This window comes from Poecile atricapillus, chromosome 4 (assembly GCF_030490865.1).
Source record: "Poecile atricapillus isolate bPoeAtr1 chromosome 4, bPoeAtr1.hap1, whole genome shotgun sequence".
Lineage (NCBI taxonomy): Eukaryota > Metazoa > Chordata > Aves > Passeriformes > Paridae > Poecile > Poecile atricapillus.
The window spans coordinates 27,772,040-27,916,218 of record NC_081252.1 but is presented as its reverse complement, the minus strand read 5'-3'; the positions used below and the strand labels follow the sequence as shown (position 1 = coordinate 27,916,218).

Here is a 144,179-nt window from a genome sequence, read left to right as displayed (position 1 = left end):
GCCCTCAACAAGCTGAGGGGCAGCATGTTGGAAGGCTCTTGCATAATGCTGCCGACCTCGAGCCTCTAAGGAATATTAAGCCAGCATTTGTTTGAAAATGTCTAGCACAATGCTCAAACCTCATTTCTGAGAGGTGGCAATCAGGACAGAATGCCTTACTTCTTTCTAACTGCATCAATATACAGTTGTCTATACTGAATTTCATCTGTCCCTTTGTTTACCAGTCATTCTGTTTCATTTAGCAAGGTATATCTTGGTGTTTCTCATTTGTCCTATTTATACTAGTTACCCTCTTCTTTTAGGGGTGCATTGTAGTACTGGGTTACAGAACCAAAGATCATGGTGATTCTTGCAGGAAAAAACTCCCAAGGAAAAAGGCATGCTAAGTTTCAATGTCAGATATTCGAAAGCTTGGAAATGCCAGAATTAAAATACCCATCTATCACTGAATTAACCACTGAGTTAACCAGTGATTCACACTTGTCCCTTCAATGTACTTCAGCCAGTGTATACAGTCCTCATTCAACACTGAGCATAGGAGTGTTTTAATAAGTTCTGCTGTTTTCAGGGTATGGTAATTGTTACAATACCTCAAAATTTGTGTTAAGCGGTCAGATTTTCTTCATCTTGAATTAGAAGCTTCTGTGGTTTTGGTTACTTTAGGAGAAACAAACTGTACTTTTGAGTTCAAAGCACAGCTACGGGTGTGTAGTTGCCACCTTTTTTTAAAGTTTGTTCTGAAAGGCTTTAGGGAGTGACCAGGAAAGCAAAGTCTGTAACTGCATTCCCTTTCCAGTTGGATCGGTCCAACTACTCTGAAAAACACTGGAATAAATAGAGAGCCATTTTAGTTGCAGTAACTCTGAAATTTCCCAAGAACCATTACCTGCATTGTACACCTTCCAGATTTCAGAACAGATGAGAACAGCTGTAGACAATACTCTCATTCACAAGGGGCTTGTGTACTGAAAGGTACATTCTTTGAAGGAGATAGTAGGTAGTCACCTGAGTAGTTTGTATCACAGGCCAAGTACACTGAGTGATTTAATTACAGTGGCACAGCAGTCTGGCATTTCCTTCCTTGAGTGAGAGGCTTAAAACATGAATATTTCAATGTTTGTCTTTTATTATACCACGATGGTATTATGTTAAACACTGTGCAAACAATATGTGGGGTGTAGGCTGAAAAATCCAATACGAAGGACTGAAGGGAGAACCATGAAAAACAAGCAGAATAATCAAAACAGAGGGAATCACAACTGTTACATTCCTAGTTGTGTTTTGGGTTTCTTGAAGGCCTTTCTGTGCTCTTTGTCCTTGCTGTTTTCTCTGACTGCTTTTCATATGTTTTCTCTTCATAGTTGCTCTAATGTTCTTCTTTAATCAAGAGGAACCTACATCTTTCTGTATCTTGCACTGCCATTACACATTGCTTTTATCTATTTATTATTTGCAAAAAGGCCAGCTTGTTTGAAACTGATAATTTTCTGCTGGTTACATTTGTTTTGTAATGTCTGTTGTGCCATTGCTTTCTTACTCAGCTTAGAAATCCACATTCAGTGTCCTTGCAAACTGTTCTTTTTCTGCTTCCAGGTGTAATTAATTTCCATGCTGAAACGAATGTTTCAAATGCAGGTGTGTGGGATGAAGCAGTAGTTCTTTGCTGCTTGACACTTCTTAATCTTCAAACAGGCTTAAATGTTCTTCCCCTCCCTTTATAGCTGCTTCCAATCCTTCCTTCTTTTTTAAAGCTGTATTCAGCTGTGAGCTAATGAGTAAGACTAATGCAGTGATGAATTTTTGGTTGCCTAGAGTTTGAAATATCCTGTTTGACACATCATTAGACAAGCAGTCAAGTTAATAAATGTTCATTTTTTGATTGGCCTAAGTGGTGTTTTTTCTCTTTGTCCTTTTTTGGTTTGATTGGGTTTTTTTTTTGTTTGGGGGGTGGGTTTTTTTGTGTGTGTGCATTGTGGATTATTGTTTGGGAGGTTTTTTTGCGTTGTGCTTTGTTATTTTTTTTAATTTCTGATTTAACTGTGCATCACCTTTCATGTCATCCAAGTTATTTTCTGGAAATGTAAAGCAAATTAACCCCTTTATGCTTTCTTGAGTACAAACCAGAAAGCTGCAATATGTAATTTTAACAAATACTTTCGTTATTAACCGATATTAAATGTAACTGTGGAGGACAATCTTCAGTCATTCTGGTAGGAGTGATCTTCTATGGCTGTGTTTAAGTCAGCTGTTGCTATCATTAAAAGTAAGGCCTGGCTATTTCCATTGTACACTAAAAAAATGTAGTAGTGCCACAAAGGAGTATGGAATCTGATGGAAATGGAAAGAAACTGGTGCAGATGCTGCATTATTTGGTACCTTGCAAGAAGGCAGCTTGGTAGGCACCAGGCTGTCATTTCTTACAGAATTTTCCAGAACCTGAAAACTTCCGGTTTTTTGTTCATGCATATTTGGATGAGATATCCTTTATCAGTCTTTAAAGTTTCTTCATTCTTTAAAGGGCTTCTGTAATCTTTTAAAGAGCTGGTAGAGGGGAGTTGTTTAAGAGATTTTTTAGCAACTTAGCTGTCAAGAAAAGAAAGATACTTCTGGTTTTATTATAGGATCATAGTCCTGCATTCGCACTCACATGTCAAAGTTTTGAATCCTTACTTGAAGCTTAAGCCATCTTTTCTATGTTAGTTGTGATTATATTGCTGCAAAACAAGCAGGTTAATGAGCTTTTTTACAAGCATTTTTTTTCTTGAAAGTACTGGTTTGTGTATTTTTGTTTTGTTATCAGCTTTCTCATATATGTGTAGTGAAAGAGAAGGGAAGAGATAAAAAATGGGGCTGTTTCACCAGTGAAACTGAATCTTGATGGAAACCTAATGTGAAACTGGCAAAGGACAACGATGCTGAATTTGTGTTAGAGCAGATCTGTCTGTTGCAGATAGGTACTGCTGCTCTATTTCTATTGATCTCAGTTTTCCAAAACTCTGTTGCAGAATTGTACATGTATTGCTCCTTGTCTGTGTTACATTGCTGTTGTTCTCTAACAGTAGCATTGGTGCTTACTCTTTTAACAATGTTCTAGTCTGTAAAATGGTGAGTGACTAATCATCCTTGTGGAGAGGTAGGAACTATCACACTTTATATTTGGAAACTGGGACACAGAAATGGTGACATGCTGGAGCTGCACCGGAAACCTCTGGCAGTGACAGAGACTGCTGGTCACGGTTGTAATTCAAGACTAATCCTTTCCGATAGGTGCATAGCGTGTCACTCCTCACCAAATTTGGTTTATTGTTTCCATGTAAAATATTTCACATTTGCTGCTTGGGAGTTTTCTTTTGGTTTTTCTCTTAAGCCACCTCTAAATTGAAAAACTAACAGCCGATTCCAGGAAAATGTGGGTTCTGCTTTGGGGATTTTTAAGAAAATTCAGAATGTGGCTTAATACCCTCAGAGAAAGGGAAGGCACTACCGAAACCATGTTAACAAAAAGAAGCAAAGTTGGAGAAATAGATACCGTAGAAGAAATACAAGAAGCCAAAAGCTCTTATATATAAAAATATTAGATTAAATATTTATTTGTTATAGAATTGTTAGTCTTGATTGCTAAGCTGAGAAAGTAAGTAGGTTTGTATTTATGTTGCTGAGTTGGAAGCTTTGAAAAAAAAAAGCTCCTTCCTTTCCTTGGGCAAAATGCTTGAACTGCCCTCCAGATCTCACAGCCCACGTGCCTCTGCTTGTTCAGTTTCCAGTTATTCCAGTTTGCCTGTTGTTTTCAGTGGAGTTGTAGCTTTCAAAAGGAGGTACTTTTTAAAGTTACTCACAACCTTCCACTCCCTTTTCCCAAAAAGCCTACCCTTTTTGTGTAGATTGATGAAGTTGGTCTGGTGTTACTATGAGCCAGGTTTTGCTTCATGTTTGCCCAAGTTCTTCTACAGCCCTTCACACTCTGCTGAAGCAAACAGCTTTACTTCAGCTGAAGAAAAGTCTGTAGACTTTTCTGACCATAGTACCCTGGAGAAGCGAATACAAGAGCATGTGCCACCTCAGCTATTTTCCCCAAATTTATGGGTGAATTACTTGCTCTGTGTGTGAAATGCCAACTGGTGTATCATTTGTACCCATAATTATTTGTATATTGAACTGCTTTGATTAGCGCAATTAGGGTGTTTTTTCCTACTGAAGTGTTTTGGATCAGACAAAACTTTAGTCCTTTCGTTAATGAAGGTCACTGCTACTTTGTTACCTGGAGCAGTTCAAGTAGTGAAAAGGAGTGTAGACATAAATTTTGAAATTATTGGAGTCTGGAATATTGAAATTCATTTGTTTCAGCTTTTAAATTATTTTTAGTATTACCAAAGGTTTTTTTGCACAAATGTTTCACTGGAACTTACTAAATTCAGTATATGAATTACATCTGCAAATAACTTTCCCTGGTTGAATTATTGATGTTGAATTACTAATTTTCCTGCTGTGGTAAAATACCTATTTTTATCTTGAGTACTGAATTCTTATTTCTCTGAAGATAGTAGTAGCTTTTGAAGACCTCTCTAGTCTAATGCACATATATTTGGCAGTCTGCTTTATGCTGATCTTTTCTCATCCTTGTCTTCATGCTACTCGGCTTGATAATTTTCATAAATTGCATGAAGAGCCTTTTCCTAGTTCTTAGTCCCTGTGATAGTTTAAAAAAAACCTTGAGGATCTAAATGTACTTCCACTATTAAATCAGTAATAACTGTACAACTGCATTAAAGTAATAACATTTGTGTCTTGCTGCTTATTTTACTACTACAGCTTACTTCAAGGGACACGATGTATTTTTTTCCTCTCAGATTTTGGAATGATTGATCATTCTTAGAACTGGAAAATACATTTTGATGAGAAACAAGCCTGACTAACAAAACCTGCTGTATTTGTTAAATAGAAAAAAAATACCCTGAAAATTAAAAAGAAAAAAACCTATCAGAAGCGTCTTCTACATTTATCATTTGCCTTTACATGAATAACATAAACCTAAGTTAACAAATTCTCCTGGAAGATAATGAACAGCATATGGACCTAAGAAGGGATATTAAATGTCATCGGGCCCCTCATAATATCTAATATCTGGAGAGTGTAGAAAAATTTTAAATGCATTCACTGTGATGATCTGGAATGAGCTGTTGCCCACACTTCTACAAAAAGGAGCAGTGAAATGATTTGTACTATTAACTTCATTGTGCCATTGCTTATCAAAATTGTTATGGTTTCGTTTTGTAAAACAGTCTGATGCCAGTGCAAAATGGAAATACTGTTAATTGGAAAATTCATAAGAATTAACACATGGAGGAAGGGGAAACCTGGGACTAAATTTTCTTGGTGTTTGCAGGGCAGGGGATTGTTGTGGGCTTTGGGTGATGTGGTTTTGTTGTTTGGTGGGTGATGTTTTGTTGTTGTATGTTCTTTTGTGATTGTTTTTTCTTTAGTGTATGGACTTACACATGTTGAAGTGGTATTATTCTTTTTGTGTTTGCAGGAGCTATCATCTTACCAAACAGCAAGGTTTATGTTACAAGAAACATAAGTTGGGTTCTTTTCCTCATTTTGTGGTGGCTTATACTTAGTAAATTTTTATGAAGTGCAGAATCTGTGTAACTTAAAGGATGTACAATTAGGATCTTCCCAGGCAAGACTTAGCTGTCTGGTGCAAATATGCGTATGTTTCCAGTATAATAGGTATGCCTGGCTTTCTTAAATGTCTGACAAAGTTCTTGGTTGAATGGCTTGTATAGACTTGCAGGAAAAAAAAAACAAAACTTGAGTGGAACTGTTAATGAATGAAATAGGGGCTGAATATTTTGCCTTTTCTCAAGACTTCTGGATACCTTGACAAGTACAGATTTATCTGTAGAAGCTTTTGAAGCCCTCTTTAGAGTCAAAGGGAGAGCAGGGGAGAAAGTAGGTGGTTGTTACATGCATTAGCTGAAAGTGTAAGTTTAGTTTTAAGAAGCTGTCCAAACAAATGACTTGTGGAGCATTAAAACAATTTAATGGAGAGCTTCTTTGTTTCCTCTCAGTTGTATTGTTACTGCACAAGGAATCCTCCGTCTGAAATGTCTGTTTCATTTCCTCTGTAATGGTGAAGGGAGAGAACTGTTTCTGCAGTTCAGTAGTTTTTTATTTTAAAGGTCTAATTGTATTAAATGTAAAGTTTAAAATAAAAAATACAGATTTTTTTTTTTGCCTGATTACATCACTTGCCAGCCTTTTGAATTTTCTTGTCTGCTTTTATCTTTGTGAGGTACGTCCCTGATGCAGGTAGTGGGTAAAGTGAAACCAAGTTTCTGTGGGTTTTTTTTCTGGCTGTTCTTAGTTCTAATGCCAGATGTTACATACAGAGTGATTTCTGTTTCATGAAGACTCATCAACAGTTTTCACTCTTTCCACTTTAGGCTTCTCTAGCTAAGACCGAGTCCTTGTAAATCTTGATCAAAAAGTGAGCATAAGGCTTTGCATCCTGCTTCTTTCTTCAGCAGGAGTGTTTTCACAGTAGTGATATACATGTACCTGGAAAGTCATAGTCACTGTAGCAGTTTACCTTCATAGCTGGTTTTGGTGCTCATTTGTCTATTACAGACATTTTTGATACTGATACAGTGGTTCTTAGGGTTGTTAATGGCACATTCTTCTGTGTTTGTATATGGAAAAACTATTAAATGTTTTTGCTAGACATGAAGTGAAAATTACTATTTTTTTTTCTTTTTGTTTTCTTAAAGGAACTTAGTGACTTAGCCCGTGATCCTCCAGCACAGTGTTCAGCAGGTCCCGTTGGAGATGACAGTAAGTAGCTTTAAGTTTTATGGTTTTTTTCTGCTGACTCAAAGCATATCATACCTAGATAATAATGCGGAGTTTTTCTTTTGTAGTGTTTCATTGGCAAGCCACAATTATGGGACCTGTAAGTATTCTAATTCTTGTGATGTAATATTAAATGAGTAGTTCCTACTGAGGAGAAAACTGTGGGGTTTTTGGTTTACTTTGGTTTGTTCTCCTTATCCAGCTCAAGTTCTAGAAGCCTTCATTACAATAAAGGAATATGCAGGAGGGGAAGAAACCCACCGGTTATTTTGTTGTTGCAGTATTTTATGAGGACATGTATTTCAGCTGAAGTAATATCTAGAGCAATGTTAGGTATTATTACTTAATATCTAGAAGCTTTGTTTGCATTTAACTTTTTCTAAAGTCTTAATCTAGCATGAGCTTTGTATTAGGTCCTGGTACTATCAGGAATTAGTTGGGATGGTTTTGTGTGGATCTTAGAAGGGAATCGTTATTTGGTCTGGTGTTGTAATGCTGAGATCTTGAATAATTGAAGGAATAGAATGGGCAAGAATCACTGAAATGTGAGGTTTCAGTTGCAAGTGGAGAAAAGTCAGTGTTAAATGTTCAGTAAGTATCTAAAACCGTAATGGGATTTTTCATCATTAAGGAAGCCAGATGTTTGCTTTTCTTGAAAACAACCTGGAAAAAATTCATATGTGGAGTTTTTTGGTTGTTTGTGTTTAAAAGACAAAACTTTCTGTAACTTGGGAAGTCAAGTCTTTGGTGAGACTACAAAGTAGGAATTAAATATCAGTGGTGCTGAATGACCCTGGCTTTATATATAGCTACAAGTGTGTTATTAGGAGGTGCCTGTTAGAGGTTCAGTGGACTGAAAAACGTCTTTTCATCCCAAAGTACCTGGTCATCATTGATTGTGACTAGGTACCTGAAAAATAAAGAGTTGTTCAGTAACTATGTTAATGCTTAAATGGCAAGGAGTGTTGTACACTACTCTGGGTATGATGATTCTGTCTGGCTGGTGTCTGCACGGTCATGAGGTATTAAGCATTGGTTGAATTTAAATTGGGATTATTATTTTTAGTTTTCCCTTGTGGTTTAATAATGTACAGCTCCTTTCTTCCTGATGTGGTTTTCGTGGTGTCAGAAGGTCTGCATTCCTATTTCCAGATTGGGCAGTATCCTGACAGAAGTGTGTCAGTGTGGTGTTAGTAGTTCTAGTGCTACCTTTAATAACAGACAGGGATTGTAGAACCCATCATCTGGTCTTCCACCTCTGCAGTAGGATATTGTGATTTTCCTGGATAGGTGTATGAGAGTGTGCTTTGTTTTAACACATTTTAAGGAGGAGTTTCTGTAATTGATAAAATGTATCCTCAGAATATGTCCAGTGACAGGATTGGTGTTTTTTGGCTTCTCAAGGCCTCATACGGTATCTGTTGGCCAAATGAAAGAGGTTTACATCATGATCACTAGGTTTCATCAGAGAGGACAGGGTATAACCTGTATATTGAGGATTTGAGTTCCCTGTCTTGTGTTGCAGTTTTTTACTTTCTGGTATTTAAGTAATACATAGTTATTTCCTTACATCAGTGAAATATTTTTGCAATTAAGATGAGAATTCAATTTACAAATAATGCAGAAGTGTACTGTGTATGCTTCAAATTCATTTTCCCTAGCCCACAGTCCAGAATTAACAGCAGAGTATTCTTAAAGTTAAATATTGAAATTATTAGCTCTGTTTTGGATATTTAATTGTAATTTTGAATTAAAAACCTTTTGCTTCTTCTTGTAATTACTGACTTATAAAATCCCTGTTTAGTCACACTATTTTTTCCTTCTTCTTACTATCATCTTTTTTACTTCCACATGTTGCTTTACTGCTTATAGTTGACACCTGAATGAATTATCCCAGTAATTCTTTCCTTGGAGCAGGGAAATGTAAAATACTCTTTCATACTAGATTACCGTGAATTTCTAATACATAAAGAGAGGATAAATTCACTTAAATCATGATCACTGGTTTTTTTTTGTTGTGCTGGTGGGATGGGTGGTTGAGGTTTTTTATTGTGGCCTTCTGGGGGTTTTTTCAAGGAACAAGGATCTACCTGTGTACTCACAGGTTTTTTGCAGGGCTGAAGCTAAGGACAGAATTTAGGAGGGAATGGGAATCTGTGACCACTCTAAACTTGGGTGGTCATAACAAATAAGCTTCAAACGCTGAACTGGAGTTATTTGAATCTGATGGGGCCCTCACTCTGTTAATGTTACTTCTTGGAGCTATCTTAGAAAGATTTGAATACTTTTGCTGTGTAGTCCTGAGTAGATTGTCAGAGCTGCTAGGTTTTATGATGCATTAGCTTGGAGAGGTCCACATAGAAAGTGATGTATATGTGTTCTGTATTACATACTTCAGGAAGTAAGAATTAAATTTTAATTATGTCTCACTGGTATTGGTGGATTAAACATTTTGGTTTAAATAAATTTCCTCTCCATTTATTTAAAAACAAGATCTTCAGTGATGTTTAATGCTAAAGATAATAATAGGAGATTTGTTTGCTTTGACAGAATGACAGTCCATATCAGGGTGGTGTATTCTTCTTGACAATTCACTTTCCCACAGACTACCCATTCAAACCACCTAAGGTAAGTATTGTTGTCTCATTTGTGAAATTAGAGTTTTTTAAAGAACTGAGTACAGGACCGAAATTGTCAGCATCTTTACTGTACTATTGTCAAGTTCTCCCTTCTTTTCAGGCATTCTTATGATCGTTGGATGTCTGGGTCGCATTCTGACTAACACAGGAATGAGTGTGTTAGCATACTCTTTATGAGCAAATCCATGTGTGGATTCTGCATGTCTTGGAATATTTGGGCTCATTTCTGGTTCTCTTAATTGATAGGAAAACTTTTAGTTAGCTTTGTGTTACTATAATAGAATTCTTGCCATTGGGGACTGTCAAGTATTAGTGTAGCTGTTTGGATTGGTCTGTAGGAATGTGACACTGTGGGTAGGGATTTACTTGCTGAGTGCCTAAAATCAAGTGAAGGGGTGATTTGATAAGAATTTGGCAGTAATTGCAAAATATGCTCTTTCTTGGTAGCTTTATCAGCCACTAGCTTTGTCTTCCAATTTTCAGTCAATATGAAGGCGTACCCTTGGAGTGACTGCAGTTGTTGGAAGTTTCTTAGCTCTGTGACAGCAGTGTTACTGTGGTTTAGGCACTGCTGTTGAGTGTTTTCATCAAAGGCAGCTGGGATTAAAACATTCATACTTGCCCTCTCTGTTTGAAATAATGCGTGTTGGGGACTCAGAGCTTGTGGCTTGGGTGCATTTCCCTGAATTTGATGCAGCTTAACTGCTTAATCCTTTTCTTTTAGAGTAAATTGAATTGACTGGTAGCTTGACTGAGAAGAACGGGTGCAGCTATTCTCATAGACCCAAATGCACTCTTTGTTTCTTTTTTTTTGTTGCAGGTTGCATTTACAACAAGAATCTATCATCCAAATATTAACAGTAATGGCAGCATTTGTCTTGATATTCTAAGATCACAGTGGTCTCCTGCTTTAACTATTTCTAAAGGTAACTTTTGTGAAAGGGAAATTTTTCCATCTTGTGTTGAATACTGTGCTTTTTAGCTTCGATTGTGTTAAGTGCTTGCCTATCTCTTTGATTTCTCTTAACTTCCCTTCCCCATTCAAGCCTATGTTTTGCCAGTTTAATGATACTGCTTTTTTAATGGATTTTTTTTTTTTTCTAACACTTTCTTCTCTGTGGCTGTTTAACGCTTTGTCTGGCCACTTTCTTGCTTCAGTATTCTTAGCAGAATTTACCAGCTTGAGCCCAGAGGAATTTGCTGGTATTTGGATTGAAATAGGCCTATGTTATGGTGTTTGAGCTAAGGCTAAGAAACTGCTTGTTTGGAGCTGCCCATGTAGATACATGTGCATATTAAATGAAAGATTAATTTAAAGTTAGTTTTTAATACTGATTTGCATATTTTTTTCATCCTGCCTAGAGTTACATGCATAGTTCTATTGGCATATCTGTGGTAGATGAATAAATCTGTTATTCATACATACTGCTTTCTACCATGGTGCCCTGGCATTGCATTACATCATGAACTAAATTTACTGATCCTACTTCATGATAAATTGCTGTTGTGTTGCAAGAGAAGGTTTGAGGCTTTCCTCATTTTACTACAGTAAATAACAGATAATTCTCAAATATTTTTGTGATGATCAAATAGTTTTGCCTCAAAGCCACTGGTCACTGTGGCTTCAAAAGATCCGTCAGAGTGCCCTTTTGTCTATAGAACTTGTAACTCCTGTCTGTGTAAACAGTCAGTTTGTTATTTGAATGTGGATTCTCTACAATTTAATGCTTCACTATTTTCTTCTGAAGCTTCTGTGAGTTAGAAGATTAAGTCCTCATAGTTGCCTACAGTATTACTGAGTTCTTTACGTGTGTAATTTTATCAGTGCAGACCAGGATATCCTTGCCTTATGTACAACAATAAAGAATTCAGTTGGATTTAAAAACTAAAAACTTAAATTTGAGGATTTTCTAGTTTTACTGGTAAGCATCATGGATATGCTGTTCATCAGAGTACATAATGTGCTTTTGTTGGCTGCTATGTTACATCATAGTGCAGGGGACAACAGTGCTGTTCTCATGTGTGTACTGACAGCTCTAAGTGTTGGGAAATAGGAAGCAAATAGTTCTTACAAACCTTTAAGTTAGTCTGAGCTTTTTACTTAAGAGTGAATTATGAATTTATATTGGCTGTTCATCAGGAAAATACTTCTTAGGTTCTGTCCTGTGATGACATTGTGCTAATGTAAAGATCCATGCTCTGTTGTTTCTGAGATTGCCATTCCTCTTTTGCTATTGAGAATGTTTTGTTTTTTTACAGTTCTCTTATCCATTTGTTCACTGTTATGTGATCCAAATCCAGATGACCCACTAGTGCCAGAGATTGCACGTATCTATAAAACAGACAGAGACAAGTAAGTACAGAATTGCATAAGACTGGTATTTTAACAGACTGTAAGAATGCATTGTGAGACAGCAATTGTGTTCAGTGAGCCTTTTGTGAGGATCTGAGATGGAGAAAACTTGTGTGTCAAAGAAGTGAGTAGTGAATAATTTAAAAACAAAGGAGCTTAGCATCTTTGAAGTTGTGGGTGGAAGAGACTTACATTTTTCTCACATGTGTGGAAGTATTTTACAGTAAATATATTGCCCTTTTTTTTTTGCTTACTGTGCATAAGTCTGTCTGAGCTGATAGATCTTCCTAGTGAGGAAAAGACAGTTCTTTGTTGTTTTGATGCCTTTATTTGGCCTTAAATTTTGGTTCTTCCCTTGAAAATGGGCATCAGAACTTTTTTCCTCATCTGTGTTGCAATAACTTTATTTTCCTTAGATATCTTTAACTTTTTGCACAGATTTATATGAAGAAGATTTTGGGGGTTTTATAAATATTAATGCTAAATACATTTGTCCAATTAGGTACAATAGGTTAGCAAGAGAGTGGACAGAGAAATACGCTATGCTGTAGGGTAAGAATATTTGCAAATTATGGTGCATTTAACAAAATGGAAATCTGTCAGCACTTGGGTGCTGCATGCTCTAGGGCACTGGATTAACTAACAGATAATGGATGCACCAGTTACTGAACGTGGAAATTTAACAGCTTGATCTGTGGTTAGTGTGTAATGTATTGGCTAGTCACTATTTCTCACAGATACTACTCTTGCATGGCCAAAAAAAAAAAAGTTAGTATGAAGTAATTACTGAGCTCTGAGCCAGGTTGTCAACTTGTTTTGGTAAGTATTTACCCAGATTTTGTCAGAATTTGGTTTAAAGTGATGCCCTGTAGCGAGACCTTATATATAGACATGAGCGAATTCAGACAATCCAAATTTCAATTATTTTTAATCAGCAGTGTCTTGTCTTCCACATATAAACTAGGAAATGTATGAGGATTATTCTGCCTGAATAGTTAATTATTAACTTCTTACTGACAAGCATGGAGTTAAGTGTTAACTAATTGTCAGCTCAGTTCCTGTGGAAGTAGTGTGGAATAGTCTTTTAATGTCCTTATAAAATTTTGAGCCATATATTCATGTGAAAAGAATATTCAGTGCAATGAAATGTTTAATGTTGTTTTTCTTTATAATTGGAAATTTGACAGTTTGTGTCCAGTGATGATATTAACCAAGTAATCTTTACTTACGGCGTGGGATATATCGTAATCTAAGAACAATATTCAGATAAAATACTTGCCTTGTTTATTCCATCTCAGATAGTCTCTACTGTTTCTCTTTCATTTTTTTTCGTAACAGATTTCAGCAAATTTGCTTGTCTTGAATTTATAGCTTTTCCTGAAAACTAGAGGATTTCTATCCTAATTGGTGTAGGGAGGGGATTATTCAGTTTTTTGAGTGTAAGTATGTCTTGGTACAGAAAGAGACTTCTCAAGTGTAAAGAGAATAGAGAGATAGGAATAAAGTAATATTTAATCATAAATGTTTAGGAAATTGTCATTTTCATGCTGATGTTAATTTAATTCCTGGTTTTGTCTTCAGGTACAACAGAATATCTCGGGAATGGACTCAGAAGTATGCCATGTGATGCTACCTTAAAGTCAGAATAACCTGCATTATAGCTGGAATAAACTTTAAATTACTGTTCCTTTTTTGATTTTCTTATCCGGCTGCTCCCCTATCAGACCTCATCTTTTTTATTTTTTTGTTTACCTCCTTCCATTCATGCACATGCTCATCTGAGAAGACTTTAGTTCTTCCAGCTTTGGACAATAACTGCTTTTAGAATCTGTAAAGTAGTTACACAAGAACAATTGCCCAAGATTCAGATTTTTTTTTAATGGAGCATGTGTATTATGTGGCCAATGTCTTCATTCTAACTTGGTTATGAGATTAAAACATTCCTCACTGCTCTAACAGATACTGAAGATACCACCTGAAGGGGGGAGGGGAGATGGATGTTCAGTTTTCTCCCATCAAAGAAGTAACATTGCTGTAGCAACATCCATCTTGTTCCAAATCTTCCAGTGTTAGAGAACTGAGGTTTTATTATATACTTCTGCTCATAACTGATGTGTCTGGAGAATTGGTACTGAATCTATAGCATCAGCAGAACAGAAAATGTGATGTATCTTATGCATGTCAATAAAGGAATGACCAGTTCTTGTTTTACAGAGAATGGAAATTGGAAGTCAAACATCCCTTGTATTCCAAAATAGGGTTTAAGAACATTTTTGTAATTCATTTAAATTTTGTTAGGAGGCTTGGAGCTATTAGTTAATCTGTCTTCCAAAACACTGTTTAATATAGCACTGAATAAATGATGCAAGTTGTCAATGGATGAGTGATCAACTAATAGCTCTACTAGTAATTGATTTATTTTCTTCAATAAAGTTGCATAAACCAATGAGTTAGCTGCCTGGATTAATCAATATGGGAAACAAAATCTTTTGTAAGAGCAAAGCTGGATTTTGTATATACTGTTGGCATTTGCCTCATTGTTTAACATCAAATAATGATGTAAAGTTCAATAGAGTGACTCTTCTGCCATTTTCAGTTCTAATGCTCAGTCTGTTGCAGGTTGGCACATTGCTCGGCCTGGTGGATGCAGAATTAATAAGCTAACATAGTTGTGTAGCCGTAGTAGGGGGCTGCACTCGGTGCTGGGAGCCCAGCGTTCAAGGATGGACTTGGGACCCAGCAGATCTGAAGTGGTGTATTGTGGAGATACTTCCTGATGCACCTGTGTTTGCTGACTGAGAACCTTTTTCTTCACCTTGTACACTTGACAACTGAAAGATCTTAATGTGGGGTAATGATGAGGCAAAAAAATTATAAAATAAAGTACTGTTTTGATGTGGGAATTGTCATGAGGCTGTGTTGAAGTGACTTTACTATGTGGGATGTTCGTTACCATTGAAAAGGATTTGTTCAGCCATGCTGCCATTTACATTGATGACTATTTTAATGCAACAGACACTTTCTTCATGTCAGGTGACTAAACGTGAATAAAGACTCATTGCTATTGGATTTTTGTTCTAAAAGAAACATTGTCTTGTGCCATTAGTTTATCTTTCAGCAACAAGGGCATTATTAAACATCTGACTCTTTCCTCCCCTCTTCCTTCATATTTTTCCTTGTTTAATCTTTTTGGTCTCCATTTTTAACATCCATAGCTTCATTTTCTCTAGTCTTGTACTATCACTTTATTGTGCATCTGTGACTTCTCACTGGCACCACTTTTGCACTGCTTATAGTTATGTACATTCTGATTCCTTGTCCCCACATGGATGTGGAAAGCTAGATGTAAAATAAATGTTAAACCTTAATTTTTATAAAAATTTGAACATGTAGTTTGGACATGGTTTGTTCTGGTTCTAAAGTATGCGAGTGAACTTGAAATTTTCAAGTTTAGTTGGCGTGGAATTTAGGAACCTGGGCTCTCTTCAGCAGTATATGCTTCAGTGATGACTTTCTGAAAATTATTGATGAAGTTGCAGTTCATTTCTGCTTTGCTAACCAGCTTACATCATTTTGCTGGGAAATTGGAATACAACTGCCAGTAGCATTACAACTGATGTAAAAGTTTGTATTTCTAAGCTTACAAATGTGCTGCTCTCAATTGTTTCTTGTACTTGTGTTGTTTTGATGTTTATTACTTTGTCCTGGGAGTCACAGCCACTGAAATCACTTGCATGATCAACTAGGAAGAAGTTTTATGAGGTGGAAGGCAGCAGGTGTTAGAGAACACAAGCAGTGTGCATTATGAAGGGTCAGGAAAGAAGGAAATAGTAAAATATTATGTGGAGGGTGGAAATCTTGTTTGGACCAGTACCTGTTTCTTTTTTGCGTCTGTCATGTTTCCACTGTAATAATTTTTTGTAATTAGCGAGTGTATATTTTGGTAAAAGAATGAGGATGGATTGTAGATATTCTAGATGCATGCTAAAGATCTGAAGTGGGAAATGGGTAGGTGGTTTGTCCCTGAAGCAGACTCAGTCCTGTCTGGTGCAGGTTTCCTGCAGGAGTCACATTTGGGCTTCCTGTTCAAGCAGGGGAGCAAGGGGAGGAGCTGGTAGACAAGAGCTAATACGGACAAGGTGAAGAATTCTAAGACCTGTCAAAAAAAAAGAAAAGGTTGTTTGTTTTTTTTTTAATAATGAGTACCTACCAAAACCACAGGTATTCTGAAAACTACATAGCAGATCTTGGTTCCTGTAGAACCTAGGGAGGATGGAAAAATTTCCATTTGATCTTGATAGAAAAAAATGAAGGTTTTGGAAACTTGAGTTGTCCTGTCCTGCTGTGGTAAAGTTTTTGGTTTTTTTTTGTCATGATAAATGCTGTGATAGCTTCAGAGGGGTCAGCTCCATACTAGAAAACTTGGATGAAACAAAATCTATCTATTTTAATGACTTTTATTTGTGAGTATAGAGAACAAAATGTCAAAACATATAACAGGGAAAAAAACTTGTGTTAAAAAACTACAGTGTTCTTTCTGTGATTTTTTTTAAAGATTGAATGCTGTGTTTAATTGGGGTTTGAATTTAACAACACGATTGCAGTCAGTTTGTTCAAGTTTCACTTGAAAAACCTTGAGTGGTTTTAAGCACAAAAAAGTATTTTTGGGATGCAGGAAAAACTTGATCTGTAGTATTGTCTAGGGATTTTTCTGTTTTTTCTGTCTTCTGATGCACACAGCATCTGTTTTTGTTATAAAATGAGTATACACGTTTTCAGATGCTTGAGTAAAAACATTCTACTCAGTTGCACTGTGCCGTAGTTTTTATATTAAGATTACAGATGCTAACTTTTTCTGAAAAGTGGCTTTAAGCAGACCACAGCAGCAAGCTTTGGAGGTACGGAACTACAATGATTAAAAAGACAATGAGTTAGTAGATGGGTGTGCAGACATACAGTACGGGTCCTGTTAGACTGGATAGTTGCTTATGTAGAAAGGAGTTTGCTTTAATCAGCAGGTAACAGAAGGATTTAAACACAGCCAGAAATGGTCTAACTCCATTGTATTACTTTTTGCAGCCTCCCTTCAATTTTTTTCTCTCTAGTAATTTTATTTCAAACTCCTACTGCTTTAAAAAATAGTGTTTTAACAGGCATTATCATCTGAAGCAGATATTTTAGGTCCAACAATGTGGCTGGTGATTCAGAAGTCTTCAGTTGCATATCCCTAGTAAAACTGAAAGCATAGTTGGATTTCAGCTGAGGATTTCTTGCTCTGTTTATAGCTGTCCAAGAAGTATTAGTTGTTTTTCCCTGATTCATTTGTAGTTTCATACATGCAAATGAGGCTAAGACAAAACCCTCTTTATTTAAATTAAATTAGCACTAGAACAATGGAATGAAATAATGTATGATCAGTAAAGGATCTTAAGATATAAAGGTTGTTTTACTAAAACTATAGTTTTATAACTATACTAATTCCTTCAAATGTGAAAACAAAAAAACATGGTTGGATTTATCTGAATTCTTTGGTTCTTGGTGTGGTTGAATGGATGGTATTTTACCCCAGTACCTTTAATATAAATATAAAGTAGGTATAAATTGAAGAACAGTTGGTTTCAGATTATGATAGGCAATTGCGTAGTTTATAAGGTAGGTGGAAATGTGTCTAAAATACTTTAAACTATTAGGCTGAGGTCTTGTATTTTGGCAACAGTGCAGGACCAATGCAGAGAAAGCATGAGAAAATAGGGAACAAAACTGGGTAAATAAATGATGTAAAGGGAAGGTAAGGAAGGTAAAGATAAGCAGCCCGTATTACTATGATGTGAAAATGGGCTGCTGTCAATTAATGTATTCTAGTATAAAAGCAGCTGGTTTCAAAATTATCTGGAATTAGATAGTTGATAAATTAAAATTCTAAGTGTCTATTTTAGCCTGACATAGAATAGCAATTCAGAATAACCCTGAACTGGAAAACCAGCTCAGAGTGTAGACAGATAAGCTCTTGGAGGTGTGTGTAGTGTAGAACAGTTTGTAAATTGGTGTTTGTGATGGTTTACCTGATGCCCAAAAACTGACTTAGCATGCTTGGTTAATGCAGCAGTAAATTCTGCAGTAACTTTGGTCTGCTATGCATTTAGAAGCAAGCACTCAGTCTTCTGCAGGGATAGTTCAAAGTTGTCAGTGTCTTTTTTTCTGTACTGCAGTGGTTGGTTTAATACCAATCAGTTGTGGGGGAAAGAGTTTAGTAGCTTCCAGATAAGCAGGAGTAAGGGCTGTAACTATTTCTAGAGCAGCTGTCTGCCTCGGGTAGGTTAGAAGAGGTGACAGGCATAATCTTCACAGTGATGGGTGCCAGAAGTGAAACACTGAATTTGATAGGACAGCTCTGTAAAGTAATACTTGAAAATTTCTCCAGTAAACATCCTTCTTTGCCCAAAACAGCTTTTGTTTGTTTGGGGTTTTTTTGCCTGTGTATTAGAAGTATTGGTGAGACTTCAGTATCTTCTTCAAACAATGAAGGATTTTAATTCATGGTGGGACAAAGCTTTATCAGGATACACAGTTGATCAGAATATATTGATTTTCAACAACTTTGATCTGTATTTTGATACTGGGGTGGTTTCTGTGCTCTGAAAGAGTAGGCTCCTCTCTTTAAATGGTTTCTGTTGAGATTGGTTCCCCTTCAGGAGCTTCAAACAGAAATACTCAAGCTCTGTAATTAGGAGTTCTTAGGTTTGGCAGATTAGGTAATTCTGCCTTTTGCCTAAACTTCATTAATCTTCCTATTAACTGTGAGACTTAATGTGTAGAGTATGAACAGTTGCTTAGAAGTTGGTGATACAATGTTATCCTCATGGGAGGAATGCTAGCTGTAGAGCTGGATACCTGGTTTCTTTTAGCTGCTTTGGCAGATGAGAGTCGTGCAGACAGAATTTCAAAATGCTTTTATTTTTATCAGGGATGGGAATTCTGACTTAAGTTCAGTCTCAGATGTGAGCTCATGTTTCATTAGAGGCAATGCAAAAATTAAGCTGTAACCTGTGTTTTGAAGAGCTGCCTAACAGGTGATGTCTTAGAAGGCATTTGTAGACACTGAGTATGGTAGTTTGATGTATGCTGAGGAGATTTGTGTGCTTGTTTGTAAATTAAGCCTGTTTTGGTTTTTTCCACTCTGGCCAGGTAAGCCTCAACACTTATTATCTTACAGTCTTTCTTGCAAGTCAGAAATGAAACTGTTCAGTCATAAATCCTGGAGATTATTTTTTTTGTTCTGTTTGTTTTGTAGTGTATTGGGATTTTCTAGAGAATGTTCTGGAACACAACTTTATGCTGAAAGTTCAAATCTAGTCCTCTTTAGATCTAAAGGAGGAACTGCAATTTGCAGCCTTCCATATAGAACTTAATGTGAGTCTGTAATCCCTTCTTCCTGGCAAATTTTTGAAGGTAAATAGCGAAGATCTGTCATAGCTCTGGCAATGATCAATGTTCAGTGTGAAGCTGTTAATTCTTTGGGGAAGGATACTCTTCCTCGAACAAGATTTGCAGATTACTTGCCATGGTATGAATCCTGCTCTGAGAGTGAATGCTGAAAACGAATTCACAGATACCTCAGTAATTGAAGGATCTATTCAATATAACCATTATTTTATTCTTTTTCCTATTGGAAGATTTGGAATGCTCTTGTTGAAGTAAGAAAGAGGTCCAGATCTCTTCATAAGGTTCTAGATTCTGTGTCTGTACTCAGAAGAACATTAAGGAGAGGATCACTGTTAGTGATTGTAGGAGTTCTCAGATAACAAACCTAGTGGAACATGGCAGTGATATTTTTCTAGAATGGATTAGTGCTGGGTGAAGAATTGAATTTGGTGTTTGGGACTGAGTGGTGGTCAGTCTCTGTGTCTGTGAAGACTTAAAGTACTATACCTCTCAAGAATGTCTGTCTGGTCTAAGCTCAGTAACAAGATGCCAGAGCACAAGTGCAGATGATGAGTCTAACCAGCATTAAGAGGTAGAACTTGTGTAAACAGATAGTGATTCCCTGGTTTTATTGGTTGGTTGTACTAACTGCTCTGTTTTTACAGTTTGAGTTGTATTTCATGGGGATATCTCTTGAGTTCTTGTTTACAGCATGATTTATGTTTCCTGAGAATCCATTCCAAATTCATTGAAAGCAGCACTTCCAGGCATCATCCCACAATCACAAGCAATTGAAGTAGAGAGGAGGTAGGTAGATGGCTGCTACCTAACTTAGCTCTTTGTGTCCTCTCCTACTTCATATGTGCTGCACTTCACACAAAGAATTACTGTTTGGGTGCACAGGATGTGAATTTTCATACCTGTAACTATTTATTTGTAAACTGAGAAATAAAAAAAACATTATTTTTGGCTTATCTATAAATGGTATGAGAAAAGCTTTGAGAAAATGCAGGTAACTCTGAATCATATTTTTGCACATGATATTCTTTCCAGTACTGATAAGAATGATGTAAAAAAACATTCCAAATTTTCTGAGTGGAAACATGGAAAGACATGTTTGTGGAAAAACACTGAGCAGGTACCTTGAAATTTTTGGATGCAAAATTTTAACTTGAAGCAGCGTTTTTTGTTTGTTGGTTTGGTTTCTTGTTTGGTTTTTTTTTTTGTGTGTGTTTTGTTTTGTTTTTTAGTGTGACTGATGTGACATCCTAATATCTTACACATGCATTTTGCTGTGCTTTATGAGGGGTGGGAGGGGAGAAAAGAAGGAAGGTGAAAAGAGAAGTTGCCCTTTGCTGTTCAACTGAAGCTACATCTCTGGTTCCCAGGGCAGGAGACCAGATACAGACATAGGTTAGAGCTGACCAATCAACCTTCCTAAACTTGTTCTCTTTTCCACAGCCACCCTGCCTGTTTCTCTTCACCCTTTAGAGACCTGAACTTGTTTTTGCCATGTACATTTGCCCTGCTAGATAGGGCTTCTCTGCTGCCTTCCCTGATCTGATGGGGAATGTCTTTCATGTGACTTAGCTAGGTAGTGCATGGAGACTCAAGGCTTCCAATTTACAAGCTGGTATTTTGTACAATTGCTAGGGTGAGTAATGCCTCTTGAAGTGCAAAGAATGAAGAAAAGGGGAAGGGGTAGAAAAACCTTTTACTTTATTACTGCAGTAGTTCTAATTAGGAAGTGAGCTTGTAAAAATAATGAAAAAAAATAGATTAAGAAACTTCCTTAGGTTTTTAAGTTATGCAAGTACAGGTAAAACAAAGGTCAGGTATGTATTAAGATTAAGAATCTAGAGTGCAGGTATCCAGAGCCAGAATGAAGGGTGAAAGCTCAGTGTTGTAAGCATCAGTGAGGTTTTAAAAAGAAGTTCCCATGAAGCTGCCACATATGCTGACACATACATCATGAATAATTTAGGGTGTGGACAGAGGAGAGGGCAGCCAGCTGTACTTACTGAGCCAGCTGCAGCAAACTGATAAGCTCTTCTCAAAGAGTTCTGCTGGGAGGAAGTAGCAGTAATAGTTGGTGGTTACAAGATTATGGGTCATTGCCGGGAAGCTGTAAGAATAAACAGTGGATCAGCATCCTTGGTAATGAGAGAACACAACAAAAGAGGTCTTGAAAAGCCTCCAAGTTCAAGCTGCCAGCAAGATGTTCACTAAACAATGAGTGACTTTCTAGTCATGCAGTGGCTTTCTTACGTGAGCATTTAGCTGTCCACTGCTTACTGTGAAGGCAGGAGGTGGCAGGAGAAGCTTAGTTGTACACTTCATGTGTCTGACCAGATATGGAAGATTCCAAAGTGATTATTGTGGAAAAAGCTGTCAGCTTGCTAGGCATAATGAAGTATGAATACTTCATTAAAGTGAACTGCCTAAAATATCTTTTTAAAATAGTTTTAAGTAACTTTTTGATGTGATTGAAATTCCTCAGGGCATTTCCAGGCTTTTAAAACTGTCAGTATGACCACTGTTGATAAACTGTACTGAAAATATGCTGAGAGAATCAGCATAATAGAATTGATTCTTCATTGATAGATAAGTACTCAAGATAATTTTGTGTCTTGAACCTTCTAAGTGTTTAATAACATTCTGGAGACATGATAGCTTCGTGTGATGAAGAAACCCTTTCACTGGAAGGCAGCTGTACCTTTGGAAATGATTGTTTGCTGAATGCTGTTTATTTTCCTAATATGTAAAAAGTGCCAAAAGCTTAGGTGGCTGTTCACTGTTCAGCACATTAATTAAAACTTTAAATACCTTCAGAATATTGTGGCAGTTCCGTGAAATGTTCTGTAGACATAATAATGCTGAGTATTTTATGCAGAGGTGTAATTGATGTTAGTGTACCTTTGTCTTTTCATTAGATATATATTAGTTTAGACAAGCTGAAGATCTTTGCTCTTGCTGAAACAATCTCAGAAGAGGTTGATTCCAGGCAGTGATCTCTTGTGGTTTTTAGAATCTCTACAGGCTGCTGTTGCCTTTGTGCTTATGTATAGTCCTTATGGTGAGAAGAGTTCTTCCATGGAAGAGTGACATCTGTAGCAGCAATCAAAGGCATAGGGACTAATCTGAGCAGCAGATTATTTGGTTCCACTGGGCTGAGAATTCTGCTGTGAACAAAATGTGAGTGAGTAGTATTTTAGCCATGGCGACTCCCTGAAGGGGTCCTTCTTTCACCAAGGACCGAGCTGAAGTGACAGGGTTCTTTTCAGATCCCTAAGGCTCCTTTAAAAATGTTTCTTGCCATAAAACTTCTGCCTACCTTCCCTTCTTTCAGTGCAAATATCAGAACGTTAAAATTCTGACTAGTACCAAAACAAGAAATCTAGTCAGACAGTATGGGAAGGTACGAGGAAATGGAATGAAGGTATATCAGGGGTGTTCAGATTGCACATTAGGGAAAGGTTCTTTACTGAGAGGGTGGTCGGTCACTGGAACAGGCTCCCCTGCAGAATGGTCACAGCATCAAGCCTGAGTTCATAAAACATCTGGATGTTACTCTTAGTTATATGGTTTAGTTTTATTCAGTCCTGCACAGACAAGGGAGTTGGACTTCTGATGATCTATATGAGTCCTTTCCAATTTGGGATATTCTGTGACCCTCCCAGTAGTCTTTGTATACTGCAGTAGTCCTTTCCTTTTTGTTGCCATGCGAATCAAGCACATAATATTTTTTTTTACCAGATGGGTGTATATATAAAGTAGTATTTTTAGTGCTGTTTATGTAGGAAGTAATTTGGGGGGAAAAAAAATAGAACCAATATTAAAGTATGCTTGTTTCATAAATGTGCATGAGTCAATTTCTACAAGTCTTACTCCAGCGACATTTGTACCAGTGCAGCAAGTGATAGGGCATGCAGCATCCTGGGCTGCATGACGATGTAGCTCTGTTATGTGAAAGGGTTTTCACTAGAATCATTCAGACAAGTGGATATTTTTTCCTGTGTAACCATGCTCTTGGCTTATGCTGTTGCCTAAGTGGGGCTTGAGTTGATTCAGTGAGGACTTTGTTGATTAAGAATTCTGAAATTCTTATAGGTGATGAAATAATCATTAATCTTTCAAGAGGGGGGGAAAAAAGTCTTCTCAAGTACCCACAACTTTCAGTAAAGTTATTTTGAATATTCCCTGGTGCTTCCATTAGAGTGATTTTGGTAGAAGTGAAGAGTTTGTCTTATTGCTGAAGCCAGGTGTATTAAGCCACACTGAAGGTTTGAGAAACAGAGGTCCTGACCTGCCCCAGTGGTTTGTTTGGGGTCACTTGAATGAGAAAAGAAATGCAGCTCCCAGCTGCTTCAGCAACTCCAAGTCCATTTACTTTTACTCTTCCAGTTTTTCAGCTACAAACTTTTGTTGACATTCTCTTAATACTCACTTGCACAGAAAACATTCATTACAACAGTAGGCTGGATGTATGCTTCATGTGTATGTAGTGTGATCTGGTATGTCTTGCTCTCAGTGGGTAAAGTGCCAAGCACACAGGCTCTGTGAAGCCTCTCAAACTTCCATCATGGGGAAAACAGTTTGCTACCTACAGATACCCACATTTTGAGGGATTTAATTTTATACATTCAGGGACAAGTTGTCCATTGTACTGTGGTCACAGATGACTGTATAGTTTTAAGCCTCTAAGAAAGGCTAAGCAACCTGTTTCATAATGTCTGCATTTGTACTGCTTATTTTCTCTAAATTATGAAGAATCAGTATGTTTTAAGTATGTTTTAATGAGAATTGGGGGGGAGCTTGGACAGCACCGTACAAGGTACTGATTTTGCTGCTTATGAAACAAAGGGTAAATGGCAATGAAAGTGTTACATCATTCTATAAATAGATTAGGATTGTTTCAGAATTGTTTATAAAATAAAGAGAATAAAAGCTGTGGGAATTCCACCTTCTAAATAACATGATTTTAGAAATCTGACCATGCTGGCGTTTGAAGATCCTTAGGCTTTCTTGTGCCACTATGGAAGTGGTAATCTGACACTAAATCCCTTGGTTTAAGTGCATCTTAAAGCAAGATGTTATGCAGAGATACAAATACAGGCTTTTGCCCCAGCATGCCTAATGAAGGTAATACTCAAGACATCACCTGTTTTTCTGTTTATGAAATTTAAAATTATTATTACGTATTTTTTGCTTTTCCCCTTCCATTACAGCATTTGCCTGGAGTAGTAGCTTCCTTTCTACATAGTTATTTTTAATTACTCATGATTATTAAGTATTGGGTAATTTTGTTTGCTAAGGAAATCCCCTTGCAGTGGCCTACAGACTTTGCTATGATTATGAAAGAAACTTCAGGCCTTCCATCCAGATTTTCACTTTGTATTTTGCTCATGATAACCTAGTATAAAATTCTCTTCTAGTGATGCATTAATAGTTTCCTCATCTAAAAGCAATCTTAATTTATTTCCTCATTTTATTTTTAATATCCTTTTGGATGGAGCTCAAGATAAGTACAGAATAATTTTCTTTAGAAATAATTTAGATGTAATATTTTTTATAATACTTAGATAGATTCTTTAGAATCATTTTCTTTAGAAATCCATAGCTGGAGAGCTCCCTGCATCATATTGTCTTTACTCCAGCATGGAGAGTAACTGTTCTGCACAGTGGTTCTGTTCTGCAGATGCAGTCAGAAAACAGAGGTCTGGAGTTATGTTGAGGAACTGTGGGCCTTCTTATGGGTATTCTGTGCTGCCTGAAGGTATTTACACATACAAACATGTATACACTGATGTTGCTGCATCTGTAGAAAATTCCCTAAGTTAGATGATCCTTTAGTTGCTTTGCATCCTTGACAAATGGTCTGTGGTAGTGGTGTCTGCAGCAGCACACAGTTAGCAGAAGAGAGAGGGAGCATGCCCTGATACGGACTGCTAGGAGCGCGTGTCCTGTTTGGCTTCAGAGGTGTTTACCTTCAGCAGAAGAATGGTACAGGCTGGACAGGTGGGGGCAGTAACATCTTGAAGTACTGCATCCAGATCTGTGAGAACCTCTTTGTTTAAAACCTTTACATGAACTCATGGAACATGGATTTGAAAGAGAAAATAGCAGCAGGCTGTTGTAATGATAGAGATTGCATGGCATTTGGAAACAAAGGACTTCTGGATTAACATGGCAGAATTTGGGCAGCTACAGTGGAACTGCTCTGAATTTATTCTAATAGAGCCAAAGACATGGTTTTGCCTTCAGCTTTTTGTCTTACTTGCTGAAGAATATCTGCTTGCAGTATTGTAATGTAAGAATTGTAATAGCCTCCTAAATTTGTGGTATTTCAGAAGGAGGGTTAGTACAGCACATAGTAAAAGAAAGTACTTGGTTTATCTTGTTTTATGTCCTAAGATTTGAAAAGATTAAACCACAGCCTTTAAAATTCATATCTTGGAACAGCAAAAATATCATTTCTTTAAAAACACTCTCAAACAAACAAAAAACAAACCCTAAAAAGTGGGACATGAAAATGAGACATGATTTAACTTAATTATAAGCCTTGAACAAGGAAACAGCATGTTCTCAGAATACTTAATTAGATCATTGTTTTTAGCTTGAGTTTTTTTTGATGTGTGTGTTGCTCTAGTCAGTTTTAAGCAGAAAGAATAAAAGGCAAAACACGGGGAAGTGCAGTAAACATTTTGAAATACAGTTTCCTTCTTACTGGGAACCTATCATGTGACTTGCAGGAAAAGATTTCTTTAAAAAAGAAAAATTGCAATTGTTTTTTGATAGCTGTAAATCTGCTTCTTGAGAAATAATAGCCTGTAAGATCTCTCAAGCAGCACTACAATGTTTAAATGGTTTTAGTGTTGTATCAGTGAATTTAAGCAAAGAACACTGAAATGTTTGATTGCCCTTGAAGCATTACTCATCAACAGATGAGGACAGAAACAGAGTAAGGCTTTCTACTATTAATGTATAATCATTTTATACTCTGCACTATTAAAAGAGACAAAATACTAATTTTGACTGAATTCAGCATGCAAAGCTGGTTGGGGTAACTCAATCTTGGATGATAGCCTTTTTTGGCAATTTCACTAAAAGACAGCTGGGAGTTGAACTGAAATGGGAACAGCATTTCAGTTAGTCAAGTGTATTGAATGTGGCTTAATCTGTCTTAAAATTACACACACACGGTAACTTTTAACAGCTAAATTTCTGGATGGCCTTCTGCTGCCCAACACTGTGGGTCCCAGCTACCCCTTTTTGAAGCTGGCTGCAGAATTTTTTTAAGAGAAGATCAGCTACTTTCTTTGAGTCGGTATTTCTCAGAACTGCACCCCCTCTTGTGCTCTCACAGGTGAAAATAATGACTTGTGGCTGGATTGTGTGCTTTTTAAAGAGAGCATGAAGTACCATGGGTGTTACATCTGGAGAGTAGCTAAAGTCTTCCACGGAGCTGTTGAAAAATTTGTTGCTTTAATGAATGAAGGGATTAACCTAGCAAGGGCACACGGGAAAGCTACAGTGTGATTTGAAAACCATACTTCTTGTACGTTCTTCCTTGGGAGCTGATGTTTCTGTTCCTTCGCAGATAAATTCACTGAATTTTTATAAACAAAAGCCACAGCCCTGCTTTATGAGGAAACCACAGTACTTTGAGCTGTCCATGACGTTTGTTATGGTTTTATATGCCTCTGTAATTTTATGGAAGAAAGAATGTGTAAGTCTGAGGCCATATAAAAGCCTCAAGACTCGAGGGAACCAATACTGACAGAACCCAGTGCGGTGTTGCCACAGCTCTTCCTCATCCCTTCCCGCCTCCCTGCTGTTTTCTAGAGCTCCGAGTGCATTTGCTGCACCTGAAAGATTCGTAACCGTATTACAGCTTCTCCTATCACTGTTCCGCCGTGTCTCTTGGAGGCAAAAAGAAAACCCACCCTCCCCTTTGCCGACGTGCTCGGGCAGGGCCGTGCAGCGCCCTGCAGCGCGCCCGTTGCCGCTCGCGCTCCGCGGCCGCGCTCAGCGCTGGGCCCGGCCGGCCTCAGGCCCCGCGCGCAGCCGCGCTGCATCGCCCTCAGGAGCGCCGGCGTCCTCCCTCCCCTTCCCTCCCTTCCGTCCTTGGAAGCACCGCCCCAGCTCGCTGATCGCGGCGCTGTCGCCATGGGCTCTGCTGCGGTAGTGCTGGCGGTGCTGCTGGTGCCGCTGGCGATGGCCGCGGGCGGCCCGGAGGTGCGCAGCCTGCGGGGGAGCTGGCGGCTCCGCAGCGGGAACGGCTCGGTGTCGCTCCGAGCGGAGGTGCCGGGCTGCGTTCACACCGCGCTGCTCCGCCGGGGCCTCATCCAGGTACGGTACTCCGAGAGCCGGGCCCTGGAGCAGCCCTGCCCGCCGTGGGCAGCCCGCCTCGGAGCGGAGAACCCGGCCCCCCAAAACACAGCTCCGTCCCGGCGGCTGCCCGGCCACTGCAGGCTTGGTTGGCATCGCCGGGGCAGCAGCCAGGCTTCGTTTGGTGGCTGCACTGTCCTCGGTCCCAGGCCGAGGATACAAATGGAAGTTTTTTTGTACGTGAGATTGTGATTTTGACACGTAGCCAGGGTGCTGACACCAGATACCTGTAATACCCTCACAGCATGTAAGTCATGCTTACCTACACTGGTCCTTCAAAAGAATGAAAAGTTAAACCTACCCTCATAAAGTTTGACTTGTTGATGCAATAAGCTTAGGGATTTCAGGCCATTAAAAAACTCCTTTAAAACTTGCAGGGAATATCAGAATAGTGGCGATTACATGTATACTCATTCTGCCTAAGGAAAGTACAGTCTGAAACAGAAGTTAATTTTAAAGGACTGACTCTTGTCTTAAAACTTTGAAGAAGCTTGTCTGCTTCTGTTTGCACTTGCCTCTGTTAAATTTTTAAATTTAAAGAAACACAGCAACCACTTTCTTGCACAAATTTTCAAAACTGCAGTTGCAGATGGGTAACAAAGTATTCTAATACTAGCATAAGGTGCCTGTGACTCAGACGTGGCAGTAACCGGATGATTGTTGAAATAAAATGTCTTTTTAAAAGGAAACAAGGAGAATGAAACATGTACCTGGAACAAGGAAAGGAATAAAACACATTGAAGTTAACAAAGTAATCTATAAAGGTGATAAACACAGTTCTGTGCTGGAAAATATACTGTTGTATGCTGTAAGTATATTGTATTATCACTCCTTTATTGTGGGCCCAGTGGTGCAGTTCCTGTGCATCATTTATTTAAAAGACACATTCTGGATGTACGCATTTTATATTTTCTATTTCTTGGGTTTTATCCTTCAGCTTATTACTCTGTTTAAAGTTAGAGAGGTAAAAGGAGAAAGTGACACCCTTTGGGCAGGATAATTTTAGCATTTTCTGTGTTGGCACAGGTTGGGAATCCCAGTACTAATAATAGATTCTGAAGAGTGTCACTGCCAGATACAAAGCATCAACACTGGAAAAAAAAATATGCTATAAAGGGATAGGCAGAGATACTATGATCATATATTTTAACATCGATGTGCTAAGTGATGTAACATCTTGGACATTGAGAATTAAGGTTTCAGAAGGGCTTTTTTATAGTTTTCAAATGTGCAAGGGGCAGGGAGGCTTTATGTGGCGGATTGGTGAAGGCAACTGCTGTTTTCTCTCATGCAAAAGTGCCCAAGGTAAACTGAACGTTTGGGGTGCTTGTTTGTGCTGGGTGGTGTTGCTGCAAGAAGGGTGAATAATCATTCAGGAGAAACTGTGACCAGTGCACTGACTCAGGCACACAAGGCAGTGATGTGAAGAAAGACTCACATTTAACACTCACATGAAGTACACTTATGAAGTGAGAAGATGTGATTGCTAATTTAAATGCATTGCTGCTAACTGACCTGTAATTTAGCAGTATATTTGGAAATGAGGATCATGAACTCTCATGTGCCTGGGCAGAATCCCAAGCCTGCACAGAGGCATGAGAGCTTAGTCAGCCAGCTGGGCAGCAGTGGGTGTTTGGCTAATTAAATCGATGATGGTTGGCTGTGGTCACTTAGAACATGTTTACTTGAATACAAGTAAGAACTTGCTCCAAACACCTGCTGGTACAGCTGGGTATGAACCTGCTGTGGACTGGAAGCTGTTGCTACATTGGTGGAGTTGCTGTTGAAGTGCTGAGTTAACCAAAATGGTGCACTAGTGTGGTTGCTTGACCGCTGGGCTGGACCCAGCTGGTGTCTGGCTAGTTCCAAGCTCAGAATCAGATAACCTGTTTGTATGTATAGGTGTGTACAGGTAGCTCAAGGCCAGCTTAAACTTATTCTTACTCAGTTTAGCAAAGCTCAGTTTACAGAAAGAAACATTCACAGAAATTTGCACCAGGATATCTAAATTGTTTTGAAATCACATTTTTATTTAAAAGGCGGAATGCAAACCATACCAAAACAGGGAGCAACCTTAGCAGATCTGAAGGCTATTGCAGATGGTGTTAAATGTACTCAATCTGTGTCACCATAGTTGTTGCATTCTGCAAAGCAGCAAGCCTGGGTTGTTTGGAGTCAGTGACATCATTCATTATTGCAATGTGAGGCTTCGTGCTCTAGAGAGGGACTCAGCTGTTTGTCCTGAGGTTTCTTCACTGTGGTCAAAGAGACCAAAGGTTTTCAAATGAAGCTGCCTAAAATCATGTTCCTATATTGCTATTTGTACAAAAGCATGCACACTGCCCTAATTGTAGAGACATAGAGCATTGGTTGCTCCATTTTTTCAGAGTTCATTATCTCTGGAAATCAGCCCTATTTAATGTTGTGTTAAGTATAGAAGTAGGAGATTTATTATAGATGCCTAAATACAAGCTTTGTTCTCAAGTATTTTTTCATTTTCTCCTTTTGCTCTTTGCAATAGAATATATGATCTTTATTCATCTTACAGAGGATGTCACTAGATCGGTAACCCAGCTTGTCATCAAAAGTGGAGATTGATCTGAAAAGCTGTACCAGGAAAGAGGAGAACAAAGCTAGTGGGAACAAAATCATTCTGGATAGCAGGACCCCCGTCCTTCAGCAACCTGGTGAAATCTACATGCTGTTTTTCTGTGTGATTTGCAAGTGGCAAATAGCACTGCATCCTTTGCTTTTGTAACCGTGAGATTTTCAATGAGTTAGCAACCAAAATAGAAATTTAAAGCAAAGGGGAAGGGCCTATTCCAGCAATGTAGCTTAGTGGGCATCTCACAAGGAGGGGAAGGAGGGCAGCAGGGGTAAGCTGATAAATATTAAGCCTTCAGAATGTGGCTTAGATTGCAAGACTAGGCTGCACGCAATTTATTTATCATTGTGTGTTTCATTTCAAATTTAGGTCGACGCACAGACTGGTTTTGCACAGGGATGCTCTGATTGCGTGTCTGTAGCTTTACTTTAATCTGCTGTACAGGCCATACACTTGAATTGAAAAACATCTCTCTGATGCTGAGGGTTCATTACTCATCTCTCTGGATCCTCTTAGCATTTGTTCTAGAGATATCTTTACTCTGGCTCATAAAATACACATTGGAGGAACATGTCATTCTGAATGCACCAAATGCACATGTCTCAAAAAAGGCTCTTGGTGAAGACACTCAAGTTTCCTACCAAAGTATTATTTTCTTTCATGTTCAATCAGCATAGTTCAAATGCTGGATTAAATATGATAAAAGCTTTAGGGCCAAGAGAGTGCATCAGAGTATGTGTTTGGCCTGATTGTTTTAATAACATTTCATTAAGATACTATAGCTCTTACTACTATTTACATGTAAAATTTAAAAAAAACACACGAGACATGCACTTGGAGAAGGATAATACTCACTTGCATAACTTTAGAGCAAAGCTTAAAAACTTACAGTGAATCTGTTGCTAACCCTGCAGCTCTGGAAAAAGATTTGCCAAAACCATTTTGTCTGAAGGTTTTGTTTTTGACCACTGTCAGTGTAGTATTTTCTTTCAGGCACTGTTCTGGTAAGCCATATGTACCCACAGGTAACTTGCTTATTAAGCCTATGTGCTGGAAATAGGCATCCTCTACCACATACTGTCCAGGTTCTGCATGATGCAGTTTCTTGCTAGTACAGGTGACTCCTGTACTTTTTCATTTCTGAGGAATATGGCTGGATTTTCTCATATGCCAACCATTTGCATTTATACATAAAGCTGTTTTGTCTTACTAGTTGCCACTTAGACTTGTATAGAGTATTATGAGAGGTCTGAAAGTGTGATGCTGATAACAGGGGCTGGGTAACACTGCATTTTCTGGCCTATTAGACAAGGGCATGCACTTGGCAGAGAAGCTAACAGTCCTCATGGTCATACTTGGATATCAACAATTATTAGAAGAGATAGAAGTTTATGTACCCCAACGGATAGTTGTACATTTCTGGGAAGTATTGTGGTTTTCTGTAGCTCGTTCTGTGTTTGTATAAAACATTCTGTTTATTTTCTGACACTTTATCACAACTTAGATTTTTTGGAACAAGTCAGGTAACAATTCCATTTGGTATCCTATGGTTCTGTTCAGGTTAGATGGCATTCATTGTTGGAATAGTTGATTATTCTATTTTTTTCCACTGAAATACAGGTGCTGTGCTCAACTGTGAGAACATATGTACAAACATTCAAAAGCCTTAGTAAAACTTAGCATAAATATTAAAGGACACTTAAGTTTTTCTTTCAAAAGCTTGTGATGTTGTAAGAGGTAAGATTTATAGTGGTCTGTTAAATACATCAGAATATCAAGTAATATTAAGCAGTGGGTATTACTGTGTTAACTCTTTAGTCATATTTAACCTAGCGTTCTGCTGTGACACATCTTGAACATTGTCAGTGACATTCTGTTTACTGCTTTCTGAGAGCAGCTGCTGAAATTTAGTTACTTTAGGAGGAACTTCCAAAACTCATGCTCTGAGACTATGATCCATTCATCTAACTACTGTTAGTTCAGCCTGACTTCAAGCTGTGAGAATGATATAAATGTTCTGACTGCTGTCACTTGTGATGTCAAGGAGCACGTGGGTATAGATAAGTATATGTTAACTATTTAGCTTCAGTCTGAAGTTGCCCAAAGCAGAATCATTAAACTGTATATCATGAAATATTGCTTGCAAATTTTATTTTGGTAATCTGTTACACCATCAGAATTTTCTTATGGTGTACATGATAAAAGATCAGCAGAGTTAATTTATGAGAGAAGATCATGCAAGGTGACTTCAAATTAGACCATAACAAAAGCAGGGTAAGGCAAAGTTTTTGTTCTGTTTATTAAATTTTGTTTTATTACATGGAGAACTTCACCTGGCTACAGCTGACTGTGTCTGATATCATTCAGGTGTTTGTGCCATGCCTCTCAGAACTCCTGGAGCGTGCAGGAACCAGGAGATGTCCCTTCATTGGGCCAGGGTGTGCCTGGTGCCACTCACTCGGTCACTTGGGCTTGGAGCCTCACTCTCATGTGTTCATGTCTCATCCATTTCCTGCCTAACAGGAGAAGCTCTGAGCTTTTCAATATCCCCTTAAAATCATTGCAAGGAGAAGCTTCCATCTGGGCGCTGGCAGTTCCGTCACTGTAGTGCTGCCAGTGCTTTTGAAGTCCTGCTGGTGTCCTGTTAGCCGACCTGGAAATTGCTTCCTTCTGATGATCTGTAGCAGGGCTTTTAACCTCCTCTTAGGAGGTGATTTGCTGCTTGCTTACAGTATTGAGGTTGGGAGCAGGGAACAAACAGGCAGGCAGCTTGAATGCTTCCGATTTTTCTCCAAAATTTCAGGGAGCAGGAAAATGCAAGGCTGTTATGTTCGGTGGGATCTAAAAATAGCTATAGTTTACTCCACCCCTTTATGAATTGCTTCCAGGAACACACTGAGCTGTTGAGCTATTGAACATGAAGTGTATTTAATAGATGTGCACTCTATTTCCTCCATCTTTCACTTTCTCCCTGTGCCTTTAAGTGCTTTAAATTTATCCTTTTTTTGCAAGCACTTTCCTGAGCTAAGCCTTTAATTTTGATGTGAAATGATTCAACGTGGGATGAAATTGTTTCAGAGAAATCCAAACAATTTGACTTGCATGGTTACATCTTCCAGATGTACTTCAGCACTCAGAACAGTTGTATTTAATAATGAAAAAGTCAATAACCTCACAAGTGTATTGGCAAAGTAATTCTGCTTTCTTAGAGGACTTTGTTGTGATCGTGCATTTCTCCTGAACCTTGACAATTTTTTTAAAAGCATTGCTTGAACGTTGCCAAGACTGATTTTACAACAATCAACATTTGTGATGGTTAAAATAGTTGACCAGTTATTAGCATTTAGCAACTTTTGTGTGTAATGTATGAGCTGTCTTATTGGTTAGGTAGCAATGATATCAGTAAACTGTTAAGTTTTACATGAAGGTACATGGAGCTGCCAGCTTTCCATGGAAAAGGGTAGGTGCCTGTGAGTCAGAAGGGCTGATTAGCACCTTCTGTGACACCTCTTTTAGTAATCAGTGCATTTCTTGAAGTTTGAAGGCTTTACACTAGTAAAGAAGAAAGCTCCTTTAGGAGAAAGGATCTTTGTACGTTCTGAGATTTAAACATGCCACTCTGTAAGCTGCTGTAAGAGCCCATTTGGCAATGATTTCTGCCTCTGATAAAATATTCCTGCATTTCTTCTGCAAGTCGACCAGTTCTGCGTTTTCCAGAAGTCAGAACTTTGTTCATTAACATCTCAGTATCTGTGCTTTTGTGGGAGAAATGGTTCAGATTTCTTTTGTGCGTCTTACTTTGCTGTTGGTAGTGCATTTGCAACTTTCCTCACACCTTTTGTTAAATATTTCACACATACAAGTGACAAAAATTGAAATTTAACATGCAAATTTTTCAAAGCATAATGTGAAATAAAATAGTATGTAATGTTAAATACGAATATATATGTATATGTATATATAAAATGGTATATAATGTTAAAGCAAAACTCTTGTTAAGAATGTGCTTTTTAAAGTAAATATTGTGGGGTTTAATGGTCTCTGACATTTGATGCTTGCCTCTCATTATATCAGTACAATGATCTCAGTGGAGTTTCTTTTATAAGCCTAAATTTTGCATATTAATATGCATTTCTTGGCTTTAACTTTTGTATCTGAATAAAAGTCTGATATATATTCCCCAAAAGTAATGGAATGAATGTCTTAAAATTCAGAAATAGTCCTGTAAGCTCATAATGATTTAACTTTCAGAGAATACACAGTATTATCATTACAGAGGTCACAGTTTTAACTCAGGTGACGAGGCTTTTCCTCTTTGACTCTTCCCTTGTAGTAAGAAAGTTGATTGATAGAGCATAGCCTGTAGAGGCAGGATGACACCTTTCCCTCTGTATGAGCCCGAGGAATGATGTTTGTATTGCTGTACGGCTCTGGAAGGGTCTGTGCTGCTGAGGAGAGCGACTTATATATTATGATTTTGTTCTGCTATGTAAATAGGTTTTTGTGTTTATTACAGAGCCTGGCCCTGTTAGTTGTCAAACAAATATGAGGTATATTTCTTTCTTTTTCAGAAGATTTCAAATCCCAAATGTCGTTACTATGCATACTTGACTTCTGAAATGGGGAGAAAAATTAGGTTCCAGCAAGTAGTGAAATAAAAAAAAGCTGGGCAGATTTTTTTCAGTGTGACTTAGGATATTCAAGGCTGGTAGTTAAGTGTCCTGGTATTGTTAGCACAGTCCTACCAAAGCCAACCTTAACGCAGCCCCTCTCTGGGCTGGGGTTGTGTCATGCAGGCCAGAAGAGATCCGTCTTTGTTTCGGGGCAGCAGCTCGTCCGGAGCGGGGCTGTCAGGCAGGGGCCCAGGTACCTGCACTCTGACCTGGGGTGGGACACTGCCTTTCTGCTCTCTGACCTGGAGTGGGACACTGCCTTTCTGCTCTCTGACCTGGGGTGGGACACTGTGCCCTTCTGCTGCCTTTGTGTGAGGTGCGAGGCCGTGGAGTGTCAGGTCCTTTAACCTGGCTGAGGGACATGGTGACCTGCTGTTAAGTAATAAATACAGCATGATGCCAGAAAAACTGATGATGTAGCTTAGACCAACGGTGCCTTCTTTCTAGGTAGTGTGCTTGAAGGGAGAAAGGCACATTTGGCGTAAGTACAATACTATTCTCAAAAGTAGGCATTTAGTTTTTTACCAAAACCAAAATTGTGTTACTTCTCCTTCTCTTTCTCCATCCCTCTACATACAACAGTTTAATTTATCCTTACCACAGCAAGTCTAGCTGACAAGAAACAACTGGATTATTCGCAATAACTTTAAACTAGAGATTTGTTCACTGCTGTCCCTAGAGGCCTAAAATACTATTTCTTTGCCTATTAAAATCCTATTAGTCTTACTTTCTCCATAATTATGAGGGTGATGATGTTTCTATTCCTCTCATTAAGTCACAAGCTCTCTGGATTTATTGGTTAATTTCCAGACCAGTAATTTCTTCTGTAAAAACAAATCCTGCTACTTCTAGTTTGGGTGATTATGGCAGACAGGGTTTTGACCTATATAAAGTCAAATAAAAAAAGCTTTGCTTTCACTTAAAATTTCAAGGGTGAAAAGGAATATCAGGACTAGCTAAAGTATATATTTCATTTGCAGACTGACTGAAGTAAGAAGTGTTCATCTAACAGATATTGTGATGCTTTTTATGTAGTAACACTATTACTAAATAAATCTTGTAATTTTCTTTTTGTTGGTCTGTTGCTAGGATCCATACTATAGATTTAATGATGTGATGTACAGATGGATCTCACTAGATAACTGGACTTACAGCAGGACGTTCAAAACTCCTTTTGACGTCAGGTATGCAGTAACAATATGTCTAAAATAGTTCTGTGCCATCTTTCATGCAGAATTGCAAGTTAATCCATCGTCTCAAAATCTGCTTAATACTTTTTTATCTGATAAAACAAATTATGCAATTGTGTGCAGATGCAAAGCTGTTGCTACAGAACACTTCAATTGTTGCTTTTTTCTTTTTTTTTAATTGATTGTTAAAAATTACTTATGAATTGTCAGCTGAGTAAAAAATAATACTTAGGCTAATTGAAATCTATCCCATTTAATATCTGGTGGGTATGTGAACCTGCTCTATTCTTGAACTTGCTGACTTAAACTACTTCAGCTCTCATCTTAATTTGACTATTTAAAGGTAAAATGTAGCTACAAATGTAGAGTCAAATGTTTTTGCAGGTAGCTGAGGCAACTGCTGTTATAATTATTAATATAATTAAGTAATATATTTTTAATATAAATTATTTTAAAATTATTCAATTTAATGAATTATTTTTAAAAAATTTACAGTGTCTGTCTCCTGTCTGTGTTTTTAACTCTAAGTATTCTGACAGTTTCTCACACATACGTTTTCTTCTGTAGAAAGTGGCAGAAAGTGAATTTGGTTTTTGAGGGAGTAGATACAGTAGCACAGATCCTGCTCAACAATGTCACTCTCGGGAGAACAGACAACATGTTCAACAGATATGTAAGTAATGTGTTTATTTCTGAAGGTGCTTCTGTGTTTTCTTCAAAGCCCTTTTGTTCTGAGTACTTCCAGTGCATTCAAGTACCCACAAAAGTAGGTACTTGCATGCAGAAAGTGTTGACCTGAGGACTGCATGTGGAATCAGGTAAATGCTAGAAAGGGAAGTGTACTTATCTTTTCACTAGCAACGGGGTCATATGTAGAGGTGAATGTGCCTTGTCCTAAATGAGAAGACCAATGCAAGAGGATCAGTTCAGCCAATAATATGTCTTGCTTCTTGGGATCTGTCCCAGCTCTAAGAAAACGTAAGCTTAAATCTGTTTTATTAGCTGTAAATCTGCTTACTAATTGGTATTAGAATGGTTTACATGCCAATACTGCAATGAAAATGCACGTGTTGTAAAGCCTGTGTGTCTTCATGCTTTTGGTTTTTAAAGAGGGTGGTTTATTTTTAACATGGTAATTTGGGTAACATTGTCTTGCATTTTTTGAGCTTTGCTTATGTCAGTGTGAGAGTATTCATTACAGAATGATCTTGAGTGGCAAAAACATTAAAACTAATTTTATAGCTTTAAAATACAAAATTACTCTGCTGTTAACATAAGGGACAATTGCTTTCACCTTAAAAGAATCAAAAAACCTGGAGAGTTAAAGGAAGAATGATACTGGAATAACTGAATTACAAATGAAATCTGATGTCTGCATGTGGGTACGGAGGAGCCCGCTGGGCCCGAGATACTGGCCCTCCCCTGGAGAGGAGATACTTCTCTGTAAGAGCGACACAATGTTGCTCCCAGGGGTCTTTGAGTTAGTTATGTTAAACTGTTGTGTTTCATTGGTGTTCCCCCTGCTGTCCCACCCCGATACAGGTATCTCGGGCTTCCCCCCCGCCCCTCTCCTTCCCCATAAATATCCCGGGTTTTCCTCTGTTCGGGAGATTTGCTGTTACCGGCACCCTTTGCCGAAGCTTTGCCTGAATAAAGGCTTGTGCCTCGGTGGAACGCTGGACCAGCTGTCTCGTCCCTGCTTCCTGTGTTGCCTGCCGCCGCCGCCGCTGCCGAGCTGAGCTGAGCTGAAATCACTATACTATTACTGAGCTGAGCTGGAATCACTTGACTGCTCGAAGCTGCTCGCATGCGCTTCGGGCCAGCCTTTCTCAAGGCTGCTTCTGGAGAAGTCGCGGTGCTCCGGGCTTTCCGCCGCCGCGGCATCTGCATATCTCAGCATTTACCATTCTGGCAGGTTTTATTGCAGAGGCACTGGACTGAGACATAAGACATTCTGCCACCTGGATCTGTGTGATGTAGGACAAACCACTTAGTTTTTCTTTGACTTAGCTTTACCATCAGTGAAATCAAAAAATTTTGTAGAACTTTTATGAAATTGTAATTATTTACTGTTTGGAGAGTATCTAAAGTTTTGTCAGTAGTGAGCTCTGTAAATTTAGGAAGTGGTATTATTTTGTCCATATTTCTGCAACTTCATTTTGAATCAGATTGTAACAATTCATGAAATGGCCTTCACTGTGAAACCAGAATGTACTGCATTAAATCGAGTCCGGGGTTACTGTGACCCAGACTTGTGCCTTGTTCACCTGTTCCGCATGGCAACAACATCTGCAGGAAGGACTCTCTGAAGGCTCTGGATTGGGGAATGCTATTTGCTTTCTAATTTCCTGCTGTATGCTACAGAAATAAGTGATTCTAGCTGGGCTGCTCCCAAACTAGAAAAAATTGCCAAGACTTGGCTTTTCACAAATGTGCTCTCTGAGGAATAAATGAGTATTAGCCATTGGAACCATGTCTTGATAGCACAGAATAATTCTGAAATGGAACATTTCTCCTTTTGTCCAGCCACACTGAAGGGGATTTTGTGACCTGGTGAGGAAGCCCCCGAATACTTCATTTGGAGCTGGCATAGAATGTGTGTCTGTACATTTGGGGGATGAGGATTTAATTTAATTTTGGGGGAACGAACTACAGTTTTGCAACATTCATGGATAAGGCAGCTCAGTGCCTTGTGGTAGGTGAGCTGGCAGCACAGTGTGGGCTACACTGTGGGCTACACTGTGGGCTACATACAGGAGGCACTCCTGTATGGAGCAGCTTTCTGAATTGGAATAAGGTGTCTTCCCAAAGATGCAGATGAGTTCTGGATGAGGAGGGAGGGTAAGGATTCTCTTGCTGTCCTTGTCCTTCAAGCACTTTTGTGTGCAAGAAGAGTGCTGCAGCCTGCAACGAGAGCTTGGTGTGAGGAGAGTGGTTTGCCCAGAAACATCTCCTCCTATCTAGAACATTCCTGTGTAACATTTCTGTGTATTTTCAGTTTACAAAGTAGCTTTTCTTTTCCTTCAAAATCAGAGCACGCTGAGACTGTATTTCAAAAGCTTTTGAATAATATATGTATGGTATTAAAATCCCCATGTAATAGTGATTATAAATCTCATATATAAATGTCAGCACTGTAATGGTTTTGTTCTGTGTTTTGTCCTAGAGCTTTGATATTACCAGCGTGATCCAGGAGGTCAATTTTGTTGAAGTCCGTTTCTTGTCAGCCGTTTTATATGCAGCAGAGCAGAGCAGATGTCACAAAGCACACAGCATCCCCCCGGCATGCCCTCCACCTGTGCAGAAAGGAGAGTGCCATGTTAATTTCATCAGAAAGGTAGGGGCAGAACTGTCTGTGTCTTCAGGCTGGGAAAGAGGAATGCACCACAAGCTGTCCTTACAGTTGTATTCTGAAACCTGCAATGTTGTTTTATAAGTAGGGCACATTTTTCATTGCAGCTTCCTTCTCCCATCCCCCTAGAAACCCATAATCTTGTATGTTGACACTACAAGAGGCATGAGAAGGCCAGGCTTCATATCTAAGTGATAAGAATGTTTAAAAGGTTGTTTTCATCAAAGAGTCAGCAAGGAGACTTGCTACTAAGAGGGCAGGATAGCACTGGGAAATGTGTAATCATTACATTTTGATCCACTGGGTGGGTTTAGCAATGTATGCAGACAATAGAGTTCACTGTTGCAAATACCAGTCTGTATTGCCAAGGCTGTAAAAATCTCATCCAAGTAGCTTTGTGTTTGTTGTTGCTCATGTGCTGTGCTATTTATACTGGGCAGCTCTGGCATGTCCCAAGAAGTGTTAGTTATCTAATAGGGGACCTGTTCTCATCTTATTAGTGTTGTGAAGTGTGACATATATGTACATATTCAATGAAAACACCAGATAAATATAGATGAGTGAAACTCAGGAACTTTGATTTAAGATATGGCTTCTTTGCTGTTAAAACTTAACTCAGGACAAGCTATCATTTGAGTAGCCTCTCGTGTATTTCTGATAGCTTTGCAGAAGATAGAGGTAATGTCTAGATGATCTTATTTTCTAATTTCTCTTTTTGGGTGTTTTTGCACATTTGCCTCCACTTAAATGCCTTTCTTGTTAATTATTTGCAAATTTTCTGATAAAGTCCTTCTAGAGGCTCCTCAAAAAATGACTAGGAACTTGTAAATTTAAACCTGGATATAATTTCCTTTAAAATTTATTAATGTAAACATGGACTCCATGTTGTCCTGGAAAGATCCTTTAGGATTAAGATGCTGTCTTTATGTCTGCTTGCTGCTAATTTTATTTTCTCTACATTTTAGAAAGTTTATTTGTTCTTCTGAGTGCACTTTGTTTCTCAGAAATCAGTGCAAGGAGAGGCTTGGAAAAGACACAAAATGATTTTATGCTTCACTGAACTATACCTTTAAATTTGTAGGAAAATAGTGCTTTTTCCTCAAATGAGTTTTTTGACTGTACTTGGAAGCTGCTCCAGAAATTTCCAGAAACATTTTGAGTTCCAAGTATATGGCAACAATGGCAGCTATGTCACATTTAAAAGTAAACAAATGTGCTAGGACATTGCTATAAAACTGGCTGCTTCCCATCTGAAAATAATGGAGAGCTGTTTACACATTTCAGGTGCAGTATTAAGTGCAGTAAACTTATCTAAATCTGAGTAGGAGTTTGTGGCAGAACACAAACCTGTCACTGCTAATGAACTCCAGTGATACAGGCATATCGTCCTTGTGACATACTGTTTCTGATAGCAGTTTCTGCAGTATCTTTAGTGAAACCTGCCAATCTGTCAGTGATTAATTTATTTTTATAAAGGCAAAATGACTTTCAATTGGACATGTTTTCTAAGAATACGTTATCCCTGGTTTTCTGTTTGAAATAGGTGCAGTGTTTGCTTCCTGGAAGGCTCTTTTGCAATTTGATAGACAGGGAGGCTGACTGGCAACGCAAGGGATAGGCCAGGCTTGTGCAGTGTGGTTTGCCCAAATTAGTATGCCTTGGCTGTAAGTTATTAGTCTCTAAATTTAGAACTGTGTGTCACTGTACAAGACTTTAGGAGATCTATTGTATTTGCTTTGGGGGCTGGGGCTGTGTGAAACTTGGAGGGCAGCTGAATAGATGTTGTCAAGGGATTTGTTAAGTAGAGGTCTGACCAGGTCTGGAAACAGCTAAATGGAAATTAGTGTACTGATCTCTGCCTGACCAGCATTTTATAATTCTGACAGTTATTCTGATGTTAGTACCAGAACTAAGCTACTTCTCAACCATGTTTTTGTTCCCTTTGTTTTTGTATAAGAGAACCATAAAAAGGGGAGAAACAGTGAACATGACTGAACTACACAAATACACATATCCATTTATTTCCTTGTATTAATTACTCTGTGCTGTTAAAACTAAAAATAGGAGACAAACTGTTTCATATATGATTTTTAATTTGATACTGTTCTTCTAGAATACTGTAGCATTCCTAGCTGTCAGTTTTCTGCTTAGTTTATAATTTAGGTATACAATTAAATCCTGACATTACAAATTAAGATAATTCACAGCTGAATTGAGAGTAATCTCCTGGATTGTTTTTTTTTATTTTTACTGTTTTTTGGCATTTTTTAAAGTGGTATGCTAAGTGTTGTTTTGCTCTTTCGGTAATACAAAATTTCTATGTACATGGATGTTTAATACAAAATTTAATTTTTTATATAATACAAGTAGTAGCAGCAAAGTTTTGGTTGAGAAGTAAGAAAAAAATACTGTAGGCTCTTCTGGGTTTATGGAAACCGGAAAAATTCTTTCAGTGGATTGTCAATATTTTATTCCCAGATAGCAAATGTCTTTTATTTCTGGCACAGCATCAATGTGTGAAAAACAGGCAGTTGTAACATAATCATTCTGTTTTCTAGGAGCAATGTTCATTTAGCTGGGATTGGGGCCCTTCTTTTCCCACTCAAGGAATCTGGAAAGATGTTAGGATTGAGGCCTATAACTATTATCACCTGATTTACTTTTCTGTCACTCCTTTCTTTGGTAAGTATCTTGTTTCTTCTTTTTAGTGGTTTCACCTTTAGAATAGAAACCATTTATTGTTAAGCCAAATTAACTGTCAGTTTAGGAAATGCTCTATGGGCTTTTTATGACTTTGTGTGTAGCACTATCCACAGCACACCTTTATTATGTATTGAAACAGTACTTCAGTACAAACAATACCCGTTGAAAATGTTAGAATTCAGAATCCTTTTTGCTTAAAATCCCCGAATAGCTGCAAAAATAAATGTAGTATAATTGAGATTAGCACCTGTTCTCTGGTTTTGGAAAATTTCCTTTCTATTGGCATGTGTTTTCACTAAGACTCCTTGTAAATATGTCTTACTTTTGTCTCACTTTCATTTAAAACGAAGGCAAAGCTGCTATGGGAATTTGGTTTTGTATTGGAAGGAGAAATGCACAGTGAGCAGAGTTCGAAGAGTGCTGAGTTCTCAGGACACAACATGCAGTCTGAGAGAGAAAAACAGTTGTGCTATGCAAGGATAATTGTTAAAGCTGCTATTGGAGAGGACAACCTCCTGCATTCTTGCTACCTAACTTGCAAAACCGGTTTCCTCTCTTGCAGTGGTCTCTGATTTTCCTCTCCTTTGTCCTGAAGATCATTGCAGCTGTGCAAAAGCAATTAATTTTCCCTTGAAACTTTCTGCAAATGGTGACATGCCCTGTTGTAGACCACCCACATGCTTTTTTTCCACTGCCCGTTGATCCCAGTCTTCAGTGAAGTAAAGGCTAGCACGTGGGCCCTCTGCACTGCAGTGATTTGTTGTGTATGAATAAAAGAGGAAGACACCATGCCACGGCTGCTTTTAAAGCATCCTGAAGTAGCTGCAGGTCACCTAGAATTAAGGTGACTGGAATTTCCATGGAAAGCCCCAGCACAAACCGTGTGCTTTCTAAAATTTAGTTATAGTAAAAATCTTTTCTGGCCCCTCCCACATTCCCACAATTCCACCTTCTAGTAGGTAAAGTTTTGCCCTCTGGATAAGTGGAGAGAGTAAGCTTCTTTCATTCAGCAGAGTGGCTTGGAACCAGAGCATGAGCTTATTAGTATGCAGACTTAATAACATTTGAAAGAGTAAATGAACAACCTAAATTTAAGTTGCATCTGTACTTTTATTGTTCATCAGATTTAGTGTCATAGCCTTTTGACACCGAGTCTGTAAAAGATTCATTGTTCTTGGTTTCTCTGCCTAGACCCCACAGTTCATGCAGTTAAAAATGGGCTGTAATTTCTATATGCTTTTGTAAGGGAGGAAAAATGCTCTGTAATGTCTAACGGTTGTAGGGTGGGTACTTTTTAACCATTTCCACATTTCAGACAATTGGTCTTCACTGGGTAATGCTGGGTGTAATATAAACTTGGGAACTCAATCATTGCTCTTCATTCTATGAAAACAATGAAAATCACACCAGAGCTGAATGCAATTCTTTGTTTTTTTGGAGTAAGCTTTCTTTCTCTTGTGGAGGAAGGAGAGCTAGACTATATAACAAGACTACGTAAATGAAAAGAACAAGTAAGTTATTAGTAGTTTGGGTATACAAAATGTGCATTAGTTCTAGTTCTCCTTGTTTTCTGTTTTATTTGCTTTTGCTTATATGTTAATCTGTAATATTTGAAGTATAGGATTAGCCAGGCTATGTTAGTAGCTAGGCAATTCAATTGCTGAAGTTAATGGGAAATTTACACATAGACCTTGAGTACCCTTGACCCTGGCTCTCCTTATACAGTAAGCTCTGTAAAAGAGAGGATGCTGTGTGGTAACTTTAGAGAGATCTCAGAGAAGTCATTAACTTGTTTCTTTCGTGACACATGGGTGGGAGAAGGGACATAAAGATACAGCCCATCAAGTCTAGACACAGTAGGCCAAATTCATCCCCAGTGTAGCTCCATTCATTTTGTCCAGTGAGTCTGGGATGAATTCAGCTAGTTTTCTGTTAATACTGTTTTTGTTTCATTGACAAAAGTGATTGTACTGGCTTGTGATTACAATCTTTTCCAAAGAGTACCATGTTCATATGAGTGCTGACTAAAAGCAAATACAATGTCTATAGGAATTGGTGGGAAAAAATTCCTACCTAATGAAGTGACTGGTGTCAAGGGCTCTGACTTTTGTACAGAACTCTGAAAAAAAAAGCTTGGATGGCTTTGAATTAAAAAAAATAGTTAAGAAACATAAATCATATTGCATTTTTCTCTTCCATTGGACTTAGATGTCAAAACACACTAAATAAGCAGATTAACTATGTAGGCTGGTTCAGACACAGCCTGAAAATTGTTAAATTTAATCTTAAGAGTTGGAATTTTTTTCTTTAATAAAGGATCATGTTAACTAGTAGCTATATAAACATAATTCTTAAATTCCTTTTTTTTTCTCCCCCTTCACTTAGTAAAGAGTGCTCAACAGTGGTGTCTTGAAGTCGAGTCTATTTTTGATGTAGTCAGCTTTAAGCCAATTGCAGGTCTTGTGACTGTGAACATTCCCAAGTTACAAACGCAGCAAACATTCAGTGTGAAGCTTCAACCTGGAGAAGGCAGCATTGTGCTGCCTGTAAACATCAACAAGGTAAGGAGGTGTGTGTGGAAAGCTAGTTCAGCTACAAAATGTTTCCCCTGGTTTCCAGTGTGACTTTCTGCCTCCATGCCAGTTTTAGGCCTTCCTTCCATTCCTTACTGTGTTCCTGACTTTTTAACAACAGTTCTGTATCCCTTACAGGGTAGGAGAACAGTTCTTTTCCTTTCTATAATCTGATGTCTGGGGAGCTATGTAGCCCACTGCCAAAAAGGTGATGAAGCCTTAGAAAAGGATCACGTAATCACTGACCACTGTTAAATGGCCTTTTTTGAGTTATTTAGGTAAATAACCTCTGGATACCCTGTGTCACTTCACTTCACTGGCAGCAGGTATCTCACATGCTGCTCTTTACTGGACTGACTGGGATCAGAATATACTACAGTACATATGATTCTCCCAGGAGAGAGAGGAAACATTCCTCAAACCTCTCAGTAAATACTCTTTCAGGTAAATAAAAGCCAAAGAAAATTTTGTGGAGTACTACTCCTTACATTTGCTTATAGTGCTTTGAATAGGCAAATCTCAGGAGGAATTTTTGACTGGTAGAAGGTGCTCTAATGAGGAGTGAACTTAATTAAAGAATCAGGCTCCAGGAGCATGGGAGCCCTGGCAGGTGCAGCAGGAGCCACACCTGACGGAGTTCTCCATGGAAGCTTTACTGCTGCAGGACACACATTTGTGGGTGGGTGATGTGCTTTGAGCAGGAATTTGGGGCTTCTGACAACTGACAATGGCAGTTAATAGCATTAGATGGTCTGCCTTCAAACTCTTCTATATTTTACTGGCTCTGCTGATTTTTCTGCATTGCTGTGTAATGCTGCATCTGTTTTCCCAGTTTGACTGCATTGCCTGTGTGTGTTGTTGAGTTCACTTGTCAGTTGTTTGCATGGAGAGAAAGCAAGCAGGGTGTTTATGTTCCAGTATGCACACTCTGACTTGTGTACTTACATGCTTTGTTTTATTTTGACACAGAAGCATAGAAACATGCAGTTTTTGTTACTGCTGTTATCTGACATGCAAGCTACTTGAGCAAGTACCAATACCCAGTTTCATTTAAAACAACCATTAGTGTCTGCCTACCTTTTTAATGGATTACATTAAACTGGCACTGCAAAGTCAAAAAATTATTTTACTTGTTCAATTGTCTCACCCCAGCCTCAAAAGAGATCTGTCAGTATAGTGCAACTGCAAGTCTGGAAGGAAGTACTTCCTTCAGAGCAGAGGGAGCAGCGTTTCATTATTCTTTGTGCACAAGAGGCTTAGCTGCATGAATTCACATCAGCTGATTTTATGAGACACCCTGAAATGCGTTCTCATGTATTGATGAGGCTAACAGAGCTCTGACTCTGTACACAGACGTGTGTGGTGCATGTTAGATACTGAGACCTCACCAGAAATTTATTTCTAGTTAAGAGCTTATTGCAGATTACGTTGTGGAGTCAGTAGGTGTTCGAGTGGTGCATATCTCTGAGATGTGTATCGGCCTTCCTGCAGTTGCCACACGAAGTGCTGTGCTGCCAACATGACAGCATTTTGCTTATCAGCTAGTGGTGAGCAGGAGGGTGACATCATTAGTGGCCAATGAGACATCTAGTTGTTCCAGGCAGCTGCGAACACTCCCTTGTTGTCGAGGCACACGCTGAGTCTGTGCTTCCGTTTGTATCCATGCAGCGCAGAGATCAGTCCTTTCTCACAAGCAGTTGTGATAATTCTGAATCAGAGAAACTGGAAGATATATTCATGATATGTTCATGGTTGTGTCTAATTATAGCTACAACAAAACATATTGTTGGGCTGCTTTCTGGCCTCAATTTGTTTGAAATGATTGAGGCACTCCTTGCATGACTATATTCACTGCTGATCCCTCCATTGTTTGGTTGCATGCATTATTGCTTGCTTTCCACAATTTCTGTGTTATGCATTCAACTGGCAAATTCTGGCAACAGGAATGAGTGGCAGAAGTAGGCTGTTAGAGTGAACATAAATATTCTGTCATCTTAGCGATTGTATTTCATGTTTGTAAAAATTATGGAGTACTAATGATGTGATTAGGAAGCATAGAGAGACAAAGCAAAAAACCATGGAATGAACAAAAGAATTTGGCTTAAAAGCTTGACATAAGTATGGGCGCGTATCACCAGAGTCACAGCTGAAAAGTGTTACTGCTGTATATTGAATATTCCATGGGATAGATAAAAGGATCAATGAGGGGAGGTGTAGGATACAGAGCTCAGTGAAAAATGGCTGCTCCTTCTGACACAGATATTTGGGGTTTGGAGGAATAGTGTGTCAGTGTACCTCAGCTGAGGAGTAGCAGCTAGATGTGTGCATGCATGTCCAGGCGTGCTCATGGCCTGTAGTGTTCACAAAAATGAAGTGATAGCCTGGGCTTCAGCAGAAGAAATCACAGTTCTCTCTTTAAATGATTTTCACCTCAGAGCTGCAGCTTGACAGAGAGTTAGCATATCTCAGCTGTAGCACAAAACCTCCTTAGCTTGTGGTAATTCACACAAAGATATCTGAGCTCCAGGTGCATTTGATACCTCTTGTTATACATGTTGCTCAGACTTTCTCTCTTGTATGTTCAAGAGTGCTGCAGTGGAGGCTTGGTGGCCAAATGGACATGGAAAGCAAACTGGATACAACATGACAACAACTTTCATGATGGAGGCAGGATGCCAGATTGAGAAGTTTTCAAAGGTGAGCCCTAAATTTTAATTACATCTGGCATTGCAGTGTTAGTGCAAGGTTAGCAGTGCATCGGCTCTGCATAGCAGGTATCTAGAGCTCTTACATGTTTTGCTGAGCTGTAATATGCATGTGAAAATGCTAATGAGAAAAGTGTTTTTAATGTCACAACGTATGGCTACGTGTTTTCTGGTACTCTTAGCTTGTATGGATGCCTTTGCTTATATTGTGGCTGCAACATGGCTTACAGTTAACCAGAAATCTCAGGAGAGAAAAGATGTTTACTTCCTAAGTTTTCTAGCTTATGAAAAGAAAACAGCACTTCTAAACTTGATATACCTTGCTTTTGGTTTTGTATCATACATTGAAAACCCCTTTTAGCTTTTTATAAGATCACGGAAAGATTTATTACTGAGATTTTTCTTGCTAATTCAGTTTGTAAAAATTTATGGGGTAGACACATTCCTAAAAACCTAACATACATTTATTTATTAGAATGTGGTAGATGTGCTTCAGGCTTAAGAAAAGGTAAGGTCTTAAATACGACCATAGAAGTAATATTTGGGGTTTTTTGCATAAGGGTTTCCCTAACACAGTGGCTGTTATAATTATCTGTTTGATTTTACTAAGAAGTCTAGAAGAAAGTAATTTCCAATGGTCTATTAAAAAGAAAAATCATAGGTATTAGACTGGCTTCCTTATGCTATGAGCATGTGGAAACAGCCACATAAATGTATGCATTTATTAGATGTTTCTGGTGTGTATTGCTTTACTAAAAAAACTAATCCGGTCACCAGGCATCTAAACTGCTATTTACTGTATTGTTCATGTGAAAAAAACTTAGGAAAAACCACTAGATTCTGGTGTTGTACTCTATATAGGACTAGCCCCTGGTTTGATTATGAAGTCATAATAATAATAATTCTTTGCTATTACTAGTGTTCTAATTTTGAAACAATAAAAAACACCACACCAAGTTAACACATGGTGTGGTTTTTTTGCAACAGTTTTTATGGCTGGAAAAACTGGTTGTAGGAAATGTGACTATAAAGCCTCTAAAAAGGAAAATTCTGTTATTACTGTGTGAAAACTGCACAATGATAGGAAAGCTAATAATTTCCATTTGTGTGCTTGTGTCAGAATATTTCATAGTGCTTTGTGGCATATGATCATAAGGACTTGATGGTCTACAACAGAAGCCTCTTATATTTTCTCCTTAAGGGGAAAGATTGGGGGGAAAAAAAGTGAGCGCACCATGTAGTGGGCATTGTGAATTAACCAGCATATGAAGCCTTACAGCTTACAGTGTGAAGTCTGGTCATCCTTCCTGTGTTTTGTGAATCTCTGTCTTAGATTCCGACCGACACACATGCACACACACAGCCCATCACCCCCCACTCAGAGCTGTATGAGTGGAAAAAGGCTCTGTATGCAGTTTTTTCATGTTGTAGCATAATTTTCTCTCATGTCAGCAGGACTGAACAGCAACATTCATATAGCTTAATAAGAACTTTTAGTATTTCAGGAATTACAATTAGGGATTAATGTTCCTGAAAGTTGTTTTGTTGTCAGTTCTGTTGTATGTGTTGTACTGACTGTATTCAAGAACAATAAATTTCCTATTTCCACCCTTTTTCCCCACTCCCCCAGAAAAAAAAACCAGTGGTGAGGCATTTCACAAGTGGTTTGTGTCCATATGAGTATCTGCTTAACTTTGGACAGGAGAAAACTGAACCATGAGAACTGTACATGTGAGAAAGCACAGCTTGATCTTATGTCAGATTTGGCTACTCTTAGCTTGAACTACTTTCTGGATTCTGACATGTTAGAGTAGTCTTCAAAACATTAACTAATCCTTTGGGAATATTTCTGGGTGGCCTTCCAGTGTGTTCTTGCATGAGCTGTATAGAGCTCTAGCCAACAGTGCTAGGAATCCTTTTGGCTCAGAGAAGCACTTACTCATTCCTGTTCAGAGTAGTAGAAAACCAAAGCAGAATGAAAGCCAACATCCAGAATGGGATGTGGTTTGGTTTTGGTTTGGTTTTCCATTTGAATGTTTTGTTCTAGAGTTTGTTTCTCAGGATAATGTGAAACAGTCATATCTCACAGTGACATTGGTTTTCTTGATGGAGGGTCCTGTTATCAATAAGTTGCTTGTTTCTTGCCGTCCCCCACATCAAGGAATTTATTACCTCTTTCATTGCCCTCTGAATCATTTGTTTGCTTTTCAGTTTTATTTCCCCGTCTTTCTGTATGCACATTTCTCTAGCACTGTATGCAGAGTTTTTTGGTTTTTAAGGCTATTTCTGTACTTTGGAGATTGTGGCCTCTAGCTGTCTTTCCCTCCACCCCTTTACACACTCTTTTCCCTCCAGGCATTTTAGCATGACTTCCAGAAGTCTTTCTTTCTGGCTTTGTAGTTTTCACACCACTTTCATGGTGTGTGCTAATTTGTTAGGTTGCTGGGTTGTTCTGTGATCTTATTTCAGCTCTAGGCATCTTCATCCTTATTACTTTTCCTGCTGCTAAATATGGGAATGCCAAATATGAAACACAGGTCACTTAACTATATACAAAGCCTTTGTGTGTGCCTGAAAAAGATAGGTATCTGTTTCTTAATTATGCCCAGAACCATCTGATTGGTGTGTTGTAGCTAGAGAGCCTCTTGTGCATGCCCCGAGACAGAGAAATGTTCAGCCTTCAGGCAACAAGCTCTATCAGACAGATTTCAAGGTGGCCAAGGTCTTGGTAGCCAGAAGGGCACGTAGCCAAGCATGCCAGATGCTGGTTGTCTCCTATTGCCCTTCTTTTACTCTGTAAGGAAAAAGGAAGCTGAAGTAGGAACAGGAAGATGTGCTGTTACCAGCTGGCCCTGGGGAAACAATGAAGTTGCACTGAATCTTGAAGGCCTGAAAATGTGAGCTGAGGCTAAGGAGCTCTTACTCTTGCTCCTGCTGTCTGGGTGGTCCTGGCTGAGGGTTTCAACCTCTCAGATTGCCTTGGGTTTGGCCAGTTGCATGAGTTCTACTTGAACATGAATAAAGCAGTGTCACATTGCTTCTGTTAGTAAGATAAATACTCTGTTACAAATGCACTCTGGGACAGTCCCAACCTGCCTGATGACATCCATTAAGATGACATCCCAAATACCTTAGCAGCTCCAACTGCAAGTCTTGTTCCACTTTGTGCCATAAAAAAAGAGCTGCAGTGGAGACTGAGGAGTTTTTCTCAGAGTAATTGAATTCACTGTAGGAAGGTCAGAACTTTTCTGCTAGTGCAGTACTCATACTGTAGTATTTCTTTTGTAGCCTTCAGGGGTTAGAGCAACTGTGAAAGCTGTATGAAACATTGGTTATTATTTAAATTCAACTTCTCATGTTAAACTAAGTCTGCGAAATTCTAGAAATGGTCATTGCCATGATGCAGAGCTGTTTAGGTTGAGCTCAGTGATCTGTGATCTCCACTAATGTAACCGATTTGTCACATGCACTGTCTCTATCCAGGTATTTGGTTAATAATTGTCCGGTTAACTTAGAAGCACCAAGGAGGAAGCAAAAAGTGGTGATCTTCTTCCCTACGCTAGAAATAGTTTTCTGTCTATATGTGTGATTTTTTGATGAGCTGAACTTTCAGAAAATAGAGTCCTATAGTGGGGTTAATAATTTCCCTTTTGAACTACAGACATGTCTGGTGTGTGAAATAAAAGAATTGCATTTTGTCTTAAAGACAGGTGTATCATTTGCACTTAACTAGGTTAATTTTAGCCTGATTTACTGACAGATATTTCCCTCAGCTGAAGCTTGTGGCAGAGAGAGAACAGGCTGTACTCTACAAGCTGACCTTTTGAAAAGGTAAAGCAAATAGTCATCTGAGAGAGGAGTGGTTGCTGTCTTAGGAGTAGTTTAGAAAAAGTTAGGTTCCTGCTCTCCTGACCCAAACCTGTTTTGGCTAAAATTTACTATTAGGTTTCCTTCCCTTTATTTAATTTTCCAGTTTTCTCCCTATGATAATGAGCAACAGGTACAAGAAAGGAAAGGTGTTTTCTTTCTGACTCAAAGAAATTGAACTGGAACAAGGATGCAGGAGAAAACATTTAAAGTCTCCCTGAAAGAGCCGGTTTCTGGAAGAGTTTGGAGGTGTGCAGGAGTAGATATGGCAGGTGGGAAAGGCATCTGTACAAATAAAGGGTCAGTGCTGTTGCAGTGCGTTAACTGCTCCCTCATGGCTGTTTGTGTCAGTGCAGTCAAGATACCACTCCGAGCAGCATTGTTACTTGTAGTGAAGTCCCAGAAAACGTCTGGAATGACTTCCTGAGAGCTTTAAATCCACCTGCAACAGGAAAAAAGAATGTGTCCTTGTTTCAGCATCACAATGCCATATATTAGGCTAAAAGAGCAGCTGTAAAAGTTCGGCTTCTGCTTGAGATGTGCTTTAATACTTTAATACTTTACTCAGGGTAAGTGTTTATTTAGCTGAACTGTTCTTTCTGAAACATTATTGCTGATCGGGCTGTTCCAATGCAGCTGTGATGGCCAAAGAGCCCTTCACTTGCAAACTGGCATTTGTGTTTGCATGGTTATTTTTTGCTCTTTAAGTGTTGCACCTATTAAAAAGGTGTAATTTCAGAGCAGTAAAGGGAGGAGATCTTGCTTGTACTACCTGAATCTGATGCTAGGCATTCAGGGACAAGACTTAAAACTGAGCTGCTGCAGTCTCCTGGTAGAAAAAATTGCAGATTACATGGTGTTTCTGATCTGGTGCAACCACTGTGTTCCTCTTTCTGGCCTTCAGCTGGACTTCTGACTGAATTCTGCAACAATCAGACTTCATCTGTCTCTTCCTTACATACTTGTGTGCACATGTACAGTTGTTTGCTCGTGCTTTCTCTTAATGTGATAGCAACTTTAGAAAGTGAGCAGGCTTATTGAAAGAATTCTTTTTAATTCTGTTCTACTGACCCAAAGTGTGTTTCATGCAAGGAGGAATTTAGAGATGAGACCATGTCTTTTGACTCCTTGACAAATTTTAAGCTGTTATTGTTCGGTTCAATCCCTTTTGTAATGGTTTCCTTTATTTATGGCATTTTAATTCCTTTTTTTGTCAGCTTTAAATCTAAGTTTCATGTCTTCACAGGTTTATTTTCGGACAGTAGAACTTGTTCAGGAGCCTATTCCTGGCTCGCCAGGTCTGAGTTTCTACTTCAGAATCAATGGCCGACCCATTTTTATTAAGGGCTCCAACTGGATTCCAGCAGATTCTTTCCAGGACAGAGTGACCTATGACACGTAAGCCACATTTGATGTTCTCTAAGGATAAAGGATCATGTTTTCCTCCTCCTGATTCTCTCTGTACCACCCTTTATCAAAGGTTGGCTTTAATGGGTAAAAATTTCAAGGCAGAACACTAATTGTTGTGGGTTGGAGGTGTCAGAATTAGGGCTAAATTAACATGAACAGATTTGAGTGATGTTCAAGGCATGTAGATGCAATTTCTGGTGGGAAGGTGATTCTTTGCAGTTCATAGTTACTGGCCTTTCAGGTATTTTTAGGGATGATCCTCAGGCTGTTTGACCTTATTGTCTAGGCACATCCATTGGTAGTCAGAGGATGTGCACTTCATCCGTGTCCTAACCCATGTCATGTAGGGTTACACAGGTGCGTAGTAGCCTCTCCCCTTTTCCTGATCTCATCTAGGCTACTTGGATTTCAGTGCATGGCACCCTGGAGATGCAGGTGGGATGGGGGCTCCACTGTACCTGGTCTAAGCTTTGCTCCAGGTTATTGGGGAACCAGGACAACAGGGCATGGTGCAGTGTGCACACACATGCAATTTAGAGGCTGCCAGTATGATTCAAGGAGAAATGTTTATCACATCAGTCTTTCTCCTCACCCTCTCACTCCGCTATTCTTGCTATGCATTATGGAACTCAGGAAGAGAATATACATTCCTGATTGTGTTTAAAGAGAGTTTGAATTCAAGTAATTACCATACAAAGCAAGTAATATCAGGGGAGAAAAGACCAACATGATTAATAAAACATAGTATTTCTAAATCTGGTCCTGCCAATACTTCCGTAAAAGCATTTACACACGCGTCACTCCATCTATTTCTTAACAGTAACAAGCAACTTCTTCTGCACAAAAAATTGCTTTTTGAGAGCTCTGTCCAGACATGCAGGTTTAGAAACCAGAGTATTTTGATACTTTCTGTTAGAGTTGTAAATCTAAGATTGCCTGCTAATGATTTAGATTTGGGGTTTTTTTTTGACAGGGGCATTAGTTTCTTCGTTTTTTGTATAAACTTAGAAACTCTTAACTAATACAACTTCACAAAACTTGTATATCTCCTTTTTGTATTTGACAGACTAAGGCTACTGTTGAAGTCTGCAGCAGATGCTAACATGAATGCCCTTCGGGTTTGGGGAGGAGGAGTGTATGAACAAGATGAATTTTACGATATTTGTGATGAAATAGGAATAATGGTAAAAACAATAAACACAGAATACTTACTTAAAAACTGACAAGAACTTGTAAATGAAAATCCACTTTAAATGAAAAAAAAAAAAAAAAAAAGAATTAATGCATTAGTTCTAGCCATCTTTCCAAAGGACAGTGTAGAGTATCAACATGAGAGGTCAGACTAACCTGATTTTTTGGTTGGCTGGTTGGGGTTCTTTAATTTCTTTATAATTTGAATGGTTTCTGATTACAGAGGCTGTCTGTTGAATCTGGAAGTGATATTTTGGAAACTTTATAGTAGAAGGTTGCCATTAGGTAGAAGGTAACTTTTCTCAGTTATGGAAATGGATTTTATTTCTTCTAAAAATATTTTCCTCTTTTTAGCAATAGCTGTAAAGGTTTGGGTTTTTTGGTTCAAACTTTTCATTTGGCCCAAAGAAAAACATGGAAGGCATTATCCAAGGGGCCATTTTGAACAAGCTATAATTGAATATAAATGTAGCTGTAAGGTGAACACCTGCTGCAATCACTAATCCTAGATGACTACCTTTGGTTATATAAGCTTGGAGGCATGCATTAATAAGTTTTGATGAAGTAGTGACTAGATGAATGAAGGCCAAGTTACATTTGGTATTAAAAATCCTGAGAAGTGTTTGGTCTTAGTCGACACCATAAGAAGCAGGGAAACAGAATTCATACCTTGCTGCTTTCAGATGTGTGTACTTGCAAAAAAAAAAAAAAATTCAATCTATTTTAGTCATCTGAATGAGTGTCCTGATTTTCAAGGCTTCTGAGCACTTACAGTTCTTTAGTTTTTGACACTAGGCACCTTAAGTAGGCCACTTAGATCTGTGTCCGTACAGTGCTCAGTGCAAGATTTAGATCCTGTTTAACAGCCAAAATAGCAAGTAAATGCAGAAAATCAGACCCTTATTCTGGAGGGGGCAGTGGGGGAGGTTTTTGGTTTTGTTTCTTCTGATGGTCTTGCAAAGGCTTAAAAGTGCATTGAAGTCAAACTGTGCTTAAGGAAAACTAGTGATAGCTTGCTGAGGGAAATAGTGAGAAAAAGTTTCTTTCAATGAAGAGTTTTGACACCAATAGTCACTAAAGGATTATGAGTGATTCTGCAGCAATAGCTTTGGTTTTTCTTTACAGTGTTAGGATCGTAACAATTATTAATGGCTCCATTATCCCCCACTGTCCTATTCTTCATCTTCAGTTTCCTTAGGGAATGTGTGCTGAAAAGAGCCATGGAAAAGTATATTCTCACAGCAAGGAAAATGCAATTGTATGAGGTCTCTGTCTCTCTCTGTGTAGCACGGCATTTAGAAAAGCGGAGTCTCCTACAGACTCCTTTGGATTAAGGTGCTCCTTCTAAAGGTCTTTTCATTAACGTTTGAGATAGACTAGAAGGAGCCTCAAGGTTATGTCAATTCAAAAAACAAAACAGGTAAACAAGAAATCTTATCCATGTCACTGGGCTTTCTTTCCCCTTTTTGTTAATTCTCCTGTAAGGTACAAATGGAGTTCATTGTTCTTGAATTGAAAGGATTGTTGTTCTCTAGTAGTATCTACCTGATCTTTCTTTGAAGAGAAAGACCACTCTATTTTTAAAGCATCTAGTTTGTTTCTGCCTCTCTTAGGTCAGATTTGCTGGTTTTAAGATGATTTTCTGTGCAGGTGTTTTCTTAACAAGTACACATTAACATCTGTTAAGTGTGCTCAGTACCACATCAGAAGAATTGTCTCTTCTCATTAAGTAATGGGGATTTGCTGTTACACCTGCAAAATAGTAAATAAATATGAAATTGTTCTGTTCAGCTGCAAATTGCTCCATGTTCATATTTCTGATTATTCTGTTGGAACTCACAGAACTTCATCTACTGAGCAGTATTCTGCTCCTCAATGTAGGCTGTCAGGATCTCATTCCTGTGGGTAAATATTTCATTACCCTGATATCGAGGATAACCACAGTGGAGTATGCATGTACTTGAGCCCATGGTGAATGTGATTTGTTTTCTGTCTGAACAAAGGATTGTGCATCCCAATAGCATATATTTTTCAAGTATGTAAAGTAACTTGCTGACAGTTTATTTTAATCTTTCTTTTCCCTTGTAGATTTGGCAGGATTTTATGTTTGCATGTGCGCTGTATCCAACCAACCAGAATTACTTAGAATCTGTAAGAGCAGAAGTTTCTCATCAGGTATTTTGTCCATGTGTCAAAGCTCAATTTTACATTATCTATTTTTCATTGACTGACTGTATAAGTTAGCTTTCCAAAAATGGTTGTTTGGAAGTGTTTGTTAGTGTACTTTTCTGTAGCAGACACAAAATGTAACCTTGCTAAATCTTCTTGAGCTCTGGCTGCTTGCAGGAGTAGTCAGTCAAGCAGACTACGCAGAATTTATCCTTCACACGTGGCTGAGTAGAGGTGGATGGTACATATGGGCATAAGGCAGATGTATGTCAGCATATTAGAAGTTTTCCCTTCTGAAACTGTATATTACAAAACTTTGAGCCTGGTGGCAAACTGAGGGAATAGTGAACCGTATGGCAAAAAATGGGAATTGTAGGCTTAGCATATGTAATATACATATGGACATGTAATTCAACTAGTAATAAAGTGATTTTGAAAAAAAAAATTCATTGTTAAGATAAGTAATTTTGCTTGACCTTTGAAACTGTAAGTTGTGTTTCAGGTACGACGTTTAAAATCTCATCCATCAATTATTCTGTGGAGTGGTAACAATGAAAATGAGGCAGCAATTGCAAGCAACTGGTTCTCCATACCTTATCCTGACATAGGAGTCTATATCAAAGACTATGTGACCCTGTATGTGAACAACATACGTGAAATAGTTCTTAGCGTAAGTAATGTTAAGGAACTGTAGGAGGATATGGCTTGGCAAAAGGTTTTAATGTTTGAGCAAGTTGGGATTTCCTTTTTTTAATAATTTTAAGACATGAGAAAGAGCATGTTGGGAAATTGCCCTTTCCAAGCTCTCCTAAACAACTCTCTAAACTCAAGAGTTATTCTCAAAGGAAAAAAAAAAAAAAAATTACTTGTCTTTAACATTTTGTGATGTGTAAAGTAAGACTTGAAAGTGTAGTAGATATTTTTTCTTTCCTGCTTTTAGTATGTCCACAAGTGCCTTCACTTCCAGTGGACAAAAATCAACTTGCCCATTAATTAATTAATCTAGATGATCAGGTTTCCTTTATCCTGATTTTGTTGAAGAATACTGTGAAAAGCATTTAATGACCCTGCGGTCTTTTAATAGCAGTTGAAGAAATCTATAAAGATGTTATTTCTTCAGTATGTGACTGAATATTTTTCTTCTAAGCAGGTAAAGCAAAAGAGATGCTAAACATTCAACTCATGCTGTGTAGTCATTATATTGATTTTGTAAACAAAATATTGGTATTCTACGGTATATACAGGCAAAGTGAAATATTTGATCTAAAATTTAAATGGCAAGTATGCAGTCCACAAACACCTGGAATCCTTAATGAAGTCTAGTGTGATTAGGCACTACTCATTTTGCACAGGTTTTGTAGGTTTATTTCTCCTCTTAGGAAATTCTAGATTTCTGTACTGTGGAGGCATGCTGTGGTGGTTTTGTGATTAGTTACATTAGTTGGGTGGCCAGTGTGTGTGCAGCAAAGTGAGGTGTTCTGGCTTGATACTTGTGCAGCATTGCCATCCAAGATGGACCCATTTTTATTTTAAATCCATACAATAACTATTTTGAGTGCAAAAAGGAACCATGGAGGGAGATAGCTTCAGGTCCTGTGTAATACAAGCCAACTGAGGAAGCCTGTAACTACTAGTAGTACTGGACTTGGTAACTTGAAAAGACTTCTACCTTTGAGTTGAAGACTTCAGGGAATCCAGGATTTCCTGCAGTAAATTGTTTCAGTTAATTATTACTTACTCAAATCAAGAAAAAAAGACGAAGATGGGGAAGCAGGACTGTTGCTTAAAATGAAGCACATGTCTGAGTGCATTGATGTGTTTGAGCCAATTGCAGTAACTTGTTACTGGTAACCAACTCGGGCCTCTATCTTACTAGAAGTAGGGTGTTAAATGAATTACACCTGCAAAAGGATTCCTTCAGTACTTTGTAGGCTACTCTTAAAAGATTTAGTATTCTAAGTCTACTGAGGCTATATATAAAGGCAGCTCTGAGCAATTTGAAATGTAACCCTTCTTGTAGTCTCATCTGTTTTAGCATGCAGAGCCAGCTAAAATGACAATAACCTGTAATGATACCATGCAAGCATTAAAAGTAGAATACCTTGGATTTTTTAGGACTAAATTTAGGTGACTCTTTAATAAGAAAGGAGAAAATCATGGCCTTGTTCCTGCAAAAACACTGCAAAAGTAATAATTTTCCGTAAAGAAGTCACAGTACTCAAATATTAATGTTCCTTGAGTATATATTTCACAAGGCACACTTTAAATAGCCTTCATTAAGAATTTAGAGGCATATAAAGATAGAGAATCTCTTGATGTGAGGAGAGTATCCCTCAGAACAGCAGAGCAAGCAGAATCATGCCCAGCTGTCCTCCAAGAACATAAGTAAGAAGCTAATTAAGCAAGTAAAGATGATGAATGTTAGGACATTAAAAGGGAATGTTTCCTAAGTGGTGACTCAGAAATTTGGAAAAAGCATGGTCTCCCTGTTCCCAACCCCCTCTTTTCAAAAAACGGTCTAAAAATGTATTCAGATGGTAAAAGCCAATCACTTTGTAAGAGGGTTGTAGCTCTGTTTTGTTTTGTTTTGTTTTGTTTTTAAAATCCCAGGAAGATAAGAGTCGTCCTTTTGTTGCATCCAGTCCCACCAATGGCATGGAGTCAGTTAAAGAAGGCTGGCTTTCCCGGGATCCTTACGACACCCATTATGGTGACACACACTTCTATGACTACAACAGTGACTGCTGGAACTGGACAGTGTATCCTAAAACTCGTTTTGCTTCAGAGTATGGATTTCAATCCTGGCCTTCCTTCAGTACAATTGAAAAGGTAAGGCTGGGTTCCACACCTTCCTTTCGCTCCCATTTAGTGAGGGCAATGAGTCTCTTCCCATCCAGACTGTAGTAGCGTATTGTTAGGTGTGGTATGGCACAGGTGGGATAGAGGTGTGTGCTGGTGAGGAGGGAAGGGATGAAACCATACTCTGTTTCCCTCCTCAGTGTTCAATATACTTACCTAGATGTTGCAAGAGGGACCTCGTTTGGATGAGAGACTATTATGAAACTGTTATTTCTAGTAGTAATTCTATTTAATGTATAGCTCAGTAATGATTGACTTATATCTGTTTACTTTTGTGGTGTCTAAGGACATGTATTTGAGAAAGAGAAGAAACATGACAAAAAAATATTAAAATATTTTGATTTTTATGTATTTTACCAATTTCTTACATTTAAATCATTTGTTTCTTAATGTATTGCATGTAAGAGGATTTGGTTTTGTCTTTGCTAAATTTAGCTATTGTATGTTCTATCTTACTTAGCAAAGTGGAGCAGAGACATATCATGCCTGTTTATCCATTTGTCCAGGGAGCGATGTTGATATTTGTGCATACAACCAAAAGGAGTTTGGAACATTCTTTTCAATTTGCTGGGCAAAACATATTATCTGAAGCATAATCAGAACATTCATCTATATGAATAAAAATAAAAATTATTCAATCCAGCCTAAAAAGAAACAAATTTAAATAAGATTGTTTAGAGAGAGTAATTACAATGAAAACTTGGCAAAAATAACTTAATGAGTTACATTGTGTTGTTATCTTTAGTTGAAAAAAGCTATTTTATGATCATTTGTTATCAGAGGCAAGTTTTGAAGATATATATACATATTATTAGAATTTATAGCCCTACTAACTTATGTAACTTTTATACCTAGATGTGTTTGACTAGATTACATTCTTCCACATAAATCTAGTGTGTTTCTGATTTACTGTGAATACAAGCAAAACTCAGGTCCATTGGCCAACCCAAACCTTAGGACAAATAAGTTAAAAGCCGCTGAGACAAAAGTTGCTCTTCTGGGTTCAGCAGCCATGTCTGTTTTCATTTATTTGTACAAGGAATGTAAGCAAAGGGTGTTAGGGATTCAAAATCCTTGCATAACTACATGAGGCAGTGTAGAAATACACTACCAGTTTTAAGGTTTTGGATTATGTCATTAGGCTGTAATGGATATCCTTTCCTCAATATCCTGGCTGTCATTAAATGTAGATTCTACCTCTTCATTCAGATACCTTACTTTTGTGGTTTTTGAAAGGTTTCCTCCCCTGAGGACTGGTCCTACACAAGCAATTTTTCTCTCCATCGGCAGCACCATGATGGTGGCAATATTCAGATGCTTCAAGAGATTAGGCGTCATTTCAAGCTTCCCCAGAGCCCAGATCCTGTAAAACAATTGAAAGATATTATCTACCTCACTCAGGTAACAGTGATGTCTTCCATAGAAGTAGCTGTCAGTATTTGTTCCATTAAGGTCTGTCAGCTGTTAGAACTGCACCTGGTCCCTTAGGCATTGTTCCATCATATGGAAAGTTTCCATACTGAAGAACTGGAGAATCCAGTTTAATTTGGAGCTAGCACGTCTCTCTTTTATTGTAGAGAGAATCCAATTTTCATGATAGAAGGACTGGAATAATCAGGGAATTACTCAGAAACTGTCTCAACTGGGAAAAGTCTGTCATTGTGTGCTGCCTTGGTCCGTGTCCCCAGCTGGGCTCATGTAGCTGGGGGAGGATACAGGCATGTGCTGGGCTTTCCTGGTACAAGATTATTCCAAGTGCTGCATGTTACTCCCTGTTCCAGGGTGGGGATGTTTTGCTCTTCATGTGGCCCCTGTAGGCTCACTGCCTTGATTCGTGGAACACACGAGCTTTGGAAACAAGTTTTTTTCCAAAGAATGTAGTTCTCTATTAATTAGATTAGTACTAGCTTTTTTTTTTTTTTTTGTTATGGACTCAAATACTGATGTTTTAGAGAATATATTTTGGGTTTTTTTTTCCAAAGTAGAAGGGTATATTTTACTCTTTATTCATAGTAGTTCCACATCATGCTTCCTTCTTTATTTGTGATTTCTGTGCAACTTTTAAAAGATACTAAATAACTTTCTAATGCTATTAGGCAAATTGAAAGTGCTGTTAATTTTTGTTGTGTTTCAAGAATTTCTGAAACACTCTTGATGGAAATAGCTGCACACTCACTAAGTTTCTAATGTTTGAGAGCTGCTGTCAGCAAGTTTTATATAAAAGCAAAATAGCTTGAGAATTTTTGGCACTCTTGACAAGAGAACAAGGATAGATAATGCTGTAAAATTGAAACCAGGGGCAAAGCTTGCACCATGAGGTCTTGACTCAAAAAAGCTCTGAGAGTTTCTTTAAGGCTAAGTCTATCAAGGCCTTATGAACAGCTTAAACAGTTTAATGCCAAAGTAAGGATAGCAAAAAGGATAAAGAAAGCAGACTTGCTTTAGAGGTTAACTAGAAGTAATACCTTTACCTTTTGGGCTGTCCTAAAGGCTTTTCATTTTATTTTAAGAATTTCTTTATATTTCCCCAGCCTAATTGTAATAAACTGTGAAGAACATAGCAGCCTGTTTAGCATCCATTGAGAGCTTGGCCAATGAAAAATCTGAGAAGTGGTTTCTAGATGACATGGAGAAGCAGCAAAGGAGTGGGAGTGCAGCTGAAAAAATAGTTGCTTTTCTGATGTACAGTTTTGACTTGTATAGTGAAAATGTAAGTTCAGAGTGTAGGGGTTTAGACACCAAGGTAATGTATACTGAAGGTAATGCAGCTTAACATAATTTTGCAACTCTGGAGGGAGTTATTTAAATTAATGGAAAAAGTACTTATTTTAAATTTCATTTTATTTTCCTTGTCTTTGATTTGCCTTTTAAAGGCCATCTTCACTGAATGGAAGTAGCCCCATATGAGATTCTCGAAGGGTACTGCTTGCAAAGCTGTTGGGATCTGCTAGGGATAGATCTTCTTCCAGCAGAGATCCACTGCACTGCAGGTGGATACTCCTCAGGGCTCAAGTTTAAAGTTATGTGCTGTTGCTGTGAAGTCTGTGTTGTGTATCAATATATTCAAACATGTTTTGAAAAAAAGTAAAATTCAATATACCAAAAATATTTTTTATCTCTTTGCTGACCAAGGTGATGCAGGCTCAGTGTGTAAAGAGAGAAACTGAATTCTATCGTTTTAGTCAAAGTGAAATAATCAATGGAGAAGGACACACAATGGGAGCTCTGTACTGGCAACTCAATGACATTTGGCAGGCTCCTTCATGGGCTTCCTTGGGTAAGTTTGTGACAGTCTGGTAAAATGCACCAGTTGTGTTTTCCTCATCTGGAAGTATCAGAATAAGGAATATAACTCTGCCCTGTCTCTTGGGTAGCTTTACAAACTTTGAACGTATTTCTGTCCATCCTTTAGAAATTCATTCCAGGATGGGATTTATGATGTAAAAATTGAGCATCTAGATTTTTTCTGTAGTCAGTTGGGGGAGAGATGGTTGTCTCCAAATGTGATTCATTGCGTCCTTAGCTGTCTCGGAACTGGAGTGAATTATCTTCTCCATGATGAATTTGATTTTCACAGAACTTCATAAGATATCTCTCACCCAGCATAGCCTCTGAGAAGCTTTTTATAGAAGGTGACTGGCAGAGATTTGATGTCTAACTTGGTGTCAGATGGGGTGAATCATTCCTGTTGACTAAATTATTCTGCTAATATGCTATTTACACATATTATTTTTTCCTCTTAAAACACAAAAATAATCAGACATATAAAGAGATAAGTAACTTAGGCAGTAAGAAGTAGAGAGGAATGAGGAATGTGTGGCATGAGGGAAGTGTCTGTGTTTCATGTTCCAAACATTTTGCCTGGAAGCTGTTTTGAAATAGAGAAGCTGTCCTATGGCAGCTGTATAAAGACTTGGGTAGATTCTCTTTCAATTTTAGTTATTTCTCATGTATTTTGGGTTTGAAAGTCTTTATTTAAGCATTTTACATGTGAAAAAATACAAGAAAACTAGAAGAAGCTAAGAGAAAAAGTAAGACTGTCTATGGGCAGTCTTGATGTGTCCTTGGAACAAAATGCCATTTTGCCTGCTTTTGAGAAAAAATTAGCCCACGCCATCCTCCCTCTTTTTTTCTGGGACATGTTTATCCCTCTCCTTTTTTTTTTTTTTTTAATTAATCTAAGCAAAATAACTGCAACAACAAAGGCAAAAGCAGTACAAGAAAGAGACTAATTTATTTAAATATTAAGGCAGTGGTCCAGCTATGATGCTTATCTTTCTGGACTTTCTAGACTTGTATTAGGAAATGGAATATCACAATGTTCATTCTTATGATTCTAGCAGTGAGTGATGCTCTTAGGCTTTAAGTGCCTCAAGAGAAAAAGATGCTTGGAGAAGTGTCCATTTGTAAAGACAGGTGTATTGATAGATGTAATGGTTGTGGAGACCATAAATGTCTTTTTGAGTACAGAGATGACATCACTTTAGAATATTTATCAAATACTTGAATTATTCATATGTTGTTGAAGTTGGTTTAGAAGAAAGAAGCTCAGCAGAGATACAGCTGTCCCTTTGTTTTGTTGTATTCCCTTAGTGAGATGAGGAAAGGTTTAATATTCATTTAATTAGGCAGTTCGGTAGAGGGATTTTGAAATGCTAATGGCTGAAATTATGCAAGACTTCGGAGAAATTAGTTTTATTTGCACTTCAAAAACATGTTTCTGCATCTTGTTAGATGGCACAGTAGTATCAATCACCAATGAGTGCTTTTATTTAAATCTGTTACTTTGCAGAAAGTCACGGAGGGGTTTACATAATTTCCGGTACAAAGCAGAAATGTTTCCACATGGTGGGGAAGGAGGAAGGTAGCAAATGTTTCTCCTTTTAACTTTTACCTTTAAGATGTTTCCTTAGGTTGAATGAAAACACAGCAGGGCCCTTGTATCATAGTACTTCTGCCTTCATCTCAGAAGTAAACAGGTTTTATCACAACTGGGTTCTGACTGTTAGCACCTAGCTGTGAAGCTGGCTGTGCCATGTTGGATGCTTTAACGTCTCTGCACTATGTTTTGGTGGAGTGCTGTGACACTCCCGGACAAGTGTCACCTTGAGGTACCCAAGGTTGTCATGAGATTTCCTTGAACAGATAACAGGCTTTTATTGCAGATTCAATATTTGGTGCCCCTGGTGAGCCCCAGTACAGGCTGTTACAGAGAATAATTGATCTGAATTCATGAGGCTGAGGTGAGGAAAGAACTAGCAGCATGTTTCTCGGGTTGCATTTAATGGTGCAAAGTGATTAATTTAAAATCATTTCAGGGAGATCTGTTTATTTGCACTCCTGCCATCAGTGTAGAAGGCTTCAGGGAAGAGTCAGATGAAAGGGTACTGGAGTCTCATTACAAACCTAACTTTAGTTTCCTGTTGTGAAGTTTAATACCACAGAGAGTGCAAACCCCTTGTTATTGTCAGGAAAAATTGAGGAACTTGGATTTCTGTAAGAATGTTTTAAAATGTGGTGGGAGGAGGAGAAAGCCACCCTAGGGCTATTTTAAATAACTTTTGACTGTTGCCTTTGGGCATGCATGTCTGTAACAGGAAAGTTTAAACCCAGAAGTTTCTCATGATAACTTCCTGACCTCCAGATTTTTTACATCCATTTTTGGGCATGTGTGCATGATGTATTTGATATGCAACTTGCCTGTTTTTAAGTAAAGGTATCTATCTAGCTCTGGTCTTATGGAAATCAAGACAATAGAAGAACTGAAAAATACGGGCTTTTAAATTAGCTTCAATTTTCCTTGCTGTCTGAAGTTACTTTGACAAATGTATTATCAAGATCCTGATGCTGGAAAAGTTGTCTTTGGAAAACACTTAATGTGTGAAACTGCTACAGCAGTTGAGTTTTGGTTCTTCAAAATTGCCATAGTATTTTTGGGAAGGGAAATACCAGTCTTAAAAGCTGATCAGAGTTAAGCAGACTAATGATTTTTCAAACATTCCAAAACAATGGGTATCATAGTAGTGGAGTGGGTTTTGAAATGGTCCGAACTTTTAAGCATCTGGTTTGTTTGATTTTGTTTGTTGGCTGGGGTTTTTGTTTGCTTGGGATTCCCTGTGGAAGTTTAATGCCATGTTCACTGAGTGTCGTCTTCTCTGCTGTAAAGGTTTTCTGAGGAGTTCTGCTGCCTAGGTAGCAAACCCTCCTCTCTTTCCCTCTGCAGTGTGGCTGTGTAATCCAGTTGGAAATCAAGGCACAGCAGAGATTGAGAGAAGGACCCATTCGAAAAGAAACAAGATTTTATATTACACTAAGTAGCAGAAACTTCTCTACATCAATTGTGTTATTCATTTCATATATAAGACAGCTGAAGCCTAGATTTTCACGATGTGACTTAAGCTCAGGAAAAAAAATTAAGTCAACAGGCACTTAATCCTCAGACCATGATGGGTAACTTGTCTGAGCTTGTGGTGGACTCTGCCTGGATTCTGCAGTGAGCAACATCTATTGCACTGGCAGTTTAATTAATTGACAGTTAGAGTTCCAGGAAGCTGTGCAGCAGTCCTGAGGGCTTTAGAGATTTCAACCCCTCCCAGACTCTATCTACCCATTTCTAATTCAAGGCCCATAGCTTTTGTTTGTTGGACAGGTACTCCCCCCCACTTTATTCTGTTTCAGATAATCCATCCCCAGTCCAAATCTCCCATCTTCTCAAGTTTAATGACTGAAGAGTAATTTGTTAGCACCCCCTGTTTTTGGTAGACTTGTTCTTTAAAGCACCAATGTTTTCTGTCAGTAAGTCTCCTTGGAATGCCAGAACATTCCTTTGTTCATATCACCAGGGGATCAGACCCAGCCAGCACGGGTTTATGAAAGGCAGGTTCTGCTTGACCATCTTGATCTCCTGTGACAAGCTGACACAGTTGGTGAATGAGGAAAGGCTGTGGTTGTTGTCTGCCTAGACTTTAGCAATGCCTTGATGCCATTTCCCACAACATTCTCCTGGAGAAACTGACTGCTCATGATATGGATGGGTGCACTATTCACCACGAAAACAAACTGTCTGGAGGGACAGGGTGAGTGTGATGGTGAATGGATTTACATCCAGCTGACAGTGGGTCACTGCTGGGATTTCCCAGGGCTCAGTACTGGGGCCAGCCCTACCTAATATCTTTATAAAGGATCTGAACAAGTGGTTCAAGTGCACCCTCATCCAGTTTGCAGTCAACACCAAGTTGGGTCGGAGTGGCAGTAAGGCTCTGCAGAAAGATCTGGACAGGCTGGATCAATGTGCTGAGGCCAGTTTTATGAGGTTCAACAAGGTCAAGTGCCAAGTCCTGTGCTTAGGTTACAACTCCAGGCAGTGCTGTGGGCTGGGGCAGAGTGGCTGGGAAGCTACCCAGTGGAAATGGACCTGGGGCTGCTGGTCAACAGTGGCTGAATATGAGCCAGCAGTGCCTAGGGGGCCAAGGAGTAGGGAAGGGATTGTTCCCCTGTACTCTGCACCGTTGAGGCTGCACCTCAAATTCTGTGTTCAGTTCTGAGCCCTTCACTGCAAGAAGGACACTGAGGTGCTGGAGCATGTCCAGAAAAGGGCAATGAAGCAGGGGAAGGGCTGGAGCACAAGGCTTACGGAGAGCGGCTGAGGGAGCTGGGGGTGTTTAGCCTGTAGGAAAGGAGGCTGGGACGCACAAACACACATACCTTCACACCCCCTGCTTCAACTACCTGAATGGAGGTCACAGTGAGGTGGGGGTTGGCCCTTTTTCTCCATTAACAAGTGACAGAACAAGAGTAAATGGCATCAAGTTGTACCAGTGGAGGTTTAAATTGGATCTTCACCAAGGTGTGAAAACTCCAAGCTTTGGAGTGGGCTGCCCAGGGAAGTAGTGGAATCACCCTTCCCTGAGATGCATTTATAAGATGTACAGATGTGGCATGGGAACTTAGGGACATGGTTTAATGGTGCACTTGGAAGGTGAACAGCTGAACTTGATCCTAGAGGTCTTTTCCATCATAGATAGCTCTACAGTTCTATACTGAAAGGCACCAATATACTGAGTATGTTCATCAGTTTATCAACTGTCTGTTTTGAAGAAATGCAGCTGCCTCTCCTGAAGTTTTCCTCCAGGCTTATCTCTTTGGTTTGCTTCAGTGCAGTTAACTTGAATGCCAGTGGTGTTTTTGCTGGCAACAGACTGATCTCATAGCACAGTTCAATCTTGTGTGGGTTTTCCAGGCAGATATGAGCTTCTCTTGTTCTCCAAGCTAGCTGGTTGTGAACTTGTTGAGAACAATGTGATGTGTGATGTGCTAAGCTGGAGCTAATGCACTTATTCTTCACAAAGTTCATTCATGTTTATGTGGAGTGCAGACAAAGCATGTTCAAGTCCCCCTGGGAAAGCCACAACAAGCCTTTAAAGACTACTCTGGATAAGTCTTTAATTATGAGATGTTTGAAAGTGCTAAGAGCTTTGTACAAGAACCAAAACCAAGAGAGTAAATACTAAGAGAGTTACAAGAAAAACATCTCACTGAAAATATTCTTCATACATCATAAAGCATACATCAGCTTTAAACTTGTATAAAATAAGGAGCCAGAAACAAGAATGAAAACCACTATCTAACTTTTCTTTCCTTGTGAGATGGTGCAGCTGACTTGATACTTCTTTTTAGTGCCATTTCAATGACTGGATAATGGTTGAGCAAAGACAAACTTAAAATGCAGACAGTGGATGCTAGATGGAATGTTAATAGAGGAGGAAATGGATGCAGCTTCTCTTTCAAAATTATTACATGGCAGTGTTGCAAAGCAAAAAAGCAAAATTGCTTTTTTTGGAGAGGGTGCAGAGTTTGATGGCTTTTCCAGTTTAATGGCAGACTTTCAAAGTATTAAAAGTGATGAGGTACAGCTTTCCATTAAAGAAGCAGCGTGAACTGTTTGTCATCTGTCTGTCATGGATACTAACTCCCATGGAGGAGGTGTTGTCTCTAGATCTTGGCAAATTTGTTTTGCCAAGCTCACAGTTGTCTTTGGTTTAGAACTTATTTTTGTCTTGATTTCTATTGATGTCCTCTAAGGAAGAACTGAAAGGAGGACTGAAAAAGGAGAAGAGAGCACTTTGGATAAGTACCTTGTCTCTTTTTATAATAGTGGTAGTTTGTGGCAATGCCAGAGTGTTTGTCTGGATTCTCAACAGCACAGATGCTCCAGCTGCTGGTTTATGTGTGGTACACTGTGTCAGCCTTGTCACTTGTGTTTAAGGCTTCCTTTAACTGAATGACAGTATAGCAGTGATAAGACAGAGACATAGAAAAATACAAGCTTTTGCGAAAGCTCAAAGCTTGAAAGAGCATCAGATCTCTTCCAGGGCAGAGCCTTGCCTGGAAGGAAGCAAGAGTACCTTCAGTCACTCTTTGCATTTGATAGAGGTGGAAAAGAGTGGAGGGGGATGTTGCTTTGCCAATAGCAGGACCAGAAAGCCCATACAGAGAATGTGTGATGAGGCAATTTTGGATTCCGTTTCAGTCTTTCTTCTTTTTAACCCTTTTTAGAGTATGGTGGTAAGTGGAAACTGCTCCATTATTTTGCCCAGAACTTCTTTGCACCACTGCTGCCTGTGGCCTATGAAGACAAAGGGATGTTGCACATTTATGGTGTCTCAGATCTTCATGAAGACCACAAGCTGACTTTGAGGGTAAGTGACAGCTACCTCACCACTCTTGTGTGCCTCCTGCAAAAATGTGAGAAGCTGAATTGAACACATCTTTGTACAGACAAGCTTCAATGAGGCCATGCTCAAGCACCATGAGATGCAGCTCTAGTGTTTAATCTTAGGGGCAGCACAATTCTTTATTAAAGTAGTGTGTAGTGCTTCACAGAAAAAGTTCTTTTGCTTATAGCCTGTGGGTATAAGGCTGAAATGAACTATTCTGTTGAAATCTTAAACGGATTGATGGCTAAATAGAACAAAGTGTGAAAAATGGTACCTCACTACTTAACAGAACTGTTCCCTGGGTGTTAGAACTAGATAACTTGATTAAGTAGGGGGGGAAAAAAGGGATTGTACCATTGCTTACCAGTATTCAAACTACATGGCTTTGGGAAAAAGGACTGGATTATTTTTTGAAATATGAATGGCACATCTTTAATTGGAAGGTCACCTATGCATGTCACCATTTTGTAATGGGTGCCTTAACTCTTTTCTGAGAATGCTATAGAAACTGATAGGATTTTTTTATGTCAGTGTTTGGACTGCTGTGTTTTCTTGTAGACAACAGTCTTCTATTTCAGCTTGTTACATTTTGTTGCTGTTAATCATATGGCAACATATGACATATAACAGATCATCAGATAACAGATGAATTTAGGGACCGTTTTCCACTATGAGATTTAGCTCCTGACATCAAGTGTGTCCTATGTGAAAATGGTGTGAAGGATGGAAAAGCAGATCTCGAGATCTGGAAGTAATAATTTTGGAGCTAGTAGTATGGATATGCCAGCTCCTAGATCATTGCTCTGTCTGGTGGGCTTCCATGAATTTTCAGCTTTATAAGGTTGCTTATATGGAGTAATATATGGTACAAAAAATGGTTGCAATTTCTGGATAGTCAGTTCTTGGAGTAGGACTGCACTTAATGAAATTGTTCATTTCTGGTCTGAGTTATTCTAACAGACATAAATTCTGATTTTCTGATAGCATCAGAGAAGTGTTGGCAGTAGGATCGTTCTGATGAATACTGTATATTGCTCTTCAAGAAGGTTTGGAACTTAACTCTTGAAAGGAGTTAAGATCAATTCCGGTCTGCACACTCCTGTTAAGGAAAAAATAACTGAAAACTTATGGTACAGAATATTGTAACTCTCATTAAGTGCTTAATTTCCAAATTATGCCCTTTCTAAAAGGGTATATTCATAACGCATGGATGATGTCTGGGAATGTATTTTGCTGTATTAATATAACCTTCATAATCCCTTTCAAGATGATGGAGCTTGCTTCTGTGTAGGAGTGATTATTCAGAATCTCCAGCATACCCAGTTGGGTTACATCAGATAATGCTGAGCAATCTCAAGAAAATCCTTCGTTTGAGTTTTTTTAATCAAGGAAGGGAGGAAAAAGAGTCAACAAACTAGTCACACAATAATTCCATTTCCCAGCAGTCCCTTGGCAGGAAATGGCAATCTTTTCTTCTCAAATAGCCTAGAGAAAACAAAAAAGTCTTGCAGATCAAGAGCAGCTCCAGACTGTTCGAAATGGACCTCTTGTTAGGTTTTTAAAATGATCTAATTTTTATGCCATATCTACTGTGTAGTTTCTTGCTAGGTGGAAATCAGCTGGTGCTGTCAGGGAAACTTCTGTTGTAATGAGCAATCTGAAATCTAGGATGCTGCATTGCTTTCATAGGTGTAGCCTTTCTTCTAATCTTTGTGCTCTCTCAATGTGCGGGATAGGTTGTTGTGCACACCTGGAGTTCTTTGGAGCCCGTATGCACCCTTGCCAAAGAAGGTGTGGCTGTTAAAGCTCAGAGTGCTGTCCCCATCTATAAGGAGTCCATCAGTGACCTTCTGGAAAGATGCAGAAATTGTACCAGGAAAAGCTGTATTATAACTTTCTGTCTCGTGGGAGAAGATGGGCTCCGGAGTCCTACAAACCATTACTTCCTTTCATCACTCAAGGATGCTGTGGGATTAGAAAAGACCCAGCTTAGTGTAAGCATCAATCATGCTGAAATACTGTATTTGATTTTGCTAATCTTACTGTTTTGAGTTGTTTGCCAGCTATGCAGTGTCTGATTCCACTGAATATTCTTTCTCCTTAGTTGTTGCTATTCTGGCTTCCAGGTTGAGTTCAAAATCAGATTTTTTTTTTCTGGTGTTACTATATGTGTATCTAAATAAGGCTGGTGGGGTTTGTTCGTGTTTTTTTGTCTGGGCTTTGTTTTGTTTTAAATAATGAAGTCTCCCTTTCATTTGTTTAGATTGTCTTCCACCTTGCGGCATTGCTCTTTTTTTTTTCTTTGTGTCCCTAGACAGCAAATAGCATCATGACAAGTGTTGTGGCTTGAAGACAGCACTGTATGTCAGCGTTAGGTGATCCTAGTTCAGCTGAGTGTGGAGTGCATGATTGTCAGCAGTATTTCCTCTGGAAGTGCTCACACTCTCAGATCAGTGTAACATTGCTAGCACACAGTATTTCATGCTCCTTTCCTCCTCCTTCAAATCCTTGCCCTCCAGTAAGGATTCTGATTTGCATAATAGTTATTATTTCTTAATAGCTGGCAAGCGTGTCAGTCTCCTAAAAAGGCACAAAAAGCATCAGTGTTGTATAACACTGTCATTTAGTCAATTTGCTGCTTTTTCCTAGATTTCTTCTGTTCCTAGCAGGCTTTCTGTATATATAGAAAGCATGCATGCCCTGTGTGTGTGTGCACACACATTTTGCTAAGCCTGACTTCTTAGCATGTACATCTTACTGGAAAATTCTTAATCATCAGATGGGCAGGATGGGGACCTTTGTGTTCTCATATTTGGCTTTCAAACAGCAGCTTTGCTCTTTAGTGCTAAACTGAACAAGGGGGAAATAGAGGTCTAATCTCTTTGAATCTGGACCAGCATAATTGCTTTACAAAAAGAAAATGGGCCAGATTTTTCCTTCTTATCTTTTTCACAGCAGCACAGCCTGCCTCCTGAGTATACAAAGAAAAGAAATCAGCCTGTTTTAATTTTTTTTTCATCCGGTGGTACAATCTGGAGTCTGAGTCATGCTGTGGGGAGTTTGTTTCTTTGTTTTGGTTTGGTTTTTTTGGTTTATGGATGATATCAATTAAAAAAGCTCTGCAACTGGAGCATTTTCGGAAAATTTCTTTCCTTTATCTTTTATCTGTTGTCTTTGCAATACGAATTAATAGGGGTAGCTAGCAAGGATAAATGCAAAGCGGTCATTTTAAGAAATACAGCTGGGATTAAAAAAATGTTTTGCAAGAGGCTGGTATGTCTATACTTAGTTGCTAATAAACTAACTAGACTTTCAAATACATTTCTAATCCAAGAGCTACTGTTTGTAGCATTGCTTTTAAAAAGCATCAAAAGCATTAGTATTTCTTCAGGAAACAAAATGTATAGAGGATCTGTGCTTTTTCTCAAAAATGAATAGCATTGCTTTTCTTGTAACCGGAACATGATGTCTGCACTGACTGCAATTTGTCCTCTTTTTATAGATGTTAATTGGTATTTGAAAGTTATGTGGCATGGTCTTTCATTATGGTGAATGCATGAAAATGCATCCTGGTTGGGATTTTAAGTCTCTCTGAGATTTAAGTACTGATAGAACTTAATGTAGAACATTATACCTTTACCTGATATTTTACTACTATTTTTTTTGTATTTTACTAAATGAAGTATAAGGGCTTCACTGCCATGATGGATTGAGATGACTTTGTGTCCTACTGGGATTTTTACCTACTTTTGCTTCTGCATGTTTCTATTATGTATATAATTGAAAGGCAAGCGTGAATTGAGAAGTTGAGTGAAGTGTTGGTGAAAGGACAAATCTCCCTGCAATAAAAATGGAATACCAGTACTATGTGGAAGTCAGATTACCATTTATTCAGTTATTCTCGTAAGAAGATGGCAAAGTGATAATACTTCTTAGCATTTTCCCCACAATCTGTAGTATTCTGTAGGAATGCTCTGGTAACATTTCCAGTTTTTGCATGATTCTTACATATGAAGAATACTAATCTTGATTAAATGTGGTTGTTCAGCCTGTTTTACTGACATGCAGGTCTTTTCCAGTTTGGGTGTAACTGGGGTCTTCTTTGACATGTATTTTTTTTTTAGTAATACGGTTTTTTTTTTATATTTCTCTTTCAGGCCTCTATATCCCAACAAGATGATATTTATATATTTGTTCTTCAGACCACTGCAATTGCTCCTTTTGTTACTCTGGATGTAGGGAGTATAAAAGGCAGATTTAGCGATAATGGTTTCCTCATGACTGAAAAGAAGAAAATGGTTGTGTTTTATCCTTGGGAACCTACCAGTGTTGAAGAACTAGAAAGTTCGCTAATCTTGACGTCTCTACTGGATGTTGTCTGAGAATACTTCATTTCCTTACAGATAAAGAGTGAAAAAGGAGGAGAAAAAAAAATTAGAAGAATTTGACTGAAGTTGAAGTGACATACACTTTGAGCTGGCTGAAGAGCATACTGTCTGTTCCTGCCATGTGAATTTTAACTGCTGGTTCAATGTAGAGATACCAACTGCAAATTTTACATATAATATATGTGGTGTATTGAAAGCACATCTGTATTTTTTTTCTAGCTTCACTATGCAGTAAGTGGAAATTCATTTTAGGATAACAGCAAGGCATGCTGGGGACGAGGGAGAGGGATGGGGAGTGAAGCTGGGACTACTGCCAATAGGCCACCGAGCCACTTCGTGGGCAGGTTGCTAAACATGGGGCTTGTCTGTCAGACATGGTTTGAAATGCAGCTGGGATCTTGCTGGCATTCCACAAGGATACTCTGTCCACCCAAGCAAATATTAATTTTCTTGCAAAGCAGAATCAGCATCACAGCAGGTGGAGTTTGAACAAGCTCTGCCACTGATGTCCATCGGTGTTGTAAAAGCAGCGTGTGGGCGATACTGCTGCTGCTGGTGGTGGGGGTCTGGAGTGTGTGGGGTGGGAGCAGCTGTGTGTTCCATTGGAGAACTCAGGCTGGGGGTCAATCTCAGTCGTGATCACAGTTTTAACGGGCAGAGAGATGAGCATATTGACTGATACTTTGGTGTTAACCAAAACTGACATACTCTTTTGCAAGAGGAAGAACTTACAGAAGAAAGGGAAATGATAAATGAAAGTTTCTTACAGATGCTTTATTGGATCACCAAAACAACTAACTGCAGTTGCACCTGATTCAAAACTCTAGTCCTAGTTAAAAGAAGACATTAAAACAATCACAGTATGGATGTGTATGTGCCAACGTTTATAGATTTTGTAAAATAAATAGGGAAAACGACAGTCATGAGTACAACTTCATAAATATGGGCAGTGACAAAGGAAGTTAAAAGCTATTCTGAGGGGAATCATGGGCCAGCAATACCAGAAAAATTCTTCAGGTTTTTTTGTGTCCTGGAATCAAAGTAGCAATAAAATTAATATAAGGTAAGAATGAAAAAATGTGGAGAAAATATGATTAATATGTACTGCTGCAGTGTATTACAAAAAGGGCAAGTTTATTGATGTCTTTCTTACATTGATGGAGAAATGTCTCTTCCAGCAACGTCTAGGTAGCATTTCAAAATGGCACTTAATAGTGTTAAATAAATAAAACTTTGGAGGAATCACTTGCTTAAAGGCAATCACAAGGCTTGTCTGGAGGTTAGTGATATTTGTTCATCTCAGCATATGAGTGAAGTTTGAGATAGGTATAAAAGAGCTTTTGGATTGCTAGAAGTAAAACCCACAAATTTGGATAACTCTGACTTTGTTTTGCCTGTCACAACTTTTAGGCAAAATTATGAAAGAAGTTATGTGGTACATGACTAATAAGTGATGAAGTGGCTATGCAACTAATGTCTACCAGCACTGTTATATAGAACACCATTCTTTTATTTTTTTTCCTGTTGCTTTCTACAATAACCAGATTGACATAGCAAGGTTTGGACAATTTTTTAAATTATCGCTGTTTTTGAAGGTCAGAAGCTCCCTAAGGAGTAGATCCATTCTTTTTTACTGAAAGTCTTTAATTCAGCACTAGGTGCCATTATGAAAGATTAGTAATTGCTTAAGCCAAATGCTTGAACTCAAAACAGAATTTGAAGGTGAAGGTTGACTTCCATTATTGTTTTAATATCCTCAATATGTTCTTTTGGTTTCCTGGTGTTGTAATAGATGTGTATTTATAGAAGCTGTTCTCCTGCCATGCGGCAGCGACTGTAAAGTGTGCTTTGGTTAACCATTTCCCCTTGGTAGTTTTCGCAGTGGTGTCCTGTGCTGTACTTGGTTACATTGTTCTGCCTTTGTCTCAGATCAGGGCAGAGATAAGAAGGCAGCACTGGTACCCCCACACTCCTGTGGACACATCCATCTTGCCAGCTGAGTGTTGTTACAGCTACAGCAGCACCTGTGCTGCCAGTTCTATCTGATGGGGCTCTGGCAGCAGGAGTATTTGGTAAGTGTTGTGGTGTTTGTCCTCAAGTATTCAAGTATTGGTGGCAGCAGTAGAGGGGCCTGGCCTTGTCAGTGTTCTTTCAAGATGCTGCCTTGCAATGTCTTGTTAAGGACCAGTGAGTTCTCTTGTGCCGATGCCCTTTGTTTGCTCCTGAGCCCCTCTGTGCTGTTCTCCACTGATGGCAAAAGTGGCAGCCAGAGTGCCCCACAGCCATGACAAATGCCATTCCAGAGCAGAACTTGAGAGCAGGTGTGGGAAGAACACTGTATGGTGTTGGCTAATCTGTTGTCCTAAAACCATTCTCTGGCTGAGATTTGGCTCTAAAATCATTCTGGGCTTGCAGAGGCTATTCTGAGCTTTAGAGGGCACCTGTTCATACTTTCTGTCACACAAGGAAGACTTATTTTTCTCCAGTATACTGGAGCATATCCTTGGAAGCTTTTTCAAGTTCTGCATCTTTTCTGGGAAAGAAGCGTGCAAATATATGTAGAAGTTCCTGTCTAAGTAAGTGTTCATAGTTCTCTGTCAGTGTTTCTTTTATCTGCTGTTTGCATACCTTGTGGCCTGGACAGATTTTCTGTTCTAGAGGCACATTTTTCTTCAGTACTTTCACTTCTGTTAGTTCCCTTTTGGTTTTGGAGCTTTGTAGCAGAGTCTATTTCAGTGACTTGTAGCAGTGTCAGGAGGAGAGAAATGGGCCAATCAGTTTCTTACTTTCAGTACAGGAGAGCATGGTTTTGAAGCTTACAAGCCAGCCTTTTCATTGGCAAAGTCACTGTTTTCTTTCTTACCTGCTTAGGGAATCAGGAACGCGTGGCTTTTAGGACAGGTTTCAGTTCAAGAGTTGTGCTTACTAACTCTGCTTTCCAGTCAGATCCAGTTACAAGGTAGCAAAACAAAAGGCGAAATTTCATTCAATTAGCATGGAAAACCAAAACTGAAATGAAACAAAGCAGTCTCTGTAAGAAGTAGTCAGTCATTAGAGACCTGTAAGTACCCGAGCTAGTCTTCTGCATTGTGCATATGGCAAGAGTGACTGCATAGCTGAAAAATCCAATAGCAGTTAGATTTAAATGAGGCCATGGGAAACTTCTGCAGCCTTGGAAAAACGTACTCCAGGCTGGCTCGAAGTGGGACATCAGGCTGCTTCATAATGCTGAGTGGAGAAAATGAACTTGGTAATTAAATTGTGTTGTCTTTTGCTGTAGGAATCTTTTGAAGCCAGCAAAAGTTTGGACTGTGCCATTGGCCATTACTCTAGATGTGCTTTATTTCGAGACATGATCATCCAGAAGCTGTGGATGGTAGGTGAGTATTGACCACTGCACCCTGAGCTAGCAAATGGCCACCACCATTCCTGTCACTTTACTTAGGGGAAGCAAGGACAGTGGCTCTTTTTTCTTAAATGCATGAAAAAAGCATTTTACTTTCCCAGGCAAGGGAGGAGACAGTTCATACACCACTACATGTAGGTAAGAGTCTTACTCTTCCTGCAGTCCACAGAAGCTCGGAATGCTGCCTAGAGCTTCCCACTACCATTGATTTCCGAGTTTTTAAATACCTGCCAAGATGATGCCAGGAAACGTAGAGCTGTGGCAGCCAGTCTAAACTCAAGGGCAGTTTAACTTTCTGAATCATTAATTTTACATCAAATGTAGAGAAGATCTGTAGGGATCTTGTCACAACTTCTGCTGCATTCCACTAGTTTCTGATGTTTATTACTGCGGTAGAGTAGCAGAATAATGGAGTGAGCTCTATTCCACTGTACCTGCAGAATAAGTTTAGAGGTTTCTCTATATAAGCCAGGTGTAGACAGACCCTCTCAATAGTATTTTTCTATCTCTTAAACAAATGGAAAAAACCTAAAAGGATTAAAGACTTTTTTATTAAATACACTGAAATTGAAAAGCTGCCAGACTGCTATTTAAAACACTTCAGTACACAGGGCCTAGGGGACCTGCTATTCATGATCACTAACCTGATAAACAGCTATTATGCAACATCTGGTCATGAAGTGCTTTAAGGAAATACAGATCCAGGTGTCTTCTGGTGGTGTAAAAGCAGAGCTGGTCAGAACTAAAGCTAAAAGGTGTGAATAACAGCCAGTGTGGCCTGGTGACCTGCAGGATTGTAGAAAGCTAAGTAAAAATCTCTGCCAGCCCCCTGAGCTGTGCTAGAAATTCTGTGGAAGCAGAAGGTGTGTTTTACTTGGACAGCAGCTCTCCTAGGGCTCAAAAAGTCCCTCCACTCCTGGAATACGAGAACCTTTGCCTGTTTCTATTAGAGCTGGAATATAAAGAGAATGCTGGAGAAGTACATTAAGTGAACAAAAATCTGTATGCCTTAGACTATGCCCTATATGCCTAGACACTGCCTAGATGAGGGTTTTATATGTAAGAACTGAAAGAAAGAATGGCACTCATACTATTATTCATCTTTACTGGAAGTAATTAATGTTCTCAGTAATTCAGCTGGATTATAAAATTCACAAGTTTTTTTTCATTACTCACAGTTTAATTCATTACAGCAACTACCACTCTAAACATAACCATTGTCAAGGTTTATCTTGATTCATTTTCTCAGGAGTGACAACCAGGTTACTGAAGATTGAGCTGAGCCAAGAACTACCCTGTCAACACTCTGTGCAACAAAAGTTGGCTAAATGTGAGTGACAATGGTGCAATGACCCTCTTGGCTTTTTCATCTTGAACTCTGATGCCTGCTCTGTTTAGTTGGACCAACATCAATAACAGGATACACACCATCTCAGAACTGATGTCAGACAAGAAGAAACACCACTCATGAACCCAGCTACTACAGGTGATTCTAGGTAGCCCAAAGAAGAGCTGTCTCATCAGAGATTTGCTGAGACACTATGTAGTTGGTTTCAGTGTAAACTGATTCTCTGCTGTCATAATGATGAGAACTAAAACAAGGCAGAGTTTTGAGCTGTGCTCAAAGCACAGCTGCTCAGCAGTAGCTGATGGTGCTGCTCTCCCTCCATAAAAGATATTTTAGCTTTAAGACAGGTGGCTTGCAACCTTTCATTTATTTTAGTGCTTGGAAATCAGCATGATCTTGTATCAATGCCTAAACCTGAGATGCTAAATCTTCAATAACTCTAATTATAAAGTCATGTAATAATCACAGCAGGCACAGACAGGAGAACTAATTTTAGGGTTTTATTACAAAAGTAAAATAAAAATAAGCATTTAAAAAGCCCACTTTTTCAAAAAGGAACAGATATAAAAATCTATTTACAAGTAGGAAAATGGCAAACCTGAAAAAATTTTTGAATAAGAGGCACCAAAGTTAAGTTTAAATACATTATTTGAAATATACAAGATTCTTTTAGGATTCTCTTTTTTCTCTGAGTTGTCATTGTTGTGATTAAAGTAATGATTTGTCTTTGCCAGCTATTTTATAAGCTGTTTTCATACAGCCATGCTGCAAAAATTATGAAGAGAGCAGCTAGAAACTGTATCTTCTGATTGCTCATGAGCTTAACCTCTTTAGTAAGTTTGTATTATGCATTAACAACTTCTTTTTATCTGTAAAAGAAAATCCTCACAGACCAGGAAAGCTCAGACAGTCTTTCTCAGCATCCAGTCCTGTGTATTAATGCAGCGGTGTAGCCTTGGTTATTGTAAATGGCTTGTAAATGAACACAGTTAAATGTACTTGTGGAAGGAAGCAGTCACATGCTGCAATTGCCATTTGTTTGGGTTTAGATTCTTCCAGTGCACTTTTGGTTGTGAGTTCCCTTCCTTCTGGCCAGGATGTCACTGATACAATTTGAAATGTCCCACTTCTTCCTGTAACTGCATATTGCTAATTGAAGATCACTAGTCAGCTATATAATTGCTTTGCCCTGAATTTTCATGTCCATAGCCCAGGGCCATTTTGCCAAGTGTTAGTGAGGATTTGCTGTTCAGAGAGTCTGAGTAGGTGAAACTCAGCTTGCAGAAGGAGGTCTCCACACCGCTGTCACACGTACTTTCGGTGTCTTGAAATCTGCTATTATAGAGCTCACCTGAGGGATAGAGAAAAGGGAAACATCATCATTGGTGTGGCTTCAGCAAGGGTGCTTTAAGAAAAACCTAAGGAATACAAACCAACAGGGTTAAGCTCTTCTATAGGAAAATAACTCTGACATGAGCTATTATAATAGGAAAAGCTGTGCTGAATGTTTCCAGGCCACCAAAGCATGGGATCTGATGTACTGCTGGCAGAGGTCAGCTTGCAGTTGGAGCTTGGATGGGATGAGAAGCCTGGTGCTCTGCTGACACTAATGCTGTCACTACATTCGGGTCAGGACTCTGCCCACCTGTGGTGTTCGCAGGGCAGAAGATTCTCTGGTTCTCAGAGTCACACTTGGGCAAGTGTACAGCTCTAGGCTGAGGCTCCTAAAACTTATAATTCATGTTATTTCAACTTACAGATTTTTTTGAGACGAACACCACCTGTGCAGGATCCATGGATGGAGTGCCTGACTGCAAGAGCTGAAACTGAAGGTATGCTGTGGGATCAGTGTGACTAAAACAGCGGTGGTATCTTAACAGTTCAGTGCTGTTGTTCTAAACAAACATCTTAAATAAACAATGTGATGCACTCCATGTTGCAGACAGAGTAGAACCCCTCTTACCCTTCAAGATGATTCTAAAGGGGCAATATGTGCAATATGTGTACAAGCACATTTTTGGGTGGGTGTGAAGGTTTATTCCATGATTGACCAACAGTTTTCTATAGACAATAAACTGGCAATGTTAGACTGGAATGGAATGACTGTGGAGTTTCTTTTTTTTTTACGAGAACTACCTACAGTATTTTTACACAGGGTGCAAGTTTCCACATTAGGCTACAGGCAGCACTACTGCTTTTTGAGCAAGAAAAAACAAAGGTTTTTGTTACTAAACCTAGCCAGGCAATGACTAAACAGCCCCTGATGACAAACTTCTCACAACCTCTCTTTTTCTCTTAGTAGTTTTTCCTGCCCAAAACCACTGCAGGACCTCCATCACTGAAGATGCTCATAACTCAACTGGACATAACATGGGCAACCTCATGTCATGTTCCACTGGCCCTGCTCTGAGCACAGCTTGAGGTCCTGTGTAACCTAAGCTATCCCCAGTTTCTTTGCCTACAGAACACTGAGCCGTTTTAGAGCACTACACTTTGTGGAAGGAGAAATTTAATACTGAAGTCTTAATGAGAAGTTTAGGAGCCCAAAATATTTTTGTTTATCCAGTGATATGGAGGGGGGGAGGAAGCCAAAAGCTAATGGCACTTGTACACACCTCGGAGATAATTGCCTATATTCCCAGTACATCCAAGGCATTACCAATAGCAAATGGCAAGTGTCTGGTTTTAGCAAAGGGAAGTAGTATAATGAATACTGTGCTGCAGGCATGCTCATTCAAGTGGTCCAGTTTTCCTCTCCTGTGCCTAGCAGATGCCTATGATGAGATGGGTCACACTGCAGTAAAATATTTCTGAAACCAGTAAGCAGGTGGAGCAGCGTGTGCAAGAAGGCATGCAATCTATCAGCAGTCCTAGAGAGAGTGGGGAGGGAGAATTGAAAAAAAGTCTAAAATAAAGCTCCTTATATTTTGCTGTCAATTTTACCTGTCTCTCCATTTGCAAAGGTGAGCAGTGATGATGGAAGAGCTTTTGCTGTACTGTCCTCCACAGGAGATGGTCTGTGTGAGATGGATAGTGCTTCCTGAATTATTTCTATGGCTTCTGTGTGATCCATCTGTCTCAAAGCAGTGATCAGCTCTTGAACTGTACCACCAGAAACCTGAAAGGGCAGACATCAGATGCTCAGCATCATCCAGGCTGGCTAAAACTGCAGGGCTGCACTGTCTCATTGTGCGGGAGGACAAGGTTCTCTGCATGTATGAATGTTCTGTATCACCTGTTACAGCACATTACCTCATAGTTATCCAGCAGAGTCTTCGATGGGGAAGGGCTCAACCTGAAGGCATTATTAAGTATGCCAAGACCCAATTTTTGTGCTAGGGTGGACCAGTTTTTGGTTGGATCAGGCAATTCCAATAGTTTGTAAAGCTGCATCTTGGAATTCTCATTCAGCTCTCTCAAATGTCCTGGGGAACAGAGAAATATATTAGTTTATTGTTTACACAAACCATACACCAGTTCATTCTTAAGCAGAAACAAAGCCAAACTGAAGACTGAGAGTCCAATCCCAGCATTTACAAATGTATTGCTGCAATACTGCAATTACATTGCAAGCAAATGTACTCCTTGTCCTTGAGACATCTTAAGGGAATCATGCTCATTCTGTGAGTGAGGGGGTGGGAGGGCCTCTCTTCTCTCACCAGCTCAGTTACAAGCTGTTGTAGGGCAGTGTGTTCTGCCAGTATGGTTTCAGTACTCAATTACTAGAGGGATATTGTCAAGTCTTTATAGGTGTTACCTTGTGTGAGTAAGTCCTCCAAAACCTCTGCTGACTCATAGGGTTTGCCATTTAGTATGTCATACACCTAAGAGAATACATTAAAGTCAGTATCTAGTGTCCATTAAGTTTCAGCAGTATTATATAAAACCCTAATTCCATCTGTAAATCAGCATTTTTTTCCTCTCCCAGGCTTAGTATGACTAAGGATAGCGTAGAAAACCTATGCCAAACTTAAGGAATAAATTTTGAGAAGTTAAGCTCCCTTTATTTTAAGCTGTGTCATCTGGCAACTATTTCCAAGACACAGAGGAAATCCTGGCAGTAAATAAATGGCAGTAGCAGTGGCTAAGCAAGGAGCTGCTGCCTGTCTGAAATTAGTCATTTAAAACAAAGCCGGGGTTAGATTTTCACCTAAGACTGGTATCACTCCCCAGCTCCAGATGATTAGAGATGCTGACTGCTTATCCTTTACACTCACACCAAGCCAAATGCACAATAATCAGCTTAATCACTGCTTGGGTAGAATGCAGGAGTGAATTTTCCCATCACACACAGGCTGCAATTCTGAAGAACACTCAGCAAAGAAATCCACTGGAGAACTGGCCTTCAAACATAAGCTACCCACCCAGCTAAATACTTTCCCACACTGAAGACTGTAGTGCAGCTACTTGAAGAACTGCCTGGTCATTTCTGTTCAGCAGCATTCAGTTCAGTGGAGCTTTCTTCCAGTGCTGTTTCATCAGGGGAGTTTTATGGCTGAATTAATTTTTAATAATTTAATCTTTTAATGTTAATTTTTGATGGCAAATTTGTCTAATTAATTAAAATAATTTTGGATGCAGTGAAAGGAGCTGGCTGAGAGAGCTGAACTATCCCTTTTAATGAAGAAAAAAAAGCAGCAAAAAACTAAAAGAGAAAACAGACCACATACCTCACTGTTGGCTGCCATATCCAGTGGTGTTGTTCCAGGCACAATCCCTTCATCATCACCTTTCACATCATCTAGATCAAACAATGGCTCAAAGTTCTCAATATGAGGATTTGCACCTAGAAAACAAGATGGGCGGGGCGGGGAAGGGCTTCAAGTTGCTTCTCAATAATATTTAAAATATGCAATCTATGTACTGAATGGCAAATCAGCTAATTTAGCTACTCCAGGTAAATAATATTTCATATTAAGCTAGCAAGTAGCTCTTTTTATCAATTACATTTAAATGCTATCACATCTCTGTACAATGCTACTTTCCATTATAAAGAGGGAAAAAAACTGACAAGTTGGGCCTTAGGGCCCAAAGAAAGAGCTGTTTGTATCGACTGACTTCAGTCCCATCTCCCCATGCACAGCACAGCATGCATGTGATGAAGGGATGGTGTGGTGCTGCTTTTTAGAGTGTCAGAGAAAGTGTGGGTGTTTTTAAATGACCAAGTAGACAGACTCAACAATGGGAGGCTTGGGTTTCTGTTTCAAAGGACAAAGATTAGGTTTAAATACAATTGACAAAATATTCCAATAAATACTCCAACCTAATCCTTCCAAAGTGACAGCAGTAGGAGACACTAATAAGCTCATGCTTCAGTGATGGCATTTTTTTTGGTTTTTCCTTCTAAAGTAGTCCAACACTTATTCCAGATATATAAAAAAGTGTCCACTTTTTCAGCTACAGGAGATATTCATAAAATTTCCCAAAGTCCTCTTGAGATTTTTTTTTTTTTACCAAGATAATTTGCCTTTCTAGCCATTAGATGGTGCTGAAGAGTGATTAGTATAGCACTTGAGAGCTGGACTTTCTGAGGAAATTCAGGCTTTCTTGCTTTTAACATCTGACTTCCTCCACACATTAAAAAAGTTCACTGGCACATTCTTTTCTGCTTGCAGCCTTCTAACTTGAATTATCACTGTATAAGAAAAGTCTCCAGCAAAGATCTATTTCCATACCTGCTGCTTTGAGAACTGCTGCCAATTTTGTTGAGCCCCTTCCAGCTGCTACATGAAGTGGAGTTGTCCCATCATATGTAGTGCTGTCCACATCTGCATCACCCTAAGTTATTGAATGGAAAAAAAGAAAAGAAATCTGTACAATACAGCTGCAGAGGCTTATGCCAGCATAAACACAACTACTGTGCAAGTAAGCACCATTCCACGCCCGGTTGCATAAAATCTCTAATTGTTGCCTGAAAAGAAGGAATTAGAAAGTAACTACAACTGTCTGCATGCACAGGATGGTAGTGTGCTCCAGTGTTAGAGCAGGATGCACAGTGTGTATCTCCAATAGGTCAGGTAGATAAAAGCCACTTTGCATGCCCTGTAAAAGTTCTGCCTTTGAAGTCTATGTGGTGTGCACAGAATCCTGCCCTCCTGTTGCTCATCAAAAGAGCAGCCAGGCTGGTGGCACATCCCTGCATGAACACAGAGGAAAGCTACACAGCCAGCTGGGGGGTGTAGAATTAAGGATACCAGGATCAAGGTGTTGGGATGAGACAAATATTTATAGATTACACAACTACATCTCTGTCCATGTCTCTATACATGTACTTCACACAGAAGAAGGGATGAACTTGTTCATGGTAACTTCAGTGCCTGCCAGGATTACTTAGTGCAAATTATACATGGCATATGCAGTCAGGTTAGGATCACAAACTCTAAATGCCTCAAGGCAAAAGCTTCACCAGCAGTGAACAAAACAGTAACATTACCAGTAACTTTGCCATTATACCAGTTCAAGTAATCTAGACAATAAACAGGAACCTCTCCCCTTCTGTTTTTCTGAAGCACTCAAGGACTGTCAACAACTTTTAAATATGTAATCAAAAAGACCTGGAAGAAAGAAATTCTGCCCTTACCTCAAGCAAAAGGCAGCCTGCCAAGGGGATGTTCTCTTGTTCAACAGCCAGATGCAATGCAGTTCGTCCAGATTTTTGTTCCTGAGCATTGACATTAACTCCAGCAGCAATCAGCTGTTTGAGGCAGGACATGCTATTTGCTATCACCACCATGTGAATTGCACTGAGACCTACACAAAACAAAACCCATCCATCATCTGCATTAATATTTGTAAAATTTAGAAATGTCAGAGTAATGAGTTTCAAAGTGAGAAAACTGTAAAATTAGTTACAGTAACTGTAGTTACATGAGCAGAAATAACATATTTTGCCTTCTTATACACTAAAAGATGACAGAATCACAGACTTATTTGGGTTGGAAAGGACCTCAAAGATCATCTAGTCCCACCCCACTCCTGCTGTGGGCAGGGACATCTTCCACCAGACCAAGCTGCTCAGAGACCCATCCAGCCTAGCCTTGAGGCTACTTCTAGGAATGAAGCATCCACAACTTGTCTGGGCAGCCTTTTCCAGTGTCTCATCATCCTCACAGTTCCATCCTCACAGTGACGCATTTCTGTCTTATATCTAATCTAAACCCATCCTTTGTCATTCTCCCTTGTCCTATCCCTACATGTCCTCATAAAACACCTCTCCCCAGCTTTCCTGTAGGCCCCCTTTAGGTACTAGAAGGCGCTGTAAGGTCTCCTTGGAGCTTTTTCTTCTCCAGGCTGAGCAGCCCCAGCTGCTCTCCTGTCTGCACAGGAGAGGCATTATAGCTTTGTGAGCATCTTCTCTGGCCCTGCTCCAAGAAGCCCATGTCTTCCTTATTTATGTTGGGAGCCCCTGACCCCAAGGGAATACTCCAGGAGGAGGCTCAGGATGAAGTTAATGGTGTTAATAAATATGTTCTTTGTGCATAAAATGGAACTTGGAGAGTCAAAACCATGCAAGGAAAAAAGAATAAAAATCAGATTACAAGGTGGAACAGAAGGCAGGAACTACAGAGCTCACCTAGAGCATCTTTTTTGCCACAAGAGAATAGCCTTAAAAAGAAAATCTGGATCTTGGTACTAACAAGTAGATACCCCACACTAGCCCCATCTGCTACTGATCACCTCTTCTAGAAAATGGTCTGAAGAGTAACTGGTATATTTTAGTATGATCTTTCTCTAAGGTGAGTGACCTTACACCTCAAGAATAGCTGCACCAGAAAGATAATAAAGCCTTTTATTTAAAAACCAACCAAAACCCAACCAAAAAAATCCTCTCTCTGAAAAATTGAACACAGTTTTCTGAATCCATAATGACAATTTTAGATCAGACATTTTACAATCTATTAGAGCAGGAGTACTAAATTGAAGTCCCCTGTGCACTGAAAAATGGGAGAACTGTCTCTTTGTGGTTATTTTACAGGATCTAATTCTGTATGGTCACAGAGTACCAGATATGAAACTCAGTACTAGTCCAGAAGCTATTTTTAAGGGAATTTCATTCACTAGACACGAGGAAAAATTTTCTTCTGGGGGGATTTTTGTTAAAAACCAAAGGTGGCATAAGGAACAAGACAAACACAGTGCTTGAGGTTCTGTGACATTTCACTCCTACAGTGAAAAAAATTCAAATCCATACTGTGTCATGTGACCATTACCAATCTTTCTGTTCTGTATAACCAGAAAACTGACACACCTGTGTTCTCTCATCTGTGCCTGAAGGCAAATAAAAACCAAGGACAGCATATGCAAAATGGGGAAAGATGTTATTTTCAGGGTCTGTATCTACCTGTGTAGCAACACAGTGTTGGCAGGAATTGTGGTGTGTTTTTCTAGCAGGGGGTTGTAAAATACAGCCATTATCTTTCCATACCTTCACCATTGGGGAGGTTGACCATTGGAGATACCTTCTCATGCTTGAGGAGTAGACTCAAAATCTTGTCATCTCCTTCAGTAGCAGCTAAATGCAAGACAGAATTGCCGTGGCGATCCAGAAGGCTGACATCTGCTCCAGCCTTCAGCAAGTCTTCCACCACCTTTGCCTGTTTTGTGATTACTGCCAGGTGCAAGGGGGTCTGCAAGTGACAGAAGCAAGCCATGAGAAGATAAGCAATAGCTACATCACTTGTACAGAAATCTCTGAAACCCATAAAAGCTCCTAGCATGAGAAGATTGTACACATATGCAAGCTTTTAATTTGTTGGCTTTGGAGTGGTGTAACTTCTTTTCTATTGAATACTACAAATAGGGTTTCTACTTACTGGAAATAAAAGCTGCCTTGCCAATGTCAGCAGTTGGACTTTGGGAGGAACAAAGTTGTTGCCTACTCTATAAACCAGGGCACTGACCTGGCTATTTGAGCATTGCAGTGCAAGGGACTTGGGAAATGAGATAATCCCTGTGCCCCACACTGCAAACCAGCTTCCACAGCTGCCCCATCACCAAATTCATGCCACAGTGGGAGCACACGTGCTTTCCAGGACCCACTCAGATCCTTTAGCAATGAACCATGCTCTCATTTTGCTCCTGAATCAGAGATTTGCAGCCATGGGCATAGAAGTTCCTTATCCCTCAAAATGGCTGCAGAGAAAAGAAGAAAATCCTGCAGTTCTATGCACTTGTCAAACTGCAGAACAATTGTGCATTTATGCCTTGTGTGTTGAACTAGCTGGTCCCATTTGCACATTCCTCATTTTTTGCACCTGCAGCACTGAGCAATGCTCAGTCTGAGAGATTTTGGAACCTTCCAAATGTTGGTTGCAGCATTGTCAGTTCTAAGCAGCATCACACAGAACATACACATGCATGTATTTAAACATTAAGCATTCTAGTGAAGTCTGGGAAATGGTATTTCCAATACTAAAATAATTTAAAAATTGAGTAAGATTCCATATCTAGATTATACTGACAGAGGACTTTAAAGAAGGACTTAATTCCAGCTCTGCACAGTAATCTTGTATGTGTAAATAGATCTGTGAACAAATTTGCAATTAATTACTGCATCTATAAGGTTCATGTCAGCTTTCAGAATATGTATAGAGAAGGAAAATTCTAACCCAAGTCTACATTCTCCTTCATCAATGGCTTAAGGTTTAAGTTGAAGGTAGGAAAAGCTGTAGAGGTTCTGGTAGCCAGGGATTTATTTCCTGTGTAGAGGAAAATTCCTTCTTGTTTCTGTTAAACACAGGGAACATAATTCAATTCAGAATCTTCTTACTTTCAGCAGCTTCCACATTGCAAACTTGCTTTATAAGAACATAGAAATGTGAAGGATAACAAAGAAGTCAAAATATACTTTCTGGGACTACCTGTACAGAATTAAAACCTGCCTTTACTGTTCACAGCAAAACAAATGACACAAGTGTCAGAGTGCTGCTCAATGGCATACACAATCTCTTTAAAATCGATTCTTTTCCACGCAGGTTCCCACAGCTCTTTTTAAAACTTGAGTTACAATACAAACAGGCCAGACTATAGTTGAGGAGACAGAACTGTACCTTCCAGTTCTTTTCCTCCTAGGTAAAAGACAAGGGGATGGGCTTTTCTCAGTTACTGAAGAAATGAAAGGGAAATCTTGGTGCTCACGTGATATGCACAAATACAACGTGGGCTGTAGGAAGGGCATAGGTTATTATAGCTTCCACATGTGCCTACAGATATGTGCCTACAAATAACTGATGACGCAGGAACTGACTCATGATCCCAAGTTAACCAGTGTCAGAAAGGTCAGAGGAGCCTGGAGCTGGCACACTGTAATCCATACCTCTGGCTTAGTAACAGAGAAGCCAAATACCGAAGCCATGAACTGCAGAATTTACTCTTTTTGGCCTGTTCCAGTTAACCCATGGAGACACTTCTGTTACCATCCAGGAGAGGTATGGACTAAACCAATGAAAACATGCTTTCTTTCCTCCAAAACCCTCCAAGATATCCTTGTCTCTAAACTTGCTTCCATCAGTCTGATCTCTTCCCACAGACAGCAAGTTGTGCAATTTCTTTTTTATGGGCTGAACAATCAGCAACACTTACACCCCCACAACTGCTCACCTGATAGAGGTCATTTCTCATGTTAATGATATCACTGTAATTCAAATTGGGCATCACTTCCAAGAGGTCTTTCACCAGCTCAGTATGAAGGTGGATAATTGCTAAATGAAGGACACTGAAACAAACAAAAAACAGATTAACAAATTCACATTGTTTTCAAATTTATTACAAGTTTCAAGGCTTTGCTATCATTCTGACTGCATTCTGATATGAACACTTGACTATTAGAGGTAATGATTCCAGCACTAAGTACCAACATCTAAAATGAATCCAATCACTAAAAAAAGCAGGTCAGAAGGTAACTGTTTAACCCTTCAATCACAAAAGCAAACTCAGGATGGCTTCTGTTGGCCCTCAGCATTACTTTACTACTAGGCTAATATACAAAATGTCTGTCACAAAACTATTGTTTCAGAAATCCTCAGATTCTCTGTTTTACTGTTTTCTCATATTTTGAATTATGCAGTAGATAAACACTTCTTACTGTGAAAACCTTCCTGCAGAATTTCCACAAGCCTCTCTGCTACCAAAGCAGATTTTCCCTTGGGGGTTTCCCCAGATCTGTGGGGTTTTTCTTTATTTCATTTTCAAACAGAAAAGTGACTAAGGACTCAGGCCCAGTGACTAACAACCACAGGATCTGCAGCAGTGCCCAGAGGCACCATGCCAAAAAAGCACCTGTTTTGAGACATGAGTGACTGCATAGCAAGACACCTCTACTGGGTCTAATGGCCCTTCCTGTGCTCTTCTCCAGAGGCAGGTCCCTCACCACCAGCCTGAGTGGCTGGGTGCACAACATGGCACCAGGAAAACCAGGTTGTGAATTCCATCATCCCTGTCCCACAGGGCTCCATTTGCCTTGCTACCTTAGGCCTTCATTTGAAAATGATGCCCTTTGTTTTGAAACATATCCTCATATCCTGCCAAGTGCTTTGTTGGCAGATGCCGACCAACTTCTAGACTCATCTCTTTAGCAAGTTGCTGCTGACACAAAATATTGTCACAGGACATGTGGTCTGTCTGTTATGCCACTCCAGAAATACCTGAACAGTCTCAGATTTGCACTTTTGACAGAAAAATGAAAAGAAATTCCATGCCATTCAGGGCAAGGAGTCATTCTGAAATTGAGACAGAGAGCAGTCAAAACTAGAAGATATTTTAAAAAAGAGAAAAAGAATTTACAAACCAAACTCATCCTTAAAGGGTGTTTTTTATTGATTCTTTATACTGCCCCTGCCACATGGCACCTTCCCTCCTTCAACTCCCCTGTGCTGTGGAAACAGTCCCACCATTACTGGAAAAGTGCTGTTCCTCTGCTCTGATAGATGCTTTTTATTATTCTCTGTATCATGCTGACATTTTATTTCCAAATCTCACTATAGAAACACATTTGTTCTTCTACTGCTTTTAGTTCTTGTTTCAGCAGCAACTAGTTTAATTTTACCTTTCCATTGATGCTGCTGACTAGACCACAAAAGGTCACTTCCATTTCTTAAACATTCCTACATGAAAAAATGCATTTGAGCACCACTGTAGAGCCATCAGATATCTACGGAGCAGTGGTACTGGTATAAATACAGTCACAGCCAACTCAGTAACAACTGTTGTTACTCACTCCCCACTGTAAATATGCACTAATCACAGGTTGCTGGATTCTGTCTCAAAGCCCTAAATTGTTTACAGCAAAGGTTTTTGAAAGGCTTAAGCAAAAACTTCCTAGTTGCCATATAATTTTAATAATTAAAGTGAAAATCAGGGCAATTTATTACTTAATTTTGACCTTTTTCTTCTCAAGAGACCTGGAAGACAATCACCAAAGCTTTGCTTTGTTAAAAGATTGTGAAGTAATACAGATGTATATTATGCTCACAATAAATCCATCTCAGGAGAAAGGCAGCGTGAACTTAAGCCTCACCTACTTGCAGGTATTTTTTGATCCAGCAAGAAAACAACTATTTATCATCATTCTAAGAAGTATCTTAGTGAAAATGCCCTGCAAGTCCAAATCTGAGGAGCACCTTCTTGATATTTAAATGCAGATCCCACTTGCTCAATATTGCTCTAACAATCCCCCTTTCTTTTTTTTTAACACAAAAGCTGTACTGTCCATAGCACTTGCAGATTTTGTTGCTAGCTCCCACCTTGTTCAGATTCCTGCTTGTCTCAAAGCAGACATTAGGTTTCCAGTTGGAAAGCAAAGCTAGTAAAATAGCTCTCTCTGATGATGCAATTACAGAATCTGTGATTCTGTAATCTGAGGCCTATTTTCACTGAAAATGGAGTGAAAGTAGTAACCTCTCTCAGAGTAATTGAACAGTGGGATACACATCTCAGTCACTTGAAATTTTCCTTCTAGCTGGGCACCTTGAGACTTATCTGGCTTCTACTTTTCAAAACACTACAATTGAAGGAAATGTAGGTGATTGCACAGGGCCTGCCAGCTAAAAAGTGAGGATGCGATAGTGTCGCTTATTCAAGAGATTATCTTTGCATTTGTTCAGAGCCCCTTTTGCTGAATTCAATTTTACATAACTACTGATCATTAGTTCCTCACAGTACTTCACTCCAAGTTCCACAGAATCTGCATGGCTGCAGAGGAACCAAGTGGATTTCCACTCCAGCTCACATTATTGAAGGACTAGTATAGAAATATTAGCAGCCAAGTCTGCCGCAAACATCAGTGCAATCCCTTGGAAGACAACAGTATAGACGTAAGCAAGAGCAAAATAGTGTCCTCTGGAAAGAGCTTGGTGTCAGTGGGAGAAATGCAATATGGACCCTCCAGCTATTGTTTCTACATCTTCTGATGAATCTCTTACTTGGAGCATCCTGTGAAGACTTAAGGACTTGCATGGAATAAAACGCAGGGCACCCTCCTCCAGCAGCAAGCTGAGAATCCCCATACACCGTTTATCATGATGCAAGCACAGCAATTCACGCTCGGTCAAGATTTTAAATAAAAAAGGGCAAAGAAACTCAAACTCACAACATGCTCATCATACCCTCAATGACCAGATTACTTTCTGACAGGTACTGGATCAATGAATTTTATGGGGTACACGACTTCTTTGCAAATGAAACAAAAGTATCTAAATCACAGCTGTACCAGACAGCAGAAAGAAGAGCGATATTTATTTGATTAGAGCAGTGGTACCATCAGTGATTGGCACCCATGAGGGACAGAACAAATTGACTACACCATTCTGCCTTCACACCCATCGGTTTCAACCCAGCAAGTGCAGTGTGGTCAACTCACTTGTCCCCATTATCATCCTGGACAGCGGTGAGATGGCGCTGAGGTGCCAACAGCATCTTCACATCTCCGGTTACAGCATAATCAAAGAGAGCGTTGCAGTGGCGCCTGGCAAGCTGCATGGCCTTCTCCAGGAACAGAGCATCTGCAACACAAAGTTTCCTTTTCATCAGCTTGATTGTTTTCCTTGGAACACCACCTACTTTTGACAGGCATTTGCACTGTCACAGAAGAACAAAGTGCAGACCACCAAACATTATTCACTGCTTCACTGAGATGGTTACTAATTACTTCTGAGAGGTAAGGACAGAGGAAACGAATGCCTGGGAAGGAAAACTAGGGGCATGCTGAGCATTCAGGCAGCAGGAACCCTGAGAACAGTCAAATCTGGAAGCTCCCTCTGGTTTGACTGGTACTGAATTAACAGCACTGATGTGCAGTTTTAAGTAATGAGACAAAAGGAGCAGAACTTGGATCTGGAACTTGCAGGTCCGAGTAGTTTTGCCTTGAGGAAGCTGAGGCACAGGAAGCCTAAGGGACCCATCAAATATTGCAGAGAAGCTCAGAGAAAAACTGTGGAATAAATGCAGGGTTTTACACTCCTCTGACTCAAATCATGCAGTCTAGCCTGCTTTACAGCAGCAGCACAGTCTGTCCTGTTTAAAACATTTCACTTTTTACAATGCTCAGTATTTGTATCCTTAGATACAAATAGATTTAGAATAGATTTTAGAATTATAAAAATGGACAGCCACTGGGATTTCAAAAAGCAGAAGTTGTCGTGGTGGGGAGGCAAAAAGGGAGAAAGAGGAGAAAAGAAACTCATTTGTTGAAAAGAGTAACCTCTAGCTGCTCTGTCAATAGCAGTGGTTCTGTATCAGCAAGAATCTAGTGAAAATGAAACAGATGAGCTCTGAAACTACAGGGTCATTCTGTGAAGCAGTATCATCTGAAACCAGCCTGTATTTTGAACAATTTCATGTTTCTATAAAACCTCGTTAGGTTGGGAATTACATGGGGAGACAATAGCCAGGATTTCCAGCTACACTAAACCAGGCATTTAGACAGGGTCAGAAGTGTATCCCTGATGAACACAAACACGTCATTGCTGTAAGGCAAAGACTTAATCAGCTATGCATTGTTCTGGCCAGTACATCCCTGTGGCTGCTCTACTGTGTGCCTGGAATTATATTTGCTATTTGCCTCTTAACACTAAATGTGTTATATTCAGGGTAAAGGGTGTTAAGCAATTCAGTCTTTTCTCGTTATACACATTTCCAAAGATAGAGAACTGGATATTGAAACTCCCTGGTTTTCCATGTCAAATACATGGGAAAGATGCCCTTCAAAATATTACATGCATATTTAAGTCTAATACCTAAATGATCTAGCCTGCAGTAGCTACTTTATAGAGCCAGTATGTTTGCACCAATTCTTTGTATAATCAGGAGTTAGAAATTGCCTCCTTTCATACCATTATAACAGGAAAAAAAACTCAACTTCCTGCCTACAATATTAATTGCTTGCAAAACAGGTAAGCAATTCAGACATGAATTGTTTACCTCCTTCATGACAGCTAAATAGACATTATTATTTCTTCATATCAGCACAAGACTGTTCTCTGAAGCAGTCATGGGATTGAGCACAATTGGAAAGGCAAACAGCAGGTTGCTTCAGCTTTTCTCAAGAGCACCATCTCAAGATCAAAGAAGCTACACCTTGGAGGTGTTTAAAACTACAGCCTATTTCCTGTGCCACTTTGGATTCCCAAGTCACAGCTTCTAATACTGTTAATAGCAAGTGTCAGACAGGGCTGACACACACAAGATAATGTGCTCTCTCCCTGATCCAGGGAATAACAAAAGTGGTCTAGATCATGTTGCACTTGGTAAAAACCAGAACCAAGAAATTCCTTTGTGCTCAATTCCTACCACTACCACGTCTCTCTAGTCCAAGTACTGGGTTTTTTTAATATTATGCTAAGCATGATTACTCAAATCCTTTAAAAAGTGTCGAGCAACTGTTTAAAAAAAAACAATCCAGGAAATGCACATCTTGCTGTCTGGGAAAGGGTGATTTGTAGTCTTTCTATATTCTAGAACTCTGCTGATAAACCAGTTCTGTTGACTACTCTTGCCTTCCTCCTCTTGTTTTTTTGCCTGAAATAAGAAGACAAAACCCCTTACAACAGTACTAAAAGGTAAGATAAAAAACCAGTTCTTTATTAGAAGCTTCCAGGTGTGTCCATAGTTACAGACTACAGGCATACCCAGTGACAGATTTCTACAGTTTTTGTAAATGTAATAAATTATTCTATCTAACAAACATTGTCCAATTAGGAGAGCAGTTGGTTAGGTAATTTTTCCCCCAGGTACTGCCCCACTGGAGGCGGTCCAAGGCTTCTTTGCCCCACTTCTTATTACGTCTTCTAAGATTCTGATTGGAAAAATAAATGTTATTCTTGTAGGTCATCTACTTGAAAATAAGACTAAACAGTATTTTAGGAGTGTGTTAGCAGGTTAGCTTATTACTCTAAAATCTAAGAGAAAGGGTAGAAAAAATACCAGGAACTACATATTAATGATCTACAAAGCTACAAATATATGAAAACTACATAAAAAGTACAAATTTCTAGGCATTAGTTTGGTGTGTAACACTTTACTGGAAACAGGTACCTTTACATTTTAAATTCAAACTTTTAATGCTACTTTGTATGCAATTCAGCTGAGTTGCAGGGAAGACCTGCAGCATCTCATCCATTAAAGTCTCTCAAATATCCAAAAAAAAAAGCCAAGTCAACTGCTGAGTTATATTCCCTGTGCCTTCACTGCTTGCAGTGTTCCTTCCTCACACCGGTTAATTCAAAGGCAGTGTTAAACATGCCCAGCAGGCAAAGCTGTCTTATCTCCTTGCATGACAAGCAGGAGCTCAAGTGTCCAGTGGCAGTACAAAGGTGGAAGGTTATCTACAGAACTAGGTGTGAGGAGGGACCTTAGCTCTTGGGGAATGGAATCCCTCCTCTTTCCTCCAGGAGGCATTACCATGTTGTGAAAACAGCAAGCAGACATTTTTGGAGTTTCCAAAACTTTAATGTTTGCTCTGCAGTACTGCAATTTGATTTACCCTAAATACATTTACTTGCTCACTTACCCTGCCACCTGCAATCTGCTTCCCTTACTTCAGTTTTACAGGAAAAAACAGAATCCTCCTTTTTCTCATTAACAGCAGACACTGTGCACTCGGTCCTCTCCAGGGTTTCCACCTTCACATCACCTTTCATCTCCCATTTGTCACTTTGTTTATCACAGCTCTTTCTGTCTTGTCCAGCTGTGCAGTTTGATAGAGCTTCTAACAAAAAGAAGAATAATTAAAGTCCAGTACTGTTGCTTTTTTTAATACAAATGATGAAATTCGACTAGATAAAACCGAACACTGAAAAATGAATACAAAAATTTACTTCCCTGTAAAAGTTATCACTAAACTCATGAATTATAATATTCCAGATGCCAACACACATGGACAGACACAGTGACGTGACTTGCTCTAAAGTGATGTTAAGTTTTTGACAGCCTCTATTTTAGAAATAAACTTTTATATATTACAACAGATTTGCCTCTTTTTTCATGGTCCCAGAATATAAGTCTGAAGTACTCACACAAAATCTAGCAGAATTACTCAGACGCATTTTTTTTCCCTAACAGCAGATTCATCCCTGAGACTCTGGAAATATCTACAGAATAATCAACACATACATCTGAAATTACCTTCCTATTTTAGGAAGCCAAGAGTGTCCTTATTATTAACTTAATATTTTCCATTGATTTCTCTGGGCTACGGGGTAGTACCAGACTGTGGCAACAAGAAAGGAAGATACAGTTTCTGTGGTCTAGTCCTTGGGTCATCTGCAATCAGCACATTCAAGCAAGCAAGAGGGATGTTGCTTTAAACAATACACTAAATATAGAAGCACATGGAGGGGTTTTGGTGACTGCTTCTCAGGACTGCACAGTAAGAAGGAATTACACTTAGAGAGGAAAAAAGAGAAGCAGGGAAGTATAAGCTACACAAACCCCTCTGCTGCCAAAGGTTCTAGAAAAGGCCCTCTCCAGCATGCTGTGACCTGCCATCCACTGACCTGCCTGACACTTTGGCTCACACTGTAGAAGAAAATACAGGTCAAACTCAATTCAACTGTTGGAAGAAAGACATTTATGGTGTTACCGTGTTTCATGCCAGCATTGGACTTTGTTGTGCCAGGATGGAAATGCATCCCTCCAAAAGCAGAGTATCCATATGAAGGAAAACTGAACCCTAAAGAAAGGAAAATGATTAAGAATTAACAGAATTACATCCTTAAACAATGAGGACACCATCTAGAAGAACACTGAACCTAAGGAACTGAGTTTTTGTTTTCTGCATACCTTTGGCTTTATTCTAATACAATTAATTTTCCAGGCTAAAGGTGAGCTCTCCTCTACCCCTTCAAAAATCCAAAGAAATTCTAGGTGGTTGGTTAGTGACACTCTCTATCCCAACATCCATAACACCACACAAATGTAGTATTGTTATGTCTTTCCTCTAAAAATCAACTGAGACTTCACAAGGTGCCTCTGTGCTTTTGAATCTTTGTGATTACAACACATTAGTATTCTGGTGTTATGCTATACATGTGCTGCCAGCAACACATGTAGCAATTTGCAAACTGCTGCTCTATTCCCTGCTCTAAAAAAAGGGCTGTGGTTCAGGTGACATTTGCTGACCTATAGGTTTTTAATGCTCCACTGCAAGAACCAAAGCAATGCTCTCATCATCCTGCATATCAGATATACTCTGACTTCAACAGAGCACAGCAGAAAATTTACTAAAGAGTATCTCCAATTTTTTAACAGTTCTTTGCACTAACGAGATCAATTTTCCAAATTCCACTCATGGTCCAAGAAACAATTCAGAACCTGTTTAATTTCAGACACACAAAATGATAGTTAACTGAGCTGCCTCATGAATTTCCGTGCCTCCAAGGCCTTAGGAAGCAACAAAGCTTCCAAAGTGGGAAGGCAAATTGGATGATGAAGTGTTTAGAATGAGGAGATGCTTGATTGAATTGAGTAACAGTAGAATAAAGGCAACAGAATAGGCCTAGGAGACAAAATCCTCTTTACATTTTAAAACTCAGCATAAACATCCATCCTGCTCTCAAAGTAGAACCCTTTTCCCTCTTTTCCCAGACCTGTTCCCTTACCAGAGCCAGCACCACCACCTGCCCCTCCATACATGCCACCACCTCCAGTGCCACTGCCTCCACCATAGCCATCAGAGAAGTTTGGCATTAGCTTCTGTCGTTTCCTTTGCACTTCTTCCTTATCTGGGATAGAAGGAACAGAGAGAATAGGGAGTCAGTTTGCTGGTGGCCAGGCACAGCACAGGGTTTACATATAGAAAGTATCACTACAGTTACTAGTTCATAAAGGAAAATGCAGAATGTGGTAGAAGACAACTTTCCTCAAGCTCTAAATAGCAGAAAATCTTTGTATATATTGGAGCAGAGAGAATTCCTCTGAGAAACAAGCCAGTGCCAGGTCCCCACTCAGACCAGCAGCATCGGTTGGACCTGCTTGACCTCTTCAGCTGCATCACTGCCTTTGCTCAGAGTCAGGGGACACATGCAGAGATGTCTTGGGAGGCTGAGAGCTTCCTTCAGTAGTGTCTCATGTACTTAGAGTCCTGGAGATCAGTGGTCCCAAAATTCTTCAATGTCTAAGTTAAGTCATGAATCAGCAAAAGTGCTCCAAACACCACATTTGTTGAAGAAATTTGCCTTTGGAGAATATAAGTACAGGCTCTTCTTCCAAGCAAATCTACTTCAGAAATGGAGCCTTATCAGAGGATCACAAGGCACTTACGAGTTTCAATAGTGAGAGTACCTGCAGTACCCTTTGAACTTTTGTTTAAGACATGGCAAGAAATGGTGAAAACCATGCTTGCTTGAAATTATTTACTTAAAATACCTTAACAGCCACTAGAACAAAGACAACTTTTTTCAGGCAGGGACATATTACTGTCAAACCATGCTGGGTAGCAGGAGATAAAAAAAAAAAAGCCTAAATTTATTTTATAGTGTAACTACAAAATAAGACTTAGTCCCCCTGGAAAGCAAAACACAAAGATTTAAAAGGACTGTCCCAATGACTAGGGAAAGTGAAATGTCATGACAAGAGCTACAAAAATAGGGATACAAACATTATGTGGGTTAAAATCCAGTAGAACTGTTTAGAAAAGAACAAAATATAATTTGTTTATTAAACCATCTAGTAGTTTTCAACAGCCATAAGACAAAAAGAAATTTCATGCACAGGCACATCAGTCAGTGCATCAGATGAGACACAGCTGAATACATGAGACAGTACACTGACAAAGCCACGTGCATTGTTTCCAGGTACACATGATGTGTAGGTATGTATGCATGCACACATCAGGCATACTCACACTGACGAGGAGAGAAAACTCTAGAGAGCAATCTAGTCAGAGAAACACAAAAAAATCCATACATGTATCTAAATTTGTGGGAACATTTGCAACAAGGGAAAAATATAGTTCCTAAATGGTAATTTTATGATGAGGTTGTATAGGGAATCTGAAAATGCACATGATGTTGAATGAATTTTACTTGATTAAGAGGCACATAAAAGAGGCTTGCTTCAAATCTTGCAACTTGGCTCTGCAGCTGAACACTTCCCTTAACACTTGTGCAAGAGGTTCCAGAAATCATTACCAAGAAGAAATCCTCTGGCAACTCTGGAAGCTTTTGTGAATTGATGCTTTCTGTTATTTTATTTCAACAGTTGTGAAGTAGACTCACTTGGACCACCATCTCCTCAGCTGTCCTGAGTCTCTCACCACTAATACACATTTATTTTAGAAACTTTGACAAGGAATTTATTTCAATACAGCTCTACCTTAGGCACAGAAAACATTGAAGATTAGAATTCAGTAGTGTAACCTGCAGGCAGGTAAGCTGCTAAGCAGAAAGATAATCTTAATACAATTAAACACCAATTATGACTTGAGCCTCAAGGCATTTCCATATTATCAACATTATTGGTATTTAAAACCATGACTGCCAATGCCATTCCCGTCAAACATTTAAAATGCAGGCTTCAAAGGATACAGATCTACTGATTAGACCTCTTTTCACTGATAATTTAGGAAGCAGGTCCAATACCGACTATTCTACTTCTGCTAAGCAACTAAAATTTTAAACAAGAGATTGAAACAGCACTTTCCCTGCTCTCACAAGAAATGTCTTGGGCTTACTTAACTAGTACAGGCAATTGGAAAATTTGGAACCATCAGTGACATTGGCATGATCTTAAAAGGTAAGAACTGCAAATATGAACCTTTTCCAGCAGGCATCAAACAGGTTTTGGTTTAGGGTTTCATCAGAAAGTACTAACAGTAATATCTCTTCAGTTATTATTTGGCAGAAACTCAGAGGAAGAGTGCCATCTACTGTATGGACAGGCATGCATACATATAGGGAATCTGCAAGGAACAAGCCTCTCTCGGAAAACACACATGGAATTACTGCCTACCAGTCCTACATCACCACCTACAAAACCCACTATAAACCTACCACATTGCATATTGACTCTGCCCAAAACAAGGAGGCAAATATATTTTCTAAAAATGACAACTAAAACAAAAAATTCCTAACCCAACCTGTTCTATCTTATTAAAAACATTCCTAGGGACCCTACCATTTCCACTCCCAATCTATAAAATGGGTTTAATGAGTTACCTTTGATTTCCGGATAGTAGAGAAAAGGCTTTGGTTCGCTTGTTTCTAGATCAGATTTCCTACGCAGTTGTACAAATACAGATGCTGGCTTTGTGATATTGACATCTCGGTACTTGGGTGTTTTGAACACAATAGCAAACTGTGAGGGAAACAAAGATAAGCATATCTATCACAGACCATGGCTTTTGACAACTTGGCTTTTATACATGAGCTATTTTGAAGGCATTGGTTTAGGGCTTGGGTGGCAAAAGTTCAGAGCAAAGGACTGTTACAACAATAAATTTCCATTTTAGTTTTCATTTTCATTTCAGAGGTTGACTCCTAAAGCCTTTTAGGAAAGACAGAACTGCCATGCTAAGTGCCACCACATCCCATATGTGATTGCACTGTTTGCCTCCTCATCCTTAAGCATCTCTTCTGTGGGTTTCTCAGTGTGTTCACAAAAGCTCTCAGAGCTGTTTATATATCCTATCCCAATTTACAGGGGGTGCATGTTAAAGCAATGGGGCCTTCTCCTAATTTCCTTGCACTGTATTCCTAGTTACTTAACAGATGTCTTTAAGGAACTCTTAAGTTTTTTTTATTATTAGGCAGCAACGAACCAAAGAGGAGGTCAGTACAGGATACAGATGCTTTTACATAATTTACAGACTATAATACAATCCTAGCTTCCAGAAATGGGAGAATCATTAACAAATGATTCTGTTACTCTGTTTTGGTACTGTGCTCTGTTACTTACCTGTCTGTGTACATCTGTAGGAGAAAAATCTCCAAAGCCTTCCCACATACCACCATTCTCATCCTCTTCATAGAAACGTATTTGAATATCATCTGCAAAGGATGAAATAAACACTCTGGGATGTTTGTGCATTTGTTTAACCTTTGGCTATGGGTATTTCAGATAAAAATCAACATGGTTACTTTTTGCCTGGATGTAAATACTACACAATACATCAATTACCTTTATCTGTTTTGTCAAAACAGCAGAAATAACTAATTTTCAACATCAAGTTTACATCAGCCTAATCCAAATGAGTTCACTGCAGTTGCTATTTACTGAGCTGTAAAAAGAGAACTAAGTTCACATCATCTTCCTAATTCTAGGGTTGTAAAACATTCCCAAGGAGCCTTATTTGGAACAAACATGTAAGGAGGGGAGAACTTGAAGCGTGAAATGTAGAAACCACCCTCTCTCCTCAAACAGTTTCAGTTCAAAAAACTGTAGCAAAACCTGAAGTGCCACAGTTCAAGTTCCGCTTGCTGCTGGCAGAATGCCACTGTGGAGCTGCAGCTCAGAGACGTCCGGGGTGTGAGCCAGAAGCGTGTCAGCAGGGATCCTTCACCCTCCAAATGGCACAGAAACACGGCATTTGGCTTCTGCTCCTCTAAACAAGTTTTCTTTCATTCTCTTTGTATTTATTTATTTATATTTTTAGGAAAAGCATCCCACTAGTAAATTCTTCCACAGCACTCCCAGTGAGAAAAAGTAGAAAAAAGCCGACTGATGCAGGAGAGGCCTCTGCAGTAGACAGACTGCTTCCACTGGCCCCCCACCTGCTAGTCTCAAGACTGTGAACCATCACTTCCAGTCCTGCTGTCCTGCATGCTCAAGTTCCTTCAGGCAGGAGGTTTCTGAAGGCAGTGAGGTCAGGGGAAACCCCAATCTGGCTGAGGGGAAACCCCACCTCAGGGCTTCCACTGAGTCAGACATTTATTTATTTATTTTGTGTGTAAGAGTTATGTTTTATCTCAGTCCTCCTGATGGCAGAGGGTAGATGCACTATTAAAGGAAAATAGTTCTTTCAAAGTCCCTGAAAGCCCCCAGAGCTTTATCTCTTCCCTAAGTGGTCAAAGGGCATTTACAAGAAAGAGAGATGGAAAAGGACAGCCTGTACCAACAGAAAATGTCAGTGGTTTTAACAACATGTGCAGAGACTGATTCCAAACAGATGAGAACAGGGCACCCACTCTACCATGTGATCTACACCAGGGTGTCCCAAGTACTTGTAGCTGAAAAATACAAAGGACTCCCATCACTCCCATCTTTTTTTCTTTTTACTTAACCTACATATAACCAACCACAGTTAACCATTATCTTCCAATAAAAAAACAGAAGTATCCTAATCCACACTGCTGAATTCTCACACATTCAAAGCCATGACCAGAGATTGAAAATGAACCTGTGAGAAGTGTCTGTTTACACTGAGTAACCTCTACCATAAGCACATACATAAAAATAAAGTTATTAGCAGCAGTGCTGAACACATTAAGCTCCCATCCATGGTTAACAGAGAATACTCATACTTACTCTTTACAATCAGGAAATTAATAATAAATCAGAAATTTTAGAATAATTCAGAGCAGGTGTTAGTTAATGGAGTCAAACATCACCTAGTACTCCCCACTCCCCAAAATTCCAGAAGAAGAAGGAGGGTAGAAACTTGAAAAAAACAAAGATGATCACATGGTCTCTCTGGAGGCAAGAGAAGCTGAATTTGCTTTGCAATAGACTTTTGACTTATTAAATCTCTGGACTGCTGCTTTGACTTCCAGAAAGCCTGAGTGCTTACAAATCTTGCTGCACTATCAGAGTGGGATAACACAACAGCACAGCAGGCTTCATGTGTACTCCAGATGAACTCCCTGGTGTGCCTTACAATTGTCGTGATTCTTACCTTTCTGAACCTTGTCACAGAGCAGGTAAATTTCTTCCCCTCCCGTCACGCACCCTGCTGTTCTGTCCATTCTTACAATTTTTAGGTTGGAGGCATTGGGAGCTTCTATTGAAAGGGAAGATGTAAAAAAAACCACTTACTTTTGGTAACAGATTTAGGACTTAAACCAAATCAAGAACAACACACAGAAATGCAATAGAAAGACAAGCTTCCAATACAACCTACCTGAATTTGTCTGTGTTTTTTAAAACATAAGCAAATCAAGGGCTTTTCATATGAAAGACAATCATATCTTCTAAGCACTGACTGAACTACAAAAGAAGGTCCCAGCCATTGCAGCATAATTACTGCACTAGCAAGGTAACCCAGCAGCAAACTGCATCCAGCACCCTGTACTAGTACTCATTTTATGACAACAGGGCCATACAAAAGAATGTAATTTTTTCCTCCCTGCTTTCTGACAGAGTGACACTCTTGAGAGCTGTTTCCTATTTGTGTCTATCTTCAGTGCTTTGCTTTACAATGTGGCTTACTTGAAAGCATGACAGGTTTTGGCCAGTGTACTGGACAGTGATAAAAAAGCCCACCTCCACAGATCCTAGCAGAGACATCAACAGACAACTATTGGTCCTCAAGACAGAACTCTCATCTGGGAAGTGAAAGCAGCTGTGACAGGTAAGTTATGCCACCCCAAGTTATGTCTGTCCTGCGAAGGCTTGAATGGTGCCAATGAAGTATTCAAGAAAAACCCCAAACAAAACCCAAGAAAAATCTTCTGAAATTAGTGATCAAGAATTCACCTTGGGAGATCAGAAACTAGTAACTGACAGAAACATGCATACAAAATGTCCCCTTTGTTTGTCTCCTTAGTTTAGGACAAAATTTTTGACCTCATTACATTTGCCAGCTAACAACAAGGCACAGACTATAGTAGAACAGTTGCATTTAATACCTTTTGATCTAGACTTTGTCCTTAAAAAGCAATAATATAGACATGACTGGTGCACAAAGGGAAAAAAAAAGGTACTTTTTCTGAGTCATTACAGAATGACTATCAAGAACACGGGAATCCACAGCCTTGGGAAGGAAAACTCAGGCAGCAGAAAGGGTTCAAATAAGATAAGTCAGTATAATTTAAAAGTACAGGGGAAAACACAAAGCAAAAAAAATCTCTTAGAAAAAAGACACAGGAATGCTCTAAAAAATACTGATAGATCTAAAGGAAATGGATTGAGAACTCTGGTTGCGTTATCTTTTAAAATATGGATAAGCAGATGGTCTGCAAAACGAAAAGGTGTCAAATTCTCAACAAAGATAGAGGCAAAGTAAGTTTTTTCCTCACATCTCGTGTAACAATGCTTTGTCACAGAAAGCAACTGAAAACTGCAAAATTCAAACCCTTCTTATGGATATAACAAGATCTTACAAAATCCTTATAATAAAAGTGACAGGGTTAAACATGCTAACAGCAAAATAAAATCTTCCTCTATGGCTTACATCCACCATCTATTAAAACCAGAATGATACTGTATGTACTTGGACAGACATGGGGCTAATTATCCATGGGCTACTTACTTGCTATTCATCAAATACCAGGCAGGCAGGACTAGATAAGTCTATATCTACTTGTCATTTCTGTGTGTACAATAGCCTGTCCCTTATTAAAGGAGTAATTAAAGCCAAATATACTTACTGCTGTCATATATCGCATCTGATATAACAGGATCAAGTTTCCGTGTGAAGCTGCCGTTGCTGTCGGGAAGAAAGGCTGTGAACATGAGCCGCACCACGCTGAGATCCATTTCCTTGGTCTGCTGTATGGCTGCCTGGCGGATGATTTCTTTCTCCCGTTCTGGAATTGACAGACAGTGGAATTAACACAAAGGGTAGGGCATCCTTAACAAAACAGAGAGAACAAACAAACATCCAAAGGCCTGGATAGTGAGGAAATGTCTTCTGTTACATTTAGCATCCACTGGGTTTTCCCTTTCTAAATGGAAAGCTGCTGTTCCCTTTCTAAGTGGAGCAGGTGTTCAAATTATACTGCGTTCATCTTGCAGTTTGTGCATCAGATCTTATTTAAGTTATATAATTAAAAGACAGACAGAAAATTATTATTTTCTGCTCTCAATTTATAAAGGTTGTGAAAAGGATGAAGGCCACCTCTAAGGACACCAGAATTCCTGGTGTTAAGAAGACAGCTGGCCCCTCTATACAGTACGTAAAAGCAACACAGACCACAGGTTTCACAGCAATATGGGTGAAATGCAGCTGAATGAAACTGTGTTCTCAAAAGAAGGTTCCTAAGTTAATTAAGGATATCATGTCTTGCTGCAATAATGCAAAATTACTCTATTTAAGATCTTATTAAACAGCATAAGAGCAGTGGAATACAGGTGCAGAGGTTGGTACAAGCAGCTGTGAAAGGAAGTTTCTCCATTCTCATGTATGCATTGACAGCAGACTCCTTTCAGATTCCCTAAACACGGTAACAATGCACCACCTCTTCAAAGCCCATAGACATGGCTGTTGTCCTTCATAAGGTCTTTTCCTAGCTAGGAATCTGTGTTTTCAGAAGCTCAGCCTGTTTTTAATAAAAGAGCCATTAAAACCAGACCATCATTTCCACATACCAGTTAGCTGTCTGTCTCCACATCCTTCTGCCTGCAGATAGCCCAGTTCCGGATGCACCAGGAGTCCCGGGTTGTATCCCTTCTTGCAAGCATCTATCATGCGTGTTTCCAGAGTTTCAAACACTTTCTTCTTCGTGACATGAAGTATTCCAAGATTTGCAAATCTGCAAAATTTTGATTGGGGGAAGTATTTTCTTAATGCTTTAGGCCAGACTTGCAGCAGGCAGCCTTCCTCTTACCAGAGGCAGCTACACAACCCAAGTCTACAGAAGGACTCTACAGGCTTACAGGCCCTATTAGTGTTTGAGGGAGAATTTTCCACCAAGGAAAATTCAATCAAGATCACAAAACGGGTAAAATGTGCACCATTATATGACAGCAATCATATGGGTGCACTTTCATATGGCATAAGTAGTCATCTGTGAGGTTTCAGACTTCCACTGGGAAAGCAACTTACAAAACATTGGAAAATCTGATAGTCACACTTTGTTTGCTGTGTGTTGGCAATGACATCAGTATGTCATTATGTATGTTTGTTAAGCAGAGCAACTGATCAGAGTCTGCTCCATCTGTTGAAAATGGTTTGGAGAGCGAGCTAAGAAGCTGAAAACAGTGCAGTATTTTCCAAATAAAATGTTTTAAGCAAGGTTCTGGTTATTCTGCAAGACACTTTGGGTATCTATTTGAATGAAAATTTCCATAATACAAGGTGTGCTTTTGTAAAAATCTGCTGGCACATTTAAAAATCAATTAGATTTGTAAGTATGAAAACATGACAATAACTCAATTTTCATGTGGTTCAAGTGAGGACAGGAAAGCTGGTTCTAAACATCTCATGAAAAACAAGACAGGTTAGAAAATGAGCCAAACTTTTCAAGATGAAAAGGAGTATTTGAAATAAAGCTATTTAAACTGATGTACGCGGTAAAGTCAGTGCACTGGGCTTGGACATCAAAAGTTACAGTTTAAAAAAAAATCTCTCTCTCCCAATCTTCTCAGCTTTTTAAACTTCATCATCTTCACCAACAAAGACATTCTTGAGATCACAGAACTAAAACTCACAGCCAGCATGAAACCTGATCTAAGCTTCAAAACATGGTTGGGAGCTTCAGCTCCATTTACTGATATAAACAATTATTCTTTCAAATTAAACAAGAACAGGCCAACTACAATTTCACTACAACCTTTCTGCTTTAAACTTTAAAAGTTTGACTTATACAGTATTTTCACGTTTATACCTGTCCTGTATTAATTTCAAATTTACTAATTGTATTTTCTTACTGCTTTTCATTCCATTTCTATTTACAGGTTTCAGTAAAAATAAAATATTGACCGAAGAGGTAACAAAATGGTAACACTAATTTTAGCCCCTTCTCTGATCAAAATTACTTTTACTTGGATTTTAAAGAATGGACTTGCAATGGATTTACAATACAAATTTGGACTGCACACCAAGAGATTAAAACTGTACATATTCTAAGTAAAAATTAGTTACTTAAATTTATTTAGCTTGCTTAAGGCAAATTCTACAAAGGTGAACAGAAACCAGTAAGTTTTCTATTTATGATACAAAAGAACCAGAGATCAGAGCGCAGAGACAAGTGCTCCACAGAGTTGCCTCTTAGGAGTATTTCTGTATTTCTTTTAATAGTCTTGATGCTTCCCCCACAGGTCAGGTTTCCAGAGGAGTCCCCAGACTTACCCCACAACCATGTCCTTAGGTCCGGCGTTAACCGTGCACACTCCGTCTTCGCAGAATTTACCCACCAAGCTGTGAGCGTGTAAGTGGACATATTTCCCGTTAGTTACTAACTGGACAATTACTTTTGCAGGTCCAACATAATTGCAGATCTGTAAATAAATATAAAAAATGTGGGATAGTTTGCTTACTATTTAAAAACTATTTTAAAAATGGAACAAGTAATGATTCCAGGTGAGTATTTTCTGTCAGTTAAGTATAATCAAGTTTACATAGGAGAAATGTGTGTGCATTTCTTCAAGAAATACAAATGGCAAACTAACTGTACCAGATCATCACTTTCTTTTGCAATTAAACCTGACATGCAAATGGCAGAAGTACTGCCCAAAAAAGCTAAAGGAAAGCCTCATCTGTTTCTTAAAACATGAATCTCAGTTTTACATTCTGGCCATTTAGTCCACATTGCTCTCCTTCATTCATTCAGTATATTGAATTCACAATAAACACTGTTACCCATTAAGAAGCATAGAGAAAATGTACGTACTAAACTAAAAACTCTGCATTGTTTTGCCCAATGCAGAAAGACTAAAAATTATTTTTAAACATTATGATTGTTATAAAACATTTTGGCTACATTACAGTGACTCTTCAGGTAGAGATTTTACAGTGAATAAATTCTATATTAATAGGCATTTTGTTAGTTCAGTGTACTTCATCAACACGTACTACCCAGTCCAGTAAATACCTCCCTTAAGTGTACACAAGGGTATGTATTAAATTCCCACCTAAGATTTTACTAGAACTATGATAAACTGTGTGCTTTCTTTCATATACCAAACTCTGAAAGCCTACAAAGCTTTTTTTTCCTGTTGCCACAGTTTCTAATCACCATACATTTTTAACAGCTTTTAAATAGAAAACAATGTCTCAAAAACACATCTAAAATTACTAATAACATAACATACTGCTAAATTATTTGCTTTACATATATTATTTAGAACTTTATTTTCTTTCCTCACTCCAAGGCAGCAATACTCCAAGGCAGTTATGGGTTATGCACCACTTTCAAATTAAGCTGAACATAAAATTACCCCACTTTTTAAAAAGCAAACATTACCTTCCCTTCCAATTCACTTAATTAACCCTTTTATCAATGCTGGGCTTTTCCCCCTCCTCCTCTAATTTTTCTTCTAATTTGCCTTGGGCCAAGTTCTTTGTATTACAGCAGCTTACAGATCTAATCAACCAAGGTATTAAAGGATCACGATAAACATTAAAGTGATGAATCAGTGATGAACTGAATATTTAAGGTTATATTGTTGATAAAATGCTGATAGCAAGGGATTGCCTCAATTTCACCACATTACTGAGTCCTGCTAGCTTCCTTCACTCCAGTTAACCCCTTTCTTGAACCCATTCCATCACAGCTGAAACACTTTGCATATGTACAATGCGTGCCCTCCCTGCCTTCCTATTCACTGCTGAAAGCAAAAAAAAATCCCAACTATGAAAAAGTTGTTCCAGAAGAAGCAGGTGTGCAAAAGCCCTCTCTTGATGGTTAACTGCATAATACTGCATAATGTGTGTTTTACAAGTAGCATTTTCTAAAACACAAGACATAGGGTGCTCATGGTTCCCTCCTGTTTCCACATTGAAATCTGGACCGAAACAGTACAGAGATGCAGAATAATCACTGCTGGACTATTTCTGTCATTTACCAGCAGGGAGGAAATTCCTATGTACCTTTCACTAAGTCATTTGAAAATAAAAACGACTACATTTGGTGCTACAGTATGTCACCATCACTGCTACAATTAACTTTTCAAAAAGGTAGCTTCAAAAAAATTATTTTCATTTTATCCCTCACTTAATAAGCTTTTCCTTACTACAAAGTTCCCAGCACATCTGCAGTGCTATATTCACTATGAATAACATCAATGTTCTAGTATCACATCAGAAAAGTTCAAGACAATCCTTCACCAGCTGTAAAAACCACAGTGAAACTGGAGGCAGGACTGCTGCACGTCAAGGACTTTCCAGCCTCTGAAAGCAGAACACAACTGCAGTGGTAACCAGATTTCAATCTACCCCTGTTACTCAGCTCAGCATGATCTTTGCAGTCTCTCTTTCTCAGGGGAAGAACAAAAGGACTTTTAAAATGCAATACCTTATGTAGGTCATAAGGCAAGAAAGGACTATTTTTGTCATCCAGGCTGATGTCCTATGCTGCAAAGGGGACAGAATGTCTCTGAACTGTCTTCTACCTTTATTTCTTATAGACAGACTTTCCTACTTGATTTTGAGTCATTCAGGGTAACTTAGTACCTAGGAAAATAGAGTGGTTAAATATCCTTATGTACCATAAATTAAGTCTGAAGTAACTTTTCAGTGTTCTTGAATGATGTCACAATTTCAGAATAATTTTGAATTAATTCTGGCACTAAGGTATACAAGTAACTATCAGCTTTTCACAGGAACTTAGGAAAACCTGTCAAAGGCCTGAAAAGGTAGAAGGTATGTTACAATGCTGAATAGGGATTATGGTTTTGACACACAAATAGACTCAGCATGAGGGAGAGATAGCATGTGGGTGCTGTATGGCTCAAAATCAGAGCTGTGATCCAAAAAATAGCAACTGAACTTCAAATTAAAGGTGAAGGTTAAAAAGAAAAGGAGTTCCTGGGCAGAGTATAGCTGTAATACTTGATTACATCCTGTACTGAAGCGGCACTCAACTGATCTGATAAAGTTAAAAGGCTTCAGGTTTACATTTATCTGCTCTTTCTGTTTGAGAAATTTTCCTGAAAGATTAAAAAGACCCTGTGAACTTGAAATTGAGTCAATCTCAAAACAAGAGCAGAAAGTTTTTTCAGTTATTTCATGTCCTGCAATCCAGATCCCAGCCAATTTTTATAGGTTCCAAAACTTAACAAAAACTTTATAAGAACATTTTCATACTTCAAAGATGTTTTTTCCAGTTACTCTTACTGAGCAAGAAATGAAACCAATTGGTCAACAACAGGAGCAAATGATGGAAAAGACCATGTCAAACCTACAACACCAGCATTACAAAAGCACCTATTTTTCTTTCCAACCCCTTTGTTAGAGCAACTGCAGCCCCAGCCCTGCCTATTCTTTAGAGTGTGACTACTGCTGTCCTCAATACACATGAACAAGAAGTGTTCCAAAGATGAGGCATCACTCACTCTATAAATAGCCTGTTTTTACAGGGCAGTATCTCTCTTTTTTTCAGTAGCTAATTAAAGACAAAATATTTCAGATGTGGTATGAATTGTGTTGGCAACTGAATACTTACTTAGTAGTCTTAAGAAAATAAAGTAATTTAAACCAATGGGAGCTGAAGATCTCATCCTCTGACTGTGAGGTCACTCTAATGACAAAATATGGAGCTAGGTGCTTTCCTTTACAAAGGAAATTCCTGAGGAGATTCAGTGCCTCCTACTCAGCCAAATCAGCCTTACCAGTAAAAAGCTCAGATCTCACTGAATTTAGTCTTGGCTGAATTTGATTCAGTACAGATTTTTAAGAGGGATAAAGATTTTACCAAAAAGCCTGCTTATTCTTGTCTCATATTTATTCTTTAATTCAGCCGTTAGGTGATTTTTAGACTTGTAATCAGCAATCTACATCAGTTTACATTTAATTCCTATGGGGGGAGGTGGGGGAAAGCAAATAAACATGTTCCTCTTGTCACCAAGGCTTATCAGCAAAGTAACTTGACTAATTTTCCAGAAATTCTCCTCCTGAACTCGAAGTAAATGTGCTGAATTCCTTGATTTCAAGAAGAACTCTTATCTCCAAACCAAGGTGTAACTTGGGATAGCCCCAGGACACGACTGGCTGGGCAGTTCTGTCGGTGTGCCTGGGTTCAGGGCTAACTGGTGTGCTGCTTCAATCAACAAGCCAAAGTGTTCCATGCCCAAACTCTTGTGCAAAGAGATGGTGCTCCTTAGCTCAGGCACACCTCTGAACTCCAGGCTGGAGCTCATTTACATCCAGCTCACAAAGAACATTGAACTAGAGATTGCAGCCACCCACATAGATTTGCCCCCAAGGAAATGAAAATTCAGGCCATTTCCTTCACTCCACTGTTTTCAGTGAGTTCTTGTCACACCTAAAACTGGATCAAGCACTTCAGTGTAAAACAGATCTGCCCACACTAACAGATCAGGACACACAAACGTGTAAAGCCAGTGGAAATTTTCTGCGCGAGTTTTCTCACATTTTTTTAAATTCAGAATTTCAAATTATAAACAAAAATAATTAGATAGTTAAATATGCTGGTGATTAATACAAACTTTGCTGTTTTATCCTTTCTTTTTATACTACTGATTGCTTTTTCCCCTGGACAAAAAAGTAATGATGTATAAGCAGCTCAGCAGTTTTGATTTGAATTGTTCTAGACAGTAAAATCTTTCGGCGTTGTGTTACTTACACTAAGTGGATGAAAATGAAATTTAAATGAAGAATTTTAGGTTGCAATCATGAAACATAACTTCATTGTAACATTTATTACCTACAACTTCTCTGCTCTCTATAATGACATGCAAAGTTATGTAGAATCCTTTGAATATGCAAGATGTTTTCTACATACTAGGATTAGCAAAGACAGGGCTAAACAAAGGAACATAATTCCACACATCATTAAGATAAATTAATCCCATTTTTGATATTATAGAAAAATATACACTGTTCTCTAGACTCCGTTAGTCAGGACTGTTCTGTTAAAGAAGAGGTTTTACATCAATTCCACCTTGCTGGCCAGTGCAGATTTGTTTCAAGTGTAAGGACTGGCACTGCAGAACTGCTACACTAACTCCTGACCTACACCATCTACTAATACACTATACAAGAAGAGGTTAAACATGTAATTAAATACCAAAACATTTTGCTTAGAGACATAGCAATGACTTCAACACTCCAGCCTTTATGTGAGAGATATGCCTTGATGTGTTTCAGCTAAATTACAAATTAGTGAAAGTGCAGGGAGGAAAAAAAAGAAGGGTAAAATGGAATAGTCCACATTATGCAAGAGGTCACACCCCATAAATGTGTTTTCTTTGGGCCTCCAGTATGTAATCCTATGGAAACAGAATAGGGAGACTGCAATGGTTTTTTGTGCACTGAGGATGTCTATTTTTCAGGGCATCCCGTTGTAGCTACTAGTAAATTTTGAGACAGTTGGCCAAGCCTAAAGCAGATCCCAATGTGAACTACAGTGACCACACCATGGCCAAGAGTTTTAAGATCTGTCACAAAACTTCCTTTTTTTTCAGTATAGCCAAAGCTCATGCTACTGTTCTTTCACTACACTGTGATAACTAATGTAGGTTTTACAGTGAAAACAGTCACAAGAGTAGAAAAAAAAATCCACCAAAAAATCAAAACAAAACAGAAAAAAAGCCCCCAACACAACAAAAAATTGCAGTTTTCAACTGTGCTCCCCTCAGTTATGACAAAGCTGAGCACATTCTGACAAAACACAGAAGACTTACAGGAAAAGGTGTGAAACACTTCTCTCTTTACTGGCACCACTTGAATCAAGAACAGGCACTAACAAGCAATGGCCTTGAGGAATTTACTTGCATTCCCTTGCCAGCCTCTCCCAGCAGGTGCTGCCATGTGGGGATTTGTAGTAGGAAAGAAAACCCAGATGCACACAGTAGGATGGCAGGGAAGGGAAGTGTGTGTGTGTATATGTAAGCTCTAGATTAAATTAAAAAGTGATGATCAATGAAATTAGAAGGTTTAATGGAAAGCCAAAGATCATTCTGCTTTCTAGTTTACCCAAGGAGAAATTCCATTTCCTGTATAACTCCTTGTGATGCTACTGTGTGACCTGCTACACCTTTATTAAGTATCATTTGTGTTATTATCATTACAGATTGAATTGGAATCCAAAGATCTGGCTCAACTGAAGTGAATTATTTTATATCTGAACACACCAGTGAAATTTCATTCATTGGTTCATCATTACTGTCAAAATAGGAAACAGAAAAGCAAGTAGATTATTTGCCTGGGCTAGAAAGTTTTCCTAAGAGTTTTGCAAGGCTATATGAAATCAGCTTTCCCAGTGGCTTCTCAATTCACAAAGCTAACAGCCTAGGCTACCTCAGTCAGTGCTGATTATTTTCCATTATGTTATGCTTTAACTGATTCATTAGGAGATGTAACTGTTCCAAACTCTAGCCTTTCCCAAGATGAACTACACACAGACTGAGGAGAACGACCAGGAGTGGCACACACCAAGGCAGAGGTTTATTGCTTGCCACTTTTCCCTCTCTTTCTTTCCCCGTAAAGGAGTAAGAGAGCACCAGAATTAGAATATATTAAGAATTAGAATACATTAACCCTGTTCCTCATGAGAATTTGCAGTGCAACAGTTCAAAGATGTAATGCAATAACAAGACCAAGGCTTGCATCTAAGTTAAAAAGAATACTGAAAAGACACAGAGTAGCTTTTCCAGACTCCACAGGAAAAAAAAAATTGCTGCAAGAACCATAGGCAAAGACAGCTCTCCAATCCCAGAATGATTAATCACTTTTCTAATCTGCATACCGTGCCTCTATAGAACATTTCTTTGATTACCATATTTGAAATTTTTTCCAGGGGGGGAAAAAAAACCCACAAAAAAAGTTCAGTGAACACCTGAACATAACATAATAAAATGAGAAGTGCTACATTGACTTTAAAGGAATTATATTCCTAGGAATGGAGTACCCTAGAGATATTGAATAAAGAGTAATATGAACAGCAAACAAAGGAAAACTTGTTAAATAGGATCCTAGAGTGAAGTGGAATAACTAAGCAGACTCATGCTTTGCAATGGAAATGGAGCAAGTGAGCAGCTCAAGCCTCACTAAAAGTGCACCTTAAGGAAGAGCTCCATTAGTCTGCACAATGGCAGTGAGGTAGTAGGTACAGATAAGTTACTGCTCAACTGCTGGCATATAAAAACTGTGACAAAACAAACCCACGTATCTTAGGACACAGTATTTTCAAAATCAATTTGAACATTGGGATTGAAATGTAGCCTGTCCTGAGAAACTTCGTACAAATTTATGTTGCTATGCAGTAAGGTGCTATTCACATACATATGATGACACTTGCATTGACTTCATAAAATTAATGCTTTATTAAGTCAAGTCCTTACTTTGACCTGAGGGTATGATTTTTTGTTCTTTTCACTAGAAGCACCAGGAAGTCCACCATGCGAAGGCCCTTCACATACGTATCGGAAACGAAATCCCCTCTGTAGAATAAAGGAAAAGAAACTTGAAAGCTGTACAGAAACAAAACTAAAAGAGAAATAGCACACATGAACATGAGCATGCACACCCACAAACAAGACTCACCCAAATGGAAAAGTTACAATTGTTCATCCGTGAAATGCTTAGTGCTGGTTAACAAAGCATCACTGAACTGTAGCCTATTGAACTTGTAGGTTGGAGAACCTGTCCTATTCTCACTTTAACACACAGATATTTTCAAACAGAGAACTACTTATACTCTTAAAATAGGATAAAAATGCTCATGAGAATGCAAGAGCAGATACTCTGTCCCAAGACTGCTGCTAGGTAGACAAAATGAAACAAATAATAAGGAAGTCCAAAGCATAAAGGAAAGTAGAGGGATGAAACAGAAACACTTCCCCCTTCTGGGAAAAATGCATGAAAGCTGTATCTCTGAGTGAAATTCAGAAACAGCACAAAAGCTTCAGGGGACTCTGGCTGATTTTCATCTCAGCTACATAAACAGACATCTAAATATACTTCAGAGAACTGCAGGATATTGAAAACCAGTCCAGAGCACAGCTCTCCATTGACTCCATTGATCAACATCCCCTTTATTTTACATGGCGATCTATAAAGCACAAAAGATGCAACTCTTAAGCAAAGGTGTCTGGTAACTCAAATTCTACTTAACAATATATAATATGTGGTCCCCAATTTCACTTTCAGACCTACTCTCCAGTCCTCCAATTTCTGACAAAATCCCCATCTTATACAGGGCTCCCAATAGCACCAGTTAGTGTTGTAGCTTTTCCAAGAATCATTCAGCTTCTTTCTAGTAGTAGACAACTCTGAATTCAAAGTCTGTATTAGCTGAAAGTGAACAACATGCCTTAAAATTACTCCATAAGCAGTAGCTTCAATACCTATCTCACCAAAGCCTTTTCAGGCTAAGAACTTGTTTACCAAGCAAATGTAAACTTTTATGACTTTTATTCTGACCTGACCCATTGCCTTCCTAAGGTGAACTGGGTGACACAGAGTACTGTGCGTGAAGTGCCCAGCTATGATGAGCTTGAACTCAAGTTGATCAAAAGGCAAATCAACCTCTGCAGTCAGGACACATCACTCTGCTGATGGATCACCCTCATCACCCTGCTGTAAACCCCTGCCCAGCTTGCCACATGGATACAGCACGAGAGGAGCCACTTGCTGAGAAGTCACACACGGAAACAATGTTTTCTCCTTAGGGACTGTGCATTGCAGGCCCCACCATGCAAAGACATGGCCTGATTTGGAATGAACTTAAAACAATGAGGAAGATACAGCATATTCTTCCAAGAGTTCACAGTACCCTGCTGTTTCACTTAGATGTGATGAAGAGTCCTATTCCTGGAGGGATGCTCAAGCACAAAAATGTCTTTGGTGAGTGATTGAAACCAATGTTCTCCACCACCTCCTGCCAGGAAGACTGGATTGCAGTATGCTTCTGCAGAAGACCAAGAGGAGGATGGGACAGCTTTTAGCCACTGTCTTCCCCTGTTTACTGAACAGCTCTGTAAAGCAGGATTTTATGCAATTCACTGGGACAGACAGGAAAGGCACCTCCACACTGTAACAGCTTCAGGAAGAATCCTTGTAACTGCTGATGCCACCAGCCAAAGGGGAACAATACCCAGGCACACTTCAGGGCAATCTTTACCCAGCAATTACTTTGTACATCACTTGCATGAAAACTGACCACTGCACTGAAATGACTTCTCTGCTGTCAGACGAGCAGAGGTCAGTGTTTGCTACATAACAGAAAAAAAATTTCATTCAATTACTTATCTTCATTTTCCCTTGATTATTCAAAACAGACAACCATAACAAAAAGAATCTCAAAGGACAACTGTGTTTCTTTACAACAACAAAACACAAGTCAGAAGTTCCTGTAACTTGGGAATTAAGTGTTTTTACACTTTTAACTTCTTGTGTTTCAGAAACTATGAAACAAATCCTAAAAATCTTCCATATTTGATCTACTAGTTTATGTTTCCAAATACTGGGGTACTGTGACAATCACTTCTAAGATGAAGAGTGTATACTTAGCAAGGCATATTTTTTAAAACCCTTAGGGTTTTTTGTATTATGACACTTCCAGAGAGAGATAAAGATGAAAACTGAATAAAACAGGAAATGCTTTAACTACAAAAGTAAGAGTTAAAACTCCTCATGTTCAAGTGCTGCATTTGTTCTGAGAGGTCAGAGTTTTCTGTGCTCTTTTTTATTTAAGTAATAAGTTTATTCAAAGCTGAATGCAGTAATATAGCTACCTCAGACATTTTCAAAATGTAATCTTGTACTTACCTGTTTTGGCTGTTCTATGATTTGAAGATATGGTCCATCTGCTAACATAAAATAAAGAAAGAAAAGTATTAATAGAAACTCTATTTCTATTACTATAATTAATGTATCAGTTGTAGGGGTAAGATTATGTTCTTGAATGACTTGAGATAAAATTTTTGAAAGCATCTAAGTCTCTTCAGAACTTAAATTTCAATAAATTATTTAATCACTTGGCAATCTGTCATTCCCAATTTAAGACCAGTGGAATAAGAATAGGAAGATTAAGTCAAAAAAGTTAATTTTAGTTCCGAGAGCCTAAATGGGCAACTGATCACTCAGTTAAAACTTGCAATGGTGAATAAGAACAGGATTTTCCCCTTGCCACTGACAGCAGTCCGGTTTCTTGAGCTAAGGTTAACTTTTGTATTTAAAACCCTTGGGCTCTAGAGACTATACTACCAGCTTTTGGCCCTAGGGCTTCCTACGGAATAGGTGCTTTTGAAAGTCAAGGAACAGCCAATGGGAAGCTCTGAGGCATGGGAATACAGAAGGAATTCAAGCTGTCTCAACATGCCCCAACAGTCAGAACTGCTTTTAAAAAAATCCTGGAATTGAGAAGACTAAACAATTTACATTCTTTTAGTAATTGCAGGTACATTTTTAAATACAGTGTTCTGCTGAGCATCTAAAAACACTGAATACACTCAATCTGACTACAAATACAGACTCTATATTGATCCATCTTGAGCATGGTGCCAATACATAGCATTATGTTCTACTAAAATTTTATTTGTATCTTTCAAAGAAGGCTTCATTAAACAACCTTCAGTCTTGTACAGTGGCTAACTTCATATTATAAACCTCAGGCAAAATTCACCAGTTTATATAGCTTTTGAGTAGGCCCTAAATCCAATGAGAATTCAGTGCCACCAGAGTTAAGCATTCATCACCTGATCAAAACTTAGCTCTAACTCTGATAATTTAGATTATTTTCATTAAAAAGAAAAGTTCTCTGGGTGGATGGCTGTGAAATACCTCTTAAAATGCAAGCCACTCTCAAAATGACCATTCCAAGAGCTATGATTTCTTCCCCCTCTCTTCCTAAGCAGTCAAGATGATTTGTATTTCAATGCTAAAAGATCAGTTGCTTTCAAAGTAGACCCCAAATGACAGCTTCACTGGGAATACCTACATAATATTTTCCCAGCCATATTCCTGTTGGAATTCTGTAACATCACTTCTACTCCATTACAGGTATTAATGCTAAGGAATCAAGCACAGGTCTTTACTGAACAAGCTTCTCTCAACATGGAAGTTTGAATAAATACACAATAGATTAAATTAGTATTCTGCTGCTGCAGTTAGCTGACTCAGCAACTGAACTAACTTCATCTTGAAGTTATATTGCATATGTCAGTCACAACAATTTCACATTTAAAGATAAATTAATTACCAAGTCCATCAATTGTACTTTTCTTTAAAAGTAAGTGCTACTTGAACTCATGAAAAATGATTGCCTCAAGACCACACCATCTTGCATTACAAAGCAGGAAAACCAGTTTGGATTTCAGAAACTTTAAAAGATGTAGAGTAAAATTTAGCTTTGGCCTTGTGTTTCAGTTTTTGTCTGTAACAGAGTCAAGATGAGATGAGTTGAGTCAAATCAATACATCAGCACTTAAATTTAAGACCTCTCTTCACAGACCTCTAATCCTCCTCATGCTTTAGGCACCTGAAAATTTATACTTTAACAATCCAGAAGCCATGTGTTTTCTGGGCATTGGCAGAAATAATGCACCTGAAATAATAGAACAGTGTGTAGTTCAATTTTCAACCAAGCCTCCAGGGCATGATCTACCAAACAACTTTCTTTGGCTCTTCTCCTCTTAGGAATTAATTTTCAAGACATGCATGTTGGGTTAGCATAAAATACTACTGCTTTCTCTCAAACATTAGCCAGAAAAGGAAGCGTTCTTATCCAATGGCTAAATGGTTGGAAAAGTTCCCCAGGACACATCAGACCCAAGTTCCAGCTTTTCCTCAGCATAAGGAAATTCAAACTCCTAAGAGAGGAATCGATATGCACTGAAAAACTAAAGAAAAATGCTTCATACCACTGAAATGGTTTGACCTTGCATGGCACTTGTGAAAATTCAGGAAAATTTAAAACTTAGGACTGTGGTTATTCTGACCTCTTGGGAAAAAAGTTTCTAAAAAGCATACAAATATGCTGATAAAAAAATCAAAATGTTTTATACATCATCACTAGTAAAGTGCAGAAAAGATGAAGTGTAAAAGTACAAAGCTAAATTAGATATCTGTTATCATTAACCCACATTATACAAATCACATAGCAATGTATTTAGAACAGTTTTTTGAGGTCTTATTTTAACCTTTGGGTTCCATGACTAAAGATTTTCCTTTTTTTCTTTAACAGTGACTAAGTAATTCTCTGGTATAGCATTAGAACCAGACCGAAATAACAGTACAGAGAAGGGCATTCTAAGGCAAAGCACTTAATAATATCTGAAATGCTACTTAAAAATAAACCAGCAATGTTCAAGAAAACATCCAGACATAAATGGCATATTATTTTGATTATAAAAAGGATTTTACTTAGTGAAAGGTCTCATATAGCTGTTTTTACTGAACTCTAAATACTTCCCAGAGGCACATTACACAGCCTAACACTGGCTATGTGTGGTTCATTCCTTCTCTTATCCTTTCCCATGGGGAAAACACATTTAGTGTTTTGCAAACGGAAGTTTTTAATATTTTGTTTCTGTTAGTAGGCATGTCTTTGTCTAAGCAGACAAAGGGCAGGAACCTGAGGATGAACACCTTGTAAGAGGAACTAACAATAACTAGAAGATGATCCTTTGTTCCCACCTGGAAGGTGCTTGCTTCAAGTTCTCATTTAAGGAGGAACCCCTTTTTGAATGCTAAACAGCCACAAGAAGGACTTATGCATAACTTACGTTCTACTTTTGCCCTACAGAGAGCCTGGAGGACACAGTCATGGAGCTGCCTCTGCACAGGCATGGCTCTCATGGTGCCAAGAGCCAGGTTTTGACAGGAGCACTCCTCACACTTTGCCTGGCACTGCTACAGCTGGGAGGCCAAGAACTGCAACTACAACATGTGATCCTCCAGCCTGGAGGGGCTTTGATGCAGACTGCCACATCCTGGCCATGCTTCAGGGCTTCTTTTTCTGTCTTCTCGCCTCGGTTGCCACAGACTGACTCGCATCCCACTCCAGTCTGAGTCACAGTCCCACTTCCCCACGTCTTCTTCAACTGCCAAGTTTCTTAATTTTCCTTCCTGCCTGAGTCAGAGGCCCTCCTGCCCCTTGACACTCCTACAACTTGCATTCTTTCTTCCTCTTGACAGGCCTCACCCTACACACACACACACACACACACACACACTTCCAAGGAGCACCCATCTTAGGCTCCCCCTTAATTCCTTCTTCCCACCATAGCAAAGTCAAGGAAAAACAGGTTGTCAGGCTTGCAGGGATATCTCTGTTTAAAGCAAATGGCACATGAGACTTTGCTTAACTTCTTCCCTTGGTTCACTCTTCCAAAAAAGAGCACAAAAGATCTAAAAAGAACACCAGAAACTGTATGCAAGTCTGTCCAGGCTCCCAAGATTTAGGACCACTACTGTGGAACAGGGAAAATTAAAACTCATAATTAACACTCATCTCATTTTTGGTGGTGGTCAGGTTTTCTTGAACCTCTAACATTGTCTCTCTCTGAAAAAATATGGAAATGAAAAAATTTAAGTGCCTTTGTTTACCCTCTAGAACATTCTCATTTTTCACAGCAAGTGTCACACAGGGTTGGACAGAGGAGGTTAAAGAAACAGCAGAAAATTAATTTTCACAGCCTCCAGGCAATACTGTTCAGCTCCTGATGGCTCTGCTTCAATGCCAAAGTTTTAAAAAACACCACCTTACTGCCAAGAGCTAGTTAGGCCAGAGCCTCTCAAAGCCAAAACAACTATGCAGCTCCAAAACCCACCTCTAACTGGGGCACGCTGCGTGGTTGTAGATGGCTTTGGATCATCATGAGGGTGTACAAAACATCCAAAATTACAAAGTGTTTAGCTCAGAGCTCTGCCCATTTTCTCTCCAATGTAGGCCATCACTTTGTTTCTCCACTACACAGTGGACATCCCACTGATGTGCACCTGCTTTTACTCTGCCTAAATACATGCTGTGGGTAATGCTCCCTCCATCCCCAGTGCCACTAAGGATCAGTACCTAACCTGCCTAATCAAAGGCAGCATACTTCCCAGCAAGCCAGAGAAGGGGCTGACTTCATGAGGTACTGCCTTTTCTGCTGGTAAAACTTGAACCATGTAACTACTACAGCTTTAGAGCCAAAGTAAGAAAAAAGCCTAATTTTTATTTAAAACAGACGTATGAGAGAGAAAAAGACGCACACAAAGACACTCGAGCAGTGGCAATGATGTTGAGAGAACACGTCCCAGCATCTCAAAGGTTTTCTACTATTACTGTAAAGATTAATGTAACAGCAGAACATCTATCACCAGAAAGTCCCCAAATTCCCCACCTACTTGTTGATTCAGCCATGCTGGCACAACATGGCAATCCATGGTTATACATTAAACCTGTCTGCCGATGTAACAGGTCTGACACTGTGCATTTATGGATGCACAGACTGAAAGATGTATGCACCGCAGCCAGATCATGAGGAACAATTAATGTCTTTCGTTCTTTCTGCCTTAATCATCCATCTGTCCTTGAGAAAAATCCTTTTATTTCACTCTCTGCATGTCTCAGCTGAAAGTACTTCTGGAAAATCCCACATGACTTTTTTAATTGACCTTGCTGAGTAGAAAGAAATCATTAGTCTGTACTTGAAAAATACTAAAGTAGAACATAAAAATTATTATATTATCTTATAACTGAAGAGCCAGTCCATACTAACAATGCAGTATATTTTCAAGAAGGGAAGCAAGTAAGCATTACTGGGATACTGTTTAAGAAACAAACCAACCATGGCATCATCAGATGCTGCTGAAATGATCAATCTTTTCTGAAAATTTTTGATTAATTTTTGTTTGCAATAACCTGAAATCCACGATCCTTTATTGAATCGCATTTTGTGCACAATGAACTTGTCACCTATAGTGCAGCAGTTGACAAGAGCAGTGGAACTTATGAAAAAAAGGCTTTTTTCGAAGCAATTTTGCAAATTAGCCCAGTAAGAGTTTTCTGTGGCTGCAGAACTCAGTGAATCCTTGACTCCCTGACATGGTTTTGAAAACAGCTGTTTTCTACTTTTGATGAGACATAGTTATCTGAAAATTAGTTTTATAAATCTGAATAATTTGTATGGAATGAGCCTGGCATGAAGAATACAGAGTAAACTTAAAAGGTACACATAAAAGAGCTCATTACAGGGAAATTTCAGTACCTTATTTCTTCAACAGAAACTGAGAAAAAAACCCCTTGGTCTACAATGCACAAGACCTTTAATCCTACACAGATGAATCTTACTGAATAATTTTATCTGCCTTAATAAAAATACGCTGTAAACAAATGATTGCAACACTAATTTGTCAAATGTTTTTCCATATTTGTCAAGAGCTTTGCTCATGAGAACATTTTATCTTGAAACAAAATTATCTGTACCATGTGTTTTTCGATCCTTTCTTGCTACTACTCTTTCAAGAAAACAAGGAAACACTGAAACAGTAAGCCTGCTTTAATTTTTATTCTATAAGCAGCATTTACTGTTACTTTAGGGTGGAATTTTACCTATGAAGGAAAACATTAAATGCTGATTCCATTTTACCCTTAACACCTTCACTGCTGTGAAGTGTATCAAATATTGGAAGCAGAAGTGGTTTGCACTTTCAACCAAAGAAAGTGATTTGCAATACCTAAGATACCAGCTACATCCTGATACAACAGAGTCAAACAGATAACAAGAGAAAGCTGTCATGGTAAAAGAGCTGTATTGGAGCTATATTTTGAGAAAAAATTCCCAAGTTGAAATAAAATTTTATTTCCTTCTTCCTTTTGTATCAGCTGTTCTAATAGACTAAGCAGGAGAAAAGAATATTACTTCATGCAAGAAGTAGTATTTATAAAAATATTTAATAAGCAGAACCAAGGTTGATCAAGCAGCTGATACTGACTGAGCTATAAAAGACTTGTACTTGTTCTTACTGCTCTGGAAGCATACTGTAAGAACTGCTTATCAGACCTTTGCAGAGTACTATTTGCTTATTTTCAGTGGTTGCAAAATTTGTCTGTGCTTTCAAACTAGTGTTATTGTTCAGGAAATTGTCAGGTGCTTCTAATACCACACTGCCACTTCACAGGAAACAGAGAAGACAGCGAGAAATAAAAACACATTTGAATAGTACAGGAAGTCAATATTCTCTACATTTTATTACTAAAAAACAAGCACCTTAAGAACTATTACAACAAATGCAACAGCATTCAAAAGGAAAAGAAGCACATGTTGCAGTCTGCAAACTGGCAATAGAAACATGTTAACTCTCTGAAGGTTCAAATTCAGAAAAAAACCTCAACAAAGTAATTTATAAAATCGGGTCACTCAAAGCTCTTTGGTCACTGTCCTTGCTTCACCTGGGAAACTGCTGAAACTTTCAGTTTCTGTACAAGCCGCAAGAAAATCTGATTTGCCTCACTGCTGAAAGTTTCATGAGGGGAAGAAAGATGCAAAAAGGCGTAATAAAAAAATCTAGTTGACTACTTTGCAATCTACTATTATGACACACAAGTCGATAAACAAAAAAGGGCTCTGAAAAGAACTTCTCAGAAGAAAACAGGAAGAATCAGCAGGACAATAGCACCATCAAATACTAAGGGTTCCTACCTGTTCGTAGTGGTAAGTCTGAAGTGATGTAATTTGTACTATTAAATAAAGCATTCATTCCCATGAACTGATCCACTGCAAACATCTATATTGAAAGAAAATACTCTTCATTATTATATATACACATAGTTGCATAAAACATCTATCAGCAAAGAACTTCAAAGTTCTCTGCAAATATTGAGACTGCAAACACCTTGTTGAATTACATAAACATTTTATAGTTATTTTATTTTTGCTGGCAACAGCACTGCAAGCAGAGCTGACAGCACCGACCCAAGTTTCACCAGAATCAGGAGACCGCACCAACCTCAGCGCAGTTTCTAAACACCCATTTTGCTTACATGCACTAACAACTATAAATTCTAAAGAGCTTATACAGTAAATTCTGAAAATCTGACCCTAGATGTCTTGCCCAAGGCCTTGCTAAGAACCTGCGAGTTTTCATTTCCACTTCTCTGATTAAACCCCACCAGACTACATTCCTTATGTAAATATATTTACAAGCTCTAGTGCAAGAAAACAGTACATCCAGGTTAAAGTTTAATTTTATTTTTTTTTAAACACTGACATGCCTTAACTTACTCTAACTGTTGTCAGGTATAAATCTATCTTCTTCCAAGGTGGAGCAAGCATAAAGGAGAAAATAGTTGCCTTTTGAAAATTAAGGTGAGTAGGAACGATCTGTTATTCATTTAAACTTTTCACCCAAGCACTGTTCTCACAGTTCAAGTAATTTATGAAATGATCTAAGAAGATCAAAAAGACCTCCTGAAGAGCTAGGCTTATGGATCTGGGCAAGTGAAGGAACATCTTAGTCATCATTGTCAATACAATCACAATAATGTACACAAAAGGGTCTTCTAGGACATAAGGGGCTTTATTTTCAGAAAGACTCCAATGTCCACCACAGAAGAAATTTCAGAGCCAGTTTCACAGGCATGCATGAAAAAAATAAGTATTTTTGTCAACTGCTTAATTCAGAAGGCCTACCTTTCTTCTCATTTTAGCCGTTTGACCAGTGGCAAGGCACTTTACAGGTCACATAAAAACAGGCTTAGGGAAAAAAAAGCCCTGATTTCTGCTAATGCAGAATGATTTTCTACACCCCTATTAAGTCTAGGAAATTAGAGGACAATGTGAGAGAAGGCCTAAACAGACAGCTAGGAGAGAATACAGGGATACTGAAAACACAGAAATTCACTTACTTGGGGATCAGATACTCCCATAATATAGGAATCTTCTGCTGCCATTTTAAGTCCTGAAACACAAAAACATTATTAGAACCCCCATTTTTTTTCCACTGTAGAGCAATAGAGAAGCCTGGAAAACATACAAGCCCAATCTCTGACACTTTTTATTTTACTCAGAACATTAATGATTTCAAAAATACTTCTAAAATTCCTCAGAATCTGGAAGGGGCAATGTAAGGACAAGATAGGCTACAGCCAAGATTCTCCATTGCTTATTGCCAAGAAATTAAAAATTACAGTCGAAGTCCAGAAGTCAAAATTTCTTAAAATCAGGAATTATTTCTGTCATTGCTCTCACTATTCTGCCATTAGACTTTAGGCAAAATCATTACCATAGAAATAGCAAAACTCCTCATTTCTATCCAATAAAAAGAACATCATGAACATTCATGAATGAACCCTGATGGCTTTTTTATGAAGCAATACTAAATGCAAAAAAGATGCCCAAGAACAAACAGACAGTATTTAAAAACAAAAATTAAATAAAACCAGGAATCAATTACTGACTAATTTTGGACACCTTTATTTCCAGAGGTCCACAAGTGCTTAGCACACACAACAACTCTGTGCTCAAAATTACAATTATGGATGCACAGCATCCATCACAACTCTTTCTCACAGGTCTACATGTAAGTGCTGGAAACTGGAAAAGTTGAGCTTGGCTTAGTTTTACCAGGACCAGTAATGGGCCAGTAGCAGAACCTGTGAATTTTCTGAAGAATTTATTAGAAGATATTAGCAGTAGTGTTATTAGTGTTATTTTCATTCATGTAGATGTTACTAAAATAACTAAACTTCACCTATGCTGAGCTCACTAAATAAAGCTCTCCAAGGGACTATCTGAAAATAACAGCAGGACTATTTCAAGAGACTCATGTCTGCATTCACAGGCACTAAATAAGGTTAAAAACTAACAGAACAAAGAAACAGGTCACTGTCCCTCATATTCCACCACACAGTGAATGTGAGCCACGTTTTCCAGTAAAGAGAACTGTGAAAACCTACTGCAGTATCAAAGAGAGGTGCAAGAGATCAGTAAGTCATTAAAGAAAAACTGAGTCACCGTGTACCTTCTACAGGAACTAGAAAGGCAATTATCAAAAGGAAAATTGGAATACTTGGGTACTTCACCTCGATGGAGGCTCAACTCTGCTTGTTAATCTCCAAAGACAACACAGTCACCCATTCCCCACAAAACAGAAAATGTAAATTAAAAAACGGAGAAATAGGAAAGACTTAATACACAGATGACTTCAATGAAAACTACGTTTAAGTGGATACAACTATTTTTTAACCTAGGAAATAAAAGTACCCACCTGACTGTAAATCTATTTTAGAAATATTTACTGGGCAGTATTTACTTGTAGCATTTGTGCAAATATCAAATAACTGGTAATAAGATTTCAGCCAAAAATTAAGAGCATATATAACAAGCAGTCAATGTCACCAATGCTGTACTTCATCACCTAATACAACAGGATTTCAGCAAGATAAAAAACACCAGTCAATCACACTATGCCATAGACACATTCTGCAAACTATTATTTTCATCAACCATTTGCCATTGTTATTATTCATCTTTATGGAAAAAGTCAACATACAAGGCATGATGAAACCTTCAAGATACAATAAAATCTACTAAGATATTTTTATTTGACTTCTGTTCCATAGAAAAAATAAAAACAACATTATCAACAACTGACAAGTTACTTAAATCACTGAAATAACTTGTAACATTTCTTGTCAAACACTTCTTACTGAAAGGTGAAGATATTACAGAAAGCAATCTGAAAACCTCAGCAGCCAGCTATTTTTTTACAAAGTGTCAGAAAATACCCACCCTCTTGTTACACCCTAACTGCAAGTGCAAATGCCAGGTTTCTTCTGCATAAACAGAATAAAAACTAGTCCTAAAAGTCTTGTTTTGTGATGTCTCATATTTAAACACTAACAATTTCACAAGTCACATATGCAAAATTGTGTTCCAAAATCCTGACATTTCCAGTTGACATGGTCAACATGCTTGTTCAGAAAAATAAAATATTCTGAGGAGCTAACATGAATGACATCTGCCCACTCACCTGTTTACTCAATGTACACTTTGCCAAACTTTCAAACAAAGCATCTCACAGCTGCTTCTGTAAGCCACAGGATAAATTTAACAGTATGTTCAATTTTCTTTGCCCTGTTTTAGTTCCTCAGACTGACTCCTCTTCCTCCAGCAGAACTCTGGGAGTGAAAGGCAGTGTCCTCACAGCTGCCACACACTTCCTGGTCACATCTACAATACATGACTTTCCAACAAAGTGCAAAAATAGTGCCGAGGCATTACTTCTGAAAACTTTTCATTTAAAGTATTTTGATGTAAAAATTAGAACCAATATAGAAAAAAATAAACCTCCTACATCCATCTGAATCAGTCCTTCAGTTTCAAATTTTGAAAAGAGCAATTTATGGCTCTTTGGCTGATGCAGTGAACAATGTCATGACAAGAAAACAGCAGCCTTTAAAGACGTTCCCCCTGCAGCGCTACGTTCAGCTCTGGGCTCCTCAGCACAAGGAGCACACGGACCTGCTGAAGTAAGTCCAGAGGAGGCCATGAAGATGCCCAGAGGGCTGGAGCACTTCTCTGAAGACAGGCTGGGAGAGCTGGGGCTGTTCAGCCTGGAGAAGAAAAGGCTTCAGGGAAACCTTAAAGCACCTTCCAGTACCTGAAGAGGGCCTCCAGGAAAGCTGGAGAGGGACTTTTCACAAGGACGTGCAGGGACAGGATGAGGGGGAATGACTTTAAAATGACAGAGGGTGCGTTTAGATCAGATATAAGGAAGAAATCCTTCACTGTGAGGGTAGCAAGGTTCTGGAACAGGTTGCCCAGAGAAGCTGGGGCTGCCTTGTGCCTGGAAGTTCAAGGTCAGGTTGGATGTGGTTTTGGACAATCTGGACTACTAATTCCATTGGTAGTGGAAAGTGTCTCCACCCAGGGTATGTAGGGGGGTTGGGACTAGATGATCTTTGAGGTTCCTTCCAACCCAAACTACTCCAGTATTCTATGAACATTACACTTGGAAGCAGCAAGGTAACTACCTACATACCACCTAGTCAGCTGCAGGTAGTAATGAAGGTAATGAATGTCTAAGCAGGAATTAAACACAATCTCTCTCACATCGTAAGTGCAGATGCCTCTTACTTGAGATCTTTCGTATTTAAGTCAGCTGCAGTGCTTGGGGGAGAGGTTAAAGACATTCTCTCTGGCCAGAATGTTAAGCCAGTTTATTATAAACAGATTATAATTTAGATGTGTAAACATACCTTTGTGTATGTAAACTCACACTTAATTGCCTTATCAGGGCCTAGACAAAGATTAACCCAGCTGCTTAAAATAACCCCCCTAAATGACTGAAAACAGTCCCAGTTTCACTGTGTTTTTCCCCTCCAAAGCCAAACAGAAAACAAAAATGCTCTGGGAGCCCTACCTTCAAATAACAATTTGTTTCTTTAGGACTTATTAAGTTAACAAATTCCTACACTTTCTCTTACATGAAAATTGATGCAAATCCACAGAGTCAGCAACATGATTAAAACCCTAAAAAGACATGGGAAAATAGAGCCTAACACTAACTGTGTGACCTTTAATTGGCCTCTTCCCTTACTGCTCCAGTTTCTAAGCACCTTTCCCTTTCACATCAGATAGAAAGTTTAGCATCTACCTCGGGTAGCTTTGTTCATTCTCTCATTACATGAGCCATGTTGTGGGTCAGAGATTGCCACCTCTCACATTTAAAGATGAAAGGACTAAAATTGTTTTGTGGAAGTTCATGTTATGATAGATGCCTGCTTCCCGCATAAGCTCCAATTCCCACAAATTGTACTGCAGACTAAAATCTACAATAAAAAGATACCCCAACACCTGCAGACCACAATCAACCACAGCAGTCTCCACCCTGGAGACTGTCTGAAGTTTTTCAGATAATGGGGCAGAGGAAGTTCGCCTTTTCAATTCACAGTATTTATTTGTAAGTGTGAAAATTCAAAAGTCAGTGAAGAAACTTCATTTAGCTCCTAGTGCAAGAAGAAAACATAAAATCCAGTTAAATTTGCCCAAACCCACACAACTGCACCTTCTGAGTGTGTGTGTGATGCGTGTGCATATGCATACATATTACTTTCTCCTCACAGCAGGTCAATTGCCATTGTGAAAAAGGTTTAAATAGGGAGAAAAAGAGAAAAAAAAACAAACCTAAGAAGCCACATATACACATAGAGGAGATGACTGTGTTGCACCAAACAACCAAGCAAACCTAACAGCAGGTACTTTGCACCACTGCTCCTCCTTAATAACCAAATGATACAAGAAACAAGTGACACAGCTGGAATAACATGATTTATTGTATTCTGAATATTTGTTCTACAGCTTCAAAAGGCACAGCCATTTAAAATGAAAACAACATAATTAATGTTGGAATGCTGCAATCCACAAACAAGAATTCTCATTTCTCTTTATCTCAATAATTTGATTTCAGAGCTCTTCTTCGTTATTCTCCCACATCCACTGTGTTTACCTTTCAAAAAAGCAAGATAACTTTCCCTACCCAACTGTTTTCAGCCCTCCCCTGATTTTTTCAAGGGTACAGATCCTTCCCTTTATTTATCTTCAACTTTCCAGCCACAATTTTAATCATGAGGTAAACTCTTGTTGTCTTTGAAACCAGTATCCAATCCAATCACTACAAATTTGGAATGGGACTTCTCCCTGCTACCTTTCTACAGACAAACGTGATCTTTATCACCCAGTTCATTGCACTTGAGAACTGAAATTAGTGTGATGGATGTTCTTCCATAAGGAAATTTATATAAACCATCTCTTACTTCATGAGATGTTTCACATCAGCCTGTTCACACCTTTTAAGGCTGGGATTCAGAAAATAAGCCTCTCAATGGGAAACTCTACTACTATACTTCAGCTGACTTGATAAACTGAGGGAACAATTCTTCCTGAAAGTTTTCTAGCAGGGGACTTTCTCTCTTTAACTTGGCTTTCACTGGAATTTACCTGTTAAAAATAAACTTCTTTAACAGGATACTGAATGAAGGCAATTCAATTCAATGTGGTTATGTTTTCAGCCTGTTTATTTTGCTAACTAAAAAGAGAGGAATAAGGATGAAAATGAAGCAAGTCTGTTTCATATATCATAAGTATATTTTTACTACATCAGGGCTATAAAGTGTGGCAGATGACCTCATTACAGAGAACTATATTTTTAGGAACAGCACCAAATTTTCAGAATTCCTGTAGCAGCTATGAAGCACTGAGGTAGAAACAGTAACTGCTGTACTGTGCAGACAGGTAAATGTGTTTTACCTGCTGTTGCTTCCTTAACTTTAGGTGGCAACTATTTATCCTTGAGCCTCAGTCTTCCACCCTTTGCAAAACATAATCTGTGCCTGTACAGGGACAATTGTTTCAGAGATTTGCATTTCCCAAACAGAGATGCCGGGAAAGGTATTGTGCAATAGAGTCTTTGGGTTGCTGGGTCAGGGCTGGCAGCAGGACAAGAACTGCTTCGATGGTTTTGGCTGGAGGCCAGAACAGAGATACTGATCCCAGCTGTTCAGTCTCAACCCTTCACCACTGCAGTCCCTTCAAAGTCAGGCTGCCGCCCGCCCCTTCCAATGCACAGCCTTTTCACCTTGCTTCTGGCCACCTCTCGACTTCAACCAGCACTTCATTTCCCTTGGAACCCAGGTACTCTGCCCAGAGTGCCAGAAGTACAGCTCCAGAGCACAAAACTTTTAATTCAAAGTAAGAGATGATAAACAGCTAATGTATTCTGTAATATACAAAGTAAATAGAACTCAAATATTAAGGGAACATCATGCATACTTTCACCCACAATATTGGCATAGATGTCTTTAGGACAAATAGAAAAGAAAAACATCAAGAAGCAATTGTTAACTCGCTCATGTTGACACAAAGCCCCATCAACTATGTTATTTTGAAGGGATTTTAACTCCATTTTAAGAGAAATTAAATAGATTTCATATTTGCCTTTAAATGTAGAAATGTTTACTATTTCTTCTCCCAACTATAACTTCAATACCTGGGGGTGTAGGGAGCTGTTTTAAGGAAACAACACTCAATTTCCGCAAAAGCAGCATATAAGGAAGTTGTATTTTTCACATTCCTTCTGGCACTTCGAAGTGTAATCTCTCAATAAAGATTTGAGTGCAATTTCTCAGTATTCAAGTGTGAAAAAGTTTGTGCAGAAAGACATTTTGATCAAAGATTCTAATGTCCTCCACGAAGTTTTTGTCATCCACACACCGTTGCAGCTGCAATAACACTACACAGCCCTAAATGACACTGCTTGTTTTCCTAATATAACAACCCAAATTGTCTCCTCTTGTGACTAATTAAGCCTGCTTATTATTTCCTGTTGGGTGGGGCCTGACAGTTGTGTTTACGTATTTTTAAAATTTCAAAATTGCTGAAGTTAAAATTTTCAAGTATTTTCAGTCATGAGCAGATGCATTACTTGACTACAGCATAAAAACTACAGAATATTTAGGAACTTAAATCAATCTCAAGTACTTGAGATTTCACAAGTGTGGTGCTCTAAATCAGAATTGTTGGCTGCATAATTATTTGATGAACTCTAGAACCAAATTTATTACAGCAGGGAACTACTAAATCTGAGGGAAAAAAAAATATATCATAGCATAAGAAAATTTCCTTGGCAAAGAGTAACTGGACTACCTAAAAGATGTTCTATTAACTATGTTTGCAAACAGAATTTTTGTTTCATTGCTTTCCCAAGTATCAAAGTAGTAAACTAATATGTCAAGAGGAAATACTAAAATGCCGTAAACATATAAACTGTTTTTCCATGATATTGTTGGAATAAAGAATGTTTTTGTTAAAACACATTCAAAGCAACTTAAACCGAAGGAATAAACAGTATTCAAATAGATGGCAAACATATTCTGGTACATGTATAATGCTAAGTAGATGTAAAAATACTGAGGTTCAACACAGAAAAACAGCCGTAGTAACTACATTGTATTTTAGCCATGTGGGGTGCTAATGTTACTTGAACTAACCTGAATATGATGTTAAAATGCTGTTACTTTTTCCTCCAGATTAAGATGAGTCACTGAATGTTCTTTACAAATAGCTCTAGTTCATATAAAAGCTGTTCATTGAAGTCAAATTTTAACTGAGGAAGCCACACACACCCATTTCATAAGCCAGAAGTGTAATGAATCATTAATATTAGACTGCAAAGTTGTTTTGTTTTGTTGGTTTTTTTGGCAGGGGCAGAGGGGGCACAGGAAGAACAGTGCTTCTGAGAAGCCAAGTAACACATAACCCCCCAGACTGCAGCAGTTCAGTTCACACAAGGTCTGCTGTATCACCAGGTACAGTCACACAGGCTCTGGGCTCCTCCTGAAGACACAGTCCCTCACTACATGAACAGAAAATACCAAGGGCTGTTACCACTGCAATCATAAAGCTGAGCTAAGGCATTCTCAGTGTCCTTTTGCTTCTAAGCAGCCACTGAAATTGTAACATGACAGAAACAAACGCTTAAATAGCACCAGTAAGAGGAACCAAACAGGTAGAGCTGAGTCCAGTACCATCACAGTTATAGCCAGTTTTCAAATCTACAGCTGTGAAGTGGCTAACTAAGGTTTAATTTTTTGCTTTTTCCAAAGAAACTGTAAAACTCCTTCAGTCTCAGTGCTGTACAGTAGCCTATGGCACAACAAAACTCACTTGGACTAAACTAACAAGACCAAAAAACCCACCTGCTTCCTTTGTTTACACTTTATTTGTGCACTAAAAGCTGTCCTTGTTTAGGCGGATGGAAACATGATCTCTAGAAGAGACAAAAAAATAAGGCCAAACCCAAACCCCACAGCTCAGATTGACTTTGCTCTTGACCCCCAAGTTTGCTTGGAGGACACAATGAAACAAGGGGGCATTTCAGTTTAGTATTTTAAATGAAGGAAAAAAAAGTGTATCTATCTGTCACTGCTTTCCAAAAGAACACTGAAGTTGAAAGAGGGAAATAATGCTTGGAGTAGCAGTAGTGGCTTCCTCCCCACACATGATCTGTCAGCTCCACCTAAATGCTAAACAAAGGATTTTACCTTGAGACTATAATAACTTGAAACATCTTCTAAGGCCTTACTTTTGAAACTGTCAACAGCACTTCATCAAAATACAAGTTTAAATGAAAACACCGAAGAAGATTCACCGAATTATTTCTATGCTCAAAGTTAGACGCAAACTTAGTGCCTGACTGACCTAAGGGCACAGTTAGCGACAACCATAATTATGATCTTATCAACATAGAACTTCATAAAATGTTCACAGCTTATTTAAAGGACATCAAATTACAACTTCCACTTCTAAAATGCCTCTAATGCCTCTGTTGGAACTAAAAATGACCAAACCCAGGAATTGCTTTTTTCATTACCCGCCTGAAACATTCATTATCTTCTCTTTATTTTACAATAGCTGTGCTACTTTGTCAGACAACCAAAGTAAAGCTATCAGCATGTTGAAAAAAAGGATTTTAAACTAATTGTAGAGTTTTCATTAGTTGCTTACATAAACAAGTAACAATTTTCTTTAAGACTGATACTTTTGAACTTAGAGTTGGCAAACACAGCACTAAAAGGTGAAAGTATTTTAGCAAGTACAAGTTTGAAGCAATCTGTGAAAACACAGGAGAATTAACCAGCATCTCTGAAGACCACAGGTGAATTTTCTCAACACAAGCTGTATCAGAAAGCCAACTGTAAGTTAGTAAAAGATACATTATCTTTCACTGTATCTTTGCAACTTCAAAAATGAACATCTCTTTTGCATTACTAGCACTTTCGATAGTAAAGAAGACTCAGAGGCCTTCAAACTTAGTTCCTGTCCTTCCAGAGACAGCAATCTGCACAATAATACGAATTTCAAACTGAACATATTTCTGGAATTTGCATGTATTCATAAGAAAGTGGCATGTGAAGGTTTTGGAAAAGACAACAACGAAAAAGAAACTAAAAAAAACTATTAATTAATAGATTAATAATTAATTATATATTAATTAATAATCAATAGACGAATCTGTAGATATCTATTATTGAAGTCATGTAATGCCACCTCAAGGAAACAAATTAAATTGAATTTATTATTGACTTTCTAGAAGTAAAATTTTAAAGCAAACTTACATTTATTACTGAAATTAATTTTCAAAAGTAAAATGCATAGTAACAGAGAACCAACCAGAACTGCTATTTTTCAACAAATGAAGCAGGAAATTTTCAAACGTGCACATAAATGGAACACCACTGTCTGCTTTCCACCCTCTCTCCCTCTTCCAAGACAGCCCTTTTCTCTATCCCAGTACTTTTATCCAGCAAACTTCTCTGATTTCAAAATAAATACAACGAAAACATCAACAAGGTGTTGCTGGAACAAAGCGAGTACAGATAGGAAATTTATCTGCTACAACACAATGCAAAGTGATATAAAGCTATTCTGTTTTACAACCTTAATTCTAAATGTATTCATTTCTCCCATGAGAAAATAACTACATTTTTTGATGACTCTACCACTGACTGACATTTCTTTCTTTATAAAGGGGACAAAGGGTGGAGAGAAAAAAAGATTTTTTTTCCTTTCTGTTTAGTACTTCAAATTAAACTCTTTAACAGAGATTTCAGCACTGAGATTCCCTGAACTCTCCCCACTCCGTGGCACATCCTGACAATAGTATTTCAGCATAACTGTTAGTTAAATTCTCAGGGCAGGGAAAATGACAAAACAGAGCATCTGCTTCTGGATGGTTACAGGCTGCTTTTTTCTCTTTCATTTTTCTCATGAGCTGTAGTAATTTCTGTAGATTACAAAACATTGCAGACAGGATGCTCTCTTAGAATGACGTCTTGGTTAACGCTTTCCTAGAACAGGCAGCTACTTCTTTCATGAAAGCACACAAATACTTTGACTGAAATACTATTTCAAAAGTTGATACTACAGAGTACATAGCTGAGAGACTCCAGAGGTCAATAAAATCGAAGTGCTCTATTTTCAGCCCTGTTCTGTGAGTTTGACAATGCTGCTGGTAGCACCCTGCAGCATGTAAGGCACAAGGCGACAGAGCAAAGAATTCACCCACTTTTCTCTGTGAACAGAGTAAGTGAGGACTTCTGAAGCACAAAATATAATCAGCACTTCAAAACCATTAAAAAACATAATTATAACAATAATCTGTATTTCCTTAAAATGTTATTTTTAAGCAAATATTTTGAGCATTTTAAGACAGGATGTTGAAATGCAGCAGATGATCCCTTGCCTCCAAATGCTCACAGGCACTCAGATTTACTTATTTGAATGAAAATACGCAGCAGTACACACGCGATGATAATGGCTCAAGAGTACATAGCTCATGTCACAGAAACAATACTCCGATTCACATTCACATCAAGTCAGTAGCACTCCTTCACCGAAGTTACCATCAAAGCAGAACGCACCAATAGATCAAGAAAATAATTGTCATGATGAGAAGTTCGATACTCTTGGGTTTCAAGGCCAAATGTAACCGAGCAACCAGTGCAGTAATACTCCTCTTCGCGACGAGAACTTTTCGGTTTCATCACTTACGACTAAATTACCTTTAAAAACCTCACTACTTCGTACCTTCCAATACAGTCTGCGGCACTCTCGGGCTGCACCCAGGACGAGGACACCCAGAGCTGCCAGCATCAACCCACGTTTTCCTGGTGACCACCTGCACTCCCGAGCCCGGCCGGCGGCTGTGCCCCGGCCGTGTCTCACTCAGGGCGTGTGTCACCTTCGAAACCAAAAGCGACAAAAGCAGCGCCTCCTTTGCCTACGAGCACCCGCTATGCGAGCGGCAGAAGCCGGGCTTGCAAGTTTTTTTCTCTTTGCTGTTCACTTTGCTGTCACGGGCGCCTCTTCCCTGGCTGGGAAGACCCCTGTAACACAGCAACAGCAGCAGCAGCAGCAGCAGCAGCAGCAAAGCCGTCCCCGGCATCCCGCCCGCTCCCCCGGCTGGCTGCGGGCGAATCCCGCGGCAATCCCTCCCGGCTCTTCCAGCGGGAGCTCCGCGCCCGGGCCGAGCTCACAGGCGCGGGGCTGGAGCCGGGCACAGCCTCCCGCGGCAAACCTGCGGGGCTCCGGAGGGTGCCCCAGCCCGGCCCAGCCAAATCCCCGCTCCCGTGGGACACAGGGAGCGCATCCAGGCGGGCACCGCGGTGAGGACACCGAGGCAGGGGAGGAAGAAGGCAGCGAGCGGCGGGCCAGGGGCCGCCTGGGGCTCACCGGGGCAGAGCTGGCGGCGCCTCCTCCTCCTCGTCGCGCTGTGCCGCCGGCGGTCCCTCAGCGCCGCGCCATGTACTCCGGCGTGCCGGCTCCGCTCGGACTTTCCCCCTCCTTGCCACCCCACCGGCGAGGGCACTCGCCCGGCACCGGCCCGCGCAGCCTCCGCCCCTGCCCCCGGCCCGCCGCACTTCCTGGCTGGAAATTCCCGCTGACGCTCCGGCAGCGCGGAGCGCCGCGCGGGCGGGGCGGGAGGAGGAGGCGCGGCCGCGGCGCCCCGGGCGCGCTCCCGCGGAGGCGGCGGGGAAAGGGCCGGGGAGCGCCTGCCACCGAGCCACCCGCTGGCCACGAAATCCCTGAGCGGGGGACAGGCCCTCCCAGCCGGGTGAAACCGCGTAAACACGAGGGTCCTTTCATCCCGGGGCAGTCAAGAATAATCCTGTCCTTGTCCGCGTTCCTTGGCCCACGGCGGCGCTCGCGATGCCTCTGTGGAGACGGGCCCGACCCGGTGGCTGCCGAGGTTTATTTTGACCTCTAAATAAAGAGTTTGGAAGGGGAGAGGGACTCTGCATAGAGTGAATTTAAACCCCCTCGCACAGTGCCTGGCTGCTGGCTGGCTTTCCCAGGCACTTCAATAAGGCAGAGTTACTCATTGCTCACAGCCCGATGCCTGAAAACATCACTGAGCAGGGAGTACAGGCTGCACAGCACCATTCTTTAGAGATTTACACCGTTTCTGACAGAGCAGGCTCCCAGGCAACTTGACTTCTATTAAACAGTGCCCAATCATCAATAATATGATTCTTAATACCAGAATCCAGGTTTGCAACACAATAACCAAGTCTCCCAGACACATTGAACCAAGGCTGAAGCGAGTCACTAGTGCCACGTTTAACTGGCACAAATGCTATGTAAAACAAGTTCAAGTGTCTTTGTGCCGAATCTTAAAGGTCTGGTTTTCTAAGGGTGAAGAGTGCCTCAAATGAGCATCCAGCCTAGCTCACCGAATGTGTGTTTGCACAGAAAGTCAGCAGCACACCTCCGGGGAATTTTGTTGTGCTAAGGCCACATGACGTGGGGCTTCATGAATGAGACTAAGAAAAATCATAATTTAAAAGAAGGATTTAAAACCCCCCAAACACATAAAGGAAACATGGTATATGACTGTTGCTTTTTTTTCTGTTGAAGCAAGGAATTGTAACCTAGAGCAAAAATATGTTCAAAAGGAATAGAGTCAAATCATAAGCCACCTGTTGACTGCAACAAATGAAAGGGGTATTTTTAGCAGTAAAAGGAGTAGATTGAGATGTTACATTTTGTGCCGCATCTCTGGGTTGGAACAGAAAGAAACTATTTAAAATGAGTGCTGAGAGTGCAGAAGAGAGCTTGGAAATGCAAAGGATTTTCTCTGCTTTCTTGAGAAGAGAACTGAAATGTCCTACATGTTACACATGTATATGTATGAAGAGAGAGTAATTTCCTTTTTCTGGATTGCCACTCATGCTCTGTGATGTAATTCTAAAAATGCACTCCCCCATCCTCTTCTCAGTACAAACTGGGAGTTGAGAATGACTCAGCATTTCCAAGTAAAACATGTCTTCCTTATTATATGGGGATATTCCCGGACATTCAAGACCCAATATTAATCTTTTTAAATGGAAGAAAATACACTGAATTAATAGGAGAAGTGAGGAAAGAATTGTGTCCCAAAGCCCTTGAAGGAGGAAGTCTAGAGGGATTTTAAATACAAAGAAGTTTCAAAATAAGATTAATTTGAAAGGAAAGGTGCCATGTCACAGCTAATCAAAGGTGTGTTCACAGGGCAAAACCTGTATGAACAAGTACCAGGAAATCAGACGCAGTGGATAAATTCCAAAACCTAAGGAGACTTACCTGGTGGATTTATTTTAAAAGGACACATACTCAAGTACATAGGCTTAGCTTTCCCTGTGAAATCTTAAGCAGCTCCCACAAAGATCTAGGTTTTACAATAAAATCCTCTTCTCAATTATATTTAAAGCATAAATTTGCCTTTTCTAGAGCTTAATACTATAACTGAAATGTTATTTCTACTGAAAACCCACAGTGGTGCCAGGCTATAATTTTACATTTTGATAAAATTATCTTCACAGGACACTCTAGATAAATGAACTGCTTTATAGCACAGGATTCCCATTTGAAGAAGCAAATAATCCCGTTCCAGCCACTGAGGAAATCAGGCAGATAATACAGGCTTAGTGGTTTGCAGTGGTGAAGTGCTGCCTATTTCCTGAATAACACTGGTTTCCACTGTTACCATCAAGTTACTTCAGTACCTGGACAATATCAGCCCAGAGATGAAGAGCAGATGATCAGACCTGAACCCAAGGGAGCAAATGCCTGCTGCTGAGCTGAGGAGAGTATTGTGGAATGGTTGTAGTCGGGTCTCTGGTAGCTGGGCACGTAAACTGAAGGAAAGGCTTTCTAGCTGCACACTTAACCAGGCTGTTCCACCTCAGTCAGGTGGGGTACATTTAAGTTTCCTGATATGCAGGTGCAATTTAGAAGCTGAGCCTGTTTTCTGCTAGGTTTGCTCTGAGAATACAGATGCTTTTCTATTCCTTTTCTATTTTCTTTTAAATCCTGTAACTAATGATAGATAAACATGTAAAACAAGCAGAGATTTTTTAAATAACAATCTTTAATTGATATGCATGGATTGGAAAAAATCATGAAAGTTTCTTACATTATTTTTCTTCTGTTTCTGAGGTATGTATTGGAACCAGGATAGGCTCTTTTCATCCCTTTTGATGTAGTAGGTTTGATGCTGAAGCAGGAAAAAAAAAGGGAAAGTGTCTTAGGTCGCAATGCAAGACGTAACCAAAAGTTTGTATACCATACATACATTTTACCAGCTGTTAAAACCAGGTGGGGCAGTGTTCTTTATCTCTTCCATGACCCATCCTCCCTCCAGGGGGATCTCTTCTGTTAATGGGCCATTGAGTCTCACTGCATGACTGATAAAATTACATCATCCCGTTGTGAGATGTTCCACCCAGGGGGAGGAGCCAAGCATTCCTACCTGGATATAATCTGAGACTCAGAACACCACAGGCAGCCTTTCTCCACTGGATTTCCAGAGGAAAGACTGGACTTACCTACACCACCATTGGACCTTCAGAGGAAAACTGATCATTGCTTCAACAGAACCACGTCTGTCACTGCAGGAGGGCTGCAGCCACCATTTAATAAGACTACTACCAACACCCTGACCAACAGGGTGTATTCTGACTCTGTCAGTGGGTTTCCTTGTACTACTGCATTTTTATCTTAATTTTCCTAGTAAAGAACTATTTCTACTCCCATATCTTTGCCTGAGAACCCCTTAATTTCAAAATTATAGTAACTCAGAGGGAGGGGGTTTACATTTTCCATTTCAAGGAAGGCTCCTGACTTCCTTAGCAGACACCAGTCTTTCAAACCAAGACAGAAAGTCTAAAATAGCTACTGAGAGACTCTTCCTTTAAAAGCTTTCAACTGTCCATCTTAATTTAACTACTATGCCATATTATCCAAATCTATTTCTGGTCAATCCATTATTTCTTTCTCATCCAGATAATCCAGAAGTTGTATCTTAAAAACTGATTTGCCTGTGATCATCTTAACACCCTCCAGTCTCATAGAGTTTGTCAGTGTTTAGACAATATTTGCTGTTGTCATTGCCATTGTCTCCTATACCTTGAATCTGCCGCTAGCACAGGAAGATAATATGTTAAAAAAAAAAAGTGGTATTTTTAAGATGGTGTCATCATTATTAGAATATGTGTGAAGCCCTAATGAAGTTGACAATAGAAACCATATTTTAAAAAACATTCTAAATAGCTGAAGTACATGTGCAAAGCCAACCATTTTAACTGCAGCTAGCAGGGTATAGAGTTCAACCATGCTGCTGAATCTCCGGGTTGCAGCATTCATGAGAAGTACTTTCTGTCATCTCTGTCATTTTTGGTGGATGATGAACTGGCCTCAATTCAACATTTATTTCGTCAGACTTATATGGACACAGCAACACCCTGCAAAGCTGCAAACAGTGTGGTGTCTTCTGTAGTTATACAGGTCACATCCCAAATGCACCTCTTGCTTGCTTCCTTCAGAGTCACAAATCAGACATGGGATCTCATGTTATCTCCACTGTGGCTCAGGCATGTAACTTTGCTGAAAGACTAAATTTTTGGTGTTTTGGGTAAGAGTACCAGAGCTGAAGCAGGAATTTTCAGTAGTGAATAACTGTTGGGGGTGCGTGCAAGGGAGTTAATTTAGTAGACTTAAATAAGAGAACCACATGGCTCATGTGTGTAATTAGTAGAGAAAGGGGAACCTTTAGAGAGAGCTAGAAGTAAACCAGGAAGGGAATACTGCCCAACATTTACTTATAGCTGTGATATGGTATAGTGTATCACTTCCTAAAAGACATTGAAAGAACCAACCAGAGAAGGCAATTTGATGTATCTCATTTTTGGATGTATATAATTTTTGGAATACACAGCTGAACTCCCTTCAGTTTGTCTGTGTAAAGCTAGGCTTTCTTCCTTCTTTTTTTTTTTTTTTACACTGGCAGATAGTAAGGAGAGTTTCAAAGCAAACCTCACACAAAAATGGTTTATAGATTCTCTGTGAACTTGCTGCAAAGTAGCTGATCTCAGTGGAGCTACCCAGACAACTGTGAGAAGTTGTGAGCTAACCAGCTCCTCAGAGCCTTGAAGCTGCCTGATGCAGAACATCCATTCTGTTCCAAAAGTGCTGCCTAGGCTGGTCCTACTTAGCAGGCCAGGCTTAGTGGCCGAGTACAACAGTACTATACAACACTGTACAACAGTACCTGTGTGTATTGACAGAATAGAAATGGTTGTGTTTGTGGAAACTATGTAGAGAACCATTAGTGAAGCACTGTAGCAGTGTGGAGTTTGGGCAGCTTAGAGCCCAAAGCAAACTGCTCCAGCAAGTGGTGTTACAGTCAAGAGTTGTGCTGTCTGGCAATAAATCTAATGAACTACCAGTCAGTTCTCCAGAATCTGGGCCTAATTCAGATTGTGAATGATTCACTCATCTGTCACTTGGCTGTATAGCACCTTGATCAGCCACTAAAGCTAAAGGGATGGGGTTTTGCCATTTGAGTTCAGAGGCAGCAGGTTCTTACCAGCCCACTGCATTCATCCCCTTTTCTTCCCACCTCCCCGTGTTATGATTAATATCCTGTGCCATAGTCAGTATTTAGTAGATGACTTCACTTCATAGTATTTTGCATATCTGAATGATATGTACTTTTAACGTCTATCTGATTACTTCCATCAGAACCCAATTCAGGGACCCAGTTGTTTTCCCAAGGGACATATGTTCTTTCCATTACATAACTATGGCTTTAGAGCCTCAGCAATGTTTCACCCAGTTAGCTAATGCAAACAAAAGCAGCTGTTTGCTGTCTTTGTCACTTTCTTTTGTCCCTTTCATTAAATACATGCTCAGTTCAATTTATGAGGTCATTTTGGGTCAGGTGTACTGAGTAGGACCAATGCTAACATATTATAGAAAGTGGAATTTAGCTAACTTGATTTATATTGCTGCTGTTTTATTGCTGCAGCTCAAGGAAAATTCCAGATTGCTAAGCAGTGTACAAATATATAAGGAAGAGACTTCTTCTGCCACAGAAATTTGAAGATCTAAATATATAGTGGGAAACAGATTATGGAAACTCAAAGTGACATTCACTAAGGTTTGAACTCATGCAGTGATTAATTTAGGTCTTCTGCTAAATTGTTGGCAGAAGCAAGTTCTGATTTCCCAAACTGTTTCTGTTTCAAGTTTTAAGCTTTTACCACAGCTAGTGATATTCTTCTTGAAAGTCCAGCCCTGGAGTATCTGGATATGGCTAGTTTTTTCTCAGTTTTTAATGAAAACTTAAACCTTATGTTTAAAAAGTCAAAAGTGTCAATGTTCAAAAGGTATTTTTTAAACTGATGTGATTCTCTTTAGGCAAATCCTGTGGGTTTAAGAGGACTTTATAATTTTGTAATGATGGGGCATTAATAACAGTGAGTGGTGAACTGAGACAAATCACTACTGTAATGGATCAAACCTTCCAAAAAATACAAGATTATAAAAGGATAATTTGGAGGTTCTTTTATTTAAGTCTGCTAAATTAACTCCCCTGCACCTGCCCCTCAACTAAAAAAGGCAGGTTATCTCCTAGATTTGATTTCTCAAAAGTTCATGTTTTTTAACCATTGTTCAAAAGCTATGAGGGTTTGAACTTTTTTCTAGCAATGTATTCCAAACTTAAAGCTGCAACACCAGAAACAATACAGGCACTACCTAAGGTTGTGATAAAATGCAACAGGCTGATGGAAAGCAAGGCAGTGTGCAGTGCAACGACAGAGAGAGCCCTGTGATAGAGCAGGGTCTCAGGAGTGGAGAAGGACTTCAATCTGTTTTTTACTCTACACAAGAAGTAGATGGAGGAAGCAGGGTGTTCTCCTTATTCTAGTTTCTTTCTCAGTTCCCTTTGTGATTTACTCTTTGGAAGCGGAAGCCTGGCTGATAGCAGGACAGTCTTTGATTCTTTCTCTCCCCCGTGAAACAGCATGGTACAGAAACTTTTAAGCTATAAATAAAGATCCCAGCACCAAAGCTAGGAGTGGTATGACTATGTGATTCTGCTGTTGTTCCCAAGCCCATTGTCTAGGATGCTGTCATGCTTCCACAGCCTGCCTTGCTGTCATGGCTAAGGAACCCCACACAATGTTTCAAACATTCAGCATGTGAACTGGTACGGGCTCAGGGTCTCTGCCCTGCTGAGACCTGATCTGAAAGTGCATGTGACTTTTCTCACCTGAGGGCAGGGAAATGGAATTGCAAAGTCTTCAAATGTTGCTGTTTACCTAGACGTCCAAATAAGAATATGAGACTACGGTTTAAGCCCTTGGGTGTATTTACAACAGCTCTTCCCAGCTTTAAGCATTGTGCTGCCAACAATTGGCTGCACCCAAGACACTCCCTTTGATAGCATAGTGAGAACTGTGCTGCTCGTGTTCAGATCAACAGCAAACTCTTGTTGACCTACCTGGGTGTAGGGCTGGCGGCTGAGGGAGGATCCCTGCCTTCTCTACAGACTTGGAAAACCTTCTGACAGTAGGCTCACCTGGTTGCAAGGCATCTGCAAAACTGTAGCATTTTCTTGAAGCAGCATTTAGCTTTGCAACGTGTGTGTTTCTCTGCAAGAAAGTAAGATGTGTGTCATGGTGACTTTAGGAGTCCTTCTGGGTAGGTCCAGCTGGGTCTGCTGGAATTTTGACAGTGCTCTAGACAGGTTAGAATGATGTTCTTGTGACAAAAATACTGTTCTTGTTCTAAGGATAGGGAACAAAAGCCCAAAGAAGTGAAGATTGAAAAGGTAGGATGAATTTGAAACATAGAGACTCATTTTCCTCACAGGTTTTAATCACTACGTAGATTAATATGTCTGTCCTATCTTGATTTCTGTGTGCCACACTCAGACAGTTCACTTGGCTCTGAGGCTCACTGTGTCTTGTCCCAGCCCATGGGAATACTTGGAGGAGGTGGTTGTGCCATTAGAACAAAGTCATTTGTCATTGCATGATACTACAGGACCTGCCTGACTAGAAAGGTCAGACACACTGGTATAGTACTTGCTATTTTCAAAACAATTACCTCTGCTGACTTCATTTGCAGATGTGAATGATTTTCGTACTTCTGTGCTCAGACTTCAGTGTCTTAAGTCAAGCACTTAGAAAATAGGGAACACTGACTACCTGTAAAAAAATCTGGATTATGTGATGTGACAAGGAACTCTAGCACAGAAGAGGAGACCTTACAGCTCCCTTGGTCAGGATTAAGGATGTGGTGCTTCTCTTCCAGCAATTACTTGCTTGTTTGTCATAATCCTCCCAGCTTCTGCCAGGAAATTAATGAAGGCCCTGTAGAAAGCAGTCTTTTTAATGTGCAGCTTGTCTCTAGAGCAGCCCTATCCTAACAATTCAGCTTGATACAGGTGCCCTGGAGTAGCAACTTTCACTCAGAGCAAAGAAGTTTTTATAAAATTATAAATGTAAAATAATCTTCTCTTAATAAGAAGTTCCCATTGATGGTTTAGTGGTACTAGAAGAATAGTCAACCTCATTCATAATATGAAGACAAACTTGTGGTTAGAGCAAAAGTCTCAGAATTAGGTTCACTATGTTGTCTTTGAATGTAACTTCAGGGAAGAGCAATGTAACCATTTATGTTAAAGGCTGGAGGGAGAGGGAAGAGCTAAAATAAAGGTAATAGCCAGTGACCAATTCTTATTTAGTATTACATGTAACCCTTAAGTTATTTCCATTTTGCAAACAAATCTCCAAATTCTGATTTTGCTCACTTGGAAAGAAAAAGCTTACTTTGATTCTCCACTGGCACGCAGTAGTGTGATTTTTCTGGTTGCATAAGACACCCATAGTGAGTAGCTGTCACAGGTCCGTCTCCTGATCTCCCAATAGTTTCACTAAGCTGTGCCTTTAAGAAGAGCAGCTTTAAAACCTTGAAACAAGTCTTACCTAAACTTGGATGTGGAAGGAAGAGACAGGGCCAGTTTTAATCAAAGAATGTATGACTCATCTTTCAAACTTTACCA

At 39.1% G+C, this 144,179-nt stretch overlaps 3 protein-coding genes across 7 annotated transcripts in view; 2 read left to right on the top strand and 1 right to left on the bottom strand.

Moving 5' to 3' along the window:
• Positions 1 to 14,931, top strand: part of UBE2D3 (ubiquitin conjugating enzyme E2 D3) — a 22,532-nt gene extending 7,601 nt beyond the window's left edge. Inside the window, exons 2-8 of one of the 2 annotated variants that reach the window (XM_058837614.1) lie at positions 6,771 to 6,834; positions 6,921 to 6,952; positions 9,403 to 9,480; positions 10,312 to 10,417; positions 11,751 to 11,844; positions 12,347 to 12,396; positions 13,426 to 14,931. In XM_058837614.1, coding sequence (XP_058693597.1) covers positions 6,771 to 6,834; positions 6,921 to 6,952; positions 9,403 to 9,480; positions 10,312 to 10,417; positions 11,751 to 11,844; positions 12,347 to 12,395 — 423 coding nt within the window. In that variant the 3' untranslated portion in view covers position 12,396; positions 13,426 to 14,931. The remainder of the gene's footprint in view (positions 1 to 6,770; positions 6,835 to 6,920; positions 6,953 to 9,402; positions 9,481 to 10,311; positions 10,418 to 11,750; positions 11,845 to 12,346; positions 12,397 to 13,425) is intronic. The other variant, XM_058837615.1, reaches the window with a different exon arrangement.
• Positions 14,932 to 27,409: 12,478 nt separating this feature from the next.
• Positions 27,410 to 80,745, top strand: MANBA (mannosidase beta). Its single transcript, XM_058837268.1, has 21 exons — positions 27,410 to 27,618; positions 36,025 to 36,119; positions 36,693 to 36,798; positions 39,292 to 39,462; positions 42,036 to 42,159; positions 44,566 to 44,741; positions 47,340 to 47,450; positions 52,572 to 52,723; positions 53,802 to 53,919; positions 56,015 to 56,101; positions 56,598 to 56,765; positions 58,706 to 58,924; positions 60,191 to 60,355; positions 62,087 to 62,231; positions 68,510 to 68,652; positions 70,407 to 70,664; positions 72,828 to 75,130; positions 76,339 to 76,438; positions 77,714 to 77,950; positions 79,572 to 79,644; positions 80,112 to 80,745. Exons 1-17 carry the CDS (start codon positions 27,436 to 27,438, stop codon positions 73,050 to 73,052), a joined length of 2,646 nt encoding a protein of 881 aa, XP_058693251.1. The 5' UTR covers positions 27,410 to 27,435; the 3' UTR covers positions 73,053 to 75,130; positions 76,339 to 76,438; positions 77,714 to 77,950; positions 79,572 to 79,644; positions 80,112 to 80,745.
• NFKB1 (nuclear factor kappa B subunit 1) lies at positions 78,297 to 135,743 on the bottom strand. Of its 4 annotated transcripts, none has more exons than XM_058837267.1 (24): positions 135,521 to 135,743; positions 124,135 to 124,187; positions 122,930 to 123,014; positions 116,070 to 116,110; positions 113,642 to 113,740; positions 106,470 to 106,618; positions 104,768 to 104,931; positions 103,828 to 103,986; positions 102,135 to 102,239; positions 100,199 to 100,290; positions 99,460 to 99,598; positions 96,904 to 97,026; positions 95,886 to 95,975; positions 94,815 to 95,009; positions 91,668 to 91,809; positions 88,412 to 88,526; positions 86,238 to 86,439; positions 84,393 to 84,562; positions 83,488 to 83,590; positions 82,483 to 82,598; positions 81,570 to 81,636; positions 81,065 to 81,237; positions 80,756 to 80,930; positions 78,297 to 79,163 (listed from the first exon to the last, which is right to left on the bottom strand). In XM_058837267.1, the coding sequence occupies exons 2-24, from the start codon at positions 124,177 to 124,179 to the stop codon at positions 78,976 to 78,978; spliced, it is 2,937 nt and encodes a 978-aa protein (XP_058693250.1). In that variant the 5' UTR covers positions 124,180 to 124,187; positions 135,521 to 135,743; the 3' UTR covers positions 78,297 to 78,975. The 4 variants fall into 4 exon arrangements, with proteins under 4 accessions (XP_058693250.1, XP_058693249.1, XP_058693246.1 ...); XM_058837266.1 differs by having other exon boundaries at positions 94,815 to 95,012; positions 135,521 to 135,742; XM_058837263.1 differs by having other exon boundaries at positions 94,815 to 95,012; positions 116,070 to 116,107; positions 135,521 to 135,652.
• Positions 135,744 to 144,179: the final 8,436 nt, after the last annotated feature.

Excerpts from the sequence above, each read along its gene's own strand:
- NFKB1 (XM_058837266.1), bottom strand. The coding sequence starts at position 124,179 with ATGGCAGCAGAAGATTCCTATATTATGGGAGTATCTGATCCCCAA. Across the intron at positions 106,619-113,641 it reads AATCATACCCTCAGGTCAAA|ATCTGCAATTATGTTGGACC; the intron begins GTAAGGACTTGA and ends ATTTATTTACAG. Across the intron at positions 97,027-99,459 it reads CTACTATCCGGAAATCAAAG|ATAAGGAAGAAGTGCAAAGG; the intron begins GTAACTCATTAA and ends CTTCTATCCCAG.
- MANBA (XM_058837268.1), top strand. The coding sequence starts at position 27,436 with ATGGGCTCTGCTGCGGTAGTGCTGGCGGTGCTGCTGGTGCCGCTGGCG. Across the intron at positions 36,120-36,692 it reads AAAACTCCTTTTGACGTCAG|AAAGTGGCAGAAAGTGAATT; the intron begins GTATGCAGTAAC and ends TTTCTTCTGTAG. Across the intron at positions 70,665-72,827 it reads TAGAAAAGACCCAGCTTAGT|GCCTCTATATCCCAACAAGA; the intron begins GTAAGCATCAAT and ends TTTCTCTTTCAG.